At 46.0% G+C, this 144179-nt stretch overlaps 3 protein-coding genes across 3 annotated transcripts; all 3 read right to left on the minus strand.

The window, feature by feature from the left end:
• Positions 1 to 5231: 5231 nt before the first annotated feature.
• CRTAP (cartilage associated protein) lies at positions 5232 to 11486 on the minus strand. Its single transcript, XM_077458782.1, has 2 exons — positions 11292 to 11486; positions 5232 to 6605 (listed from the first exon to the last, which is right to left on the minus strand). The coding sequence occupies exon 2, from the start codon at positions 6577 to 6579 to the stop codon at positions 5362 to 5364; it is 1218 nt and encodes a 405-aa protein (XP_077314908.1). The 5' UTR covers positions 6580 to 6605; positions 11292 to 11486; the 3' UTR covers positions 5232 to 5361.
• Positions 11487 to 33943: 22457 nt separating this feature from the next.
• LOC143934964 (tripartite motif-containing protein 14-like) lies at positions 33944 to 35509 on the minus strand. Its single transcript, XM_077458509.1, has one exon. The coding sequence runs from the start codon at positions 35507 to 35509 to the stop codon at positions 33944 to 33946; it is 1566 nt and encodes a 521-aa protein (XP_077314635.1).
• An 8144-nt stretch (positions 35510 to 43653) lies between these two features.
• Positions 43654 to 120096, minus strand: GSG1L2 (GSG1 like 2). Its single transcript, XM_077458783.1, has 5 exons — positions 119631 to 120096; positions 82760 to 82807; positions 55620 to 55772; positions 50152 to 50263; positions 43654 to 44030 (listed from the first exon to the last, which is right to left on the minus strand). Exons 1-5 carry the CDS (start codon positions 120079 to 120081, stop codon positions 43727 to 43729), a joined length of 1068 nt encoding a protein of 355 aa, XP_077314909.1. The 5' UTR covers positions 120082 to 120096; the 3' UTR covers positions 43654 to 43726.
• Positions 120097 to 144179: the final 24083 nt, after the last annotated feature.

Below are 144179 nucleotides of genomic sequence, written 5' to 3' on the forward strand. Positions count from 1 at the left end.
GCCGCCTCCGCTAGTTACATATGAATGCCGCCACTATTTACATATGAATGCCGGTAATTTACATGTAAACACAGGGTCTGCAGGTGAGTAATCTGTAAACAACAATAGGGCAAAGCTGGGCAGCATTTGTAGCAGCACTTCACACACTGAGATATCGGGACACAGCACAGGACTAAAACCTCAATGGAGGAGGGAATTTAAACCAGGATAGTTGGCAAGTATGAGGCAGCTACTTTGGGCCCCACAACAATGACAGGGCCCAGGGCAGCTGCCCCTTCTGCCCTGCATCAAAAACGGCCCTGCCTGGCAGGTTTAAAATAAACCCACATTAACGTTCCCTGCAAAAGAAGATATATTGGGGGGAGATTTACTAAAACTGAAGCACTCAGAATTTGGTGCAGCTGGTCATGGTGGCCAATCAGCTTTGAACTTCAGCTTGTTTAATCACTTTAATACTGGCGCTGTGACACTTTGAGGCTAGGTCCACTCTGCCGCACGGATCTGCTCACAGCAGGGGTCCGGTGCGTCCCTGTTCACCGCTTCAGGTCTGATTTTAGCCCGAATTTTTGGCTGAATTCGGAGCTGAAACGGACCAGAAGACGGACAGGACTCCCGTGCATTTCGCACCAGAGTTTTGTAAACCGGCTCCATTGAGAGCCGGTCACATTCTCCTGACATGTGAATTGGGTGAGGGGAAAACCACATCCAATTCGCACTAGTGTGAACCCAGCCTGAATGACAGTTTTGAAATTTTTTCCATTTTGTTCGCAAAATTAGAGCTTCCTTGTGGTGGTATTTAATAACTGTTGGGCTTTTCTATTTTTATTTTTTGCTAAATAAACGGAAAAAAAAAGACTGAAAATTTTGATTTTTTGTTTTTTCCTGTTTTCAAATAAATTATTTTTTTCTTCATAAATTTAGGCCAAAATGTATTATGCTACATTTCTTTGGTAAAAATAACCAAAATCAGTGTATATTATTTAGTTTGAAAGTAAAGTTAAAGTTATAGAGTCCACAAACTATAGTATATATATATATATAAACAGTATATATATATATATATATATCATTTCGCGAGGCTCAAAAACACCGGAATAGTGCAAATATCCCCCAAATTACTCCTTTTTAAAAAGTAGACAATCCAATGTATTTACTAAGAGGCATGGTGAGTTTTTTTGAGGTTGTAATTTTTTTTCACAATTTTTTGGAAAATGAAGAAATAAGAAAAAAAAAATTATACTTTTTTTTTTACATACTGTCAACAGTGCAGTACAGTGTCATAATATAATTGGTGCGGCAGTGATAAGGGACACTGACTGGTGACAGTATGTAAAAAAAAAATAATGAATTATAATTTTTTCAAATTTTTTTTTTTTAATGATTTTTTTTTTATTTATTTTCATCGTCTGAGCTTGATGTCACTTCTGAATCCAAAGGTGGGTAGATGGAAGCACAGAATGTTGGGTTGGAAGGAGGTGGGTGATTGACTATAAGTGCAGATTGCCACATTTATTTCAATTTTAGCTAATTATCTATTTGTGCTGTTTGCTGCTATCACCAAGCATGAAAGTAAAAGAAAATTCCAACATTTTGAGTTGTCACCAGAACAAGAAGAGGGGTGAATTCTTCTAATTTGGACTCTAGTTCTGGTGATTCCCTCAGTTTGCAGGGATTTCTACTCACTACCTGTTTTGGCTACGGGACAGGAAGTGAGGGGAAATCGCCCCAATGGGGGTATAGATGGCATAAATAACTGACAGGGGTTATAACCCTCCCTTACTCTATCCAAAATGAAAAACAAAAAGTTCTGCTTTTAGTTCCATTTTAACATCTACAGTAAAACTGACTTAACTCTCCAGGAATTTATTTTTTATTTTTTTTATTTTTACGATTGAGGTTAGTTAATTTTTTCCAAAAATGGCAATTGAAGGTTACAATTGTTCTATCACATGGGCAGGTCTATTTTTTATACCGTATGTACTATTCCTACTTTATTATTGATTGCTGATGTATTTTATTTGAAAAAAGGATTCATAAAGAGCACAAGCTGCACAAAGAAAACCCCAACATGCTGTTTTCATTCTATTGTAGTGCAATGGAAGACACAGCACACCATGCTGAGATGCAATGCATTGCATAGCAGATGTGCGTTGGAGTGCAGTGAGGTGCAATCCCCAATGAATGTGCAATTACCGGATAAAATAGGTCCAGAAATTCTCCCTGTCATGGAATCTGTTACATTGAATATTTTTTCATTTTCCTGACATCTGAAACCTTTGTAGCAGGAATTTGATGGAATTGTATTCTGGTATAATATAATAAACAGATGTTGTGAATTGAGTGATCTCAATGTGTCCTAAATTAATATTCAAGTTGTGATGTTTTGTTATATCAGGGGTCTTCAAATGTTTTAGTATGGGCGTCACATTGTCTATTTTACAAATACTCGTGAGCTGAAAGAAATATTTTTTTATAACCATTCCCAGACCCCATACATTCTGGAATGCCCATCATACTCCCCCCTAACCTTGAGAAGTGCCCATCAGAGTCCCTACTTACACCCAGAAGTGCTTAACAGCCCCCCCCCCCCCCGCTTACTATTAATGTGTGCCCAGTAGAGTCCACCTTACATCTAGGAGAACCCAGCAGAATGTCAGCAGAATTCCCCCTTACATCCAGGTGTGCCCAGTGGTGTCCCCCCTTATATTCAGGCATGCCAGCAAAATCCTCTTTACATTCAGGAATGCCCAACAGAGCCTGACATACATTCAGCAGGGACCAGTTGAGTCCCCCTTATATTCAGGAGTGCCATCAGAGTTCCCCCTTACATCCATGTGTGCACTCCAGAGTCCCCTCTTCTCTTACTTTTAAGAGTGCCTATCACAGTGGTCCAATACATTAGGGGTGCCCAGCAGAGTCCCCCCCCCTACATCCAGGAGTACCCAATAGAGTCCCCCTTTATATTCGCGTGTGCCCAGAAGAGTCTTCCTCACGCTTATCACTGTGCCACCATACATTCAGGGGTGCTTAGCAGAGTCCTCAACCCCATCAGTGTGCCATCATACATTCAGGGGTGCTCAGCAGAAGTCCTCCTCACACCCATCATTGTGCCAACATACATTCAGGGGTGCCCAGCAGAGTCCTCACACCCAGTGTGCCACCATACATTCAGGGGTGCCCGAAGTCCTCCTCACATTTATCACTGTGCCACCATACATTCAGGAGTGCCCAACAGAAATCCTCCTCTCACCCATCACTGTGCCATCATACATTCAGGGGGGCCCAGCAGAGTCCGCACATCCATCAGTGTGCCACCATACATTCAGGGGTGCCCAAAAGTGCCCCCCCACCAGCCGCTGGCTGGTGTTATATGCACCGGTCACCATGTTAAGATACACAGACCAACAGCTCCACTGCCAGCCAGCCAGTCAGGGTGTTGTCACAGACAGTTGTTGTGGGCCAGATAAAATCTTGTAGTGGGCTGGATGTGGCCCATAGCTGAGAGAACCCTGTGGTACATGATGAGGGTTTTGGTCTTCTCCTGTGCCTAAAGAGTGAGCTGCCTTTAGCATAGAGAGGGGTTTCCTTTCCTTTGAAGTGCATTCCTTTTAAAAAGAAAAAAAAAGGAAAAGCAGTAATTTGAGAACTTGCGTAAGTCACCTGGCTGCTCCAACTACCACATGTTTCTACAGGGAAGCAGAGATAGCCATCATGAAGACCTATTGCACATTATACACAGCGCGTTTCCCCTCTACACAAAGCCAGCTCCATAAAGACATGGTTTCACCAGGTTGGTGTGAAGGAACTCTAATGGCCTTCAACGAGCCCTAACCTCACCCCTATTGAACATCTTTGGTATGAATTGGAATTCTGATGGTGAGCCAGGTCTTTTCATCCAGCATCTTGTGGAAAGCCTTCCCAGAGTAGTGGTGGAGGGTGTTGTGCCGCAAACGTTTGGGCAACTCCATGTTAATGTCCATGGTTTTGGAATGAGAATACCTCTTTATGGACATTATATACACTGCTGTACATGTACACCCTCCTACATATTCCATATCCCCTTCTGTACATGAGAGACAACACACTTTGATGGCTTCTCTTTGGATTGATAGAACCACCAACTCCCCATCCCTGGGCTTGAATGGTATGGATTGGACGTTGGGCACTGGTAGTCCTCCAGACACAGAGGGAGTGCAGAGCAGTGAGCTGTGTGTGTAGAACACTCATCTGAATCTGGCCTTGTTGTAAGGGTAGCAATATATGGCATTAGAAGATCTCTCACCAAAATAAGCAATGAGATAAATATCTGTCCTTGGACAAGCTAGAATTGGCTGCGACCTTCTTGGTGACATGGCAGAGTAGCTGAGCTCATGTGAAATTCAACACATTTATATGCTTTTTCTACACAGGACATGGATGAAAAGGGGCTCATCAACTCCAAGATTTGCCAAAAAGTTAGTAGACTGTGTACAACTCATTATCGCCCCCCTAGGTGACCCCTACATGGCCTAACCTTTGCCTGATTGCTGTAAAGGGCACTAGAATCAGATCCTGCATGGCTCTCCTTTCCCACATCAAGCAACCAGAGTCCAGTTTATGCACTTGGATCAGTTAAGGAATGATTTCTAATTGGCTGCTAAGAAATACTTCTGCTTGCACCCCCACCCTGTATCTGAGACACTATGAGGTTGATTTACTATAACTGGAGAGTGCAAAATCTGGTGCAACTGTGCATAGGAACCAATCGGCTTCCATTATTTTTTTTGGTCAAAGCTTAATTGAAGAAGCTGAAGTTGGAAGCCGATTGGCTACCATGCAGAGCTGCACCAGATTTTGCACTCTCCGGTTTTAGTAAATCAACCCCTCTATATTGTTGGATCCCTCTGAATGTCATGTCTGAACTTGCAATACAAATTTCCACAGATGACGCTACAGTTGAAATCTGAAATTATGGTTTCCAGGGAGCATGGGGGTGATCTCATCAGAATCATCTAAGACAGTTTTAATAAATCATCCCTTCTATACAGTATTGTTGGACCCTCTGAATGTCATGTCTGAACCTGCAATACCAAGCTTCATCCACAGGTGATGCTGCAGATTAATTCTAAAATGATGGTTTCCAACGAGCATGGGGGGGGTGTGATCTCTTCACCTTTCAGGAGGCAGCCGTATTTATTTTTATTTTTTTTATGCAGATATCTAAAATCCAGCTACTCATCAAATATACACCATGATTCTTGGACCTTTTATTGAAAAAAAAAAAACAAAAAACAAAACTGGTGACACCAACCCATAGACAGTCATAGACTTCATGCATGTCCAGTACCAAAAAAAAAAAATAGCACAATACATTTTTTTTTTTTAGAAATCACTTCCATCCAAAAGTTCATCAAGGTATTCCACCACATCTCCCTCATCGTCATCTACCAGGTTCTGCATGGCGAACTGGTACATCTCTCTTTGTTTGGTTGTGATGTTATAGAACAGGGTGGCCTCAGGACGGGGCATGAAGTTCGACTCTGAAAGGCCCCATTTCTCCTTGTGGTATTGGTAGTAGACCATGTTCTGCTTCATGACGTCATCATCTGGGTCAAAGAGTAGATAGCTTGCTGCGCAAGGGGCGGAATTCCGAACGTCATTGAGCTTGTAGTAGGCAAATTGCAGATAGTGGTACATGGTGGCCACAAATTTCTCTACCACGTACCCTCCAATGACAGGGGTGAGGTCACTCTCACATTTCATTTTGCATCTCAGAACTTCAATGTAGTGGTCAGCCACCGATGGATAGAAGTCCTTGAAGTCTTTGATCTCTCTAGAACCTTCACAGGCCGCTGTGCATTCCTGGAAGGCCTTATAGAAGTCGGGTAAGGCAAGCTCCATATCGGAGATGGAGGTTCTCCAGTTCTCTCCATTGTAGGCCCTCACAGCTCTGATGAAAAAGTTCTCGTAGTTCTTGGTCTCCAGATCTTTGATGTGGTTCTCGGAGTCTGGCATACTCTTATAATAGGCCATGTTCCTCTTCATCATCTCATCGTCAGGGTGCAACAAGAGGTAGGTATGGGCTGCTGCAACCGCTTTGGGTAAGTTATCGGTCTTGAAGTAGGCATATTGCAGATATTTGTAGGGCTCACGGACCTGGAACTCCAGTATAGTCTCTCTGCTGGGCTGAGACTGACGGAAGGCGGGGAGACCCTGCTTACAACGTTTCAGGCATTGGGATCTCATCAGAACATCTCCAAACACCCTGAGTTCGGGGAAGTCATTAAATCGACCTTGGGACTGATTCCCATTTTCCAGGCCCTGCGGTGGAGGGTTGTCATCTATCCGGGCTGTACTGCAGTTTAGATTACAGAAGGCCTCACTATCCCTCAGGAGGCGGTACAGCCTTAAGCTTATCTCAAGGTAATGGACGCTCTCTGGCCACTTCTCTCCTGTGTATTGGTCCAGCCCGTATTTATAGGCCGACTCGAGGGGCATCAGTTCATCTCGGGGGTAACTTCTGAAGCTGTAATGTTCATACTGAGCGTTGACTGAGAGGGCGAGGAGAAGAAGGGAGACGCGGCAAATCCAGCAGGCCATGGTGGTACCAACTCAAATTCAAGGTGCTGGATGAGAAGAAGAACAGGTAGGTGTCAGGAGCTTTTATTTGCTGTATATATACATAAAAAACACATTTAAAGCTGAAGTTAAACCTGGATATGTTTTGCCTTCCTTGGTTCATCCCTGCCTCCTAAAGGCTCAGTTACACTTACTTTACCACGCACTAAAGCGCCTACTGCTTCAACATTATTTTTTTTTTAAATGTGTTTTTGATGCTTCTGTGATGCTTCCATGTTTCTTTTTGAAGGTTTAATGAAGCTTGGCAAATGCCCTGCGTGTGTTGATTTTTGGCCCAGTACTACCCCAACTCCGCAGATCCTCCGCCTATTAGTACCCCTGTTTAACAGAATCTCAGCTCATTGGTACCCTCGTTCAACAGATCCCTTGTTCAATAGTAAACCCCCAACTCTGCTGATCCCCCACTCAGTAGTAACCCCCAAGCTCTGCTGATCCTCTGATTTTCTGATCCTCCTCTCTCTTTGGTCCTCACTCACCTTCTGCTATTTTGCTCCCACACTGCGCACTACGTGTAAACTTACTAGTTTCATCTGCTCTGGTCCCCCAACTCTGCTGATCCTCTGCCGCTCAGTCCTCTCTCTTCCGCCACCCACGCACCTTTGTTCTAATGTTGCACACCACATCTGCTAGTTGCTCCGCTCCCGTCCGGACTTTGCTCACCTTCCTGCTGCTCCACACTGCACACCAGATGTGACATCTGTACCAGACACTCCCAGAATATATACATTATACACATGAACCAGAAGTGACTGCTGATAACCATTCCTCCCTCTGACACCAAAGAGGGAGCACCATTCCTCCCACTGACACCAAAGTCAGGGCACCATTCCTCCCACTGACATCAAAGATGGGGCACCATTCCTCCCACTGACACCAAAGATGGGGCACCATTCCTCCCACTGACACCAAAGATGGGGCACCATTCCTCCCACTGGCACCAAAGATGGGGCCCCATTCCTCCCACTGGCACCAAAGATGGGGCCCCATTCCTCCCACTGGCACCAAAGATGGGGCACCATTCCTCCCACTGGCACCAAAGATGGGGCACCATTCCTCCCACTGACACCAAAGATGGGGCCCCATTCCTCCCACTGGCACCAAAGATGGGGCCCCATTCCTCCCACTGGCACCAAAGATGGGGCACCATTCCTCCCACTGACACCAAAGATGGGGCCCCATTCCTCCCACTGGCACCAAAGATGGGGCCCCATTCCTCCCACTGACACCAATGACAGGCCATGGTTTCCTCTCACTGATGCTGGGGAATATTTTCTACTCCCACTGGCCACAGTCCGGGCCCCCCTAAAGCCTGAAGGACATTAAACTGGTCCTTTGCTTGGAAGGTTTGGAGACCCCTGATTTAAAGGAACTTATGCTGCATTAGGATTGCTCTTCAGAGAGTAGTTGGCTGGTGGCGAGGAGGCGTATCACCTCCTAACCACCTGTCTAAACACTTAGAAATCCTAATTGCAGTTGAATGGCATTTTGTTGAGCAGACATCATGGTGAGTGGTGACAGTGGCAATAAAAGCATTCCATTGGTGTAATATGCCAATTCCCCTCCGCTGCCTTTCCAGCATTCCGGTTCTTCCAAACAAAGCTGCTCCGCTCAGCAGGGGATCCGTGATCGCATTCCCTACTGAACTGAAGGTGAATGGGGCAGATGTCAGTGTTCGGACATCGGTACCTGTTCAGTTTGTGTCCACACACACCACCAGACATGTGCACAGCCGAAAAATGTGTTTGTTGTCGTTTCATTCGTTTTTTTTTTTTTTCGTTTTTTTCAGGTCATTCGTTATGATCGCAATTTGTAAACTGTAAATTTGAAAATAAGAAAGAAAATCCGAAAATTCAAAAAGAATATCTAACTAATAATTACTAACTATTAAGTTATAAGTATTGGAACTTCCTTTCAAAATTTGGCCGTAAGTGAACGTAACGAATGCGAATTTATCCAAAGTTATGAATTATTCCAACTAACGAATGCCGCATCTAGACAGATGGAACAGAACAAATTAGTAATAATAAAATCTTTATTATTAATAATTCATTCTGATCCATTCGTTTAGCTGTAGCATTCGTTAGTTGGAATAATTCATAACTTCGGATAAATTCGTATTGGTCACGTTCAACCAAATTTGAAAGGAAGTTCCAATACTTATAATTTAATAGTTAGTAATAGTTATTATTAGTTAGTTAAATGTTTACGATTTTTTAATTTTTCAGGTTTGCAAATTTATGAATTTTCAAATATTTAGAAATTTTTGTTAACCAGGGTTTTCGTTAATTTGGATATTTCCGCATTTGTCAAAATTTGTCTATACACCACACAGCGGACGGGGGTGCACTTTTGTTGGCTCTATGGGTAGCTGGATGTAAACAGGTCCATTAAGACCCCTTTGACACTGAGCCGCCCTGGGCGGCAGCGGTAAAGCGATGCTATTTTTAGTGCCGCTTTACCGTAGTTTTAGCGGCGCTATTAGGCCGCTAGCAGGGAGATTTTTAACCCCTCGCTAGTGGCTGATAAGGGGTTAAATCTGCCCGCAAAACGCAGCTGCAGCGGTGCTGCCCCATTGTTTTTTAATGGCCAGGAGTGGTGTTGTTTTCAATGTGCAGGCGTGCCGCTCCTACACCGCTGCAAAGCAGCTGCTGGCAGGACTTTTTGTGACTCCCTGCCAGCACATCGGGTTTGCAGCTGAGGCTTTTTTCAGGCGCTATTTTTAGCGTTGTAGTGCCTGAAAAAAACACCTCCAGTATAAAAAGGGGTCTTACATCCAGCTACCTGGTCTGTCATATTCAGGTCTCCAAAAGTAGTCCTTTTCTTGTAGATGTGTAATTTGTTTAATTCCGAATAATTTTTTTAACGAATTTAGACAAATTTGTTAATGCGGAAATATCAGAATTTTTCTGAAAATCTGGAAATTCCAAATTACGAAAATATGAAAATTTAAAAGAGCGAAAATCTGCAAATTCAAAAACCCGAAAATTTGAAAATCTTAAATAATAACCAATGGATAATAACTTAACTATTACTAACTATTAAATTATAGGTATTGGAACTTCCTTTCAAAATTTGGCTGTTAGTGAACATAACAAATACGAATTTATCCGTAATAATGAATGGAACGTAACTCATAATAATAATAATAAAAAATGGGGTGCGCTGGTCATGCGACTGGAAATTGTCAAATCACATGCCAAGTTGCACCGGTGTGACCGGGGGGCTCCAATAAGTGATGTTAGTAAGCCTTCAGTCACACCGAACACAGCTTTGAAATTGTGCGACTTCCCTTTCTAAGCCGCACTGAAGTGCAACTTCACTAACGACTTGGAGACATCTGTGTGACTTCATGCACTGATGTCTATGCAAATCGCACTGGAACTTGCAAAAAATAGTGCAAGAATACTAACAAAATCGGTGCGGCTCCGATGGCGTTGGAGTTGCACCAATTTGGCGGCTTCCACAGGGTGCGACTTGTCATGCGATTCAAAACGAACAAATGGCATGACAAGTCGCAATGATCAAATGGCATGAAAAGTTGCAACGTTAAAAATCGCATGACAGGTCGCACCAGTGTGACCGGGGGGAAGGGGTCGGCTCCAATAAGTAATGTTAGTAAGCCTTCAGTCACACTGAACACAGCTTTGAACTTGTGTGATTTCCCTTTCCAAGCCGCATGAAATACAACTTCACTTATGACTTGGAAGACATCTGTGCGACTTCATGCACAGATGCCTAGGCAAATCGCACCGAAATCTGCAAAAAGTGGTGCAAGAACTACTTACAAAATCGGTGCCGCTCCGATGGAGCTGGAGTTACACCAATTTGGCTGCTTCCACAGGGTGCAACTTGTCATGCCATTTGATCGTTTAAAATCGCATGACAAGTCGCAAATATTAAATGGCATGACAAGTCGCAGTGATGAAATGGCATGACAAGTCGCCCCTGGTGTGACCGGGTGGGGGGGGGGGGGGTTCTTCTTTAAATAAATAATGTTAGTAAGGCTTCAGTCACACCGAACACAGCTTTGAAACTGTGCGACTTCCCTTTCCAAGCCTCATGGAAGTGCAACTTCACTTACGACTTGGAAGGCATCTGTGCGACTGTCTATGCAAATCGCACCGGAACTTGCAAAAAGTAGTGCAAGAATACTTACAAAATCGGTGCGGCTTTGGTGGCGGTTAAAGTTGCACCAATTTGGGCGCTTAGACAGGGTGCGACTTGTCGTGCGATTCGCAACGATCAAATGGCATGACAAGTCGCAATGATCAAATGGCATGACAAGTCGCACCGATCAAATCGCATGACAAGTCGCACCAGTGTGATGAAGGGGGGCTCCAATAAGTAAGGTTAGTAAGCCTTCGGTCACACCAAATGCAGCTTCGAAACCATGCGACTTCACTTGAAGCAGGATTTCAAAGCCACTTGGAAGACACCTGTGCGACTTCCTGCATAGATATCAATGCAAGTTGCACCGGGGAACTTGCAAAAAAAAACAAAAGTAGGAACTGCTTTCAAATTTGGTGCTAATCCGATGGAGTCGGAGTAGCACTGATTCGACCGCTACCATAGGTTGCGACTTGTCATGCGATTTGAACCCCCCAAAACCAAAACGTTGTTACAAAATCATGAATGCAACATCTCATTGAAAGTAATAAAAATAAAGAACTTACGGTCTAAATATTAAAGTTCAGAGGCGTTCCATGAAGTTTTTACTCCATGGCCAGTCCTGGATGGTCCCCCCGCTGGTCCTTTTCCCCCCCGGGGACACGGAGTGTGAGGTTCCTGGGAATCGGGGGCCACAAGTGAAGGATCTGCTCCTCTCTCTATACCACGTAGCAGGCCAGGGAGGGGAGGGGGAGCCGCACTCACAGGAAGTCTATGAAAGGATCTGCCTGTTGCTGCAGGCGGAGATTTGGGAATGGAATTCCGAGAGACTGGGCTGGAAAAAAAAAAAAGGGGGAAACTTTTCCAAACTTAAAATAACTTTATTTGTCTGCAAGTTTTCACCACACAATGAATAGAGAGCAGGAGGGAAGATGTTCCAAAGATTTCTGATTCCTTGTGAGATCCTGGAGAGTCTCTGGGATGCGATGGGGTCACCGTGTACACAGGCGGAGGAGGGGGCTCTAGGTGGCTAATACTAGGGGCGGCCACTGGGGGGGGGTGGCAATCGGTAGCAAGTCTAAGGCTGGGATCACATTACTGAGAGTGCACGCAAAATCGCACACTTTCCTGACACGCAGAGAACCGCGCTGCCGTTTAGCAGATGCAAACATGGACAGGGCCTTGAAAAAGTATTCATACCCCTTGAAATTTTCTACTTTTTGTCGTGTTACAACCAAAGACCTGAATGTATTTTATTAGGATTTTATGTGATAGACCAACACAAAGAGGCACATATTTGTGAAGTGCAAGGAAAATGATAAATGGTTTTCAATTTTTTTACAAATAAATATGTGAAGTGTGGGGGGCATTTGTATTCAGCCCCCCTAAAGCCCCCTTAAAGCGGAGTTCCGCCAAAAAAAATAAAAATTAAAAGTCAGCAGCTACAAATATTGTAGCTGCTGACTTTTAATATAAAGACACTTAGCTGCTCAGGGCGCCCGCGATGTCGGCACCCGAACCCAATCTGTCCCTCGGCTCCAAGTGAAGGCGCCACCATCTTCGGCAAGGGAATCAGGAAGTGAAGCCTTGTGGCTTCACAGCCTGGTTCCCTGCTGCGCATGCGCGACTCGCTCTGCGCTATCTCACTGGTCCCTGCTGTCTTCTGGGACCTGTGTGTCTCTCAGAAGACAGCAGGGGGGGGAGGGGCCAGACATGGTGTAGATAGCCGCGGATACTGCCCGGTAGTGGGAGCAGATACCTGGATTATACAGGTATCTGCTTCCCGCTCCCCCCCTGAAAGGTTCCAAATGTGACACCGGAGGGGGGGGGGGGATTCCTAAATCCATTTTTGGATGGAACTCCGCCTTAAAGGGGAGGTCCACCCTAAAAAAAAAAAAAAATGCATAAAAAGGCTGCAAAAAAAAAAAAATTAAAAATTTTCACTTGCCAGAAATGGCTGTTGCTAGGCAGATCGTCCTAATCTGCCTTTTCCTATTCCGCGGTAATCTTCTGTCTTCTCCTCCTCCCCTTGTCTTCTGGGGAATGGGGCGAGCTGTGTTCTGGGAACTGCGTGCCCCACAACACAGCGCGCCCCATTCACAAAGCGCTGTGCGACTCGCGCATGCGCAGTAGGAAAAGGGCAGTGAAGCCGCAAGGCTCCACTGCCTGTTTCCCTTACCTTGAATGGCGGCTACGATAGGAATTGCTTCCGTCGGAAAAATTTAGAACATGTTCTATTTCTAGGTCCGTCAGAATTTTTGAAAAAAAAAGTCAGATGAGGCCCCACACACGATCGGAATATACGATGAAAAGCTTCCGCCTGACTTTTTCCGTCGGACATTCCACTTGTGTTTACGTGGCATATTGCCCTGTATACATTTCCGTCGGAAATTCAGACGGAAAAGGTCCAATTGGATTATATTGTCGGAAAATCCGATCGTGTGTGGGCTCTATCTGAGACTTTTTCCATCGGAAATTCCGACGGAAAAAATTTGAGAGCAGGATCTAAAATTTTCCGACAAAAAAATCAGATCAGACTTTTTCCGATCATTTTTAGAGAATTCCGATGGATAAAGTGCCACGCATGCTCAGAATAAATTACGAGATGAAAGCTATTGGCTACTGGCCTCTTTATAGTTCGGACGTACGTGTTGTACGTCACCTCATTCTGGACAACTTTGTCCGACCGTGTGTATGCAACACCAGTTTCGGACAAAATCCGTCAGAACAAATCTGACGGATTTTGTGGTCGGAATATCCGACCGTGTGTACAGTGCATAAGATCTTCAATTTGTATGGAATCAGGCAGGCCCCTCGACTACATGGTTTTGGTAAATCTGGAGACAAAAATCTGCAGAAAATCTAATAGTGTGTATGGGGCCTTACTCTGATACCCCTAACTAAAATCTAGCAGAACTGACGCCACCTAATTAGTAAATAGAGTCCACCTGTGTGTAATTTAATCTTAGTATAAATACAGCTGTTCTGTGAAGCCCCCAGAGGTGTGTTTGGCCCCTTTCACACCGGGGTGGGGGCAGCGTCTGCGGTAAAGCGCCGCTATTTTTAGCAGCACTTTACCGTCGTATTGCCAGCGGTATAGCCGCGCTGCCCATTGAGTTCAATGGGCAGAAGCAGTGAAGGAGCGGTATACACACCGCTCCAAAGAAGCTGCTAGCTGGACTTTTTTTACCGTCCTGCCAGCGCACCGCTCCAGTGTGAAAGTCCTCGGGGGTTTCACACTGGAGACACATCAGCGGCTGTTTTAGGGAGCTTTGCAGGTGCTATTTTTAGTGCGGTAGCGCCTGCAAAGCGCCCCAATGTGAAAGGGGTCTTAGGCCGCATACACACGGGCGGACTGTTCGCCCAACTTTGTCCGCTGAACAGTGTTTCAGCGGACAGTCCGCTCGTGTGTGGGCTTCAGCGGACAGTTTCAGCGGACAGTCTGACGAACAAAGTTTTTCGGAATTCCCGTTAGACAGTCCACTGAAACTTGGTTTGAGCGGACAGTCCGCTCGTGTGTAGGCTTGTTCGTCAAACTAAAGGCCCATACACACGATCAGACTTTTTGACTACAAACATGCAAATTAGCTGTTTTGGAGCAACATCCTACCGTGTGTACGCTCCATCGGACAAACTTTTTTGGTTTTCATCAGACTTTTGTTGGCTGTGCGAACGGACAAACTTTCTGGGAACAAAAGTCCGATGGAGCAAAGTCTGATCGTGTGTACAGAAAACCATAGGACTTTTGTACAAAGTACAAACAGGCATGCTCAGAACCAATGCAAAAGATCAGACAACAATACAGAAGTTGACCAAAGGTGGCGGTAAAGAGCAGAAAAACCACGTGATTTGGTGAAAGTTGGCTGAAAAAGTCCTGCTGTGTGTATGCAATACAAGGCCGACGCCCTTTGTACAAAAATCCAAGGGAAAGTTTGTACAAAGTCCTATCGTGTGTATGAGGCTAAAGTTTCGTGCATGCTCAGAAAGAATTTACACGCCGAAGGTTGCATTGCAGTGTATAGGACGTCGTTTTTCTAGTCCCGTCGTACGTGCCGTTCACGTCATCGCGCACGGTTTCAGCGGACTGTTCGTTCATCGTGTGTGGTCAAGTCCGTTCATTCAAAAGTTGGACGGACTGTCTGTCGGATTGTCTGACGAACTTAGTTGGGCAGACAATCCGCCCGTGTGTACGCGGCCTTAGAGAAGCATCATGTTGGCCAAGGAACATACCAGATAGGTCAGGGATAAATATCTGGTAAGGATAAAACAAACAAAAAAGGCGCCTTTTTTGTTTATTTTATCCTTACCAGAGATTGCTTCGCCCATGAAGTGCTGCCCAAGTGTTCCAAGACACCATCCTGCCTGAAGTGTACCTACCCCACATTGAGGAAATTGCCTCCAGTCAGTCTTGTTATCCAGAGTAGTGATGGCCGAACGGTTCGCCCGGCGGTCGTTTCGCGGCGAATTTCCGACTTTCGCCGTCCGCGGGTTCGAACGCCTTTTTCCGTCGTTCGCCCCGGCGGACTTACGTGTTTAATGTATACAAGAACTTTAACCTTTCGTGACACGTTTATCATGTGTTACAGGACAACCAATTGAGACATGACAGCTCATGGACACTTGGACATTCCCCCTAACCTATAAATACACCCGATCCGGTGGCCATTTTACATTCTTTCTTCTGTCACTGTAGGGAAAGGATCCTGTGTGGAGTAGGGACAGAGAAAACGCTAGCTATTTGGTACACAAAAGTTCTTTTCAGGACTGGTATAGGTGTTAGGTCAGCAGCCTGAGTTTCTTTTGTCAGTTTAGATAAAGGGACAGAGCGCTGTATGCTGCTATTTTAGGGACAGCTCAGCCAGATTAGTCTTTCTTCATCATCATCATCATCATCATCATTAGCTGTTACTATCAGGTCCACAAAAGAGCTGTTCCAGCTAATCGTTCCAGCCTACTCTTTTTTGCCAATTTGTATAGGGACAGGCAGGAAGCAGTGTGTCAGGCAGTGAGGATAATTTTAAAGACTTGCTGTTACTATTAGTTCCACAAAGGTTCTTTTCAGGACTGGTATCAGTGGTACGGTAATAGGCTTGTACACGTATAATATTCTTTCTTCCAAATATAGAAAGAATATTATACTTGACTGCTGCCCTTCTGCTGCAGTCTGCTAATCATTCACAACTCACTTGTTCCACAAAAGTTCTTATAAGGACTGGTAACTTGGTCTGTCTAGGGTGCTACGGTACATAGGCTTGGGTGCGGTACAGTCTGCTGTTCTGTAAGGACCGCTATCGGTCCACAATAGATAGGGTTGCCGTGCACTACTGCTGACCGCTGCCCTATACTGCAGCAGTCCTTCAGCGGTATAGGGACTGACGCACAGTCTGCTAAACACTAATACACAACCTGCTTGGTCCACAAAAGTTCTTATAAGGACTGGTAACTTGGTATAGGGTGCTACGGTACATAGGCCTGAGTGCGTTACAGTCTGCTGTTCTGTAAGGACCGCTATCGGTCCACAATACATAGGGTTGACGTGCACTACTGCTGACCGCTGCCCTATACTGCAGCAGTCCTTCAGCGGTATAGGGACTGACGCACAGTCTGCTAAACACTAACACACAACCTGCTTGGTCCACAAAAGTTCTTATAAGGACTGGTAACTTGGTATAGGGTGCTACGGTACATAGGCCTGAGTGCGTTACAGTCTGCTGTTCTGTAAGGACCGCTATCGGTCCACAATACATAGGGTTGCCGTGCACTACTGCTGACCGCTGCCCTATACTGCAGCAGTCCTTCATTGGTATAGGGACTGACGTACAGTCTGCTAATCACTAACACACAACCTGCTTGGTCCACAAAAGTTCTTATAAGGACTGGTAACTTGGTATAGGGTGCTACGGTACATAGGCCTGAGTGCGTTACAGTCTGCTGTTCTGTAAGGACCGCTATCGGTCCACAATACATAGGGTTGCCGTGCACTACTGCTGACCGCTGCCCTATACTGCAGCAGTCCTTCATTGGTATAGGGACTGACGTACAGTCTGCTAATCACTAACACACAACCTGCTTGGTCCACAAAAGTTCTTATAAGGACTGGTAACTTGGTATAGGGTGCTACGGTACATAGGCCTGAGTGCGTTACAGTCTGCTGTTCTGTAAGGACCGCTATCGGTCCACAATACATAGGGTTGCCGTGCACTACTGCTGACCGCTGCCCTATACTGCAGCAGTCCTTCAGCGGTATAGGGACTGACGCACAGTCTGCTAAACACTAACACACAACCTGCTTGGTCCACAAAAGTTCTTATAAGGACTGGTAACTTGGTATAGGGTGCTACGGTACATAGGCCTGAGTGCAGTACAGTCTGCTGTTCTGTAAGGACCGCTATCGGTCCACAATACATAGGGTTGCCGTGCACTACTGCTGACCGCTGCCCTATACTGCAGCAGTCCTTCATTGGTATAGGGACTGACGTACAGTCTGCTAATCACTAACACACAACCTGCTTGGTCCACAAAAGTTCTTATAAGGACTGGTAACTTGGTATAGGGTGCTACGGTACATAGGCCTGAGTGCGTTACAGTCTGCTGTTCTGTAAGGACCGCTATCGGTCCACAATACATAGGGTTGCCGTGCACTACTGCTGACCGCTGCCCTATACTGCAGCAGTCCTTCATTGGTATAGGGACTGACGTACAGTCTGCTAATCACTAACACACAACCTGCTTGGTCCACAAAAGTTCTTATAAGGACTGGTAACTTGGTATAGGGTGCTACGGTACATAGGCCTGAGTGCGTTACAGTCTGCTGTTCTGTAAGGACCGCTATCGGTCCACAATACATAGGGTTGCCGTGCACTACTGCTGACCGCTGCCCTATACTGCAGCAGTCCTTCATTGGTATAGGGACTGACGTACAGTCTGCTAATCACTAACACACAACCTGCTTGGTCCACAAAAGTTCTTATAAGGACTGGTAACTTGGTATAGGGTGCTACGGTACATAGGCCTGAGTGCGTTACAGTCTGCTGTTCTGTAAGGACCGCTATCGGTCCACAATACATAGGGTTGCCGTGCACTACTGCTGACCGCTGCCCTATACTGCAGCAGTCCTTCAGCGGTATAGGGACTGACGTACAGTCTGCTAATCACTAACACACAACCTGCTTGGTCCACAAAAGTTTTTATAAGGACTGGTAACTTGGTATAGGGTGCTACGGTACATAGGCCTGAGTGCAGTACAGTCTGCTGTTCTGTAAGGACCGCTATCGGTCCACAATACATAGGGTTGACGTGCACTACTGCTGACCGCTGCCCTATACTGCAGCAGTCCTTCATTGGTATAGGGACTGACGTACAGTCTGCTAATCACTAACACACAACCTGCTTGGTCCACAAAAGTTCTTATAAGGACTGGTAACTTGGTATAGGGTGCTACGGTACATAGGCCTGAGTGCGTTACAGTCTGCTGTTCTGTAAGGACCGCTATCGGTCCACAATACATAGGGTTGCCGTGCACTACTGCTGACCGCTGCCCTATACTGCAGCAGTCCTTCATTGGTATAGGGACTGACGTACAGTCTGCTAATCACTAACACACAACCTGCTTGGTCCACAAAAGTTCTTATAAGGACTGGTAACTTGGTATAGGGTGCTACGGTACATAGGCCTGAGTGCGTTACAGTCTGCTGTTCTGTAAGGACCGCTATCGGTCCACAATACATAGGGTTGCCGTGCACTACTGCTGACCGCTGCCCTATACTGCAGCAGTCCTTCATTGGTATAGGGACTGACGTACAGTCTGCTAATCACTAACACACAACCTGCTTGGTCCACAAAAGTTCTTATAAGGACTGGTAACTTGGTATAGGGTGCTACGGTACATAGGCCTGAGTGCAGTACAGTCTGCTGTTCTGTAAGGACCGCTATCGGTCCACAATACATAGGGTTGCCGTGCACTACTGCTGACCGCTGCCCTATACTGCAGCAGTCCTTCATTGGTATAGGGACTGACGTACAGTCTGCTAATCACTAACACACAACCTGCTTGGTCCACAAAAGTTTTTATAAGGACTGGTAACTTGGTATAGGGTGCTACGGTACATAGGCCTGAGTGCAGTACAGTCTGCTGTTCTGTAAGGACCGCTATCGGTCCACAATACATAGGGTTGACGTGCACTACTGCTGACCGCTGCCCTATACTGCAGCAGTCCTTCATTGGTATAGGGACTGACGTACAGTCTGCTAATCACTAACACACAACCTGCTTGGTCCACAAAAGTTCTTATAAGGACTGGTAACTTGGTATAGGGTGCTACGGTACATAGGCCTGAGTGCGTTACAGTCTGCTGTTCTGTAAGGACCGCTATCGGTCCACAATACATAGGGTTGCCGTGCACTACTGCTGACCGCTGCCCTATACTGCAGCAGTCCTTCATTGGTATAGGGACTGACGTACAGTCTGCTAATCACTAACACACAACCTGCTTGGTCCACAAAAGTTTTTATAAGGACTGGTAACTTGGTATAGGGTGCTACGGTACATAGGCTTGAGTGCGGTACAGTCTGCTGTTCTGTAAGGACCGCTATCGGTCCACAATAGATAGGGTTGACGTGCACCACTGCTGACCGCTGCCCTATACTGCAGCAGTCCTTCATTGGTATAGGGACTGACGTACAGTCTGCTAATCACTAACACACAACCTGCTTGGTCCACAAAAGTTCTTATAAGGACTGGTAACTTGGTATAGGGTGCTACGGTACATAGGCCTGAGTGCAGTACAGTCTGCTGTTCTGTAAGGACCGCTATCGGTCCACAATACATAGGGTTGCCGTGCACTACTGCTGACCGCTGCCCTATACTGCAGCAGTCCTTCATTGGTATAGGGACTGACGTACAGTCTGCTAATCACTAACACACAACCTGCTTGGTCCACAAAAGTTTTTATAAGGACTGGTAACTTGGTATAGGGTGCTACGGTACATAGGCCTGAGTGCAGTACAGTCTGCTGTTCTGTAAGGACCGCTATCGGTCCACAATACATAGGGTTGACGTGCACTACTGCTGACCGCTGCCCTATACTGCAGCAGTCCTTCATTGGTATAGGGACTGACGTACAGTCTGCTAATCACTAACACACAACCTGCTTGGTCCACAAAAGTTCTTATAAGGACTGGTAACTTGGTATAGGGTGCTACGGTACATAGGCCTGAGTGCGTTACAGTCTGCTGTTCTGTAAGGACCGCTATCGGTCCACAATACATAGGGTTGCCGTGCACTACTGCTGACCGCTGCCCTATACTGCAGCAGTCCTTCATTGGTATAGGGACTGACGTACAGTCTGCTAATCACTAACACACAACCTGCTTGGTCCACAAAAGTTTTTATAAGGACTGGTAACTTGGTATAGGGTGCTACGGTACATAGGCTTGAGTGCGGTACAGTCTGCTGTTCTGTAAGGACCGCTATCGGTCCACAATAGATAGGGTTGACGTGCACCACTGCTGACCGCTGCCCTATACTGCAGCAGTCCTTCAGCGGTATAGGGACTGACGTACAGTCTGCTAAACACTAATACACAACCTGCTTGGTCCACAAAAGTTCTTATAAGGACTGGTAACTTGGTATAGGGTGCTACGGTACATAGGCTTGAGTGCGGTACAGTCTGCTGTTCTGTAAGGACCGCTATAGGTCCACAATAGATAGGGTTGACGTGCACCACTGCTGACCGCTGCCCTATACTGCAGCAGTCCTTCAGCGGTATAGGGACTGACGTACAGTCTGCTAAACACTAATACACAACCTGCTTGGTCCACAAAAGTTCTTATAAGGACTGGTAACTTGGTATAGGGTGCTACGGTACATAGGCTTGAGTGCGGTACAGTCTGCTGTTCTGTAAGGACCGCTATAGGTCCACAATAGATAGGGTTGACGTGCACCACTGCTGACCGCTCACCTATACTGCAGCAGTCCTTCAGCGGTATAGGGACTAAGAGTTTTGTCACAGGGTCATTTAAAAAATGACATGCAGAGGAAGAGGCAGGCCCTTCCGCAGGGGTGGTAGGGGTAGGGCAGGAGCAACAGGCTTGAGCCAAAGTGGGAAGTTGCAGAAGGTGCGTTCAATTACTTTAAAGGATGCACCAGACTTGGTTGAGTGGCTCGCTCAGCCTTACTCTTCTGCACCCTCCTCATCCTCTCGATCTGCACCCTCTTCTTCACTCTCTGCTATGTGCACCCCCAAAGACACTACCACCAACAACACGACCACCACCACCACCACCACATACCTTCCGCTTGAGTCACTGGAATTATTTTCCGATCCATATCAAGAGGACATTTCTGATGCGCAGCCACTCTTGGTATTGGATCAGGAAGAGGAGGTAGCAACAAGCGCTACTCAGCAGTCTGACGCCAGTACCCAGATCAGCCCAAGGAGGAGGTTGGTCCCCGGTGTTGCTGCCTACTCTACTTATAGCGGTGGGGAAGGTGACGTTGATGATGACGTGTCTAGTGATGTCACGTGGGTGCCCACAAGAGAGGAAGAGGAGGGGAGTTCAGAGGGAGATATGGACCAGCAGATAGGGAGGAGAAGCAGCAATGACTTACATTGCACAGCAGGGACAAAGCAGACTGCAAATGTATCAGGAGCGAGTCATCGACCATGTACGGTCACATCTGGCGCTCCCAGGACACCGGCACATGGCTCCGCAGTGTGGGCTTTTTTTAACGTGTCCGCTGCTGACAATAGCGTTGCCATCTGCAATCTTTGCAGTCAACGCGTTAGTCGCGGTAAGCCCAATACTCACCTAGGGACGACCGCCTTAAGAAGGCACATGAGCAGCCATCACCGAGCCCAGTGGGAGCAACGGAACACACAAAGCCACACTGCAGGCTCTCACCGTCCAGCCTCGTCTTCTACTTCTCCTTCTCCTCTCTCCTCACAATTGTCCTCCACTCCACCTTCCATCACGCCAAGCTCACATTTTTCTGCAAAAAGGCAGGCTTCCGTGGGCCTAATGTTTGAGCGTAAAAAAATGATGACGCCGGATAACCCTCTTGCCCAACGGTTGGCGGCTGGCTTGTCAGAACTCATAGCCCGCCAACTACTGCCATATAAACTGGTGGACTCGGAGGCCTTTCGCAAATTTGTGGCCATTGGAACACCACAATGGAAGGTCCCAGGAAGGAAGTATTTCTCAGAGAAGGGCATCCCAGAGCTATATGGCCATGTTCAGCGGCAAGTGAATGTATCTCTGGCACACAGTGTCGGTGCCAAGATACATCTGACCACAGACACGTGGTCTAGCAAACACGGGCAGGGAAGGTATATCAGTTTTACTGCCCACTGGGTGAACCTTCTGACGGCCGTCAAGCATGTAACCCGTGGCACCCGTGTAGATTTGGTTTTACCGCCACGGATTGCATGCAGGCCTGACTCTTCTTCTCCTCCTCCTACTCCATCCTCCTCCCTCTCCTCCTCAGCTGCCTCCTCCTTTTCCGCTGCTAGCGTCTCTTCCACTGCACCGCCCAAGCTCCCCAGAACCTATTCCACATGCCAGGTGAGACGTTGCCATGCCGTGCTGCGTCTGTTGTGCCTGGAAGCAAAGAGCCACACTGGCCCGGCACTCCTTTCAGCTTTGCGTTCACAGGCAGATGAGTGGCTAACACCGCTCAATTTGACAGTTGGTAAAGTGGTGTGTGACAACGGTGCCAATCTGCTTAGCGCATTGAAACAGGGCAAAATCACGCACGTGCCGTGCATGGCACACGTCTTAAACTTGGTCGTGCAGTGATTCCTTGTCAAATACCCTGGGGTCCAGGACATCTTGCGGCAGGCAAGGAAAATCTCGGCCCATTTCAGAAGATCTTACACGGCCATGGCTCGCCTTGCTGACATTCAGCGGCGACACCATCTGCCGGTCAGACGTCTTATTTGCGATTGCCCGACGCGATGGAACTCAACCTTCTATATGCTTGATAGGCTGCTCCAGCAGAAACGTGCAGTTAACGTCTACCTGTATGAACTCTGCGAAAGAAACGGTTCTGGGGAGCTGGGTTTTTTTTCACCGCGCCAGTGGCTGCTCATGCGCGACACATGCAGACTTCTGCGGCCATTTGAGGAGATCACCAAACTGGTCAGTCGCAGCCATGGCGCCATCAGTGACATGGTACCTTATGCCTTCTTTCTGGAGCGTGCATTGCGTCGTGTCATTGATCAGGCTGTGGAGGAGCAGGAGCGGGAAGATGAGGAAGTCGCAATGCTGGATGAATTCCCAGGGGGGGCTACTCTATCTGAGACAAGTCAACAACAGGAGTCTGATGAGGAGTCAGAGGAGGATGGTGCCGGGGCGGATGAGCAGGAGCAAGAAGAGCATGCTTTAAACCTTTCTGGGATCCCTGTTGTGCGAGGATGGGGAGAGGAGAATGAAGAGGACGACATTATCCTGGATGATGAGCAGGAGCCAGGCCACCACACCGCTTCCACTTTAGTGCAAATGGGGGCCTTCATGCTCCAGTGTTTTAATAGGGACCCCCGTATAAAAAGCATGAGGGTCAAGGACCAGTACTGGGTGGCAACGTACTTAGACCCCCGGTACAAACACAAAATGGCGGAAATGTTACCGCCGTCGCAGAGGGCTGTCAGAATGCAGCACTTCCAGGCCTTGCTTCGAGAAATGCTGCATTCTGCTTTTGCGTGCGCTGGCAGAGGAGCAATTCCCACTCCCAGAGAAGGATTTGCGGGTACCAATCCAACAGCGCCTGCAAGAAGAGGCCGGTTTGAAGATGTGTTGGTGACTTCGGATATGAGGTCATTCTTTCAGCCGACCCATCGACAGGTGTCATCCGGATCCAGCATCAGGGAACGCCTAGACCGTCAGGTGTCCGACTACATTGGGTTAACGGCCGATGTGGACGCTCTGAGGAGTGATGAACCCCTAGACTACTGGGTGGGCAGGCTTGACCTCTGGCCAGAGCTTGCCCAATTTGCAATCGAACTGTTGGCTTGCCCCTCATCCAGTGTCCTGTCCGAAAGGACGTTCAGCGCAGCAGGGGGGATTGTGACCGATAAGCGTACTCGCCTAGCTCACCACAGTGTTAACTACCTCACATTTCTAAAAATGAATGAGGCATGGATCTCGGAGGAATTCAACACATGTGATCAGTAGACCATGTATATGTCTATAAACAATTTTTGGAATCAAGCACACAGACCTTCTTAATTCATTTGGCTCACTTCCCTGACCCAAAAAAGCACACCGTACTATATGCCCCTACCCTCCTCTTTGAAGAGGTTGAGCGGTGTCATATTTCTACTGGGGCTGCTTATTATGAGGGGTTCCCACCATCCCTGTGCTGTGCTGACTTCCTCCTGGGTGTTCTTATTATGAGGGGCTCCCACCATCCCTGTGCTGTGCTGACTTCCTCCTGGGGGTTCTTATTATGAGGGGATCACACCATCCCTGTGCTGTGCTGACTTCCTCCTGGGGCTGCTTACGGTGCTGCTGTCAGCGCTGTATGTCACGGAGCTGCTGTCAGCGCTGTATGTCACGGAGCTGCTGTCAGCGCTGTATGTCACGGAGCTGCTGTCAGCGCTGTATGTCACGGAGCTGCTGTCAGCGCTGTATGTCACGGAGCTGCTGTCAGCGCTGTATGTCACGGAGCTGCTGTCAGCGCTGTATGTCACGGAGCTGCTGTCAGCGCTGTATGTCACGGTGCTGCTGTCAGCGCTGTATGTCACGGAGCTGCTGTCAGCGCTGTATGTCACGGAGCTGCTGTCAGTGCTGTATGTCACGGAGCTGCTGTCAGCGCTGTATGTCACGGAGCTGCTGTCAGCGCTGTATGTCACGGAGCTGCTGTCAGCGCTGTATGTCACGGTGCTGCTGTCAGCGCTGTATGTCACGGAGCTGCTGTCAGCGCTGTATGTCACGGAGCTGCTGTCAGTGCTGTATGTCACGGAGCTGCTGTCAGCGCTGTATGTCACGGAGCTGCTGTCAGCGCTGTATGTCACGGAGCTGCTGTCAGCGCTGTATGTCACGGTGCTGCTGTCAGCGCTGTATGTCACGGAGCTGCTGTCAGCGCTGTATGTCACGGAGCTGCTGTCAGCGCTGTATGTCACGGAGCTGCTGTCAGCGCTGTATGTCACGGAGCTGCTGTCAGCGCTGTATGTCACGGAGCTGCTGTCAGCGCTGTATGTCACGGTGCTGATGTCAGTGCTCTGTATTACGGTGCTGCTGTCAGTGCTCTGTATCTCCTGCACCCTCTTGTTTGCCTACCCTGGTCCCTGACCTTCCCTCTCCTCCATTGCCTTCATTAGCTCCATAGTCCTGAATTGTCAGAACAATTTCCCAAATAAAAAAAAAATGCTTGTAGTTATCGATCCCAAATTCACCTCATACATGTATTATGCTATTGTCCAGGTGGTGGGACTACGTGCTACCCCCTAATAATTACCCCGTGGCCGCAAATTCGACCTAAAGGTTTGCGAAATTCGCCTCCCATTGAAGTCAATGGAGCCCGCGGCGAACGGTCGTTTTCGCGAACGTTTGTGCCCGTTCGCGTTTCGCGTTCGCGAAACGTCCCGTCGGAAGTTCGTCCATCACTAATCCAGAGCGCCCCACATCTTTCTACCTTCTAAAAAAAATCTCCCAAGCTTTGATCATCTCACGGAGCTCTGTTCAATCCATCATCAGAAAATGGAGTATGGGACAACTGCAAACCTACCAAGACATGACCGTCCACCTAAACTGACCAGCCGGGCAAGGAGAGCATTCATCAGAGAAGCAGCCAAGTGGTCCATGGTAACTCTGGAGGAGCTGCAGAGATCCACAGCTCAGGGGGGAGAATCTGTCCACAGGACAACTATTAGTCGTCTCTCCACAAATCTGACCTTTATGGAAGAGTGACAAGAAGAAAGACATTGGAGAAAGAAAGTCATAAGAAGTCCTGTTTGTAGTGAGAAGCCATGTGGGGGACACAGCAAACATGTGGAAGAAGGTGATCTGGTCAGATGAGACCAACATTGAACTTTTTGGCCCAAAAGCAAAACGCTATGTGTGGGGCAAACTAACACTGCACATTACCCTGAAACATGGTGGTGGCAGCATCATGTGGTGGGGATGGTTTTCTTCAGGGACAGGGAAGCTGGTCAGAGTTGATGGGAAGATGGATGGAGCCAAATACAGGACAATCTTAGAAGAAAACCTGTTAATCTGCAAAAGACTTGAGACCGGGGCGGATTCACCTTCCAGGAGGACAATGAGTCGAAACATCCAGCCAGAGCTACAATGGAATGGTTTAGATCAAAACATATTCATGTGTTAGAATGGCCCAGTCACAGTCCAGACCTAAATCACATTGAGAATCTGTTGCAAGACTTGAAAATTGCTGTTCACAGACGCTCTCCATCCAATCTGACAGAACTTGAGATATTCTGCAAAGAAGAATGGGCAGAAATGTCCTCTCTAGATGTGCAAAGCTGGTAGAGACATCCCCAAAAAGACTTGCAGCTGTAATTGCAGAGAAAGGCTGTTCTACAAAGTATTGACTCCGGGGGGCACCATACAAATGCCCCCCTCCCCACACTTTTCACATATTAAAAAAAATTGTAATCATTTTGGAAAACCATTATGTGCCACTTTTCCCAATAAAATACATTTATGTTTTTGGTTGGACATGAGAAATGTATAAAATTTCAAGGGGTATAAATACTTTTTCAAGGCACTGTATGCGATTCGGTGCGTTTTTTTAAAACAGACATAGGAAAGTCTATTGAAATGAATGGGCTGCCCTACATGTGATGTGTGTGAAAAATGCCCAGAAGTGCGTCGGTGCTCGGTCGTACTTGTAGGTGTGAACGCATCTAGAATAGAGCCCCCGACAGATCCTAGATAGAGCCATTGTCTGCGTTTCTGTAGCGTTTTGGCTGCAAATAAAACTGATCGCAGCTGATCAGCCAGTTTGCATGCGGTCATAGAGCAAAGAGTTGCTGTGTCTAGAGGCGGCATGTAGGCGCCTCTGAACGCAGGAAACTATCTGCACCAAAGTGGCGTGTGAATGTAGCCTTATGTGTGGTCACCCTGTACAGAGATGGAGGAGGGGGATCTATAATGTGCGGTCACCCTGTACACCGATGGAGGAAGGGGATCTATAAAATGCAGTCACCCTGTACACAGGTGGAGGAGGGGGAACTATAATGTGCGGTCACCCTGTACACAGATGGAGGAGGAGGGTCTATAATGTGCGGTCACTCAGTACACCGATGGAGGAGGGGGATCTATAAAATGCAGTCACCCTGTACACAGGTGGAGGAGGGGGAACTATAATGTGCGGTCACCCTGTACACAGATGGAGGAGGAGGGTCTATAATGTGCGGTCACGCTGTATACAGATGGATGAGGGGATCTATAATGTGCGGTCACCCTGTACACAGATGGAGGAGGGGGAACTATAATGTGTGGTCACTCTGTACACAGATGGAGGAGGGGGATCTATAAAATGCAGTCATCCTGTACACAGGTGGAGGAGGGGGAACTATAATGTGCGGTCACCCTGTACACAGATGGAGGAGGAGGGTCTATAATGTGCGGTCACCCTGTATACAGATGGAGGAGGGGATCTATAATGTGCGGTCACCCTGTACACAGATGGAGGAGGGGGAACTATAATGTGCGGTCATCCTGTATACAGATGGAGGAGGGGGATCTATAATGTGCGGTCATCCTGTATACAGATGGAGGAGGGGGATCTATAATGTGTGGTCACTCTGTACACAGATGGAGGAGGGAGATCTATAATGTGTGGTCACCCTGTACACAGATGGAGGAGGGGGATCTATAATGTGCGGTCACCCTGTATACAGATGGAGGAGGGGGATCTATAATGTGCGGTCACCCTGTACACAGGTGGAGGAGGGGATCTATAATGTGCGGTCACTCTGTACACAGGTGGAGGAGGGGATCTATAATGTGCGGTCACTCTGTACACAGGTGGAGGAGGGTGATCTATAATGTGCGGTCACTCTGTACACAGATGGAGGAGGGGGATCTATAATGTGTGGTCACCCTGTACACAGATGGTGGAGGGGGATCTATAATGTGTGTACAACATACAATAAATACATAGACTGAACTGAAGAACGCATCTCGAAATCCCATTATAAAGTGGCCAGTATACCCCCTCCCCTCCCCCGACTGGAGCACCATTATTGGGAGGTCACCAGACCAGAAAGAGATCCAGATGAGTTCAGGCAGAACAATCCCAATCTTCACCGAGAAATGGAATCTGACTTATTGCAGATTGATCTCAGTGTGTGAGGGGGTGATGGTCAGTATGAGACGGAATCCGGCTGTGACCCCCAGAATGGAATATTAGAAAATATCAAGTGTAACAAAAATATATTTTAGCAGATCAGACTAAAAATATAATGAATTCCAAAGAGTGAAAGGAAGAGAAGACCTGATGGATGCATAGCAGTCTGTGAACCAAAGGAGCTTACACTCTATTGCCCCTCCTCCACTACAGTCACACATTATTATACATTTATATAGCTCTGACCTACACCGAGTGCTGTACAGAGAACACTGAGCCAATCACATTGTTAAACCAGAGGAGCTTACACTCTAATGCCCCCCCCCCCCCCCCCCATCACACACTATTATTATTAGATATTTATATATAGCTTACACATATTCCAGAGAGCTGCACAGAGAACACTGAGACATTCACATCAGTCTCTGAACCAGAGGAGCTTACACTCTAATGTCCCCCATAGTCACACACTATTATAATTATACATCTATATAGCTCTGACATATGCCATAGTGCCGTACAGAGAACACTGAGCCTCAGGAGCTTACACTCTAATGCCCCCCCCCCCCCCCACAGTCACGCACTATTATTGTTATATATTTATATAGCTCTGACATATTCCGCAGTGCTGTATAGAGAACTCTGAGCCAGTCACTTCAGTTTCTACCCAGAGGAGCTTACACTCTAATCCTGCCAGCACTCTCAGGTTCCTTTGGAATGATATTGACAAAGTAAATAACTGTCTGTCCCGTTCCCTCCAGGGAATGTCACACAAATGTGATTGTTATTTGGGTCTTGAAGTTCCTCTGAGGATCTCTGATGAATTGTGTGACCGGGACAAAGTGTAAAAAAGAAATATTATTATTATTAGAATTTGGAATTTATTTAACACCGGCAGTTATAGACATCAGATATTTGAGTTGTTTCAGCTTAGAAGGAAACAATTGGCATAATACAGTGACAGAGGCCACTCCCCTCCCCCTTGCTCTCCCTTACCCTCCTCCCTTACCCCCCCCTTCCCCTCCCTTCCCCCGGGGGGAATTCATAACATGTCATTTCATGATTTCGGCTCATACAATTCCGCCTGGGACATGTAGCTGATATTTATTGAATCACACAGCGACCTACAATAATGACATGGATACAATGAATATGATTCCGGGTGACATAACATTACAATATTTAGTGTTAAGAATTAATTCCGTTTCTTTGTCAAGAGATTAAAATTCAATGTGTTAAAGCAGAACTCCAGCCAAAATTAACAAGATTAAAAAATAATATAATAAAAATAAAATCACTAAACTAGATTTTGCTGCAATATTCAGCTTCAGGGCAGAGCTTTTCCCTTGCAGTACTTACTTTTTGCCACTAGATGGCCTCAGTCCGATTGCCAGCAGTTTCTCTGAACCCAGGTCACCTTGGACCCATCCCAGTCTGTGACTGGACAGCGAAAGGAGAAGCAGCACAGGGATGAACCGGGCTCTCTGACACCCTGCTCTCTCCTCCTACCAGCATGCTTCTTGTCAGCACGTGAACGAATTGATTCCTTGTGCTGCTTCTCCCTCTCACAGTCAAGCCCTGCTGTACAGAGACAACAAGAGGCTTTATACCCATGGCTGTCTTAATGCATGAGCACACCCCAGGAGCATTGGGGGTCCCATGATAATCTTGCATTACATCATATTTGCCAATTGGCTTTTTTTTTTATTTTTACTAAGCTGTCCTGGGAAACAATTCAATGAGAAAATATACCGCATTTTGGCCACCAGATGGAGCTGATGATACAGGAATCAATCTATAAAAAAGCATATGGTGAGGTTTTTAAAGCGGAGCTCCACCCTAAAGTGGAACTCCGCTCATTGGAACCCCCCCCCCCCCCCTCCGATGCCACAATTGGCACCTTTCAGGGGGGAAGGGGGTGCAGATACCTGTATAGTACAGGTATTTGCACACACTTCCAGCATAGATAGCCGCAGATTTTGCGGGTATTTACGCCACTTCCCGCGGGTCCCCCGCTGTCTGCTGGGAAACACAAGGATCCCAGAGACAGCGGGGACCATCCTTATTGCGCAGCGCGACTCGCACATGCGCAGTAGGGAACCGGGAAGTGAAGCCGCAAGGCTCCACTTCCTGATTCCCATACTGAAGATGGCGGCGGCAGCACCCGAGAGCCGATCGAGAGATCGGCTTCGGGTGCCGACATCGCGGGCGCGCTGGGTGGGTAAGTGTCCTTATTTTAAAAGTCAGCAGCTGCAGTATTTGTAGCTGCTGACTTTTAAAAACAAAAAACGGCGGAACTCCCGCTTTAAGGGGTTTGTTGGCCATGCTAACTTGCGGCTGGAGGGTCGTGGAGCTAGGTGGTAAAACCGTGGCTCAGCCACTTATTTTAACTGTCCCCTGGTCCGCCTGTGTACATGAGGCCAAAAGCTGAAGTTTAAAGTGATCCTTCACCTTTTTCAACTCAGAAATTCAAATACAAAATACTGTGTATTCAGCTATTCTAAAGTAGTTAGAAATATCTTACAGTGGTTAAACCCCCCCCCCCCCCCCCAAAAAAAAAGAAAAAAAAAAGAAAAAAAAACGTAAACTCGTAATAATGTTAATAATCTCTCTTTGCTCTAAGGTTAAGGTTTACGCTAAAAGAAATGACCTGTTGATCCTGCCATTCTTTAGAACTTCCTCTTTCTCAGTGGCACCAATCTGTAGGCTCATAGAGTCTCTACAGCGTTGTCACCGCAGTGCCTGTGCTCCCCCTCTAGTATATTACTTACTAGCAGCAGCCTATGTGTTAGGTCACAGTTAAAAAAAAAAAGTAGGTGTCAATATCTCTATTTTTAAGGGGTCTATTTATAAAACATTTGTTGGCCGAATGTCATAAGCATTCGTGTAAGCTGCACGAAAATGTTCCCTTTTTTTTTTTCTGTAATAGATTAAGTCCTATATCATCAGCTCCATCTAGAGGCCAAAAGGTAGTATATATTCTCATTGAGGTAGTTTAGAAACCAATACCCAGTTTTGGCCACTAGATGGAGCTGACGGTATAGGAAATAATCTCTCAGAAAACATGCGGCGCATGATATAAGAAATGTAGTTAAAAAAAACTAGGTACGATTCATTTCTATTTTTTAAGGGGTTGATTTATAAAACATTCATTGGGCAAATGCCAAAAGCATTCACGTAGCCAGAAAAGTTTCCCTAATAAATGAATTCATCAGCTCCATCTAGTGGCCAAACTATGGTATATTTTCTCATCCAGGTATTTCAGAAAACTGTACCACATTTTGGCCACTAGATGGAGCTGATGATGCAGGAATTAATCTATTTGAAACCATACGGTGACATGAAACATGATCTAAGAAATCAAGTTAAAAAACGAGGTATCTTTAAGGGGCCTATTTATATAATTTTCATTGGCCTGATGTCAGAAGCATTTGTGTAAGCCAGTGGTCTCCAAACTGTGGCCCTTTTCTTTTATCCGGCCCTTGGGGCACTATTTCATCAACTGATATGAACAATGGGGCATAACGAAAGGATACAATTCTTCCCAATGGTACCAACAATGGGGTACAATTCCTCCCAATGACACCAATGATGGGGGACAATTCCTCCCAATGACACCAATAATGGGGCAGAATTTCTCCTAATGACACCAATGATGGGACACAATTCCTCCAAAAGGCACCAATAATGGGGCAGAATTTCTCCCATTGACACCAATGAGGGGGTACAATCCCTCCCAATGACACCAATGATGGGGCACAATTCCTCCAAAAGACACCAATAATGGGGCACAATTTCTCCCAATGACACCAATAACGGGGCAGAATTTCTCCCAATGACACCAATGATGGGGCACAATTCCTCCAAAAGACACCAAGAATGGGGCACAATTCCTTCCAATGACACCAATAATGGGGCAGAATTTCTCCCAATGACACCAATGATGGGACACAATTCCTCCAAAAGACACCAATAATGGGGCACAATTCCTCCCAATGACACCAATAATGGGGCAGAATTTTTCCCATCGACACTAATGATGGGGCACAATTCCTCCAAAAGACACCAATAATGGGGCACAATTCCTCCCAATAACACCAATAATGGGGCACAATTCCTCCTAATGGCACCAATAATGGGGCACAATTCCTCCCAATAACACCAATAATGGGGCACAATTCCTCCTAATGGCACCAATAATGGGGCACAATTCCTCCTAATGGCACCAATAATGGGGCACAATTCCTCCCAATAACACCAATAATGGGGCACAATTCCTCCCAATAACACCAATAATGGGGCACAATTCCTCCTAATGGCACCAATAATGGGGCATAATTCCTTCCAATGACATCAACAAGGAGGCACAATCCCCCCCCCCCCTCCATGGGACACAGTTCCTCCCCATGACACTAACAAAGGGGCTCAATGACCAATGATGAAACAATTCCTCCCAATAATACCAATGATGGAACAATTCCTCCCAGTGACACCAATAATGGGGCCCATTGACATCAATGATGGGACACAATTCCTCCCACTCACACCAATGACGGGGCAAAGGTCCTCCCACTGACAGCAAAGATAGGGCATTGTTTTTTCCCACTAACGTTGGGACCTTTTCTAGTTCCAAAGGCCACAGTCTGGCATTCCTAAAGTCTGGAGGCTTTGTGTACAAAGTTTGGAGACCTCCGGTGTAAGGTGACAGAAATCCCCCCCCCCTTTTTTTTCCCCAATAGATTAATTCCTGTATCATCAGGTCCATCTAGTGGCCAAAATGCGGTATATTTTCTCATTGAGGTATTTTAGAAAACTATACCACATTTTGGCCACTAGATGGAGCGGATGATACAGGAATTAATCTATTAGAAAAAATACGGTGACATGATCTAAGAAAAAAAGTTAAAAACCTAGGGGTATTTATAGATTTTTTATTGGCCAGATGTCAGAAGAATTTGTGTAATCTGAAGGAAATGTCACACCCCCTTTTTTTTTTTCTAGTAGATTAATTCCTGTATTATCAGCTCCATCTAGTGGCCAAAATGGAGTACATTTTCTCATTGAGGTATTTCAGAAAACTATGCCTCATTTTGGGCACTAGATGGAGATGATGATACAGAAATGAATCTATTGGAAAACATACAGTGAAATTTCATTGAGCCTGCAAAAAAAATTCTGATACTTATGCAACAAATATGTTATATATAGAACCTATAGTGCATGGATATGCAATTAGCGGACCTCCAGCTGTTGCAAAACTACAAGTCCCATCATGCCTCTGCCTCTGGGTGTCATGCTTGTGGCTGTCAGAGCCTTGCTATGCCTCATGGGACTTGTAGTTCTGCAAAACAGCTGGAGGTCCTCTAATTAAATATCCCTGCTATAGTGTTTGTTGCTCAATCTTTAGTGGTGTGCCATACTCATTCAGGGTAGGACAAATATCTGGGTTTACAACCAATTTAAATATTAAATTAGGCCTACAATATTCTAAAGGGACCCATTACTGAAATAACAATGTTGCTCTTTTAAGAATGCCCATTGCCTGGCTGCCCCTGGTTTGAATACTTTTCAAACTTAGCCATACAATTCAATTGTATAATACAATACCATCACATATCATTATTATTATTATACAGTGCCAACAGTTTACACGGTGCTTTATCATCTTATCCAATACAATACAATTTCCTTTGGTTTAACCAAAACTTTGTAATGTAGACCTTCTTACATGATCTTCTCAGTCTGGACTCTCTGAGGCAGATCCTAGCGCTGCAAAGTTTTTGGTAAAACTAAAAGGAGATTGTAGAATCACATTGGCACATACATGGTCAGATTTAGTCTCTGTGCTGGTACAAGCCTGCAGATCAGGAGTTCTTCTGATGTGACTGATTACAGACAGAATTGGTCTTAGCTGATAATCTTCACCCAACTATGATGAATCCAGAATGCGGCATAGAGGGGCTCGGTGAAAGTGGTGGTGAAGGTGTGGAGGTGGCGGATTGTACTGCCCAACTCGTAGAAGGATAGCTGCCCAGCCCTGTAGTCCAGGAAGACCCCCACCTTATTGCACTCCACCTTCGAGTCCAGCGAGACAGTCCGCCTGTTGTAAATCGCAGAGTATTTTTTGTACCACACACGCAAACACCAAGACTTCTCATTCTCTCCGATGTGAAACTTCGTCCCTTTCCTGATTGGGTTGGCGTAGGTCACACCGAGCCGGACGCCCCCTTCCTCGCCGATCTCCACCACCCAAAAGTATCTCCCAGAGGAGAAGTTTCTGGTGCTCAACACTTGGCTGCACTCAAAAATCTGCTTGTTCCTTTTGCGCATGCTCATTCGAGGTTTCAGCGGTTTCGCGGAGGTCCAGGACGCGGTCTTCTGGTCAGCCGAAATCTCCAAATCCCGAGCGGATGTTTTCTCATCCAGTTTTATATCTGAGACTTCTTCCAGGAAGAAACCCTTTAGTCTGGTGGATTGGGTTATGATGTCCGTTAAGCTTTTGTGCACGGTGACTGAAGCCAAACCGTGAACGGACTCCATCATTGGAGGGAGGATATTTTCATCTGATGGCCATGCCGTCTTGACATGATCCATGTATTCAGAAACATCGTCGGCCTGGGACCTGGATTCAAGTAAGACGGTCAGTGGATCGGCCGTGTCACACAGCTCTTCAATCTGACGCATTTTTATGGACAGCTCGTCCTTCTGTATTTCCAGCTTTTGGAAAAGATTGGAGACCAACTGTGAGATCTGCTCTCCTTGCCTGGAGATTTCAGCTAGAAGTCTTCTCTCCAGATCCTCCAGATGTCTCATGATGTCTCTAAACAGGGAAGTGACTCTCTCTTTCTCACCGGCCACTTTTTCTTTTTCTCTTTCCCAGCGCTCCTCTAGACTCTGGCCTCTCTTCTCAGTCTCCTCTCTCGTTAAGGTCAGTTGCTCCAGAAGAATCCTCAGGTTCCTCTTCTCTTTTTCAAAAGCCCCGTTTAGTGTTTCAGTCCGGTGCCCCTTGTGTTCTCCGGTTTGGCAACAGTCCATGCAGACACAGATTGCGTCTTCGCAACAGTAATATTGTAAGAGCTTCTTGTGGTCGGGGCATTTTCTTTTGTTGATGGAAGACGTTGGTGGTATTAGTATGTGGTCCTCGGACTGGCAGTGGACTCTCAGATGGTCTTCACACAGAGAAGATTCGCACTGTACGCAGGATTTAGCAGCTAGCTTTGGAGCATCGAGACAAAATGTACAAAATATCTTTTTTTCCTCTTGCTCTGGATGAGTAAGCGTAGACAGTGGTGGTCTACGTCGTAGGGTGGCCCCACGCATGCAATCAAGGCAGAGGGATATTCCAGGTGTCTCCACCGTGTCGGACTCTTCTTCTGAACAACTGTGCGCCACGGAATGTCCACCGTTTAGAGGCGAAAAAGGTGTCTGACACCTGGAACAAATTTCAGCACATCCTTTACTGTTGGAGGCCATAGCTGAAATGAAGAGAACTTGTCTTAAGGTTTAAGAGAAAAGCAAAAACCGGCTATTCAAGATTCCGGACTTGGTGACACCAGAGAACAAAGGATCTTTTTTTTTTAACGCTCTCTGGTTCCTTGCGACTGTAAAATTCCATTCTGATATTCAGCACAAGTACTGTGCCTCATCTCTGCTTTCTGCTACCCCCTGCCCACTTTCTCTAAATCTGGAGTGCTCTCGTGTCCTATGAGGGGGCTGCAGGATTTCCAGCTGGCCAGGGCCGTCTTTAAGGCAGGGCAAAAGGGGCAGCTGCCCCGGGCCCTGTCATTGTTGTGGGGCCCAAATCAGCTGCCTCATACTTGCCAACTATCCCAGTTTAAATATAAGTTTTAGTTCTGTGCTGTGTCCCAATATCTCAGTGTGAAGCGCTGGTACTAATGCTTCCCAGCTCTGCCTTATTGTTGTGTACAGATGACTCACCTGCAGACCTTGTGTTTACATGTAAATAATCAGCATTCATATGTAAATAGCTGTGGCCGGCGACATTGATATGTAAATAAAGGTGGCATTCATTTGTATATCACGCCCCCCTGCAATGAGGAGATGATGTGCTGTAACCTCTAGCAGCCAGTGAGCAGTAATACTGTACAGTAATCTCTAGCAACCAATTAACAAGCATAAATCATTTGCTGTAACCTCTAGCAACTAATCAGTGAGCCATGTGTGCTGTAACCTCTAGCAACCAGTCAGTAAGCATTGATATGCTGTACCCGCTCGCAACCAATCACAATTGCTGCCTGATCTGATATAGTAAACTGATTTAAAGTCTAGCTGCTATTTATTGTATGTCTCAGAGCAGGTAGAGAGTGAAATTGAATTGGGGGGGGGGGGGGGGGTCCAAGAAATTTTTTGCCCAGGGTCCAATCAATATTAAAGATGGCCCTGCAGCTGGCTACACAAGATCTGCGCCTAAGCTGCATGATGTCATTGGGAGTTCCAAGAACATCAAAGTGGAATTCCAGGATTTTTTTTTGTAATAATAATTTAAAAAAGTTGTACTTATCTTCTTCATGCTCCACTGCTTCCTCTGACATCTTCCTCAGTTCAGTGTCAGTATTCCTCTTCAGCGTAGAAGAGCCTGTCATTTATACTCCCTCTAGGGGGCATGTAAGTGGGGCGGGGGCAGGACAGGGCAATAGGGTGGTCTTTACGTCCTTCATTTTTCCCTTCTTGCTGGGTGCTGAGCATGGGTCACATATGAAACCTAACCTGGGATAGGTTCTTCTGGGTTACGCTAGGCACTTTGTACAGGGTCACTTCACTACACATGGGGTACATGGGGTACCTTTACTTTGTTCTGTCTTCATCAATGCTCTTGGACGAGGCTGAGGCTGCTGTGGGAAATACTCGAGCTTAAGGCGGGCCTCTGCTTTTAGAGATGAATTTACATTGTGTACATTTGCACTGCAACTGTTCTCCAGGTTCCCCATGACAATGTACACTTTCTCTGTAGTCTGCATTTAGGAGAGACACGCTGAGCCTTGTCCACATCCACCAGTTCAGCTTTTTCCACTACTACTCCCCAGGAGCAGAGTTGGGCCCCGCAGGGCACTTAACTGAACTCTTGTACTCCCCTACCTCTGTACTGATGGCAACTTCTGTGGTGCAACATCAGCTATAAAAGGTACAAGCAATTGACAGGTTGCTGTAAAACTTCTATTACCCTAGGTCAGTGATGGCGAACCTTGGCACCCCAGATGTTTTGGAACTACATTTCCCATGATGCTCAACTACAATGCAGAGTGCATTAGCATCATGGGAAATGTAGTTCCAAAACATCTGGGGTGCCAAGGTTCGCCATCACTGCCCTAGGTAAACACTTGTGTCTTGACACTGCTCCAGACCAATGTCGTCTTACCCCAATGTGTTAAGACCCACTCTGTGAACTATGTGTGCCGATTACTTGAAATACACGCCTTTCAGTAACTTCAGACCAGGCAAGGGCAACGTTTCAATGTTTAATTAAGAAAAGTCCAACATACAAGTACAGGATCCTTCCTACGTCCCTAACTACAGGCTTGTGCTGCCCCGGCATACCTGTAAAGGTGAAGTCCAGCAATTATAGTGCTTTAGAGGCATTCTCTTGCAGGTGTAAGTCCTTCAGAGGCATACTCCAGCGCTGGTGTCCTCGCGGCCAACCCCAAGTTCAGATGGCTTAACATTCCGATGATGATAGATGACAGCCTTCTGCTCCTCACGGGTGTCATTCTCCGTCTCTCTCCCTTACAGGCACCTATTGCAGCTCTCACTCTCTTTACCGGGTCTCTCTCGCCGCCTCTCTCAGGGACCAAACTCCTCTACAGAACCACTGTCCCATATTTAAATATCACAGGATTAGTGGGCCAGACCCAGAGAAGAACCCACCAAAAGCCAAAGAATGGGGAAAGTCATTAACTCCTACCCTCCCAGCCAGGACAGCACCTAATTGGCTATATCACCCCGATTACAGGCGCATCATCACATAGAATGAGAAGTTCTCACACGTAATTAGGTGGGCAATGCTCATCCCTGGAAGAATGCTCAACCCCATGGCCTCTGTTGAAAGAAGGAGAAGAAGCTGCTGATGTTTTGTCACTGGACCGTTGTCCTTTTCTCCAAAAAAAAACACCCACCATACACTGAGGTGGGGGGAAGTATGTGGCAGAAGGGTGTAAGATTCAATGAGTTCCACTTTAAAGCTGGGGTCTCCCAGGTCTGCAGTGCCATACATTCCCATCATATATATGTACTAAACCAGGGGTCTCCAAACCTTCTAAACAAAGGGCCAGTTTATTGTCCCTCAGACTTTAGGGTGGCCGGACTGTGGCCAGTTGGAGTAGATAATGTCTCAAGCTTGGTGGTCAGTGGGAGTAATACAATTGCATAGCACCCCTGTGGTCAGTAGGAAGAGGAATAGTGTTCCTTCATTAGTTTTAGTGGGAGAAATAGTGCCCTCATCATTGCTGTCAGTGGGAGAAATAGTGCTCCATTGTTGGTGTCAGTGGGAGGAATAGTGCCCCATCATTGGTGTCAGTGGGTGGAATAGTGCTCCATTGTTGGTGTCAGTGGGAGGAATAGTGCCCCAGCATTGTTGTCAGTGGGAGGAATAGTGCCCCAGCATTGTTGTCAGTGGGAGGAATAGTGCCCCATCATTGGTGTCAGTGGGTGGAATAGTGCTCCATTGTTGTCAGTAGGAGGAATAGTGCCCCATTGTTGGTGTCAGTGGGAGGAATAGTGCTCCATTGTTGTCAGTAGGAGGAATAGTGCCCCATTGTTGGTGTCAGTGGGAGGAATAGTGCTCCATTGTTGGTGTCAGTGGGAGGAATAGTGGCCCATCATTGGTGTCACTGGGAGGAATAGGGCCCCATCATTGTTGTCAGTGGGAGGAATAGTGTCCCATCATTGTTGTCAGTGGGAGTAATAGTGCCCCATCATTGGTGTCAGTGAGGGAAATAGTGCTCCATTGTTGGTGTCAGTGGGAGGAAAAGTGCCCCATCATTGGTGTCAGTGGGAGAAATAGTGCCCCAATGTTGGTGTCAGTGGGAGGAATAATGCCCCATCAGTGGTATCAGTGGGAGGAATAGTGTCCCATCAAGCAAAGGGCAGCATTCAGTTAACAGGCCACAGTTTGGAGATCATTGTACTAAACTTCCTCTGCACTTTAAATTTTTCTTCTATGTATTAAAATTAAAAGTATAAGTAAAGCATTTCTACCCCCCCCCCCCCACAAAAAAAACAACATATTGCATCGGCTGTCTTAGTTTCCTTTTTATTTCCTTTTATCTTAACTTGGTGAACCTGCCAGTAACACGCTTCCTGTTCTAGGGTGACAACTCTCACTGTACTGTAACTATGGAGAGCAGTGTTGTCACTCTAGGACAGGGTTACAGAACACCACCCCTCTCCCCATCTCCATAACTGAGTGGAAGGTGTTCTGTAGTCTACAGAGATACTTGGGAAGAATGTAACTGGTAAAAGTTAAAGAAGTTGACAAGACTGCTGGCAGATATTTTTGACTTGAGTTATTGACCAGATATAACAAAAACTTTCAATGTACAGGTAAGAAATTAAAAGTGGACCAAATAAATTATTTAAATACATGTTGAGGAGTCTAATTATAAATTGGAGTCCCAGCGTTTATTTATTTTTTTGTTTTTAAACACCCTCATGTTGTTTGCAGTTAATTATACATCAGTTAGGATTATTAGTGTAGCCAAGTCCCGAGCCTCTCCAGGCCTAATGGTGACCTCCAGAGTTGGGGACAGCTGACATCCTTCTGTGTAGAGTGGGTTACGAGGCATGGCGGGTGTAATGCAAGGTAGATTCATGGGCACCAGACACTTCTTGAATGCAAAGAGATTTATTTTCTCTTAAACAGAACTGTGGGAGAGAGGGTTAGGGCCAGGACACCCTTAGGTAGTTGCAATGGTAATTTAGCAGACTCTGAGACTTCTATATGCAGACAGCCATGCAGGGAAAGGCATCCAACCAGACACCACGTCTGCATGGGTAGGAATTCTGTCTCCTATGGCAACAATCTTGTAACAGTTTTTAACAAAGTTGTACTGAACGCTTTCACTTCCTCCACATTCTCCTTTTTAGATCTTCACTCAACTGAGCTCCCAGTCTATCACTATTTGCGCGTACAGACGAGCGGAATGTCCGACAGAAAAAGTCAGACGGAAGCTTTTCATCGTATATTCCGATCGTGTGTGGGCCTCAGCGGACTTTTTTTAACGAAATTTCGATGGACCTAGAAATAGAACATGTTTTAAATATTTCCGACGGAACCAAATCCTATCGGGAAAACGTATGTATGCTGTTCCGACAAACCAAAAACGACGCATGCTCTGAAGTACGATACGGAGGCTATTGGCTACTGGCTATTGAACTTTCCTTTTCTAGACCCGTCGTACGCGTTGTACGTCACCACGTTCTAAACGATCGGACTTTGGCGTGCTCATTTGTATGCGACATAAAGCCGCGTACACGCGATTGGATTTTCCGACAGGAAATGTGTGATGACAGGCTGCTGGTGGAAAATCCGACCATCTGTATGCTCCATTGGACAACTGTCGTCTGACTTTCTGCCAACAAATGTTGGCTACCATGTTATTGCCAGCCCCCCCCCCCCCCCCCCACCAGGTTCAGGGGCTCTTGGGAGGCATAACAGGGAATTTCTATATGGTGGGGGAACTTACCTCCTCCTTAGCAGCACCAGTTTGTAGTGAATACATTAGTGGCAGGGCCACTTTACAAATGCATCAGGAAAGGTTCTGCGGCTTCTTAGAAATCTGGAGGGAATTATCTGTGTGGGAAATGGCCACTAGATGGCGCTGATGATCATAGTAACTAGGTATTTCCTTGTTATGGTGATCATCTCCATCTAGTGGCCATAATCCGGTATTAATTAATCAATTCCATATTGTAAAGTGCTGCACAAACTATTGGTGATATATAAAGCCTGTATTATAATAATAATAATAATGAATAACATTTGACCTGGAGGGAAGTAGCTTAATAACTTTTGATATTTTTTCCATTTTTTTTTTTTTACCCTTTATTTTTACCTGGTGAGCCCACCAGTAACACACTACCCTTTCTAGGGTGACAACACTCCCTCACTGTACTGTGCCTATGGAGAGCAGTGTTGTCACTCTATGACAGGACCCCTCCCCAAGGGGTTAAGGGGCACTGCAGGGAATTTCTATACTGTGGGGGTATTTACCACCCTCCCAGGCTTTGCCAGTTCGTAGCACATATATTAGTGACAGGGTCACTTTAAAAGGGCATTGGGAAGGTTACCATTGGAAGGAATTATCTGTGTCTGGGGTTCTTAATTGTAAGAGTGACAACTCTGTAGGTCTATGACCTGAGCAGGAAATCTGTGTGTGTGTGTGTGTATAGGGGAACCGGATCAGCAGACAAATACGGGAAAAGGAATGCGGTCGTGTCAGATTACAGCTGAGAAAGTCTATGTACGCACAATGAATATCACCTAAAACGGGGGAGCCCCACCAGCAGGTTCTGGGAATCCACCGGGGTGAGAAATATCTGCCTGCGGGTTCTAAGAATTCCCCAGGATGAACCCCATCACCACCTAATGACATGGACACAATTTCCAGTACATTGGCTTGGTACATTTTACTTATTACCAGTCTTACCAGTACAGCCTCCAGTAGGAGATATTAAAATTCGGCTCATCCCCCATCAGGGTCTGCCTGTTGGAGTCTGCAGTTTGTCTACTGCTGAATCTTCTATTTTCTCTCCAGGTTGAATGTTATTTTTCATAGTGAATACAGTAATAGAGTGCATCAGAAAAATACCACATCATGGCCAATAGATGGAGCGGAGGATCGTAGTAACAAGCATTTCTTTCTTATGATAACCAGCTCCATCTAGTGGCCATAATGCTGCATCTTCCTCATTCTATCTATTTTGTATGAATGAATAACATTTGAAATGGAGAGAAAATAGCCTAAAATTGCCCCTACAAAACAAGTGCACATTCTGTTTCACGGGATGAATAGCTCTGCAAATCTTTTGAATAAAAACACCCTTATGTATCACTACATGGATATTTGTTTTACCTATTTACTGTTTAAATTTTATTATTATTAATATTATTATTATATACAATGTCTTAGTTTATTAGTATTACAACATTACTATTATGATTATTATATTAGTATTAGTATTATTATTAGTAGTAGTAGTAGGAGTAGTAGCATTTTTATTATTATTATTTGCATTGTCTAAGTTTATTAGTATTATAATGTTTTCAATTATTATTACATGCATTGGCTTACTTTATTAGTATTATAATATTATATTTATTATATGCATTGGCTTAGATTATCAACATCTTCATCATTATTATTATTTATTATATGCATTGTCTAAGTTTATTAGTATTATATTTTATTATTATTATATGCATTGTCTAAGTTTATTAGTATTATATTCTATTATTATTATATGCATTGTCTTAGTCTAATAGTATTACAACTTTATTACTATTATTATTAGTATTTTTATTATTATTTGCATTGTCTACATGTATTAGTAATATAATTGAATAATTATTATATGCATTGACTTAGAATCTTAGATTATCATTATTATTATTATTATTATTTATTATATGCATTGTCTAAGTTTATTGGTATTATAATACATTATTATTATTATTATTATTATCTGCATTGGCTTACTTTATTATTAATATTATTATTATTATCCTTATGTGCATTGGCCTAGAATATTATTATTATTATTATTATTATTATTATTAATAATAATAATAATAATAGTTTATTATATGCATTGTCTTTTAGTATTATAATCCATTATTATTATTATTATTATATGCATTGACTTGCTTTATTATTATTCATAATTTATTATATGCATTGTCTAAGTTTATTATTATTTGCTGTGTCTTATTAGTAGTAGAACCATTATTGCTATTATTATTAAATGCATTGCCTTACTTTATTAGTATTATAACCTTTATTATTATTATTTTTTATTATATTGCTATATATAAGATCTACAGTATGTATAGACATAATTTACAGATTTGATATGATACAATTGGATATAATATATATTTTATTTATTAAAATGCTGTTTGGATAAATGAATCATATACATAATTCTATTCATATGTATCATTTTGAATTATTTCTATTGGTTACAGAGTGACGGCGGTCTTTGATCCTGAACTTTTTTTTTGGGATATTTTTTTCCATAGCTCTGATGAAGAAGGAATCGTAGGGCCTCCAAAGTGCGTTTGCTTTTGCTTCTGACCTCCTTGTTGTAAGAAATAACCTTTTTTTTTGGACTTAATTTTAATTTGTAATGCTGTCATCCTTCTATATATTCTTCAGACCACTCTGGGGACCCCATTAATACCTCGTATGACTGAGAGAAGCCTTAAAAAGCTCAAACAGAAATCCGATTACATTAACATTTGGGTCCAGCACCTCAGCAGCCCATTTTTTTTTAGCCTTCATTGTATATAAAAGCTTTAGTAAATTGGCCTGTGCAGTCACATTTGGTCGTACGACCACTTCGGTCCTCGCTAATACATCACAGAGCAGGCAGGATGCAGGAAGGCCTATTGCAGGATTTTATTAGAAAAAGTATAGAAGGACAATAATAACCGACTCTCTGAAAAAAAAAAAAAAACTAGCAATATTCGTCGCAGTGTCTGTGAGGGTAGTGGCTGGCGTTCCCGTACGCTGTGGGGTTTTGGCCGCTGATCGATAAATCCAGCCGCTGATCGATAAGTCCCTCTCGGTTGTTCTGTATGGTGCTGATGTAGAGGTCCCACACGGGCCGGGAGCCGTCTTGCTCTGGGGTTTTTGGCTTGTTGTGGAGTGTCCGCTCCAGGTTCCTCCGCCTCTGTTTGAACTCCAGGATGGTCTTGGTGTATCTGTTGATGGTGGTCACGGAGGCGGCCATACAGCATGTGAATGAGCCCCATGCCAGGCTGCAGGAGGAAGGAAAAAAAAGTCATCATTAACGTTCATTGTAACATTTAAGGGGTATGTATTTTATTTTATTTATTTTTTTCATTGTCAGATCTAAAATAATAACTTTTTAAACATATTTCATGTTAAAAAAAAAAAAAAATCCCCAGTGATATTTTGTATTTTCTTACACAACCAGTAGATGGAGCTCCAGGCTTACTCATCTGTTTACCTCTCTGTTCTTAGCGGCTATATTAAAAAATAAAAAATAAAAAAAAAGACCATTGTTCACAGAGCTCAGTAGCTCAATGTACCTTGCAAGTGAATAAGTCAGAGCGGTGACTCCTTCCCCTTGCTGATAAGGCAGCTCTGTACAAAGATTCAATTAGTGAGAGGCAGCCTGTGCGATCTGCCTTTTTAGATTACCCATAATGCTCCGGGAATCCTTTTGCAATTGGTTCTCACTATATTGAATGTTTGTTTGTTGAACAAAGACGGTATATGGAAAGTATAAAAAAACAAAAACTCTCTGTTATCAACCATATCAGCTTGGTGAGGGAGTGTCCTTTATTCTGACCCATGGACAGGAAATCAGATGTGCAAGGGGAAATATCTTCCCTGTTATATAATTAGGTAGAAAAGATAGTAAATATTTCCTATTTTTCTTTATTAAAATGCGCAAATATTATGGTAAAAAAAAATTCTTGCAACGTCCCAAAGAATTTTATTTGCAGCAGATTGTTCCACAAAGTACATTGGCTGCAATGTTAGGCTATAGGATGCAACAGCAGAGAGCTGTCAGTATTGTGCTATGGAAAAACAGGAGGTCATTTGTGTGTCGAAAAATACCCCCCCCCCCTCCTCCCCCACATTATCTATGAATGATATACAGTGCCTTGAAAAAGTATTCACACCCCTTGAAATTTTCCACATTTTGTCATGTTACAACCAAAAACGTACATGTATTTTATTGGGATTTTATGTGATAGACCAACACAAAGTGGCACATAATTGTGAAGTGGAAGGAAAATGATAAATTGTTTTCAATTTTTTTTTTACAAACAAATATGTGAAAAGTGTGGGGGGTACATTTGTATGGCGCCCCCCGGAGTCAATACTTTGTAGAACCCCCTTTCTCTGCAATTACAGCAGTAAGTCTTTTTGGGGATGTCTCTACCAGCTTTGCACATCTAGAGAGGGACATTTCTGCCCATTCTTCTTTTCAAAATATCTCAAGCTCTGTCAGATTGGATGCAGAGAATCTGTAAACAGCAATTTTCAAGTTTTGCCACAGATTCTCAATTGGATTTAAGTCTGGACTGTGACTGGGCCATTCTAACACATGAATATTCTTTGATCTAAACCATCCCATTGTAGATCTGGCTGTATGTTTCGGGTCGTTGTCCTGCTGGAAGGTGAACCTCCGCCCGGGTCTCAAGTCTTTTGCAGACTCTAACAGGTTTTCTTCTAAGATTGCCCTGTATTTGGCTCCATCCATCTTCCCATCAACTCTGACCAGCTTCCCTGTCTCTGTTGAAGAAAAGCATTCCCACAACATGATGCCACCACCACCATGTTTCACAGTGGGGATGGTGTGTTCAGTGTGTTAGTTTTCCGCCACACATAGCATTTTGCATTTAGGCCAAAAATGTCAATTTTGGTCTCATCTGAAGTAACTAAAAGGTAGTCAACGGTTTGGGCCTACAGTATCTATATTAGTCTGGCCAAGGCCTGAAGAGTCCAAACTTGGCCTGTGGCAGGAGACTGAAGGAACTAAAAAGTAGCCAACCATACTGGGCCTATAGAATACTTGTCTATGCCAGAGGACTGAGATAACTAAAAGGTAGCCAACAGTTTGGGCCTGCAGGATCTACACTAGCCTGTGGCAGAGGTCTGAAAAGTCCTAACTTGGCTGGTGGCAGAGGACTAAAGGAACTAAAAGGTAGCCAACCATTTGGGCCTACAGAATCTGCACTATCCAGTGGCATAGACCTAAAGAGTCCTAACGTTGCTTGTGGCAGAAATCTAAAGAAAACAAGTAGCCAACCATGTGGCAGAGGTCAGCAGATACTAGAAGATAGTAGACCATCTAGAGTTCAAGAGATTTTTGAGAAGTCTATGGTACAGAAAAAATGTTTACATGCTGTTTTCGGGTATCCTGGTATCCTGTACCCTTAAACCTCTCTGCCTAAGACAACTGAGCAAATAAATGTCAAGATACCGAAGTCTGTTGGTCACCGTTGGTGCATTGGTGAGTGTTTGGGTGCATCTACAGGGAAGGGTCACCACCAATAGGGAAGGCATTGGTGCATCTACAGGGAAGGGTCACTACCAATAGGGAAGGCCTGGGTGCATCTACCAGGGAAGGGTCAACACCAATAGGGAAGACATGGGTGCATCTACAGGGAAGGGTCACCACCAATAGGGAAGGCATGGGTGCATCTATAGGGAAGGGTCACCACCAATAGGGAAGACATGGGTGCATCTACCAGGGAAGGGTCACCACCAATAGGGAAGGCATGGGTGCATCTACAGGGAAGGGTCACCACCAATAGGGAAAGCATGGGTGCATCTACAGGGAAGGGTCACCACCAATAGGGAAGGCATGGGTGCATCTACACGGAAGGGTAACCACCAAAAGATAAGGCATGGGTGCATCTACAGGGAAGGATCACCAACAATAGGGAAGGCATGGATGCATCTACAGGGAAGGATCACCAACAATAGGGAAGGCATGGGTGCATCTACCAGGGAAGGGTCACCACCAATAGGGAAGGCATGGGTGCATCTACAGGGAAGGGTCACCACCAATAGGGAAGGCATGGGTGCATCTACAGGGAAGGGTCACCACCAATAGAGAAGGCATGGATGCATCTACAGGGAAGGGTCACCACCAATAGGGAAGGCATGGATGCATCTACAGGGAAGGATCACCACCAATAGGGAAGGCATGGGTACATCTACAGGGAAGGGTCACCACCAATAGGGAAGGCATGGGTGCATCTACGGGGAAGGGTCACCACCAATAGGGAAGGCATGGGTACATCTACAGGGAAGGGTCACCACCAATAGGGAAAGCATGGGTGCATCTACAGGGAAGGGTCACCACCAATAGGGAAGGCATGGGTGCATCTACAGGGAAGGGTCACCACCAATAGGGAAGGCATGGGTGCATCTACAGGGAAGGGTCATCACCAATAGGGAAGGCATGGGTGCATCTACAGGGAAGGGTCACCACCAATAGGGAAGGCATGGGTGCATCTCCCAGGGAAGGGTCACCACCAATAGGGAAGGCATGGGTGCATCTACAGGGAAGGGTCACCACCAATAGGGAAGGCATGAGTGCATCTACAGGGAAGGGTCACCACCAATAGGGAAGGCATGGGTGCATCTCCCAGGGAAGGGTCACCACCAATAGGGAAGGCATGGGTGCATCTCCCAGGGAAAGGTCACCACCAATAGGGAAGGCATGGGTGCATCTACAGGGAAGGGTCACCACCAATAGGGAAGGCATGAGTGCATCTACAGGGAAGGGTCACCACCAATAGGGAAAGCATGGGTGCATCTACAGGGAAGGGTCACCACCAATAGGGAAGGCATGGGTGCATCTACAGGGAAGGGTCATCACCAATAGGGAAGGCATGGGTGCATCTACAGGGAAGGGTCACCACCAATAGGGAAGGCATGGGTGCATCTCCCAGGGAAGGGTCACCACCAATAGGGAAGGCATGGGTGCATCTACAGGGAAGGGTCACCACCAATAGGGAAGGCATGAGTGCATCTACAGGGAAGGGTCACCACCAATAGGGAAAGCATGGGTGCATCTACAGGGAAGGGTCACCACCAATAGGGAAGGCATGGGTGCATCTCCCAGGGAAGGGTCACCACCAATAGGGAAGGCATGGGTGCATCTCCCAGGGAAGGGTCACCACCAATAGGGAAGGCATGGGTGCATCTCCCAGGGAAGGGTCACCACCAATAGGGAAGGCATGGGTGCATCTACAGGGAAGGGTCACCACCAATAGGGAAGGCATGAGTGCATCTACAGGGAAGGGTCACCACCAATAGGGAAGGCATGAGTGCATCTACAGGGAAGGGTCACCACCAATAGGGAAGGCAGAAGAACCTGTTCTATCTGGCAGCAGCTTAGTGACAGGGGTTCACTGCTATATATAAAAACACACTTTTCCCTAGACTGCCCTATAATTAATATTTGCTGCTCTGTTATATTCTCCGCTGGCAGATTTGAAGCCTCTTTGCTGATGGAATCTCTTTTCTTTCCTCCTCGTCAGACAGAAAGTTCCAGTCGGAGCTTCCTAATCACTTCAGAAAGAATTCGATAAAACACTTAATGACTTTTTCCATCATCAAACAAATTCTACCCACCATAGAAGTCCAGAATCAGCAGTTCCACGCAGGGGGGGGGAGGGGCCTATCCAGCGATCTCCGCGCACTCAGCACCGTCCAGACCATGATTTGTATGGTGATGTGTGCCAGGAATGAAAGATTCAATCTCACCGAGGAAATGTGTGCTGTGATAGTACTGATGTCTAAAGAGGAACTCCGCTCGCAATGAAGTTGTATGTCAGGGTCTATTTATACAGGGGGAAGACTTTTTCAGGCTCTGCAAACTACACCCATTTATTAAGCCGCTGGGGCAATAACCTGGCAAGAGATTTCACCCGTTTTTAAAAGGCTTTTTTTTTTTCTTGTTAAAAATGTTACCAAAAAAATTCACCCCGAGCCGGGTCCATCGTTTTCAATGGAAGGAAACAAGTCATCATCAAGATGACATCATAGTTTTCTTTGCTTATGTTTTTCAATTCAGTCCAGAATAGAGTTATACATAGGCATGCGCACAGGGTGTGCCAGATGTGCCTGGGCACACCCTAATCAACATGTGGTGCACAGATTACACCTGTTTAGACCCCTGATATTTCACCAAAGCCCTAATGGGGCTCCTAAAAAACAAAACAAAAAATTGTAAAAAAAAATAAATAAAAATAAAAACTACTGACGCCATCCACTGCCTTACTGACACTGTCCATTGCTCTACTGACACTGTCCGTATATACACTATATTGTTAAAAGTATTGGGACGCCTGCCTTTACACCCACATGAACTTTAATGGTATCCCAGTCTTAGTCCGTAGGGTTCAATATTGAGTTGGCCCACCCTTTGCAGCTATAACAGCTTCAACTCTTCTGGGAAGGCCGTCCACAAGGTTTAGGAGTGTGTCTATGGGAATGTTTCACCATTCTTCCAGAAGCGCATTTGTGAGGTCAGACACTGATGTTGGAGAAGAAGGCCTGGCTCACAGTCTCCGCTCATTGGCCAATTCATCCCAAAATGTTTCTATCGGGTTGAAGTCAGGACTCTGTGCAGGCCAGTCAAGTTCCTCCACGTCTTTATGGACCTTGCTTTGTGCACTGGTCAAAATCATTTGGTGGAGGGGGGGATTATGGTGAGGGTTTGCTTTTTGGGGGTTGGGCTTGGCCCCTTAGTTCCAGTGATGGGAACTCTTAAGGTGTCAGCATACCAAAATATTTTGGACAATTTCATGCTCCCAACTTTGTGGGAACAGTTTGGGGATGGCCCCTTCCTGTTCCAACATGACTGCGCACCAGTACACAAAGCAAGGTCCATAAAGACATGGATGAGCAAGTTTGGGGTGAAGGAACTTGACTAGCCTGCACAAAGTCCTGACCTTAACCCGATAGAACACCTTTGGGATGAATTAGAGCGGAGACTGAGAGCCAGGCCTTCTCGTCCAACATCAGTGCCTGACCTCAGAAATGCTTTGCTGGAAAAATGGTCAAACATTCCCATAGACACACTCCTAAACCTTGTGGACGGCCTTCCCAGAAGAGTTGAAGTGGATATAGTTGCAAAGGGTGGGCCAACTCAATATTGAACCCTATGGACTAAGACTGGGATGCCTCTAAAGTTTATGGGCGTGTAATGGCAGGCATCCCAATACTTTTGACAATATAGTGTATACACACGCACATGTGTCTGAGCTTTGGGGTGCACACTCTAATACAATAGGCTGGGCACACCTATGGAGCTATTGATGAACTCGGCCCCCGATCTCCTGACAGAACGATCTACCCAATCAAGGGGTAGCAAGGATTGCGTACCAGTATGACCAGCCGTAGTCCCAGTTCTGTGGTCTCCAGTCTTCAGGGCCCAGATTGACGGTCATCTGAAAGACGGTTGTGTACATCATGTGTGCGACCATCCCCAGCAATCCTGCAACATACACACAACCAATAGAAGGATCAGACACGAGACAAACCATCAAAGAGGACCAGTCACTTCTGAAATGTCCTAAATCCTATTTCGCAGTCATATTATAGTTTATATTTAAATCCATTTCTATTTTCAGCATTCCCTCCTACCATACAACATTTGCCAATAATCTCATGTTTGTAAGAATGTGACAAACACTTCCTAAAATCATCAGTGCCATCTAGTGGCCATAACTCAGTATATTCCTGAATTAGCTATTGCAGGAAAATACCACATTATGGCCACTAGATGGTATGTATGATCATAGGAAACTATCATGTTAGACAAAATATGGCAAGTTTTCATTGCGGCTGTCACATCAGTGATTTTTTTCATAAATGGACCCCATGTGTATCATGTCTGCAGTCTCTGACCATCTCTTGCATCACATCTGCAGTCTCTGATCATCTCTTTTTATCAAGTCTGCAGTCTCTGATCATCTCTTGCATCATATCTGCAGTCTCTGACCATCCCTTGTACCATATCTGCAGTCTCTGACCATCTTTTGTATCATTTCCATAGTCTCTGATCATCTCCTGTATCAAGTCTGCAGTCTTTGACCATCTCTCCTATCATGTCTGCAGTCTTTGATAATTTCCTATAACATGTCCGCAGTTTCTGACCATCTCTTGTATCATGTCTGCAGTCGCTGGCCATTTCTTCTATCATGTCTGCAGTCTCTGACCATCTCTTTTACCAAGTCTGAAGTCTCTGACCGTCTTTTGTATAATTTCCAGAGTCTCGGACCATCTCTTGTATCATTTCCACAGTCTCCAACCATCTCTTGTATCATTTCCACAGTCTCGGACCATCTCTTGTATCATTTCCACAGTCTCGGACCATCTCTTGTATCATTTCCAAAGTCTCGGACCATCTCTTGTATCATTTCCACAGTCTCGGACCATCTCTTGTATCCTTTCCATAGTCTCTAACCATCTCTTGTATAATTTTCACACTCTCTAACCATCTCTTGTATCATTTCCACAGTCTCCAACCATCTCTTGTATCATTTCCACAGTCTCGGACCATCTCTTGTATCATTTCCACAGTCTCGGACCATCTCTTGTATCATTTCCATAGTCTCCAACCATCTCTTGTATCATTTCCACAGTCTCGGACCATCTCTTGTATAATTTCCACAGTCTCCAACCATCTCTTGTATCATTTGCACAGTCTCGGACCATCTCTTGTATCATTTCCACAGTCTCGGACCATCTCTTGTATCATTTCCATAGTCTCTAACCATCTCTTGTATCATTTCCACAGTCTCGGACCATCTCTTGTATCATTTCCACAGTCTCGGACCATCTCTTGTATCATTTCCACAGTCTCCAACCATCTCTTGTATCATTTCCATAGTCTCTAACCATCTCTTGTATAATTTTCACACTCTCTAACCATCTCTTGTATCATTTCCACAGTCTCCAACCATCTCTTGTATCATTTCCACAGTCTCAGACCATCTCTTGTATCATTTCCACAGTCTCGGACCATCTCTTGTATCATTTCCAAAGTCTCGGACCATCTCTTGTATCATTTCCAAAATATTGGACCATCTCTTGTATCATTTCCACAGTCTCCAACCATCTCTTGTATCATTTGCACAGTCTCGGACCATCTCTTGTATCATTTCCACAGTCTCGGACCATCTCTTGTATCATTTCCAAAGTCTCGGACCATCTCTTGTATCATTTCCACAGTCTCCAACCATCTCTTGTATCATTTCCACAGTCTCAGACCATCTCTTGTATCATTTCCAAAGTCTCAGACCATCTCTTGTATCATTTCCAAAGTCTCGGACCATCTCTTGTATCATTTCCACAGTCTCCAACCATCTCTTGTATCATTTGCACAGTCTCGGACCATCTCTTGTATCATTTGCACAGTCTCCAACCATCTCTTGTATCATTTGCACAGTCTCGGACCATCTCTTGTATCATTTCCACAGTCTCGGACCATCTCTTGTATCATTTCCAAAGTCTCGGACCATCTCTTGTATCATTTCCACAGTCTCTAACCATCTCTTGTATCATTTCCACAGTCTCTAACCATCTCTTGTATCATTTCCAAAGTCTCGGACCATCTCTTGTATCATTTCCACAGTCTCTAACCATCTCTTGTATCATTTCCACAGTCTCTAACCATCTCTTGTATCATTTCCAAAGTCTCGGACCATCTATTGTATCATTTCCACAGTCTCGGACCATCTCCTGTATCATATCTGCAGATCATCAGTGCCATCTAGTGGCCATAATGCAGTATATTGCTAAATTACATATTTCAGGAAAATACCGCATTATGGCCACTAGATGGTATGTATGATCATAGGAAATAATCATATTAGACAAAATATGTCAAGTTTTCATTGCGGCTGTGCAAATGTTTGTCACATCAGTGATTTTTTTCTTTATAAATGGACCCCGTGTGTATTTAGACTTGTGTGCTTCACTGTCAAGAACAATTGTCAATTGCATTGGCTCTTAAAGGACTTTTAATTGTGCTACATTCAATTATTTTTCATACAGCTGTTGGCACCATTTTCTTTTTTATGTGTTGGGTGTTTCTCATTAACGTTTGGGGTATTCATTGGCTTCTGAAACTCTGTCGTTGTGACTTTTTTTAACAATTAAAAGGGACATACAACATACAGCGGATACACCATCATCTGGACCACCAGGCAGGGTGGGCAGTTCTCAGACCCATTGATATTGGCATGAGTAATAAAAAAATCTAATAAAAGAATTACAACAAAAAGTAACAAAAATCAGGAGAAGGAAGTAAAAATATTTGAATAGAATCAAATCACCTTGATGATTTTACCGTGTGATCCCCCAGAGGGCGCTGGTGTTTGCGCATTGGTGGAATTGGATATTTCTGCCTTTCTGAAATGTCATTTATAATACGGAGGTGGAATGTGGAATTTCCAAGAAGGAAGCCAAAACTGGAGAAGAGCTGAGAACAAACATAAATCTTTCTGAATCTAATGCTCTGCTTCTAGAAAACTCGTCTTGTGGAATTTATCCTCCAGTTGAATTTAGTTTAGTTCTTAAAACTCTTTTTTTAAATGAGACTCCAATTGCACATTTTCTGGAAAATCTGACCACTTCCTGAATTTATAGTAATAAATATTTCTGAATTTTCAAAAGAATGAACGGAGTCTGTGCGAAGGGGACGTTGTGTGCTGCTGTACACTCAGTGCTCAGTGTTTGTGTGGCCCTTGGGGCCCCTGCAGATTCTAATCTGCGTTTCCTTAATGCCCTGTAATAGCAGTGATTTCTAGAAGTCTCCTGTAATGTGTCCCCAGTCTATGCTCCTGAAGCTTGGCCCCAGTCTCCAACAATTCTTATAGCAAGTTACTAGTCTCTGACAGCCTCCTGCAGCATGTCCACAGTCTCTGACCATCTCTTGTATCATGTCTGCAGTCTCTGACCATCTCTTGTATCATGTCCACAGTCTCTGACCATCTCTTGTATCATGTCTGCAGTCTCTGACCATCTCTTGTATCACGTCCACAGTCTCTGACCATCTCTTGTATCATGTCCACAGTCTCTGACCATTTCTTGTATCATGTCCACAGTCTCTGACCATCTCTTGTATCATGTCCACAGTCTCTGACCATCTCTTGTATAATGTCCACAGTCTCTGACCATTTCTTGTATCATGTCCACAGTCTCCGACAATCTCTTGTATCATGTCCACAGTCTCTGACCATCTCCAGTATCATGTCCACAGTCTCTGACCATTTCTTGTTTAATGTCCACAGTCTCTGACCATTTCTTGTATCATGTCCACAGTCTCCGACAATCTCTTGTATCATGTCCACAGTCTCTGACCATCTCCAGTATCATGTCCACAGTCTCTGACCATTTCTTGTTTAATGTCCACAGTCTCTGACCATTTCTTGTATCATGTCCACAGTCTCTGACCATTTCTTGTATCATGTCCACAGTCTCTGAACATTTTGCTGCAGGTTCAGCACATGATTTATTTAATTCATTCATTCATCTCTTGTATCATGTCTGCAGTCTCTCACCATTTCTTGTATCCTGTCTGCAGTCTCTGACCATCTCTTTTATGTCATATCCACAATCTCTGATCTGATCATCTCTTGTGTCATGTCTGCAGTCTTTAAACTTTTCCTATAGCGTGTCTGCAGTCTCTGACTGTCTCTTGTATTTTTTCCTGCAGTCTCTGACCATTTCTTGTATCATGTCTGCAATCTTTAAACATCTCTTGTATCATGTCCACAGTCTCTGACCATCTCTTGTATCATGTCCGCAGTCCCTGACCATCTCCTGTATCATGTCTGCAGTCTCTGACCATCTCCTGTATCATGACTGCTGTCTCTATCTCTTGTATCATGTCTGCAGTCTTTGACCATCTCCTGTATCATGTCTGCAGTCTCTGACCATCTCCTGTATCATGTCTTCAGTCTCTGACCATCTCCTGTATCATGTCTGCAGTCTCTGATCCTCTCCTGTATCATGTCTGCAGTCTCTGACCATCTCCTGTATCATGTCCGCAGTCTCTGACCGTCTCTCGTATCATGTCTGCGGTTTCTGACCATCTCTTTTGTGTCATATCCACAATCTTTGATCATCTCTTGTGTCATGTCTGCAGTCTTTAAACATCTCCTATAGTGTGTCTGCAGTCTCTGACTGTCTTTTGTATGTTCTCTGCAGTCTCTGATTATCTCTTGTATCATGTCCGCAGTCTCTGACCATCTCTTGTATCATGTCCGCAGTCTCTGACCATCACTTGCATAATTTATGCAGTCTCTGACTGTTTCTTGTATCATGCAGTCTCTGCCTGTTTCTTGCAGTCTTTGACCATCACTTGCATCACTTCTGCAGTCTCTGACCATCTCTTTTGTGTCTTATCCACAATCTCAGATCACCTCTTGTGCCATGTGTGCAGTCTTTAAATATCTCCTATAGCGTGTCTGCAGTCTCTGCCCCTCTCTTGTATTTTCTCTGCAGTCTCTGACCATCTCTTGTATCGTGCCCATCGTCTTTGGCTATATCCTGTTGTGTGTCCCTGACACTGGGTACACTGTATATTATGGCCCTTTGGTGATGCTGAGGATTGCATTTGTGGCCCCTCAAATCAAGAAAGTTGACCAGCGCTACTTTAAAGAATGGGACCACCAGGCTTGGAACTAAAAATGAAACAAATCAGTATTACCACTTATAACCACTTGGTGGCGCACAGACCCTGTGTTCAGTTTTGTACCTGCTGCTCTAATGGATGAATAATTTATTTTGACAATCCATGGAAGAGAGAACATTGGCCATAGTCATATAGGAAAGGGACATACCTGACAATACAGTAAAAATGGCGGCAAAGGCGTTGAGCTTGAGTCCGTCAATTACAGACGTATAATAACAAACTTCTACAGACATGAGGCTCACTCCTGTAAGGAGCAATGTGATATACAAGACCTCGGCCACAATGGAGAGCCACAGAACCCCTGCAGAGGAGAGAGGAGATGCCATTAGCTGATAGAACACAACACACACACACATATACACACACACATATATATATATATATTAAAGATATACTATATGTTATATACTCCACATTCCTGTAGCCTGTGCTGTAAGTTATATACTTCATACCACTGTATGCTGTGCTGTATGGTATATATGTCACACCATTGTGCTATGTTTCATAATTCACACTGCTGTATACTGTGTGAGATGTTATATACTCTACACTTCTGTATACTGTACTTTATATTATATAAACAACATCACTGTACTGAACGTTATATAGTCTGCACACCTGTATACTGTGCTGTTTGGCATATACTCCACACCCCTGTAGACTGTGCTGCATGTTATATACTTTGCACCACTGTATTCTGTGCTGTATGGTATGTATTTCACCCTGCTATATATTGTGCTGTATGTTATATACTTTACATTGTTTAATAGTGCACTGTATGTTATGTACGTCTCACCACTGTATACCGCGTGGGATGTTATATATACCAAATCCCATATACTGTTTTGTATGTTGTATTCTCCACACTGCTGTATACTGTGCTGTACCTTATGCACATCACACCACTGCATACTGTGCTGTATGTTACATAATATACATCCTGTGCTATAAGTAATTACATTACCATAGCCTGTGCTGTAAGTAATATACGTCACACCACTAAGTACTGTGCTGTATGTTATATACTTCACACCTCTGTGTACTGTGCTGTACGTTATATACTCCACATCCCTGTAGACAGCGTTGTATAGTATATACAGTATTTAACACCTATGTATACTGTGCTGTACGTTATATACTCCACATCCCTGTAGACTGCGTTGTATAGTATATACAGTATTTAACACCTATGTATACTGTGCTGTACGTTACATACTTCACATCCCTGTAGACTGCGTTGTATAGAATATACGGTATTTAACACCTGTGTATACTGTGCTGTACGTTACATACTCCACATCCATGTAGACTGCGTCGTATTGTATATACCGTGCTTAACAGCTTTGTATATTGTGCTGTACGTTATGCACATCACACCACTATATACTGTGCTGTATGTTACATAATCTACATCCTGTGCTATAAGTAATTACATTACCATAGCCTGTGCTGTAAGTAATATACGTCACACCACTAAGTACTGTGCTGTATGTTATATACTTCACGCCTCTGTGTACTGTGCTGTACGTTATATACTCCACATCCCTGTAGACTGCGTTGTATAGTATATACAGTATTTAACACCTATGTATACTGTGCTGTACGTTATATACTCCACATCCCTGTAGACTGCGTTGTATAGTATGTACAGTATTTAACACCTATGTATACTGTGCTGTACGTTACATACATCACATCCCTGTAGACTGCGTTGTATAGAATATACGGTATTTAACACCTGTGTATACTGTGCTGTACGTTACATACTCCACATCCCTGCAGACTGCGTCGTATTGTATATACTGTGCTTAACAGCTTTGTATATTGTGCTGTACGTTATGTACTCCACATCCCTGTAGACTGCGTCGTATTGTATATACCGTGCTTAACACCTCTCTATGTTGTGCTGTACTTTATATACTCCACACCTCTGTAGACTGTGTTGTGTAGTATATACATAACTCCTCTGTATACTGTGCTGTACGTTATATACTCCATACCTCTGTAGACTGCGTTGTATAGTATATACCAGGGATATGCAATTAGCGGACCTCCAGCTGTTGCAGAACTACAAGTCCCATCATGCCTCTGCCTCTGGGTGTCATGCTTGTGGCTGTCAGAGTCTTGCTATGCCTCATGGGACTTGTAGTTCTGCAACAGCTGGAGGTCCGCTAATTGCATATCCCTGGTATATACAGTATTTAACACCTCTGTATACTGTGCTATATGTTATATATTCCACACCCCTGTAGGTTGTGTTGTATGGTATATACTCCACACCTCCGTATACTGTGCTATATGTTATATATTCCACACCCCTGTAGGTTGTGTTGTATGGTATATACTCCACACCTCTGTATACTCCACACTGCTGAATTTTGTATTTTACATTATATACCACACATAGCTGTAGACTGTGCTGTATGTTATATACCCCCCACTGCTGTATACTGTCCTACAACGTATATGTTGTATACTCCTCACTGCTTTATTCGCCTTTTTTTTGGTGGCATTTAATTTTAACGTTCGTTTATTTTAAAAACAAGGTTAGTGATCGTGATTATGCAAACAATACCGCCCCCTACTGCTCATTCCATGTATGTAAAACTGCATAGCCTGGGGACAGGTTCACTTTAAAGGTGACCTTCCCCACCTCACACCCTCGTATTGGATTCCCTATGGACTCCGTGGGAACCAGCAGATCCAGAAACAGATCTCGGAATCTTCTGTCTCTGTACGGCTGACCATACACTGTACAATCCGGTTGTGCCATCTTCTTTAGACCTCTTGCCAGCCCTGTAGGACAAAAGCCTGGCTGGCTTGATACAAATTAACCACTTGCCTACCTGGGTCATGAAGAGGATAAAAAGTATTGTTTCGGTTTTGTCCTGACATTATTTAGGTACAGGAGATTGCATAGTGTGTGTGGCCATCTTTTCTTCTTCTTCTTTTCTGTTTTTCCTCAGATTTCCGAGCGGTGGGTTCTCGGTGACAACGTGTATTAGAAATGCAGCGCCAAAGTTAAAACTGCTTATATTTTGTCCCCCAACCAGCCAGTCAACATGCTCAGGGGATTTAAAAAGTAAGAAATGTTTCTGTTTTCATTACACATCTTATTTTACACTTAGTGATATCACTGGGTCTCTGCGCTTCCCTATGCAATACGGGGAGCTCACGACTGGTGGGAGGAGCTCACGACTGGTGGGGGGGGCTCACGACTGGTGGGAGGAGCTCACGACTGGTGGGGGGGGGGCTCCCGACTGGTGGGAGGCGCTTACGACTGGTGGGAGGCACTCACGACTGGTGGGAGGAGCTCATGACTGGTGGGGGGCGCTCACGACTGGTGGGGGGGGGGGCTCGCGACTAGTGGGAGGCACTCGCGACTGGTGGGAGGTGCTCACGACTGGTGGGAGGAGCTCACGACTGGTGGGGGCGCTCACGACTGGTGGGAGGCGCGCTCACGACTGGTGGGAGGCGCTCTCACGACTGGTGGGAGGCGCGCTCACGACTGGTGGGAGGCGCTCTCACGACTGGTGGGAGGCGCGCTCACGACTGGTGGGAGGCGCTCTCACGACTGGTGGGAGGCGCTCTCACGACTGGTGGGAGGCGCTCTCACGACTGGCGGGAGCAGCTCTCACGACTGGCGGGAGGCGCTCTCACGACTGGCGGGAGGCGCTGCTTCCTGAACACAGCTCCCTGTCTCAGCGCTCCTATGAGTGCCGGTGTTTCGTTTATATAGATATATAGATTAGGCGACCCATCAGAATGTGTAACGGAAGTGACATTTCGTCGCCGCCATCTTGCTACACCCCGCACTCCTCTGTAGTAAGGATACACTGAGAAGGGGGAAAGCGGACATCTTGTCACACCCACCGGAGTTTTTGCATTTTACAGTTATTTTTAACAGTGCAGTGAGTTTATATAGTGAAGTGCAGTACTTACAACTCCATATGAATGTTTGGATGTTGAATGTTAAAAGCAGCGGTCTTCTGTCAGATTAACAGACCTGACAGATGAGCGAGCTTGCCACTGCTTTTAAAATTCAACAACTAACCAGTCAGACGGAGTTGTAAGTACTGTTAGAAATAAGTGTGCAATGCAAAACTCCGGTGGGTGTAACAAGATGTCCGCTCCCCCCCCCCTTCTCAGTGTATCCTTACCATGGGGGAGTGCGGGGTGTAGCAAGATGGCGGTGACAGAATGTCACTTCTGTTTTGGTTACAAATTCTGATGGGTCACCTAATCTGATGAAACACCAGTTTGTAATGTGGGGGTTGCCTGTGACCCGACCATCGGGGGGGTACTGGTGAGATATATATATATATATATATATATATATATATATATATATATATATATATATATATACACACACACACACACACACACACACACACACACACACACAGGGCCCCCGGGCAATAGGAGATTATGGGGCCACACAGAATACAGACACGCTGAAAAAGTGTTGTGCTTTTTACATCAATTCGTTTACTTCGTTTTGTTTATTTTCAAATAGTTTCAAAACATTTTCGAATTTCAATAGTTTTTGAATTTCCAAAGAGAATAAAAATAAAATAGAAAATAAAGGAATAGAATCAAAAAATAATTTCTATTCTATTCTTTGGAAATTGGAAAACCATTCGAATTTCGTACAATTTTTTTTTCCTGTTATTTCAGATTCGTTTTAAATTGGGTAATATTTTAATTCAGAAATTCGGATACATCAGAGTTTGTGAAAAACGAAAATTCATCCGAATTTTGAATCTGAACGAAACAAAACCGCACATGTCTACTGGACGTCCTCCGGGGAGGATATGAGGAAAGCTCTATCTGACTTCCTGCAGCTTCTATGGCACATTACTGTATGAGACGCTCACAGTGTGCAGTGAGATCAGAGTCAGCCATTGCAGTCCAGGAGAGGACACTGTACTACAAACTGAGTGGAAGATTGGGGGGGGGGGTCACCCAATCTTAGAGGAGTAGTAGCAGTAGAGGAGGAGTTCCCCTTTAATATCAGCGGGTGAGGGGACGTGGGCCGGCGGCAATGATTGTGTTATATAAAACGGAAAACGCGTTCCACGGTGGAGAAATGCGTCACGGACGGGTGAGCCAGGCGGCCGCAATGTTTGTTTCATTAACATCCCCATTACAGCGAGCGAGAAAAGCGAGGAGACGCTCATCTCCGGCGCTCGTCCTCATGAATTATGTAACGGGACAATAGAACGGTCGGATGGAGCTGCTGGTTAACTGATATGAGGCCGGGGGGGGGAATTATTAATAGCCTGGGTGTTAAAAATCAATGCGGCGCTCCAGGATGGCGACTGTCACTACGCTAAACGTAACTGGCCACGCCACATCGCCAATACAGACACCCCTGTGTGAAAAAGTATACACCCCCCTTTCACCTGTAAGCTACGTGTGGATGGCTTTGAATTTTACATTTTGTGTGTGGTCGCTGTTTTGGAATATCATTAAAAAGCTAGCTGTAAACAAAACAAAAAAATTATATATATATATATATTTTTATTTTGTTTTTCGCTAGAAAATTACTTAGAAACCCCAAAAATTATAATATATATTTATTTTTTCCCCCCAGACACCCTAGAGAATAAAATGGCAGTCATTGCAATACTTTGTCACACCGCATTTGTGCGGCGGTCTTACAAACGCAATTTTTTGGGGAAAGAAAATACACTTTTAATTAAAAAATAAGAAAGCGGCAACGTCAGCCCAATTTATTATTTTTTTTTCATATTGCGAAAGATAATGTTACACCAAGTAAATTGATACCCAACATGTTACGCTTCAAAATTGCGCCCGCTCGTGGAATGGCGACAAACTTTGACCCTTTAAAAATCTCCGTAGGTGAGGTTTAAAAATTTCTACAGGTTACACACTTTGAGTTACAGAGGAGACCTAGTGCTAGAATTATTGCTCTCACTCTACCGATCGCGGCGATACCGCACATGTGTGGTTTGAACACCGTTTTGCGGGCTTATGCGCACGAGCTCGGTGGGACGGGGCTTTTAAAAAATAAAAAAAATAATAATATTTTTAATTTTACTTTTACACTGTCCTAAAAAAAAAAAAAATTATTTGGGTCACTTTTATTCCTAGTGCAAGCAATGTAAACATCCCTTGTAAAAGAAATATGCAGGACAGGCTCTCTTTAATGTGAGATTGGAAAAAAATAAAAAGACCTCAGATCTCACATTTACACTTAAATGCAAAAAATAAATAAAAAAAAACAAAACAAAAAAAATATTTTAAAAAAATGTAAAAAAATTTCCCCTTCAAGACCATTGGGTGGAAGTGATATATGACATCGCTTGTGTCATCCATTGATATGGAGTCGAGTGGGATCCATCTTTCCCTCACCTGGCTCCATGCTACTGAGGGGGAAGGACCCAATCATCTCTAACGACGGCTCAGGCAAGCGGGGAGTGGCTGGGGGGGGGGGGGGGGTTGGGGGTTTCTGTGGGGGCGGTGTCACCTCTCCCGCCGCCAATAAAAGTGATCTTGTGGCGAATTTGCCACCGAGACTTTTATCTGAAAGCGGACTAACCACTGTTTAAAAACATACCGGGGTTATGGCAGCCATCTTCTGCCATAACAACGGTATTCCATGTTAAACAGTCGCAGTATAATGACGGCGGGCGGTCCACAAGTAGTTGAACTCCCATGCGACTTTTCAAAAACAGAGTAACTCTGTGGTGTGAAAAGTCCTGCATGCTACATCTTTGGTGTAGTTTTGAAAACGCACCTTTCCCTACCAAAATGAATGGAAATTGCGATAAAAATCATAGTTTAAAATATAAATAAAAAATTACGCACAATTTTGCATTTTTTGGTTCATTTTTTGACTCTCACGTCCATTTTTCCCCAGGTGCAGGCAACCCAAAAAAAAAAAAAAAAAAACGCACAGTAAAACACATCTGAAACACAGAAAAAATCACGGTAAAATGCGATTTTGCTTCAAAGCAATGTGAAAGTACCCTAATGCCCTATACACTATGAGCAAAATCGCACGAATGATTGGCCCGGTTTTCCTCAGCACATCGGAACTGAGGATAGAAATACTGTAGGAAAATTCTCACACGACAAAGACTTTTTTTTTTTTTTTGCATCATTTGTCGTTTCCGATCATGCGCAGTCTTCCATATCTGATATTTCTCATACGAAAACGGTACACAATAAATTAAAATAGTTTGTTCTGTTCCTGTACGAGAACAAATTTTCGTTTGGAAAGTTGGAAGCGGTTGTTCGAAAGTTTGTGTACACACTATAGGAAAATTGTACGATCGTTCTCGGACGGACAAAAACGTTCACCCGATTGTCTTATAATGTGGGCATAAGGCTCCATCCACCTGGGCGTTCTGGAACCACGGCGATACGCGTGACGCATTTACGATGCGGTTACTTCTAATGGCAACCCAAACACAGTGCGATTTTGCCACACGATAAATTGTTCTGCTGTTGCAAAAAAAAAAAAAAGCGCTACTTCTTTTTGAGCGACCAGCTTCATGCGAAAATAAATAAAATGACACCGCAATTGGCGTGCCATTAGAAGTAATGGCATTGCAAATGGGTGCCCGCGTTTTGCTACGATTTTGGAATGCCCAGGTGTGAATGAAGCCTAAAAAGGTGGTATTAAACCTAAAAAGCAAACATTTATTATGTTGCAGGTCATGTGACAGCTACATTTGTTTTCTTCTATTTTCATCTAGTGATCCAGCCCACGAGTCTTTTACTTTTCAAAAGCACAAGCTCTCCTGTGGAAAGTAGCAGTTACAGAGATGCGACAAACCATATAACACCGACAGGGGTGCTTACAACGATCAGCTTTTATTTACAGATGTAAAACCTTTATCCCAAAAAAAAAAAAAAAAAAAAAAAAAAAAAAAAAAAAGAAATAACTGCAGCTTCAATTTGTTATTGCCTCTAAATCTTCTAGCATACTTCTAGCAACACTCCCCTCCCCCAGCTGACAGTGCTGGTGTCCGTTGTGGCTCCTGTTCTCATTCCTCCAGAGTTGTGTCTCATAATTACAGGTGGTGTTACTGGCCATATCACAAAAAGGTGAAAAGAGGAGGGAGAAAAAATAAATAAATAAATAAAAAAAACACACCACACCACCACCACACACAGAATGCATCCACGAGATCTTCAATATATTACATTTTGGGTTAATACCCCTTTAACCACTTGCAGCGGCAAAGAGGGCAGACTTTAGGGTGCACAAATGCATTACATATGCATTTTCTCTTTTGGTTGACAAAAAAAAAAGGAAATATGCATTAGCGTGAACAGGCCCTTAACATGCGTGTTTGATGCAGGTCGCGTTTTTGGGATGCGTTAACGGTTGCTAGGGAGGAGGTATCTATTATGCAAGAAAATGCACCAAAAATGTATAGACATGCGTTTTTCAATACGATTCTTTTGAAGTCTATGGAGCCAAAAAAAATAAAATAAAATAAAAAAAAGGAAAAGAAAGAAAGAGAAAAAGAAGAAGAGAAAGAAATTGTTGCTACAATGCCCCCTCCCTCCTCCCCCTCCCCTTTAATATTGATGATACTATGCATTTCTAAATTCAATATAAGCACCTATATCAGTGCAGATTACAATACACCTCCCTCCTACTCAAAACATTACCATTGTGCAAAAAAAAAAAATAATAATAAATCTGATCATTATTTATATATTTATTAATAATAGTGTAATAATAGAGTAAATATAAAATGTATATACCAACTTCGAAACACATGCTCATATCAAATATAAACTGAAAAGTCACTTGTTCAATAGTGGACTACAAAACACATCTACATGAAATATAATATATTTTCTCTCTATCACACACACACATATAAATACACGTTATCAATTTAATCCAAAATGTGAGATTAAAGTGGTAAAGATGAAAAGATGCACCTGTGGGGGGAAAAAAACAAAAAGTTAGAAAAAAAGAGTGGGGTGAGCCTAGGAGGTGGTGACATCACCATCTCAATAGAAAATGCACACAGTGCAGGAGCGTTGTCTGGTGAGATTTGGGGCCCCCGTCATTCCCAGAGTCTTTAGTGGAAGGATGTGAGGTTGCCCTCTTCGGTGTGTGAGTGAACGTTAGGGGGCGGGGGGGGGGGGGGGTCGGGGTAAGATCTTGCCTTTTAGCGCACTTAAAATCTGTTTGACATTCAACTGATGGGGGTCACCAATGTGGACACCACACTTTTTTCCCCCCCTCTAGTTAAATTTTGTACGTTGTATCGCCACCATAAAAAGCGGCATGGAGGGGCTCTGTGAATTTGGCGGTGAAGGTGTGCAGGTGTCGGATCGGGGTGCAGAGCTCATAGAAGGAGATCCGCCCGGCCTCGTAATCCAGATAGATTCTGAATTTATCACTGGAAGGGTTGGTGGGTAGGTTGATCGTATAGTCATTATGTATTATTTTGAAGCATGCGATTGTTTTAAAGTCAATGTTGTTAGTAGATTTCTTCAACCACCAGGACTTATCATTTTCCTCAATGCTGAATGAGAACGCATGTTTGGGAACGTTGGCATAGCAGAGCCCTACACTTCCCAATCCACCAACCTCAACTTCCCAGTAATGTGTTCCTGAAGAAAAGCTCCCGGTGCTCAGAACAAGTTTATAGTTACACAGTTACGTGTGGATATAGATAAAGATTTCAGGTCATCAGACGCCTTGATGCATCTACAAGCTGTGATTTTTATTTAGGGATAGCTTGGTTGGGCCCCATGTGACTCCACACTTCAGAATCTATCAATACCTAGCATAAAGTCTGAACCTTCACGTTCATTGAGCTCTCATCCAGTTCATCTACTGCATAGACCTTCCTGTAAGTTATATCCAAGTTCATGTCATCTATAGGTTTCATGTCACAAAAGTCACCTCTGGTCTCCAGATCCTGTAGGACAATCAGTGGATCCACCACATCAAACAGCTCCGTGATGTGGAGCACCTTTCCGGCCAACACATCTCTCTTTGCTTTTAGCTCACAGACCAGTTTAGAGATGGATTGTGACCCCTGCTCTTTCTGCTGGGAGATCTCAGCCAGGACCTTCTCCTCCAGGAGATCCACTAATGATCTGAGGTCTCTGAAGGCGGTGGTGGCTCTCTGCTTCAAATCAGTTGTTTTTCCTTGAACTTTCCTCCATGCTCCTTGTAGCCCCTCAACATTTTTCTCAACCGCTTCAATCTTTGAGGTCAGCCGTTCCAAAACTTTTCTCAGATTCTCCTTCTTCTTCATGGAGGCCTCATCTAGCATGTCCACTTGATGTCCTTGGTGTTGTCCGGCCAGACTGCAGGACACACAGATGCAAACCTCATCCTGAATGCAGAAATATCGCAGGAGCTCTCTGTGGATGGAGCATCTCCGGTTCTCCAGGGAGGCGCTGGGATCCTGTAGGACATGTTCTGGGGAAATGTGGACTCTCAGATGATCAGCACACAGAGAGGCGTCACACATTAAGCAGGACTTGGAAGCAGGAACATGAGCATGGATGCAGTAGGTACAGAAGGTCTCTGCTGGTCCTTGCAGAGTCTGGGCAAGTGACATTTTCTCTGCTATATTCCACAATGCTATGTTCCTCCTCAGTGCAGGACGTTCCAGGAACTCCTCTCTGCACACTGGACAGGAATTTCCTCCAGACACCTCCGTAGTGTCCAGCACACGGTCAATACAGACCCGACAGAAGTTGTGTCCACATCTCAGCATCACTGGATCCATAACAATGTTCAGGCAAATGGAGCAACTCAGATCCTCTGTCAGGTCCGGAGTTGCCATTGTGGCCAACTCAAGAGGAAATTAAATTGAGAACTTTAATCGCCAAGTTCTGCTGGTAAGAAGGGTCAACCACCAGAATTATTGTAGAGTCAACAGTTCATTTCTGCAACATCCCCGTCGTCCTACCAACCGTAGAGGGTGGCCCATCTGATTACCAATGTGTAACAATCTGTATTATCGGTATAAACCCATAAACTGGACAGTTGGCAAAACTGAATTGCCACCTATAAGTTCCAAAGGCATCCAAGGCTGACCAGTTGCTTCTGAAGACTGGAAGCTCTGGGTGTGGACGCCTCTCACCTGAGGTTTGTTCTAATCAGCTGCACAGCCATTCCCCTCCCAGCCCGGCCATCTGCATCTTTATTTAACCACGTGCCTACCAAGCATTTTCACCCCCTGCCTGCCCAGGCCAATTTTCAGCTTTCAACTAGAGTTGCCACCTCATCCCTTTAGGCTGGGTTCACACTGCTGCGGCAGCGAGAACCGGATGTGATTTGCACCGCACTGCAGTGCAAATCACATCCGATCTCTGTGCAATACGAGTTCAGCCATACAGATAGTATGGCTGAATTCGCATTGCACCCGCCGCAAACTCGCACGGGACCCTTTTTTTGGTCCGCAGCAGAATCGGATCGCATGGGTGTTCACACCATGCGATCCGATTCCTGTCCGAGTTTGCAGATCGCACTGCGATATGCGGACTGATCTGGGGGGTGTCATTAACATTTCACTGACACTCCCAGCAGTCCGCATAGGGCAGTGTGAACTGCCGGCGGGAGGCATGCGATGCGGGAAAACGCAGCGGATTCGCGGCGTTCCCGCATTGCTTCAGTGTGAACCCAACCTAAAATCCGAACACATATGAATTCCACAGGTTCTGAGGCTAATTTCATGCAGATAAGGCACCAAGTGAGTTTAATTATCACCTTAATCAGCCACAGAAACTGTGCAATTAATATGTGTTCGGTTTTAAAGGGATGAGGTGGCAACCCTACTTTCAACACTGTCTCACTTTGACAATTGCGCGGTCATGCAACACTTGTACCCATATGATTTTATTTTTTTACAAAAATAGAGCTTTCTCTTGGTGGTATTTGATCACCACTGGGTTTTTATTTTTTTTACTAAACAAACAAACAAAGACCACAAATTTATATGTTTTTCTTGGTTTCTGTTATAAAATTTTGCCAACGGTTAATTTTTCTCCTTCACTGATGGACACTGATGAGGCGGCACTGACGAGGTACTGATGAGGTGACAGTGATGGGCACTGATGAGACTGCACTGATGAGGCAGCACTGACAAGGTAATGATGAGGCTGCACTGATAGGGGGCACTGATAGGTGACAGTGATGGGCACTGATGAGGCGGCACTGACGAGGTAATAATGAGGCTGCACTGATAGGGGGGCACTGATGAGGTCACAGTGTTGGGCACTGATGAGGCTGCACTGATAGGCGGCACTGACGAGGTAATGAGGCTGCACTGATAGGGGGCACTGATGAAGTGACAGTGATGGGCACTGATGAGACTGCACTGATAGGTAGCACTGATGAGGCAGCACTGACAAGGTAATGATGAGGCTGCACTAATAGGGGGCACTGATGAGGTCACAGTGTTGGGCACTGATGAGGCTGCACTGATAGGCAGCACTGATGAGGTAATGAGGCTGCACTGATAGGGGGCACTGATGAGGTGACAGTGATGGGCACTGAGACTGCACTGATAGGTGGCACTGATGAGGCTGCACTGATAGGGGCACTGATGAGGTGACAGTGATGGACACTGATGAGTCTGCACTGATAGGCAGCACTGATGAGGCAGCACTGACGAGGTAATGATGAGGCTGCACTGATAGGGGGCACTGATGAGGTCACAGTGTTGGGCACTGATGAGGCTGCACTGATAGGCAGCACTGATGAGGCGGCACTGACGAGGTAATGAGGCTGCACTGATAGGGGGCACTGATGAGGTGACAGTGATGGGCACTGATAGGTGGCACTGATGAGGCAGCACTGACAAGGTAATGATGAGGCTGCACTAATAGGGGGCACTGATGAGGCTGCACTGACAGGCAGCACTGATGAGGTAATGAGGCTGCACTGATAGGGGGCACTGATGAGGTGACAGTGATGGGCACTGAGACGGCACTGATAGGTGGCAATGATGAGGCTGCACTGATAGGGGGCAATGATGAGGTGGCAGTGATGGCAACTGATGAGGCTGCACTGATGAGGTGACAGTGATGGGCACTGATGAGGCTGCACTGATAGGCAGCACTGATGAGGCAGCACTGACGAGGTAATGATGAGGCTGCACTGATAGGGGGCACTGATGAGGTGACAGCGATGGCCACTGATGAGGCTGCACTTATATGTGGCACTGATGAGGCTGCACTGATAGGCAGCACTGATGAGGTAGCACTGATGAGGTAATGATGAGGCTGCACTGATAGGGGGCACTGATGAGGTGGCAGTGATGGCCACTGATGAGGCTGCACTGATAAGTGGCACTGATGAGGTGACAGTGATGGGCACTGATGAGGCTGCACTGATAGGCAGCACTGACGAGGTAATGATGAGGCTGCATTGATAGGGGGCACTGATGAGGTGACAGTGATGGCCACTGATGAGGCTGCACTGATATGTGGCACTGATGAGGCGACAGTGATGGGCACTGATGAGGTAATGATGAGGCTGCACTGATAGGGGGCACTGGTGAGGTGACAGTGATGGCCACTGATGAGGCTGCACTGATATGTGGCACTGATGAGGCGGCAGTGATGGGCACTGATGAGGCTACACTGATAAGTGGCAATTATGAGGCGGCACTGAATCAGTGCAGATATCCCCTTTCACTCTGGCTGATTACCGGCTCTCTTCTCCTAATGCTGTGACAGCGTGAGGAGAGGAATGCCGATAACCGGCAAGTGTGTTTACGTTGTGATCAGCTGTGATTGGCCCTTTACCCTGATATTTGGACACAGCGATCACAGAGCGTTCTGGATGCGTGACACAGGAGGCGCCCGGGGAAAGTGGTTCTAGCAGGACTTCAATAGGCGCCTTCCCAGAACTGGCCAACTGCTCTGTAGCCATCGTTCGGCTTCGGTGTGCTCGGCAAGTGGTTAAAGGTGACTACACACCACAAAATCTGATATACTGCAGATTTACTTCCAATGCAATGGATTGTTACATTTTTGCACTTTTTTTTAATATTTAACAGAGTTTAAAAAAGTGCGGAAGAACCCTCATAATACGAGGATCTAGCCGATCATTCCAATGACGCAGGCTCTTGCACTACGTAGTCTTCTAAAGAAGATTGTGTAGGCAGATTGCATAGTGTATGGGCAGATTTAGCTAAGCTCAGTCTCACATCCGCACTTGAGCAATTTCCAGAAACGTTCATTCTGATGTCAAATTTCGATTTAGTTTTAGTCATAGTCTTTTGACCAAAATGCCTTTTTTAATTTTAGTTGTATTTTAGTCAGCTGAATTGTTTTAGTCGTATTTTGTGTTCTATATGAATACATTATATTCCCGTATGACATGTGAAGCATTTCCCTGAACATACATGACCTGCACAGTACGGAGAAGGACGATTTTCCTGCTAGACGATCATTAGCTCTATCCAGGAGTGGCCGGTCCATAGGGGGTGCAGGGGCACCGCCCCCCGAGTTTGCATACGGGGCGCCGGAGTCATAGGTTTCTATGAGGTTTTTGTTTGTTTTGTTTTTCAAGCACATGATTAGAATCTGAGGCTCTCATTGGCTTGCAAAAGTTTGGGCTCGCGGCCCAGTGCTCTGCCCACCCACTTAAGACACTAGCGAATCAATATGCGATCTTACCTTCCAGCTTCTCCTCCCAGCCAATCAGGACAGGAGGCGGATCGTGTTCGCCAGGAGTAAAAGCCGAGGAAGCCGCAGTGCTGCGACCATGGAGGGGTGTTTGCCACTCCTCCCACAAAGTTTAGCACCAGCCGTCAATAGTTCTATTCATACCCCCCCTCCTGCCTGCTGTGCCCATTGTAATCAGGTCTCAGGGTGCGCGGTGCGATTCACAAGCAGTTTACGTGCGGTGCGATTTCAACCCATTAGTTTTGATGGACTAAAATCGCACCGCATTAAAAGCAGTGCATGCACTACTTTTTAAAAAAGTTTTTTTGCGATCTGTGCTTGGGGGTGCCGTTAACGTTCTATTGACACTCGCTGCGGCTTGCAAATAGAGTGCGTTTTGCATGCGATCTGAATCGGAACGTGCGGCGCGTTCATGTGGCAGCATGAGGACCGGTCCTCAATCCCCACCTATTTTCTTTATGTACAGCAAGAGAAGTGAGACTGCATAGCAGGAGATCAGACAAAGCTAAATCTAAGCAACCTCACTACTGGAGTCTCCAACAAGCAGCGCTAACTAATTATACCAGAACTTAAAAAAAAAAAAAAAAAAATTACACACATATATATATATATATATATATATATCAACATTGCTGTGATACCAGGTCTGTGCAGCCAATCAGAGGCTCTGCAGGAAAACAGATCCTGCCCCCTGCTACAGTGCCATATAAGCTGCAATTTAGTTATAGGGTAGCTTAGGTGCCCTGTAGGGTCTTGATCTGCTCTAACACATAGGGGTGTGTTTATGACAAATTTCGAGAGCTATTTAATCTGTGCGTATGGGGGAAAAAAAAAATCAAATGTTCTCAGGCTTTATGTTCTGCAGTTCGAATGTTAATTCTTTTTTTTTTTTTTTTTTTTTTTTTGTCAATGATTGTGAATGGGGAACATACCGGATTATGACCACTAGATGGAGCTGAAAATTATAAGTAATTAATTGTGCTCCTTGGCGCCATCTAGTGGCCATAATTGTATTTATCCAATTTGCATATTTTTCCTATGATTAAAGCCGTATTAAACCCAAAAAGCAAACATTTATTATACTGCAGCTTTTCAATTCTTAGAGGTGATGGCTGCATTTGTTTTCTTCTATAGCAGTGATCGCGAACCGTGGCACCCCAGATGTTTTGGAACTACATATTCCATGATGCTCAACTTCACTGCAGAGTGCATGAGCATCATGGGAAATGTAGTTCCAAAACATCTGGGGTGCCAAGGTTCACCATCACTGACCTATAGGCTTCTTTCCTTTATTTTCACCTGGTGATATGGCCGGTAAGGCTTGTTTTTCAACAGAACAAGCTGTAGCAGTTAGAGGGGTTGGGACAAACCATTTACTGCTGACAGGGGTGCTTACAGTGATCAGATGTAAGTTATTTACATAAAAACCTTTATCTCAAAAGTCCATAGGGTTCAATATTGAGTTGGCCCACCCTTGGCAGCTATAACAGCTTCAACTCTTCTGGGAAGGCCGTCCACAAGGTTTAGGAGTGTGTCTATGGGAATGTTTGACCATTCTTCCAGAAGAGCATTTGTGAGGTCAGGCACTGATGTTGGACGAGAAGGCCTGGCTCGCAGTCTGTGCAGGCCAGTTAAGTCACCCCCCCTAAAAAAAAATAAAAATAAATAAAAATAAAATCCTCCTAGCACAAATCTTCTGCCCCGTCTACCATATCCCCTCTTCTTGCACAACCCCCCTCCCCCCAAATTCCCTCCTAGTACAAATGCTCTTCTCCCTTCCCAACCCAAGTCCTCTTCTCCTCCTAGAACAAGTCTTTTCCCATGCTGCCCCCCAAATTCCTCCTCCCAAGAAACCCCCCCCCCCCCAACCTCCTTGCGGTGCCCCTTCACCTCACATGATACCACCGTGTCCAGGGCAGACTCCCTCCTGCCCACCCCTTGTCCCGGCCCAGCTCCAGGAGGGCTTCCAGCATTCCTGCACCCGTGTGACCAGGGTACTCCCGGTGAGCTCTCAGTGATCCTACACTCCTGTATCCCAGGGATTCCAGGGGCTCTTGTTTCTGTGTATCCAGAACCCCAGTGCTGCAAGAGACTCGCACATCCCGAGAACCTCTGCTGCCAGAACCCCAGTGCTGCAAGAGACTCACACATCCCGAGAACCTCTGCTGCTAGAACCCCAGTGCTGCAAGAGACTCACACATCCCGAGAACCTCTGCTGCCAGAACCCCAGTGCTGCAAGAGATTCGCACATCCTGAGAACCTCTGTTGCCAGAACCCCAGTGCTGCAAGAGACTCACACATCCTGAGAACCTCTGCTGCTAGAACCCCAGTGCTGCAAGAGACTTGCACATTCTGAGAACCTCTGCTGCCAGAACCCCAGTGCTGCAAGAGATTCGCACATCCTGAGAACCTCTGCTGCCAGAACCCCAGTGCTGAAAGAGATTCGCAAATCCTGAGAACCTCTGCTGCCAGAACCCCAGTGCTGCAAGAGATTCGCACATCCTGAGAACCTCTGCTGCCAGAACCCCAGTGCTGCAAGAGATTCGCAAATCCTGAGAACCTCTGCTGCCAGAACCCCAGTGCTGCAAGAGATTCGCACATCCTGAGAACCTCTGTTGCTAGAACCCCAGTGCTGCAAGAGACTCACACATCCTGAGAACCTCTGCTGCCAGAACCCCAGTGCTGCAAGAGATTCGCACATCCTGAGAACCTCTGCTGCCAGAACCCCAGTGCTGCAAGAGATTCGCAAATCCTGAGAACCTCTGCTGCCAGAACCCCAGTGCTGCAAGAGATTCGCACATCCTGAGAACCTCTGCTGCCAGAACCCCAGTGCTGCAAGAGATTCGCAAATCCTGAGAACCTCTGCTGCCAGAACCCCAGTGCTGCAAGAGATTCGCACATCCTGAGAACCTCTGTTGCTAGAACCCCAGTGCTGCAAGAGACTCACACATCCTGAGAACCTCTGCTGCCAGAACCCCAGTGCTGCAAGAGATTCGCACATCCTGAGAACCTCTGCTGCCAGAACCCCAGTGCTGCAAGAGATTCGCAAATCCTGAGAACCTCTGCTGCCAGAACCCCAGTGCTGCAAGAGACTCACACAACCTGAGTACCTCTGCTGCCAGAACCCCAGTGCTGCAAGAGATTCGCACATCCTGAGAACCTCTGCTGCCAGAACCCCAGTACTGCAAGAGACTCACAAAGCCTGAGTACCACTGCTGCCAGAACCCCAGTGCTGCAAGAGATTCGCACATCCCGAGAACCTCTGCTGCCAGAACCCCAGTGTTGCAAGTAACTCGCACTCCTGTGTACGATGTGAAGGAAATTTATTAAGTGATTTTATTTTTTAATATATAGTTTATTCAGTAAATCTACAGACTGCTGTGAAATAGCAGTGCTATCATCCTGGGACTTGTAGTCCTTCACCAGCTCACTGTTCACAAATTTCCTACAATATTAATAGACAGACAGCAGGCGGCCGGACATGCAGATAATGAATTTATTGCTAATAATGAACACGACAATCTAATATACAGACCACATAACATCTTCTATATAAATACAATATATTCCCATATGACATGTGAAGCCTTTTCCCGAACATACATGACCGGTGCGGTACAGAGAAGGCCGATTTCTCATTTTGGTAGATGATCACCAGTTAAATCTTCCCTTCCCCCCCGCCTGTGAATGGGACTCAATTCAATTCAATCTCTACCTTTCTCTTTTTTGCTACATTATAGAAGTGCAGCGAGAGAAGTGAGACAAAGCCAAATCAAACAGATCTCGCTACTGGAATCTCAATGGGATACAAGAATCCATTTGTTGATTCAAGGAGCGGCACCAACTAATTATAACTGAAATATTCATTTTGGGTGAATTGTTTGTATTATGTACTCACTTTTATCACAATGAGAGAAAAAGAAAACCCCCCCAAAAAAAAAGTTGGGCCCGCCATGGGGCCAATGGCCATGCTGCGTGATGCAGCATGGACATTGGCCCCATGGCGGACCCACATTTTTTTTTCTTATCCGGTGTCCCATGATTACAGCCAATGCAAACAAGTCTAAGCTTACTAACAGAAAACAACAAATAACTAAACCTATCAACAGGAACAAGTTCAGAGCTCAGAATTATAATGACCATAAAAGAAATAAATAGTAATTGCTGATATCAGTGGAGCCCGGGAGGGAAGGAAAGGGAGTAAGGAGGGAACAGAATCCAAACTTCCAACTCAACAATAGGAAAAATCCTAAAACAGCAGATACAGGATAGCTCAGGGATGTGTTTATATGAAAAAAATTAAAAATAAAAAATAGAGCTCTTTATCCTGTGACACATCATGTTCATCTATTCTGTGCAAATGGGGGCAAAATGAACATTATTAGCCTATTTTCTTTCCAGGTTGAATGTTTTTCATTCATACGGAATAGAGAAAAAAAAAAAAAAAATCAGGAAAATACTGCAATATGGCCACTAGATGGAGTGGATGATCCTAGAAAATAAATACTTCTTTACTGTGATCGTCAGCTCCTTCTAGTGGCCACAGTGCAGTATTTTCCAGATTAACTTTATTCTGTATGAAGCTCAACATTTGACCTGGAGAGAAAATAGCCAAATAACATTTGTTTTTTTCCCCCATTCGCACAGGTTGACTGTACACGTGGCTTCGCAGGATAATTAGCTCTGCAAATGTATGATAAAAAAAATAAAAAAATACACCCCCATAAAGCAGGGGTAGGCAACCTGGGGCCCTCTAGCCGTTGTAGTCCCATCCTGCCTCTGGGAGTAATTGTAACTGCCAGCCAGCTTGCAATGCCTCATGGGAAATGTAGTTCAACAGCTAGGGGGCCCCAGGTTGCCTCCCCATAAAGTGTACCTTAATAACCTAGACCCTGTTGTAGATCTGAGCTACCAGGTCCCACCTCACAGACAAAAAAAAACTGCTGCAAAATCTCTTGCGATACCGGTTCCCTGGTGGTAAGTGCAGGCAGCCTTTTTAAAAATAAGCAGCCAATCAGTGACTTTGCCTGAAAACAGATCCCGCCCCCCCCCCCCCCCGCTACAACACTAATTCTGTACTGATACCACAAGGGTTCAACCAGCAGTTTAATTATAGGACAGCTTAAGGTTTCTTCAGGGCTTTCATCTGATATACCACCTAGGGGTGTTCTGAAAAATTTGAAGAGCTATTCATCCTGGGAAGCTGCATATGTGCGAATGAGGGCAAATAAAAAAATGTTCCCTGGGTATATGCTCTACAGTTTGGATGTAAACCATTGGGAAAGAAAAATTGGGGAAAAAAAAATACTACAATATAGCCACTAGTTGGAGCTGAATATCAGAGGATATAAGTATGCTCCTTAACCATCTAGTGGCCACAATGCGGTATTTTCCAAATTCTCACTTTTTTTTTTTTTTAAATGATTTACATTCAAATTGCAGAACGTTCGTTTTTTTCCCGCCAACTTGAACAAGAGGAATGTACATGCAGTTTAACTTAACAAGTAACTGAGTTTTTTTATTATTATTATAAATACACCCCCCCCCCCCCCCCCCCCAGTGTGGAATAGAAATAGTAAAACGGGGAACCCCCCCCCCACAGGAAATCTATCATTGGAGAAACATTGAGACCAACTTCTCCACGTTGGTTCTCTGGTTGTCATGCAGATCCTCTGGGTTCATTAGTATGATTTCCACAAGCATGCAGTAAAGGAGTTACAACACTTCCTGGCTATAAGAAAATGCCTAAAAATGGTATCAGGTCAGAAATTCAAAATAATAAAAACCAATTGGATAACATGAGCGCCAGTCAACCAGCATTTTCAGGGGGTGGTTAAATATGGCAGGTTTGGAATGCAAAGACTTCTTATTACATGAGGCTTCCCTCCCCCCATGAATAAATCGCTTTAGAATGGAAAGAAGGCACCTGTGGGGAAAAAAGGTAGAAAATGTACTGCCCTTACCCCTGGCTTCAAGAAGGTGGGGTGAGCCAAGGAGAAGGGGGCATCACCATCCTTCCAACAAGATCCTGGAAATGCTCAGTATCCCGAATTTCATTAGGAAATGCACAATTCACGAGCGTTACTTCATGTTATTCGGGATCCTCCTCATTCCCAGAGTCTTGTGGGAAGGAAGGTGACAATATCCTCTTTGGCATCAAAGCCTGGGGGGGGGGTAAGATCTTGCCTTTTAGCGCCCTTTAAATTTGTTTGACATTCGACTGATGGTGTCACCAATCTGGACATCGTGTTTTTTTTTTTTTTTCCTCTAGTTAATTTTGAATGTTGTATTATAGCCATAAAAGGCGGCATGGAGGGGCTCTGTGAATTTGGCGGTGAAGGTGTGCAGGTGTCGGATCGGGGTGCTGAGCTCATAGAAGGAGATCTGCCCGGCATCGTAATTCAGATAGATTCTGAATCTATTAGTGGAAGGGTTGGTGGGTAGGCGGCTCTCATAGCTGTCATGTATGGTTGTGAAATATATGATACTTGACCAGTCATTGCATCTAGATTTTCTCAACCACCAGGACTGTCTATTTTTCTCAATATTGTATTTTTCATTGATCAGACTGGCATAGCAGAGCCCTACACTTCCCAATCCACCAACCTCAACTTCCCAGTAATGAGTTCCTGAAGAAAAGCTCCCGGTGCTCATAGCAAGTTTATAGTCACAGCCACCTATGGATACAGATAGAGATTTCGGGTCATCGGACACCTTGATGCAATAACAAGCTGTATTTTTAGTTAGCGATAGCTTGGTTGGCTCCCGTGTGACTCCACACTTCAGATCTTTCAATATGAGGGATAACGTTTGGACCTTCGCGGTGATTGGACTCTCGTCCAGCTCATCTGCAGCATAGACCTTCTTGTGAGTTATATCCACGTTCATATCATCTATAGATTTCATGTCACAAAAGTCACTTCTACTGGTCTCCAGATCCTGTAGGACAATCAGTGGATCCACCACATCGAACAGATTCTCAACATGAAGCACCTTCCTGGCCAACTCATCCCTCTTTGCTTCTAGCTCCCGGATCAGATTTGAGACGGATTGTGACCCCTGCTCTTCCTGCTGGGAGATCTCAGCCAGGACCTTTTTCTCGAGGTGTTCCACAAATGATCTGAGGTCTCCGAAGGCGGCGGTGGCTCTTTTCTTCAATTCAGCAGTTTTTTCTTGACTTTTCCTCCATTGTTCTTGAAGTCCGTCAATTTTTTCTTTAACCTCCTGAAACTTTGAGATCAGTTTCTCAGAAACATTTCTCAGGTCCCCCTCCTTCTTCTTCCTGGAGGCCTCATCTAGCATGTCCAGCTGATGTCCTCGGTGTTGTCCGGCCAGACTGCAGGACACACAGATGCAAACTTTGTCCTTAATGCAGAAATATCTCAGGGGCTCTCTGTGGATGGAGCATTTCCGGTTCTCCATGGAGGTGCTGGGATCCAGTAGGACGTGTTCTGGGGACTTGCTGTGGATTTTCAGATGATCAGCACATAGATGGGCCTCACAGTGCAGGCAGGACTTGGCAGCAGGAACATGAGCATGGATGCAGTAGGTACAGAAGGTCCCCGCTGGTCCTTGCGGAGTCTGGGCAGGTGACATTTTCTCTGTTATATTACACAACGTTATGTTCTTCCTCAGTGCAGGATGTTTCCGGAACTCCTCTCTGCACTCCGGACAGGAATACCCTCCAGAGGCCTCCTGAGTGTCCAGCACACGGTCAATACATTCCCGGCAGAAGTTGTGTCCACATTTCAGCGTTACCGGATCCGTATAAATGTTTAGACAGATGGAGCAGCTCAGATCCTCTCTCAGATCAGCAGACGCCATTGTAGCCGGCTCGAGAGGAAATGAAGTTGAATACTTTAGGAAGCCAGACACTGCTGGGAGGAAACACCCGCCAAAACTGTTTTGTAGAGGATCTAAAGTTAATTTATACAAACTCCTCTTCCTCCTCCTCCTCCTCTTAGATTATTTCCATGTGATCCTCCTCCTCCTCCTTCCACCAGTTGCAGAGTGTGGTGGGTCTGATAACTAACATGTAACAATCTAGTCTTATCTGTAGAAGTCTATAGGCTGGACAGTCTGCAAAGCTGATCTGCCACCTATCATGCCATAGACATCCAAGGCTGATCTGTTACTTGTAGTCCCACAGACTGATAATCTGTTCTTATTTGGTTGCTGCTCAAGTCTGGAAGCTCTGGGTGTCGGCCGCCTCTCATCAGCAGTTTGTTATAATCAGCTACACAGCCATTCCCCTCCCAGTTTAGCAAAGTGCCTTTCTATTTAACCACTTAAGGACCGAGCCTCTTTTTGTTTTGCTTGCTTTGCTTGCACTTGCTTACTGGGCACTTAAACCCCCCCCCCCCCCCCCTCTCCTATCCAGACCAATTTTCAGCTTTCCGCGCTGATGCAATTTGAATGACAATTGCGCGGTCATACAACACTGTACCCAAATGAAATTTTTATCATTTTTTCCCCACAAATAGAGCTTTCTTTTGGTGGTATTTAATCACAGATTTGTCATTTAAAACAAAAAAAAGTCCCTTTAAGAGCTATGGGCAGAAGTGAAAAATATTTGTCATTTAAAAAACAAAACAAAATGTCCCTTTTAAGAGCTATGGGCGGAAGTGACGTTTTGTTATTGTTCCCCTCACTCGTCTCCATACCCAGCAAGTTTTAACATCCGATCGCCTCCGCCGCTGCCAACTGCTCTGGAGCACGGCGGGATTGGGGGGGCGCCCTCTCACACCGCCAATAAAAGTGATCTCGCAGCAAATCCGCCGCAGAGACCACTCTTATCAGAAAGCAGACCGCTGGCCTAAGAAGAGGATACCAGGGTTGTGGCAGCTAACTTCTGCCGTAACAACGATATTTCTCTTCAAATTTAGGATGTATATCGGCATGCGGCAGTCCATAAGTGGTTGAAGGTGACCATACAATCTGATTGTGCAATCGCCTTTAGATCAGCTGTGTAGTGCCTGATTTGATGGAAATACAATGGATTGTTTAGGCTTTGGGGCTGCAGTCACACCTGAATGTCGTGTTTTTGAGCACTTTTTGTGGAGTTTTATTGAGTGTTTGTGTTCAAAATTTTTGAGCTTTGGCATTTTTTAATTAACCAATAGAGAAAAATATCATCTGTTTCATCATTTGTTGCTATGTGTTTAGGCTTTTTCATCCGCTTTTGTTATTTATTTTTTTAATTTATTTTTTACTTTTTTTTTAAAGGATTAAAGGTCAGGATTTATTTATTTTTCTAGGTTAGGGGTTAAGGTTAGGTTTAGGATTAGGGGTTAATACTAGTGTTAGGGGCTAATATTAAAAGTTAAGGGTTGGGGTTAGGGCAGTGGCGGAACTACCGCCATAGCGATACGCGCGGGCGCTATGGGGCGCGTAGCTGAGTCAGGCCCGGCGAGGACAGTCCGTGGGTGGGAGTGGGGCGGCTTTGCGGGTCCGGGGTGAGAACGGGCGGCTCCGCAGGTGAAAACGCAGGCGGCTCTGAGGGCTGTCAGGTGGCTCAGTTGGTGAGACAGCTGGGCGGCTCGTGGGTGAGCGGGCTGGCAAATCAGTGAGCTGGCATCCCTGCAGTGCAGTTCCCACCTCATTGTGCAGGCAGCCACGGGAAGCAGAGAGATGACATTATCTCTCTGCTGCCTGTCTCTGGGACACAGCAAGTGACAATCCGGGACGGGGCTTTTGAGCTTCAGGCATTTGGCTTCAGGTGACTTCTATGAATTGATGGCACAGTGGCTGTGTTTGCTGGGCACAGTGGCTGCATATGATGGGCAAAGTGGCTGTCTATGATGTAGGGTGTTTTTATTTATTTTTATTTTTATTTTTTATTTTATTTTTAAAAGGTCTATGATGTAGGGTGCCCACGTGTCCCCGATTGCCTGGGATTGTCCCGCAATTCGCATTTGTGTCCCATATCCCGGGCATCTTCATTCAGGGACAATACAGTGTCCCGGAATGAAACAAGGACACATAGTCACCCTAATAGGAGATTGCTAAACTGGTTGCTAAGGCCACCCCGCCTGGTGTCTAGCAACCAGTGATGTCACATTCGCTGAGTCTCAGAGCAAGGCCAAGGGGAGCAAGACCTTTACCCAGTGCTGCCCTTAAAAGGTGAGCAAATGGAACCTGGTTGGAGCAGGTCAAATGACAAGTCGGGGCACTGGGGCTGGGGACAGTATGATAAATGAGGCAGACAAATCAGCTTTTTTTCGGCTGGCACGAGGGCGTGCGCGCTTGGGGGGGGGGGGTGTCCCTGAATGGCAGTTTGGAAATGTGGTCACCCTACTATGATGGGCACAGCGGCTGCGTATGATGGGCACAGCAGCTGCATATGATGGGGACAGTGGCTGCATTTGATGGGCACAGTGGCTGCATTTGATGGGCACAGTGGCTGCATTTGACAGGTATAGTGAGGCGGCTGCAACTGATTTTTTTTTTTAAGTATTTTTCAGAATTTTTAAGTTTGTTTGCACCCCCCTCCAGAATTTTGAGCACCAACCACCACTGAATCTATCCATTGGTCATAGAGGGGGTGACTGGATAGAGGGGTCGGCACCCGTGCGCCCTTATGGACAGAGCAGTCTTCTCACCAGCCGGGGACGGTGAAGAAGTGGGAAAGCTTCAGAGATTGCAAAGCCAGGAACCCAGGAGGATAGCGGAGGTGCGGAGGTGGCACTTGAGGAGTGTACAGTGGGATAGCTGTGAAAGAGCTTAGGGGGATCTAAAAGACTCGCACTCCTCTGTAGTTGTGTTCCCAGAACCACAGTGCTGTAAAAGGCTCACACCCCCCGTGTAGTGATTGGGTTCGGTCCAAGCAGGGTTTGGCAAGTGGTTCTGTCATATGACGTCCAACAAGATAACATGCCGGCGCACGGCGAGCGAGTGTGGCGTGTCAGCCTGACACGCCGCATCTCCGATCGTGATAAGAAGCCTCTGTGCAGAATCACATACCTGTACGTGGTCCTGCGCTTCCGGGTCTGGGGTGCATATGCACAACGGCGGCGTGATTGGACACAGTGTGACTCGATGTCCCCTGGGACCTGCTGATCATTTGGGAGAGAAGCAGAATGGCGGTCTGCCTATGTAAAGAAGGGAAGGTAGTGATCCTGTGTTTCTGCTAAGCAGAAACAGGAATCTCTGCCTTCCCACAGTTCAAGCACCTTCTCCACACAGTTAGCAAGCACTCCCTAGGCAAACATTTAACCCTTTTATCGCCCCTGATGTTAACCCCTTCCCTGCCAGTGTTATTAGAACAGTGACAGTGCATATTTTTAGCATTGATCACTGCAATTTTCCTCCCAGTAGCCGCCGCCCCCCTCTCCCCCAGCCAGCCCGCACCAAGCTGACCCTCAAAATAACTCAACACACAGCCATTAATATCTAAACCGCTGGCACCTAAAGTGAGTTCACCCCCTAAGTGAAAATGTCAATATTGGGGCCAATGTGTCAATACTTTGTGTGGCCACCATTATTTTCCAGCACTGCCTTAACCCTCTTGGGCATGGAGTTCACCAGAGCTTTACAGGTTGTCACTGGAGTCCTCTTCCCCTCCTCCATGATGACATCACAGAGCTGGTGGATGTTGGAGACCTTGCGCTCCTCCACCTTCCGTGTGAGGATGTCCCACAGATGATCAATAGGGTTTAGGTCTGGAGACATGCTTGGCCAGTCCATCACCTTTACCCTCAGCTTCTTTAGCAAGGCAGTGGTCATCTTGGAGGTGTGTTTGGGGTGGTTATCATGTTGGAATACTGCCCTGCGGTCCAGTCTCTGAAGGGAGGGGATCATGCTCTGCTTCAGTATGTCACAGTACATGTTGGCATTCATGGTTCCCTCAATGATCTGTAGCCCCCCAGTGCCAGCAGCACTCATGCAGCCCCAGACCATGACACTCCCACCACCATGCTTGACTGTAGGCAAGACACACTTGTCTTTGTCCTCCTCACCTGGTTGCCCCCACACACGCTTGTCACCATCTGACACCAAATAAGTTTATCTTGGTCTCATCAGACCACAAGACATGGTTCCAGTAATCCATGTCCTTAGTCTGCTTGTCTTCAGCAAACTGTTTGCGGGCTTTCTTGTGCATCATCTTTAGAAGAGGCTTCCTTCTGGGACAACAGCTATGCAGACCAACTTGATGCAGTGTGCGGCGTATGGTCTGAGCACTGACAGGCTGACCCCCCCACCCCTACAACCTCTGCAGCAATGCTGGCAGCACTCATACGTCTATTTCCCAAAGACAACCTCTGGATATGATGCTGAGCATGTGACCTCAACTTCATTGGTGGACCATGGCGAGGCCTGTTGCGACAGCTGTTTGCGGGCTTCCTTGTGCTTCATCTCCAGGGAAGGCAAAATAGCAGCATATTAAAGTGATGGGCTTTAAAGGGTTACAAGGCAGCTTTACTCTATTTTGGATCTGTTCTTGTACCAATTCATACCCCCTTTATTAGTCTGTTTTATATTGTTATTTTTTTTACAGAAATATATATAAAAAAATAAAAAATTAAATAAAAAAATCAGCCCTAAAAAGGGTCAAAGTTAACATTTAAAGCGTCAGCACACAAAAAAAAAATGATCAAATACAGAAAAAAAGAAAAAAAAGGAAAATGTTACCTCGGTCTGCTGGAGGTGTGAGTGTGATGAAGCTTCTGCATTTTTCACCTGAAAAACAAAAGAAATACTTAAAAGTCATTATCATAGCGAGCGCCAGACTAGTTATTACATCTGGTAATTAACCACTTGTCTACCAGCGCCATTTATAAAGGGCAGGTTTTTTTTGTTGCACACATTAAAAAAAACAAAAAAACATTTTAGGCATGAAGATTACTAACCCCTCCCCCCCCCCCCCCCAAAAAAAAAGAAAAAAAAATTATGCATTTACTAAAGACAGAAACCCTGGAGAATAAAATTGTGGTAGTTCCTCATTTTTTTTTATGTCGCTCAATATTAGCCGGTTAACAGTTTTTCAAGCCCATAATTTCAGTAAAAATACACTAAAGTTTTAAGGGGAAAAAAATTCAAAATGTAAAAAATGAGATTGCACTGAGTAAATAGATTCACAACAAGTAAATCCTCTAAAACTGCGAGAGACGGCAATGAACTTTGGTGCACTAAAATTTACTTTAGGGTTTTTTAAACATGTGCACAGTTAATACGATAAAAAAAAAAAAGGGGGAACTACCATCATTTTATTCTCCAGGTTCTCTGCTTTTTGAAAAAAATTATATTATATTAAAATATATATATATATATATATATATATATATATATATATATACACACACACACACACACACACACACACATACATATTGTTTGGGGGTTTTAACTAATCTTCAGGCCAAAAATTATTTATTAAATAAAAAATTGGCTCTGGTAGACAAGTGGTTACAATTGACCTGAGCTCTGCTCACTCTTGCCTTCTGCACTGGTCAGTGAAGCTGCCATGACACTGATGTACCAGCAGAAACCCTGGAGAATAAAATAGTGTAGTTTCAAATTTTTTGTTTTTTAAATGTCACTGAATATTAGGATAATGGATTATTAAGCCCAGAATTTCAGTAACAAAAACACTAAAGTTAGTTTTAGGGCAAAAAAAATTGGCAAAATAAAAAAAATATTAGATTGCACCGAGTAAATAGATACCCAACACGTCAAGCTTTTAAAACTGCGTCTCTCCTGAAGGAACCTGAGGTGCACGCGGATATAACCCGGGAGATAGAACGTTTCTTTGAGACTAACAACGACTCGGTCCCCAACCCCCTCACAGTATGGGCTGCCCACAAATGCTACGTAAGGGGTATTTTTATTAAACACGGACATAGACTCAAGGCAGCCAGGTCTGAGGCCCTTGCAGAGCTTATCTCCAAGTTACATGTGTGCGAACAACGACACAAGTCCCATCCCGACAGTGCCCTAGAGGCAGAGGTGGGGGACCTCAGAGACAAAATTAGGGAATTTTCCCTTTCCCAAGCCAAGACCAAACTATTGTGGTCCCGTAGAACATATTATGAATTTGGAGACAAGTGTAGTAGGTCTCTAGCCAACGCCTTACGGGCGCAGCGTAATGCGTCTTATATCCCGGCCATCTCTACCGCCACAGGATCCAAAATCTATGACTCAAAGGGAATTGCGGAACACTTCCGTTCCTTCTATGAGGGGCTGTACAATCTGCATCCCCAACCGTCGGGAGCCCACCCCCAAAACCACTACGAAGCCATTGAATCTTACCTTGCATCGGCGAGCTTACCATCCCTGTCGGAGGACGAAGTGGAGACACTCTCACAACCGATCTCCCCTGAGGAATTCTCAGCTGCCTTGGCGGGCTCACCCAAGGGCAAGGCGCCTGGCCCGGATGGGTTCACCGTCCCTTATTACAAAACATTCCAATCACTGCTAGCCACGCCGTTTACTGCTGCTTTCAATGCCATACTGGAAGGCCAAGGGGTCCCACCGGACCTCCTGCAGGCCAGTATTTCGGTCATACCTAAGCCGGAGAAGGACCCGCTGCTCTGCTCGAGCTACAGGCCCATCTCGCTATTGAATTGCGATCTCAAGTTGTTTACGAAAATACTGGCAGAGAGGCTTGCACCTGTCCTTCAGCGACTGGTTCCCCTAGATCAAGTGGGTTTCATTCGGGGGAGGGAGGCCAGGGATAGCACGACGAGAACTATTGATGTAATCGCCAGCGCCAAGCGCCTTAAAGTACCGCTTATGTGTTTATCAGTGGATGCCGAAAAGGCGTTTGACAGGGTGAGCTGGCCCTTTCTTTTGGCCACCCTGCGACACCTAGGTCTGCCGCCTCCTATGGTTTCCTGGATAACGGCCCTTTACTCCGCCCCCTCAGCGGTGGTTAGAGTTAACGGAGCCTCCTCAGCTCGCTTTACAATTAGTAATGGTACGAGGCAGGGGTGTCCGCTGTCCCCCCTTCTCTTCGTTCTTTCCCTGGAACCTCTCCTTCAACATATTAGACTTAACGCCGACGTCAAGGGGTTAGAAACGCTATCATACCATCACAAGGTTGCTGCCTTTGCAGACGACCTATTGTTTTACATTTCCGACCCTCACACCTCGCTACCGGTACTCTTATCAGAGATAAGACATTACGGAAGGCTTTCGGATTTCAAGATTAATCTGCAAAAGTCAGAGGCACTTAACGTCTCATTATCCTCCACCATCCAGGCCCACACAAGCAAAAATTTCCCCTTCCGCTGGGCGGCCCAAGCTATTCAGTACTTGGGCACCAAGATCCCCCCGGACCCAAACCTTATATTTCGGCTGAACTTTCAACCCCTTTTGCAGGCGTTCACCACAGACTTGGAAAGGTGGTCAAATTTGGCAACCTCCTGGTTTGGTAGGTGTAATGTACTCAAAATGAACGTAATGCCACGGTTATTATACCTTTTGCAAGCCCTACCCATAAAGATCCCCCAGTCCTTTTTTAGAGCGCTGCGATCCATGTTCACTAAATATGTGTGGCGGAATAGACCGTCGAGGCTAAGCCGGTCGTTGCTCCAACGTTCGAAGCACAGGGGGGGGGTGGGGCTTCCAGACCCAGCTTTATACTACATGGCGGTTCACATGAGTAGGACGGTAGATTGGTGCAGACATGGGGCGGGTAAACTCTGGGTCCGACTTGAGCGGGAAGCGGTCTCGTGCCCCATTGAGGGTTTGCCCTGGAGTGGGATTAGCCTGCCTGAGAAGTCTCGTGCCCATCCCCTTATTGAGCCCACGCTACGGGAACTGGATAGATATTTCAAACTGGCGGGGGTGGCGGGATTTCCCTCACCCTTGACCCCCATAGTGGGACATCCTAATTTTGTGCCAGGCACACTCGACAAATCCTTCCGAATCCATCAAGACAAAGACCTAGCTCGGGCCTCCCACTTTCTGGGATCAGGGGACTGGAGGGACCCCTCGGGCTTCTATGAGACGTTGGGGAACACTGCGTTGGGCAGATGGAAGTTGGCCCAGCTTTCACACTTCCTCAAATCATTGCCGCCCAGTGGCCATTTCCGTAGAGCCTTAACCCAGTTTGAGGAAATGTGCGTGGGAGAGGGTCCGATCCGCGGCTCACTATCACAATCTTATGGCATCCTCTTGGAGCATTCCTCACAGGGGGACCCGTCGTTCATTAAAAAGTGGGAGAGAGACCTCGGTGTTACATTTTCGACAGACCAAAAGACCCGTGCACTCCTTTTTGCTCACAAGTCTTCCTTGTGCAGTAAGTATCAAGAAATCACTTACAAAATTTTAACTCGCTGGTACAGGACCCCCACGGTCCTAGCTGCCATGTTTCCGGGACACAGCCCCATGTGCTGGCGATGTGGTACGCAAGCGGGTACGTTGATTCATATCTTTTGGGAATGCCCGCAGTTAACTCAGTTTTGGAGACAAGTCCTAAAGATCACTTATGACCTCACCTCGGTTGACCTTCGGGATAACCCAGCTGCGGTCTTCCTTAACCTGACCCCTATGTCTGGGAAGAGATACCGTAAATCCCTCTTGAAACACCTCCTGAGCGCGGCCAGGGCATGCATACCTAGCATGTGGAAGCAACAGTCCTCACCGTCGGTAACGCATTGGTTCGCGAGGATTAGCGATATCTATCGTATGGAGCAGATGACAGCGGCCATAAGGGATAGGGAGGAGGATCACAATGCCTGCTGGTTGCCTTGGAATCTTTTCAGGTTTTCTGCTGAATATAAGACTTATCAGTGAGTCCCGTGATGGACAGTGAAGGGAAGACCCGGCTAGCGGGAACCACTGGAGTCTCCCCTCCTTCCCACCTCACATAGACCGCTCTGGTCCACCTTGCCCCCCCACCCCTTCCCCACTGCTTGTTTTCCTCTTGCTCTGTTCTTTCCCATTCATTCCCCTCCCCTCCCCTCCCCGTTTTTCCCCCTCCCCTCCCCCCACTTTTTCCCTTCCCCTCAACTTAAGTAAAAAACTAGTGATTGCCAAGGTTTGGCCACAATATTTCCTCATCTTCCTTACCGAGGAATGGCAACTTTTCAGATGCTGCGGCCCAGGGTTCTCCCCAATGTCGACAAGGTGCAGCGCCGCTGGGGACCTCTCTGAGACGGCCAGACGGGGCCCTATCTCGGAGAGGGACCCAGACGTTAATATACCGCTGGGAAGCCAGCTGGATGGGAGAGCCGGTGTCGTAGCCATAGGTTACTCACAGTGATAATGCTATCACATAATAATTTACCAATTGATCTGTTTACTGTATTATGTATATTAATCGGTACCAAGGAATGAGGAGTAACATGTTTTGATCAGTATGTTTCTGTATTGCCTGCAATCCGTAAATAAAGATTTAAAAAAAAAAAAAAAAACTGCGTGAGATGGCAACAAACTGCGGTACCCTAAATTTTATGTGCAGCAAAATATACTTTGGTTTTTGTTTGTTTTTTAACTGGGTTTTGTAAACATGTGCGCAGTTCTTGCGTGAGAAGAAATAAAAAAGGGGGGCTACCATCAGTTTATCTACAGGGTCTGCTTTCTGAAAATATATCATTGTTTGGGGGTTACTAATCTTCAGGCGTAAAATGTGAAATGAAAAAGGCTCTGGTACACAAGTGGTTAAAGTGGACCTGTCACTGACCTGGGCTCTACTCGCTTCTGCCTCCTGCACAGGTCATCAATGAAGGTGCCATGACACTGATGTACCAATAGGGTGGCGCAGGTGGTTAGAGGAGGTGGGGCTAAACACTGCAGTAGACCTTTATATTTGCATAATCCCTCAGCCTCCTGTCTCTGAGGATGAACGGATGGCTTCCCCTTGTCACAAGCTTAATGAGAATTGTCCAGATTTGTAACCACTGCACAGAGCTTTCATTAGAAATCATTTCCCATGGTAGATCGGGTCGGCCTGTCACAGAGAGTTCTTACATATTGTTAATACAAATCAAATGTATTGATCATGTTATTGCCCCGTCAGGCAAACTGACTTCTGTATATATATATATATATATATATTTTTTTTTTTTATTCTATATTTGTTAATGATATTTGTGTTTTGTTTTCTGTTTTATTTTATTTTTTTGTATGTTATTGTTTCTTGTGTTTTTTTTTTTTTATGTTTTTTTTTTTTTGTGTTCTGTTTTTTTTGTTTTTTTTTTATGTTTGCTATTTTTTCTTGCCCTTTATAGATATATATAATATTTTTTTGTTTCCTCAGATTTAAATTTTACAGTTTATATAACAAATTTATATATATATATATATATATATATATATATATATATATATATATATATATTATACACACACAGTGCCTTACAAAAGCGAGTACACCCCTCACATTTTTGTAAATATTTTATTATACTTTTTCATGTGACAACACTGAAGAAATGACACTTGTCTACAATGTAAAGTAGTGAGTGTACAGCTTGTATAACAGTGTAAATTTGCCGTCCCCTCAAAATAACGCAACACACAGCCATTAATGTCTAAACCGCTGGGCGCTGGCAACAAAACTAAATGCACCCCTTAGTGAAAATGTCCAAATTGGGCCCAAAGTGTCAATATTTTGTGTGGCCGCCATTATTTTCCAGCACTGCCTTAACCCTCTTGGGCATGGAGGTCACCAGAGCATCACATGTTCTCTTCCCCTCCTCCATGACGCCATCACGGAGCTGGTGGAAGTTGAAGACCTTCCGTTTGAGGATGCAAACAAATACAAGCTGTACACTCAACTACTTTACATTGTAGCAAAGTGTCATTTCTTCAGTGTTGTCACATGAAAAGATAGAAGGAAATATTTACAACAATGTGAGGGTGTACTAACTTTTGTGAGATACTGTGTGTGTGTGTGTGTGTGTGTGTATATATATATATATATATATATATATATATATATATTATTATTTATTTTTTTCCTTCGATTAAATTTTTTAGAGTTTGTATAACAAATTATATATACAGTGCTGTATACTGTATATATAATTTGTTATACAAAATCTTAAATTTAAATCGGAGAAAAAAAAAAAGTAAATAATAATTTCCTTCCACAGTTGTCTCGATATTTAATGCGGTGACAACCAGTGCAAGGACAAGATTGGCGTGACCTCTGAACTCTGGCCATAATTGACCACTAGGGACTTATTATATGACCCCTCCCCCTTCTCTCCTGTCCCTCCGGAGAAATGAAGGACAATTATCAGAGGGAAGGGTGACAAATCCAGAGGCTAATCTGTGATTTATGAGCCACTCACAGCGTCCTGTGCTTCCACCTTCCTCCGTGGCTCAGTCCTCGAGTACCCCCAACGGGCCATGTTTTCAGGTTTTCCTTTACTTTGCACAGCTGCTTTAAATCAATATCAATGACATGGTATTGATAAGGGCTATTTTATCTAAGGGAAGTTCCCAAAACATGGCCCCGTTGGGGGTACTCGAAGACGAGGTTGAGAACCACTGGGCTAGAAGACCCCTTTAGCCAATTCTCTACCGGAGCAATTCTTTCATTTTTTTTCACATGTGTGTTAAAATCTGCATTTCTTTACTAGAAAATGACTTATAACCTCAAACCTTATAAATGTTCTGCAGGCCCTGGAGAATAAAATGGTGGCAGTTGCAATTTTTTTTTTTATGTTGTATGATATTGACACAACACAAAACCAGTTTAGTAAAAAAAAAAACACAAAATCTGGAGCTCCCCTTGAAAAAACATAAATGTTACTTATCAATGTGAAATCCGAGACTGGGACAATACACACAACTGCCTTGGTGAAAATAAGTTCACCTTAGAGTCCCCCCTTCACATCAGAGTCCCCCCCTATGCATCAGAGACCGCCCCCCCATTAATGCAGAGTACCCCATTACATCCACAATAATAGAGTCCTCATCACATCAAGGGTCCCCCTATCACATCAGAGATCCCCCCCCATCACTGTAAGCCGCCCCCCTCCGTCAGAGGGTCAGAGGTCCTCATAACATTAAGGGTCCCCCTATCACATCAGAGTATGTGCATGATAGAGTCCTCATCACATCAAGGGTCCCCCATGATTGGGTCCCCCCATCACGGCAGAGATCCCCCCCCCCCCATCAGAGGCCCACCATCAAATCAGAGTCCATCCATCACATCACAGTTCCCCCTATATATGAGAGCCCCCCCCCCCATAAACACAAAGTCCCCCTAAAAATGAGAGCCTACCATCACATCAGAGTACATCCATGATAAGTCTCTCCCCATATATTTCTGGTTTAACCCTGTAAAGACCACATCATTGTGATTGCAGTGCGGACCCTTTCACTTAAATGGGTTGTGTTTGGTGATATAATTTTTGCTTCAGCATGTGTATAACCTTGCAGTTTATGGGGGGGACGGGAGGGACGGGAGTAAAAATGCAGCCCAATGGCTTATTTTTTTACCACTCCCGACACAAAAGTGTAAAGGAGCCTTTGAGCTCCATTCACACCTATGCAGTTTGCTTTTGAGCGTTTCTGTGGTGCTTTTTGCATTTTTTTCTTTGCCGCGGTTTGCGTTTTTTTTGTGCCTTTTTTTGTTGGGGCAAATGTATTGTTGCCCGGATCAAAAAATGCGAAAAGAAAATCGGGGTAGAATCGCGGTTAAAAAATGCACTACATGCTTTTCTGTAGCTTCTCCATTGAAGTCTATTGAACCAAGATCGCAAAAAAAAAAATTATAAATAAATTTTGCATTTAAAAAAAGCCCCAACCCTTTCCAAAAATGCAGAGGCACAAAAATGCATACAGGAACCCAAGTTAAAAAAACATGTCCTGCGTTTCTGCAAAAAAAAGCATGAAAAAACTCATAGGCGTGAATGGAGCCTTACACAACGAATGTCTCCCTTGCACTCCACTCTGGCAGACCAAGCACTGGAGTGTACTCGATCGGTTGTTTACCTGGCATTTCAGCTGGAAATGCTCAGAACCCCTTGAATACCATGACGTTTATAAACGTACCTTGGTAGTCACGGGGTTAATCTGTGATCGAATTCATGATCAAACATACATATACAGACGTTCTCATGGTTTGTCACGCCCTTCCTCTTTGTGATCCCTCCACCCCTGTGAAGCCATGCAGCTGTTAATGCGTCACCAAAGGAGGAGAATTGTTTTCAGATCCTACATTTCTGCAAACTCTACCCACTGCTCCGCCCCCTCCCTGCTAGCATAATAGTGACCATGACCAAGCTGGCCACGCCCACGCGGAGCTCTCTGCTGCCACCAGCATTTCTCCCCTCTATCGTTGAGCAACTTTTCAGTTGGTGTGTGTGGACTCCTAGCATAACCACTTGCTGACCAGGTCTTTTGTGGAATTTTTGGTTTACAAGCTTAAATTAGTATTTTTTTGCTAGAAAATTACTTTGAGCCCCCATACATTATATATATATATATATATATATATATATATATATATATATATATATATATATATATTTTTTTTTTTTTGTAGTAGTAGTAGAGACCCTAGAGAATAAAATGTGATTGTTACAATATTTTATGCTACACGGTATTGGTGCAGATGTTTTTCAAACACAGGTTTTTTTTTTTTTTTTTTTTAAATACACTTTAATTAATAAAAAAAAAAAAAAAACATAATAGCCCTCCCTGCCCATTACCAGCCCCTTTAGGTCTTGTACGCATATTAAGGGGAACCCCGTACCCATATTAAAAAAAGGAAATGCGTGTGGCCCCCAGGCCCTATATACTCTGAACAGCAGTATACAGGCGGGGGCAAACAAGACAGGGACTGTGTAGGTTTGTTGTGTTAAGTTGAATCTGTTTGTAATTTTCAACTGGTACATTTTTAAAGTGTAGCTCCAGTCAAAAAAACTATTTTAAAGCTTTTTGGAAAACATAGGGAAGGGTTATCACCCCTGTATAATTTGTTTTGTCGTCCATCTTTTTTCATCTCACTTGCTGTTGTCTCCTTCCGTTTGCAAGTAGGAGATGTTTGTAAATTGGATGTTTGAAAGTAGGGGCCTGCCCTATATGCTCTGCAGAAATGGCGGAACAAGGTGTTGGTTTTGCCACAACATTGAAAGCCCTCAAAGTGACTCTTGGTGGGCGCTGGAGCGCCCTGCTGTGAACGATTATATCAAGAATTGTAATTACATGCCATTGTTGAACAGTGGTAGAAAAATTGACCTTTGGTGGTTGTGGTGCTGGTGCCACAACACTATAAGTCCTCACCATTACTCTGGGTGGGCACAGGAAGGGGCCCTCCTGTGAAATATTATATCAAGAATTGTAATTACATGTCCCTGTTAAACAGGGGCAGAAAAATTTGGCCTTAGGCACTGCTGCTGGTGCCACCACACTGCAACCTCTTCCATATACTCTAGTTTTATTGCAGGAATTAGCCCTGCTGCAAAGCATTGCATCAAAAATTGTACTTAAACGCCCCTGTTAAACAGGAGCAGAAAAATTGGGCCTTAGGCACTGGTGCTGGTGCCACCACACTGCAACCTCTCCCATATACTCTTGTTTGATTGCAGGAATTAGTCCTGCTGCAAAGCATTGCATCAAAAATTGTACTTAAACGCCCCTGTTAAACAGGGGCAGAAAAATTGGGCTGATGGCATCAACCAGAACCAGAAATGTTCTTCCAACATATCAGCGGAGGAGGAAGAGGATAGACAATCAACATAACAGGACAGTCACTCAGCATCAGCATAGGCAGTCTTGAAGGGATGTGATATTTCAAAAAAAATTATTCTGTTACATCAGCTTCAGGTGCTTGGTAGCTGTGGGTGATCCAAGACTGATTCATCTTGATGAAGGTCAGTCGATCAACTGATTCGGTGGACAGGCGCACCCTGTGATCGGTAACAAAGCCACCAGCAGCACTGAAGGTGCGTTCCGAAAGAATGCTGGATGCAGGACAGGCCAGTAGCTCAATTGCATACTGTGCAAGCTCTGGCCAGTGATCCATCCTCAAGACCCAGTAAGCCAGAGGATTTTCGGTGGGAAAGGTGTCCAAGTCTGACCTTGCCCCTAGGTATTCCTGCACCATGTAAATCAGACGCTGGCGATGGGTGCTGGAACCGATCATACCTTGGGGCTGCGGACTAAAAAATTGTCTGAAAGCATCAGTCAGACGGCCACCTTCTCCACCGCTCCTTCTGACCGATGCCTCAGCAACACGTTGTCCAGGACCAGGAGTTTGTAACCTCCCAGTCTCTGGGAACGCGTTGCACAGACCTTTCTGCAAGGCCTCCCGGAGATGTCTCATCCTCTGCTCCCTCTGCGATGGCAAGATAAGGTCGGCAACCTTACCCTTGTACCGTGGATCAAGGAGAGTGGCCAGCCAGTAATGGTCCCTCTCCTTGATCCGAAGAATACGAGGATCCTTCCGCAGGCTTTGCAGGATCAGGGAGGCCATGCAGCGTAGCTTAGCTGAGGCATTCGGTCCGGAGTCCTCTGGGTCACTAAGGACAACATGATCCGCAGCTAACTCCTCCCAGCCACGTACAAGTCCACGTGTTTCTTGGGACTGTAAATCATCCCTACAAGACTGCTGCTGCTGCTGCTGCTGCTGATGCTGAGTGCCAGCCTCCACCTCCATGCTGACACAATCATCCTCCTCCTCCTCTTCCTCCTCCTCATCCTCTTCCTGTGTGATGGGTGGCACAGCAGGAACACTGTCTGGATAAAGGGGGCCTTGAGAGGCAAGGAAGTCCTCCTCTTCCTGCCTCTGTTCTGCCTCAAGTGCCCTGTCCATTATTCCACGCAGCGTATGCTCCAAGAGGTGGACAAGAGGTACAGTGTCACTGATGCACGCACTGTCACTGCTCACCATCCTTGTGGCCTCCTCAAACGGTGACAGGACAGTGCATGCATCCCTGATCATGCCCCACTGGCGTGGTGAGAAAAAACCGAGCTCCCTTGACCCTGTCCTGGTGCCGTAGTCGCACAGGTACTCATTGATGGCCCTCTGCTGCGTGTGCAGCCGCTGCAGCATGGCCAATGTTGAGTTCCATCTGGTGGGCATGTCACATATAAGGCGGTTCTTGGGCAGGTTCAACTCCTTTTGGAGCTCAGCCAGCCGAGCACAGGCATTAAATGATTGGCGGAAATGCACACAGACTTTCCTGGCCTGCTTCAGGACATCCTGTAAGCCAGGGTACCTGCCCAAGAACCGGTGCACCAACAGGTTAAGGACGTGAGCTACACAGGGCACATGGGTCAGTTGTCCCTGTCGGAGGGCGGAGAGGAGGTTGGTGCCATTGTCGCAAACCACCATTCCTGGCTTAAGCTGGCGTGGCGTCAACCACCTCTCGGCCTGCCCCTGCAGAGCTGACAAAACATCCGCCCCAGTGTGGCTCCTGTCCCCCAAACAAACCAGCGCAAGCACGGCATGGCATCGTTTTGCCTGCGTACTTGCGTAGCCCCTGGAACGCCTACATAGCACCGCTGGTTCTGAGGACAGAGCACTGGAAGAGGCCATGGAGGAAGAAGAAGAGGAGGGGGTGGAGGAGAGAGGTGTGTCACAACCAATAGTAGCATTTTGGAGGCGTGATGGCGGAACAACCTCCAACACTACTGCACCTTGTCCTGCATCCTTCCCAGCTGCCAGAAGAGTGACCCAATGGGCCGTGAAAGACAGGTAACGTCCCTGTCCATGCCTGCTGGACAATGAGTCAGCGGTAATATGCACCTTACCGCTGACCGCCCTGTCCAGCGAGGCAAGGACATTGCCTTCCACATGCCGGTAGAGAGCCGGAATCGCCTTCAGTGAGAAAAAGTGGCATTTGGGGACCTACCACTGAGGAACCGCACATTGTACAAACTCACGGAAGGAGGCCGAGTCTACCAACTGAAAAGGCAGCAGTTGAAGTGCTAGCAATTTAGCCAAGCTAGCATTCAACCGCTGGGCATGTGGATGGCTGGGAGTGAACTTCTTCCGCCGGTCCAGCAGCTGGGGCAGGGACATTTGCCTGCTATAATCGGACGTGGGTGTACCGCTAGCAAAGTTCCCGGAAGCACTTGGCTGTGACACACCTAATTCTACACCTTCATTCCTCTCAGAGCAGGTTTCAGAGAGGACTGAAGGTCTAGTGGTGTTGGAGATGCCAGCTGATGAGGAGCAAGGAGAGGTCCGCTTTGTTCTTTGGTGTGGGTCTTTGAGGTACGCTTGCCAACGAGCTGCATGGCAGGTCAACATATGTCTGGCCAAGCATGTGGTGCCCAAGCGGCTGATGTTTTTGCCACGTGAGATACGCTTGAGACATATGTTGCAAATAGCAGCGGTGCGATCTGATGCACTCGTCTCAAAAAAGGCCCACACCAAAGAACTTTTAGAATAACGCGCAGAGGCAGCGCTCTGCACAGGCGGAGCTCTGCGGTGTGATTCAGTCGGTGTGCTGCCCCTAAGCTGGCCCCCGGAGGGCATCCTGCCTCGTTGGACATGTGCCTCCTCCTCCTCTCTCCTTCCAGGCACCCACGTGGAGTCAGTGCCCTCATCATCCCCTCCCTCTTCATCGCTGTAGCAAACCTGGCAGTATGCTGCAGCTTGTGGAACATGACTGCCAGATTGCTGTCCTTCTTGAGCATCCCCTCTCTCTGCGCTCACGCTACTGCCTTCCTCTAGCTGAGTGTCATCATCAGAGCCCACTGGGCATCCTCCTGGAGCATGTACCCAACACTGTGCTCAAAGAGTTCAGGAGACTCCTCAGGAGGACGTGGTGGGTCTAGGGAAGGAGTCACTGATGATAACATTGAGAGGAGGGAAGACGATGCGTTGGCAGCTGCTTTGCTACTACCCTGAGACTGGGTGAGAGAGGATGAGGAGGATGAAGAGGGCTTGGTCATCCACTCTACCAAGTCGTTGGCATGTTGCGGTTCAACATGTCCAGCTGCCGAAAAGAAGGACAAGCGTGTCCCATGGCCACGTGCTGATGACAATGCACCGCGTCCACGACCAGCACTGTTGTCTCTAGACACAGGGCCTGCTTGCCCTCTTTTATCGGCTCGCGCCTGTCTGCCTCTCCTTGCTGGCCTTCCAGACATGGTAATGGCCTGAAGGGAGTTGGGTAAAAAAGCAGTTGGGTAGTGTATATTGTGCTGGAGGCACACAACACCCACTAACTCCTGCAGATGCCTTTATTATAGAACACCAGAGATAAAGGGGAATATACAGATGTATACTGTGCTGTGCTGGAGGCACATACAACTTCCAATAACTCCTGCAGATGGCAAGTGGGCTCAAATAGAGAACAGCTATGTAGGTGGATTATAGCGGTATGTACTGGGTACAGAGCACGCACTATCTCCTAACACTACTGACTGCAAGCTCTATTATAAAAGATAGATCACTAGCTATATAGGTGAGGTGAATATAGCGGTGTATACTGCGGTCAGGGCACACAGACAATAACCACTACACAACAGCAAGATCGAAAATTGGCCGAAAATGATCGGTGTGTACTGTGTTGAAGGTAAACAGAACACCCACTGCTTCAGACGCCAACACACTACAGGAGGCCGCCGCGCTGGCGGCCTTATATAGTGTGGGGCGTGCACTACACAGCCTGAGCTATGATTGGCCACAGGCATCCTGCCTGTGGCCAATCATGGCTCTCCTCGCTGCGGGTGCTGCGATTGGCCAAGCATGCGGGGTCACAGTGCATGCTTGGCCAATCATGAGCCAGCAATGCACTGCGCCATCGCAGTGCATTGTGGGCCGTGAGCGCCACACGAATTTGAACGGTGACAGGACAGTGCATGCATCCCTGATCATGCCCCACTGGCGTGGTGAGAAAAAACCAAGCTCCCCTGACCCTGTCCTGGTGCCGTAGTCGCACAGGTACTCATTGATGGCCCTCTGCTGCGTGTGCAGCCGCTGCAGCATGGCCAATGTTGAGTTCCATCTGGTGGGCATGTCACATATAAGGCGGTTCTTGGGCAGGTTCAACTCCTTTTGGAGCTCAGCCAGCCGAGCACAGGCATTAAATGATTGGCGGAAATGCACACAGACTTTCCTGGCCTGCTTCAGGACATCCTGTAAGCCAGGGTACCTGCCCAAGAACCGCTGCACCAACAGGTTAAGGACGTGAGCTACACAGGGCACATGGGTCAGTTGTCCCTGTCGGAGGGCGGAGAGGAGGTTGGTGCCATTGTCGCAAACCACCATTCCTGGCTTAAGCTGGCGTGGCGTCAACCACCTCTCGGCCTGCCCCTGCAGAGCTGACAAAACATCCGCCCCAGTGTGGCTCCTGTCCCCCAAACAAACCAGCGCAAGCACGGCATGGCATCGTTTTGCCTGCGTACTTGCGTAGCCCCTGGAACGCCTACATAGCACCGCTGGTTCTGAGGACAGAGCACTGGAAGAGGCCATGGAGGAAGAAGAAGAGGAGGGGGTGGAGGAGAGAGGTGTGTCACAACCAATAGTAGCATTTTGGAGGCGTGATGGCGGAACAACCTCCAACACTACTGCACCTTGTCCTGCATCCTTCCCAGCTGCCAGAAGAGTGACCCAATGGGCCGTGAAAGACAGGTAACGTCCCTGTCCATGCCTGCTGGACAATGAGTCAGCGGTAATATGCACCTTACCGCTGACCGCCCTGTCCAGCGAGGCAAGGACATTGCCTTCCACATGCCGGTAGAGAGCCGGAATCGCCTTCAGTGAGAAAAAGTGGCGTTTGGGGACCTACCACTGAGGAACCGCACATTGTACAAACTCACGGAAGGAGGCCGAGTCTACCAACTGAAAAGGCAGCAGTTGAAGTGCTAGCAATTTAGCCAAGCTAGCATTCAACCGCTGGGCATGTGGATGGCTGGGAGCGAACTTCTTCCGCCGGTCCAGCAGCTGGGGCAGGGACATTTGCCTGCTATAATCGGACGTGGGTGTACCGCTAGCAAAGTTCCCGGAAGCACTTGGCTGTGACACACCTAATTCTACACCTTCATTCCTCTCAGAGCAGGTTTCAGAGAGGACTGAAGGTCTAGTGGGGTTGGAGATGCCAGCTGATGAGGAGCAAGGAGAGGTCCGCTTTGTTCTTTGGTGTGGGTCTTTGAGGTACGCTTGCCAACGAGCTGCATGGCAGGTCAACATATGTCTGGCCAAGCATGTGGTGCCCAAGCGGCTGATGTTTTGGCCACGTGAGATACGCTTGAGACATATGTTGCAAATAGCAGCGGTGCGATCTGATGCACTCGTCTCAAAAAAGGCCCACACCAAAGAACTTTTAGAATAACGCGCAGAGGCAGCGCTCTGCACAGGCGGAGCTCTGCGGTGTGATTCAGTCGGTGTGCTGCCCCTAAGCTGGCCCCCGGAGGGCATCCTGCCTCGTTGGACATGTGCCTCCTCCTCCTCCTCCTCTCTCCTTCCAGGCACCCACGTGGAGTCAGTGCCCTCATCATCCCTTCCCTCTTCATCGCTGTAGCAAACCTGGCAGTATGCTGCAGCTTGTGGAACATGACTGCCAGATTGCTGTCCTTCTTGAGCATCCCCTCTCTCTGCGCTCACGCTACTGCCTTCCTCTAGCTGAGTGTCATCATCAGAGCCCACCAAACACTGGGCATCCTCCTGGAGCATGTACCCAACACTGTGCTCAAAGAGTTCAGGAGACTCCTCAGGAGGACGTGGTGGGTCTAGGGAAGGAGTCACTGATGATAACATTGAGAGGAGGGAAGACGATGCGTTGGCAGCTGCTTTGCTACTACCCTGAGTCTGGGTGAGAGAGGATGAGGAGGATGAAGAGGGCTTGGTCATCCACTCTACCAAGTCGTTGGCATGTTGCGGTTCAACATGTCCAGCTGCCGAAAAGAAGGACAAGCGTGTCCCATGGCCACGTGCTGATGACAATGCACCGCGTCCACGACCAGCACTGTTGTCTCTAGACACAGAGCCTGCTTGCCCTCTTTTATCGGCTCGCGCCTGTCTGCCTCTCCTTGCTGGCCTTCCAGACATGGTAATGGCCTGAAGGGAGTTGGGTAAAAAAGCAGTTGGGTAGTGTATATTGTGCTGGAGGCACACAACACCCACTAACTCCTGCAGATGCCTTTATTATAGAACACCAGAGATAAAGGGGAATATACAGATGTATACTGTGCTGTGCTGGAGGCACATACAACTTCCAATAACTCCTGCAGATGGCAAGTGGGCTCAAATAGAGAACAGCTATGTAGGTGGATATAGCGGTATGTACTGGGTACAGAGCACGCACTATCTCCTAACACTACTGACTGCAAGCTCTATTATAAAAGATAGATCACTAGCTATATAGGTGAGGTGAATATAGCGGTGTATACTGCGGTCAGGGCACACAGACAATAACCACTACACAACAGCAAGATCGAAAATTGGCCGAAAATGATCGGTGTGTACTGTGTTGAAGGTACACAGAACACCCACTGCTTCAGACGCCAACACACTACACGAGGCCGCCGCGCTGGCGGCCTTATATAGTGTGGGGCGTGCACTACACAGCCTGAGCTATGATTGGCCACAGGCATCCTGCCTGTGGCCAATCATGGCTCTCCTCGCTGCTGGTGCTGCGATTGGCCAAGCATGCGGGGTCACAGTGCATGCTTGGCCAATCATGAGCCAGCAATGCACTGCGCCATCGCAGTGCATTGTGGGCCGTGAGCGCCACACGAATTTGACGCGAACGGACCAAAATGTTCGGACTTTGCCGAACGGACGAACAGCCAATGTTCGAGTCGAACGTACGTTCGACTCGAACACGAAGCTCATCCCTAATTCCGACGGAAAATGTCCGATCGGACCGTGTTGTCGGATAATCCGACCGTGTGTGGGCTCCATCGGACTGTTTCCGTCGGAATATCCGACCAACAAAGTTTTAGAGCTGGGCTATAAAATTTTCCGACAACATGATCCGATGGGACTTTGTCCGATCATGTGTAGAGAATTCCGATCGGACAAAGTGCCACGCATGCTCAGATCAAATTCCTAGACCAAAGCTATTGGCTACTAGCCTGAACGTAGTCCCGTCGTAACGAAATAACATCAACATGTTCTGAACGATCGGATTTTCCGACAACTTTGTCCGACCGTGTGTATGCAACAGTTTCGGACAAAATCCGCCAGACAAAATCCAACGGATTTGGTTGTCAGAATGTCCGACCGTGTGTACAAGGGCTAAAAGTGATCCCGCGGCAAATGCGCCCAAGGGACCACTTTTATCCAACGCAGAATCGCTGATAGTGAAAAAAAACGATACCGGGGTTATGGCAGATTTAGGGCAGACAAATTTCATTTATGGATGGTGAGACTTCTTGACCGATGAAAGAAAATTTAAATGACTTTAGGGCTGTTTTAAATACTGAGGTGGTGAAGCTGCTGGATGGTGATGGTGGGGGTCGTTTTGTAGAAGACGTTGGCAATCGCAGGGCCGGTATCTCCCTCATTACGGGTTTATTCAGCGGAACATTGTGTTATTGGCGGAGGTTCCAGCAAGACAGGAACAGGATTCACCCGGCTGCCAGATACACGCTGTACCAACTGTAGACGGAAGGTTTGGAGGCCGCTAACGCCAACTGTCGTTATGATGGCTGTGAGTCCATATGGTGGAGACCCGTCATTGGGCACCTCGTCCAGGTCCGGAGTGCCAGGGATATAGCGGGAGTACTGCGAGTCCCTCTAAATGTCCAGGAACACAAAGCTTGAAGAGAACCTGTACTGAGAGCTATGGGTCCTCCTTGGTTCAGTGCTTCACGAATCACTGACTTAGGTGTGTGCCAGGTGTGCCTGGGCACATTCTAATTACCCTGTGTGGCGCAGATCCCCCCTGTTTTGACTCCTGATATTTCACCAAAGCTCCCTAATAGGGCTTCTAAAAGAAATTGTAAAAGAATAATAAAAAAAAAATGAATTTGTAAAAAATAAAATAATAAAAATAAAAACTACTGACACCGTCCACTGCCCTACCGACACCAATCTCTGCCCCACCGACACAAATCTCTGCCCTACCAACACCAATCTCTGCCCTACCGACACCAATCTCTGCCCTACCGACACCAATCTCTGCCCTACCGACACTAATCTCTGCCCTACTGACACCAGTCTCTGCCCTACCGACACCAGTCTCTGCCCTACCGACACCAGTCTCTGCCGTACCGACACCAATCTCTGCCCTACCGACACCAATCTCTGCCCTACCGACACCAATCTCTGCCCTACCGACACCAATCTCTGCCCTGCTGACACCAATCTCTGCCCTACCGACACCAATCTTTGCCCTGCTGACACCAATCTCTGCCCTAGTGACACCATCCACCAGTGGTGGCCCATGCATTAAGGGTGCACGGGTGCAGCCCCCTCTCTCCAGCCACCCCCTCTATCACCAATAGATGGATAGATTCATGCATTGAATTAATCTATCTATCTATGGTCGCAGGCGCCTGAATTACAGCGGCGGGTTTTTTTTTTTTTTTTTGAAGCAGCTGATTAGAGCCTTAGGCCTTGGAATCCCCAAAATGCGTTGGCGTATGTGATCCAACACTGTTATTAAAGGTGAGCGCACGTGTATTGATGGGACTAATGGTGGCGACATATGCATTTCAGAAATGATTGATTTTTCTCCAATCAATATCTCCCAAAAAGAACTGATCGATAACGCTCAATCCATTCGATTGATATAACACATAACAGGAGGCGGGTCTCGATCAATAGACATGCAATCACAAGTTATGACATCTGCATTTCCACATGCAATCTCCATGATCAGGTGTATATCAGGGCGGCTGGGAGGAGATGCAATATGATTGATCATTTTCTGCCCTGGCCGGACATGTTAATTGATGATGGATCACTTGTCTGTGATCGCTCCTGCTCCAGATTGATTAGAAGTCGATAGGTCTGTGCTGCGGTCACTTTATAGTTTTTGGACCCTCATCCGGCTTGTATGTCGCTCTCATTAGATTGTGTTGGGCTGTCGGTGTTCACACAAGATGAAAGGCGGTGTGATTGTGTATGGAGATTCTTTTTAACCCCTTCCTCACTGTGACACCTTCATCTCTGCAGACACACTGCGCATCCTTACATGTTTCAGGCAGCGGGGGGTTAATAAATCCTCCGGCTGTTATGGAAACTGAAGGTGTTTTGTTTGCAGTGTGGAGCACCAACCCTGTCCAGACAACCAGATGATGTAAAGGATGAAGATGAGGTGTAAAGAGCAACTGGTCACATCGATCGAAATCGGCTCCCTAGTGCTGCAGCGCTCTGAAAATGTGGACAAAAAAAAAAAAAACGCTTTGTGTTGCGTCTGATAGCGCCATAAAAATGACGTGGAGTATACGTTCAGAATATGAGGCTGCAATCACACCTAAGCACTTGGAGAACGCGGACAGAAAAGCGCGGTTCTGCCCTTATTTCTGGAAATGCAGTGCCGCCTTTTACCGCATGTTTGTCACGCAAAGGCCTCTTGCGTGCTGCAGCTTGAAAAAGCTCAGTACAGCTAAAATTCAACCCATTCATTGTAATGTGACTGTGCACACAGGCACCTAAACAAGCATTCTTCAGTAAAAAAAAAAAAAAGAAAAGAAAAATCTGCATTTTTGGTCAGTAATTCACGCCTCAGTTGTGCGCGAATGTCCGTCATATTGCAAACGCGAGAATACGTTTGTGCACATTCACGCGAAATGCGTAAATGCATATGCGTGAAAATATGCGCAAATACATTAACTACTTCGATACCGGGCACTTCACCCCTTCTTGCACAGGCCAATTTTCAGCTTTTAGCGCTGTCGCATTTTAAATGACAATTGCGCGGTCATACAATACCCAAGTGAAATGACATTTTTATCATTTTGTTCTCACAAATAGAGCTTTCTTTTGGTGGTATTTGATCACCTCTGCGGTTTTATTTTGTTTCTGTTATAAAATGTTGTAAATAAGCAAGTTTTCTCCTTCACTGATGGGCACTGATAAGGTGGCACTGATGAGGTGGCACTGGTGATGGGCACTAATATGCAGCACTGATGGGCACTGATAGGTGGTGCTGATATGCAGCACTGATGGGCATTGATATTGGCCCTGATGGGCACTCATAGGTGGCACTGGGCACTGATAGGTGGCACTGATGGAAGGCACTGATAGGTGGCGCTGATATGCAGTACTGATGGGCATTGATATTGGCCCTGATGGGCACTCATAGGTGGCACTGATAGGTGGCACTGATGGAAGCCACTGATAGGTGGCGCTGATATGCAGTACTGATAGGTATTGATATCGGCCCTGATGGGCACTCATAGGTGGCACTGATATGCCGCACTGATGGGCATTGATATCGGCCCTGATGGGCACTCATAGGTGGCACTGATGGAAGGCACTGATGGGCATCACTGATTAGGAGGCACTGGCAGACAATACTGATCGGCACTGATTGGCATAGCTTATGGACACTGAGTGTCATCCCTGATGGTCATGGGTGGCAACCCTGGTGGTCATCAGTGGTGGGCATCCCTGGTGGTCCTGGATGGGCATCCTGGGGGGGGGGGGGAGGGTCTGTGTGGATAATGAATCAGCGCAGACCCTCCCTGTCAGGAGAGCAGCCAATCGGTTAGCCCCTCGTCACGTCTGTCAGACGCGAAAGAGGAACAGCCGATACACGGCTTTTCCTGTTTACACTGTGATCAGCTGTGATTGGACATGGCTGATCAGAGGCTCTTTACTTAGATCGGTGTTGGGGTGTGTCAGACTGACACGCTGCACCACTGATCACCATGCACCCCCACGGGCGCGCAACGACTTTTTATCCTGAAAGGCGTCATATGATGTCCAGTCAGGATAATGGAACCACAACACGGGTGCTTTTAATCCCTTCTCTCTGCCACTAGTGGGGGGGGGGGGGGGTAAAAATTCCCCGCTAGTGCCCAGAAAAGTGCAGCTAAAGCTCAGTGGCCCCAGTGTGAAAGTAGCCTAAACTTTCCCGGAAGATGCTGCGAGGATTTTTTCACTGCAGCAGAAGTGTAAAGACATTCATTTATTTTAAAGTGATGCTTTTTTTCTTGCGTTTTTCAGGCTCTTTTTTTTATTTTATTTAATATTTTATTATTATTAGTAGTATATTATTTTTATTACTATATTATTATATAATACATTTATCAATATAATATACTGTAATAATATAACATACTACTAACATATATATATATATATATATATACATACATACAATAATAAATAATAACAATAATAAATAATATGCTACTATTAATATTATATACACACACACATATATATATATATATATATATATATATATATATATATATATATATATAAATTATTTATTATTATTTACACTTGCCTTGAGTTTTCTCTGCAGCAGCATACCCCCCCCCCCCCACTCATTACACCCACGCGGCGACTCGCTCCATATACTCACCTCCCGGCTGTACATTATAAACTTCCACTTCTGGCGGCTTTAGGCGATTTTGTGGTTCCCGTACAATCAGCGCGCTCCATTGTAAAATGCATAAATATTGATTTTAATTTTGGCACCAGCTGTATACAATCCCCCCCTGGTGATTAAGAATCTTTGCCGAGCGCCACGTCTGGATGGGTGCAGAAGAATTGGTATAAAGAGGCGGTGAGTCTGGGCATATCCACCAGATAGACTAGATTTATGGGGCTGTGGAGACTAGATTTATGAGGGGGGGGGGTGACCACAGATGAGCAAAATGAACTGTTTTCTATTTGCCGACATCATAGAAATTCAGGAATTTTGGCAAAACTTCTGAATCTGCAGTAACTTGGAGTCTATTGGGAAATGAAGGTGGATAGTAAATCTGAAAGCAATCCTTCCCCTTCAGTCTTGCACAGTTGTAGAGGCTTCTCTCCTGGACCGAAATGTCTTTCTCTGATTTCACTGCACACTGTGAGCTTCTCATAATGTGCATTAGAAGCTGCAGAAAGTCAGATAGAGCTCCGCCTCATATCCTGGCTGACGAATGTCCAGCCTGACTGTCCCAGGCCCGTCCCCTTTTATACATTGGGCTTCAGTTCTTCCAATCAGGGATGTTCATACTCACATGTAGGCGTTGCCATCTGGGCCATTTCTGAGTCTTCACTTTTTTTTTCTTTGCTAGAAAATGACTCCAAAACCCCAAACATTTATATATATATATATGTAGCACTAACCCCCAAAGGAGCTGCTGGTTATTTTTGGGCTTACCGTTACCTTCCGTTCTCCTTGCGGCACGTCTAGGGGACGTCCCGTGGTAGATGACCCAGTAACTTGAGACTGACAACAGATCCACTTGAATGGATTTTATTTGTAATCAGAGGGTTGGGAAGGAGGTTCAGTTACTCTTATGCCGCGTACTATGTGGCGGACTTAGTCTGGCGGACAAACCACCGGAAAGTCCCCCGGACTTTCCGAACGAGCGGACCTGCCCACTCACAACTGGGAGTCTGGCGTACTTTTGAAATTAACGGACTTGCCCACACATGGAGGAAAGTCCGTTCATTTTGAACGCGCTCCAGGTAGACGGGACTAGCGAAGGAGGTCAATGTCGCCACCTCCATGGGCGAGATTGACACCTCGCTGGCCCCGTCACCTGGTATGGATTTAAAGGGGAAGCCCTACGCCAAAAAAACGCGTGGGGGTCCCCCCAAGGTCCATATCAGACTCTTATCTGAGCACACAGCCCGGCCGGTCAGGAAAGGGGTTGGGGACGAGTGAGTGCCCCCCTCCTGAGCTGTACCGGGCCGTGTGCCCTTAACATGGGGGGGGGCACCTTGTCCCCATGTTGATGAGGATAAGGGCCTCTTCCCGACAACCCTGGCCGTTGGTTGTCGGGGTCTGCGGGCAGGGGGCTTATCGGAATCCGGGAGCCCCCTTTAAGAAAGGGGCCCCCAGATACCCGCCCCCACCCTGTGTGAATGAGTATTGGGGTACCATGCACTCCTACCCATTCACCTGATGAAAAAAAGTGGAAAAAAAAAAACACAACACATGTTTTCAAAATAATTTATTGCACAGCTCCGGTGGTCTTCTTCCATCTTGGGGGGTCTTCCCGCCGGACTCCTCCGCTATCTTCTACTCTTTTACTAGTGGAGGAGCCCGGCTTTCTTTTTTGTCGCCGCCGCCGTCCGGGGGTCTTCTTCCGACTTCGGGGGTCTTGTCCCCCTCCTCGGTTCTTCTTGCCGGGCCTCCGCTTTCTTCTCCCAGCACTTTTGCTAGCGGTGGCCCGGTCTTCTGTCGCCCATGCAAAAAACGAACGACCAAGAATTTGCAACTCGTCTTTGGCCTGCATTTAATGTCCCTTTAACCACTAGAGATCCGCGCTATAGCCGAATGACGGCTACAGGGCGGACCTGCATTGCCGGGACAACGTCTATTGACGTCGTCCAATGCACGAGTGGCCTGCACACCCCCTGAAGGGCACGGGCGGAGCGCTCTGTGATCAGCGAGTCTATGAGACTCGCTGGATCACAGATCAGAGTAAGGGGTCGATCCCGTCCCCTTACCACGTGATCAGCTGTCAGCCAATGACAGCTGATCATGTGATGTCAACACAGCCGGTAATTGGCTATTTTTTACATCAGTCCCGATCACTGCAATGTGCTGCCAGCTCCTCAGTGCCCACCTGTGCCCCCTACAAGTGCCACTAAGCAGTTGGCAACAGTGCCGCCTACCAGTGCCCACCAGCGCCACCTGTCAGTGCCCACAGTGCCACCTATCAGTGCCTGAACAGTGCTGCACATCAGTGCCATCTATCAGTGCCCATCAGTGCCACCTATCAATGGTGCCTATCAGTGCCCATCCATGCCACCCATCCGTGCTACCCATCAGTGCCATCTTATCAGTGGCCATCAGTGCCACCTTATATGTGCCCATCAGTGCCACCTTAACTGTGCCTATTAGTGCCCATCAGTGCAGCCTATCAGTGCCCACCAGTGCCGCCTCATCAGCACATATCAATTAAGCAGAAAAATTACCTGTTTGCAAAATTTTATAACAAACTATTAAACATGATTTTTTGTCATTCAAAGTGCGACAGCGCTGAAAGCTGAAAATTGGTCTGGGCAGGAGGAGGTTTAAGTGCCCAGTAAGGAAGTGGTTAAATAGTTTGGGCCAGCTTGGCCCAGATAATTCTCCACCTGCTATTATTGGGGATATAACACACACACACCTTTATTAAGTACACCTTGCTAGTGAGATTTTGATCCATAGTGACATGATTACATCACATGGTTGCTGCAGATATGTTGGCTGCACATCCATGATGCCAATCTCCCGTTCCACCACATCCCAAAGGTGCTCTATTGGATGAGATGTGGGGAGTTTGGAGACCATTGGAGTACAGGGACCTCATTGTCCAGTGGTGAGATGATTGGAGCTTTGTGACATGGAGCATTATCCTGCTGGAAGGAGCCATCAGAAGATGGGGACACTGTAGTCATAAAGGGATGGACATGGTCAGCAACAATATTCAGGTAGGCCATGGTGTCTAAGCAAATGCTCAATTGGTACTAAGGGGCCCAAAGTGTGCCAAGAAAATATCCCCCCCACCACCATTACACCACCACCACCACCAGCCTGAACCGGTGATACAAGGCAGAATGGATCCATGACACCAAATTCTGACCCCACCATCTGAATGTCGCAGCTGAAATCCAGACTCATCAGACCAGCCAACGTTTTTCCAATCTTCTATTGTCCAGTTTTGGTGATCTGTGCGAATTGTAGCCTCAGCTTCCTGTTCTTAGCTGTCAGGAGTGACACCCGGTGTGGTCTTCTGCTGCTGTAGCCCATCTGCCTCAAGGTTGGATGTGTTGTGTGTTCAGAGATGGCATTCTGCATACCTTGTGTGTAACAAGTGCTTATTTGAGTTACTGTTGCCTTTCTATCATCTCCAACCAGTCTGCCCATTCTCCTCTGACCTCAACAAGGCGTTTTCCTCCACACAACTGCCGCTCACTGGATACTTTCTCTTTTTTTGGACCATTCATGTGCTTGTGTGTGAAAATCCCAGTAGATCAGCAGTTTTTTTTAAATACTCAGATCAGCCCGTCTGGTCCCAACCACCATGCCATGGTCAACAGGCATGTACTGGCCATCGGGACTATCGGGAGTTTCCCGGTGGGCCGATGGCTCAGTGGGCCACTCTGATGTAAGGGGGCTGCTGATGGGCCACTCTGATGTAAGGGGGCTGCTGATGGGACATTCTGATGTAAGGGGGCTGCTGATGGGACATTCTGATGTAAGGGGGCTGCTGATGGGACACTCTGATGTAAGGGGGCTGGTGATGGGACACTCTGATGTAAGGGGTGCTGATGGGACACTCTGATGTAAGGGGGCTGGTGATGGGACACTCTGATGTAAGGGGGCTGGTGATGGGACACTCTGATGTAAGGGAGTGCTGATGGGACACTCAAAATGTAATTGGGCCGGTCTGGATGAAGTCCAGGGCCACATTTCTGTGCCAGTCCAGCCCTGATGGTCAAAGTCGCTTAAATCCCCTTTTTTACCCATTCTGATGCTTGGTTTAAACTTCAGCAAGTCGCCTTCACCACATCTAGATGCCTAAATGCATTGAGTTGCTGCCATGTGATTGGCTGATTTTTTAATTTGTGTTGCCAAGCAATTGAACAGGTGTAACTAATAAAGTGGTCGGTGGTGTGTCATTATGTGTGTGTGCATATGTGTGTGTGTGTGTGTATATATATATATATATATATATATATATATAATATATGCCAATTTCCAGCTCTGTTCCTGCATATGCCATGCCGCCCATCAACATGCATAGAGGGGAGGATAGCCATGCAATTTGCAAGGACATCAGACCCCGGCTGAGCATTTCTCCTGCCCTTCAATGTTAATTGGTCCCCGGCGGTCCCATTGTTGTTCCATTAGAGCGGAGCTGATATGGAAAATACAATAAACACAACTCAGGTGCTGAATACGCAGCGCTGCATAATAAACTCCTCCGGCTTATTGCCAACACGCAGAAAATGTTAATAACCATCGGAGCTTACTGCGGGAATTTTTTTGCCACGGACGGCGCGGGTGTCATCGGAGACGAATGACATTTAGTCGGTGTCGTCCTCTAAGCCCCCCTCCCTGTACCCCTGGGAACTCTGTAATGAACATGGAATATCTGTGATGGACGACTCTCTGGGGGGATCACACTTGTCTGAAGAAGATGAAATGCCCCCCCCCCCCCCCCCCCCTGAATGATGGAGCTGGTGGTGTATGAAAGTGCAATACCATCTGTTACATGGGGAGGGCAGCACTGAGATTCTCTCGTCTGTTGGGTCGCAGAGGACGCAGCTCCCTCAGCTCATCAACTTCTGCTGGGCTGTGTGCGGACTGAGCCCTTATCTGAATCAAGATAGAAAAGGGCGACCATCCTTTCCTTTCCCTTATCAGATTTATTATATAGAGCCAGCAATGTATGCAGCACTTTATATATTGTACGTTCACCCCAAGAGCTCACAATCTAAGGTCCCTATCTGAAGTATGTTCATACACCTCTAGACAGAAGCCAATTAACCTAGCAGCATGTCTTTGGAGTGTGGGAGGAAACTGGAGTGCCCGGTGGAGACCCACACAAGTACAGGGAGAACATGCAAACTCCATGCAGATAGTGTCCCGCTTAGGACTTTTATCCCAGTGCTAACCACTAAGCCACTATGCCAGGGCTGGGACAAGGGGTGGGCAGGAGGGGTGGCTGCCCTAGGCACTGTGACATCATGTGAGGAGGGGGGGGGAGCGGATTGAGAGGGAAATTGTTCTAGGAGGGGAATTTAGGGGCCGTGTCCTGGGAATGGTGAGTTAGTCCTTGTTCACATTGACTGCGGCTTTGAAATCGGGCAACTCCATCTGAAGTCGCATGTCAGTGTGACTTGGAAGACATCCGTGCGGGTTCATGCATTAAGGCAGCCCCACCAGCGCCCATCAAGGCAGCCCCACCAGCGCCCATCAAGGCAGCACCACCAGCGCCCATCAAGGCAGCCCCACTAGCGCCCATCAATTCAGCCCCACCAGTGCCATCAATGCAGCCCAATAGCGCCCATCAAGGCAACCTAACCAGCACCCATCAAGGCAGCCCCACCAGCGACCATCAAGGCAGCCCCACCAGCGCCTATCAAGGCAGCCTACCAGCGCCCATCAAGACAGCCCCACCAGCGCCCATCAATGCAGCCCACCAGCGCCCATCCATGCAGCCCACCAGCGCCCATCAAGGCAGCCCCACCAGCGCCCATCAAGGCAGCCCCACCAGCGCCCATCAAGGCAGCCCAACCAGCACCCATCAAGGCAGCCCCACCAGCGCCCATCAAGGCAGCCCCACCAGCGCCCATCAAGGCAGCCCCACCAGCGCCCATCAAGGCAGCCCACCGGCGCCCATCAAGACAGCCCCACCAGCGCCCATCAATGCAGCCCACCAGCGCCCATCCATGCAGCCCACCAGCGCCCATCAAGGCAGCCCCACCAGCGCCCATCAAGGCAGCCCACCAGCACCAATCAAGGCAACCCAACCAGCACCCATCAAGGCAGCCCCACCAGCGCCCATCAAGGCAGCCCCACCAGCGCCCATCAAGGCAGCCCCATCAGCGCCCATCAAGGCAGCCCCACCAGCACCCATCAAGGCAGCCCACCAGCACCCATCAATGCAGCCCACCAGCGCCCATCAAGGCAGCCCCACCAGCGCCCATCAAGGCAGCCCACCAGCACCCATCAATGCAGCCCACCAGCGCCCATCAATGCAGCCCACCAGCGCCCATCAAGGCAGCCCACCAGGACCCATCAAGGCAGCCCCACCAGCGTCCATCAAGGCAGCCCACCAGGACCCATCAAGGCAGCCCCACCAGCGCCCATCAAGGCAGCCCACCAGCGTCCATCAAGGCAGCCCACCAGCGCCCATCAAGGCAGCCCACCAGCGCCCATCAAGGCATCCCACCAGCGCCCATCAAGGCAGCCCCACCAGCACCCATCAGTACTGCCCACCAGTGCCCATCAATGCATCCTACCACCGTCCATCAGTGAATGTTTGCTTGCTTCCATTCATTCGGGAGTCAAGACACAGACACAGTCCTCCGCCGCCGATGCGCCTCTGACACTATGTATGAATGGAGTGACGACTGCCCCCCCTGATGCTGAGATGAATGCTGGCCATACACTATACGAATAATCGGCTGAAATTCGATCATTTAGACAGTTCGTTTGTTTTTTTGGCTAGTTAATGGGCACAAAATCGTTAAATCTTTGGGCCGTTTTCGAGCCAAAAAGACAAGGACAAGCTTGGAAATTTTCTACCGAATGAACGATAAATTGAAAGGTTAATGTGTTTCCCGTCCGAACTGTCTGCACTAGGTTTATGTAAAAAAACAAACAAAAACATTTATTAATTTATGTCCACTGAACGATTTATCGGTCATTACATTATGGCATTATCGTTTGAAATCACGGCCGAATGTTCGTTTTTCGAAAATGGGTTTGGCCGATTTTTCGTCTAGTATATGGCCAGCATTAGTTGCTTGCTACATAGAGAAGAATGTGGGAACACCAGCGGCCGGGCGCCCTAGGCGGTTGCCTAGTGGTAAATGGGGTTTGCTGCCTTGATAGATTTCATATCACCTGAACTTTATACACAATGATTCCAATGTACTGCCTCCCCCAGGTCATTCCAGGTGTTGCGTCCTCCTCTTTCACCACCGTCCTTCCCAGATATTGCAAATCTAACGCATCGCAGACACCAGAAATGATTTGATGTTCGCTCAGCATTAGTGACCCGGGGAAGATTGATCGGCTCTTCATTCCAGTAAAGTGGATTCATTTTTTTTCCTTTTCCATCTAATTAAACTGAGTCGGAGAACGCCATCAGCCAACGCAGCTCATCTCATGTCAGGTAACTAATAGCTCAAGGAACGGCTGAGGATTTATCATCTTTACGTCGGGAAACTCGTGTGATGGGGGGGTGTATAGAAATGTATCAAGGTCAGAAATAATGTTTCTCTTTATATATGAGCAGGAGGGGGGCGGCCATATTGGCCCATTATTTAGTGACTGCGCTTTACTCTTCCTCCCTCTCAGTGCAAAGCTGGTCATACACTGCAGGCTGAATGACTGGGATCTGACAGATTCCTCCACCCAGTGCCAGGATGAGATCATCAAGATGCCAAATTGTGCCCCTCCTAGGGTCGCCACCTCATCCCTTTAAAACGCATATTAACCACTTCAATACAGGGCATTTGCACCCCCTTCCTGCCCGAGGCCAATTTTCAGTTTTCATCACTGTCGCAATTTGAATGAAAATTGCGCGGTCATGCAACACTGTACCCAAATTAAATTTTAATCGTTTTTCCCCCCACAAATAGAGGTTTCTTTTGGTGGCATTTGATCGCCTCTGCGGTTTTTATTTTTTTTGCGCTATAAACAAAAAAAGAGCGACAATTTTGAAAAAAAAAAACACAATATTTTTTACTTTTTGCTATAATAAATATCCCAATTTTATTTAACTTTTTTTTATTTAACTTTGTTTACACACAGATCCACGGTCCTGCTCTGTTAATGGGCAAATACGGGTGCCCGGCCGACATCGCGGCCGTCGGGCACGCACATCGGCTCCCGAGTGATGGGAGCTCCAGACGGCCAGGAATCCCAGGACGTCATATGACGCCCGCCCAGGATGGGAGATCCCTCCTGCGGATGTCATATGAGTATAGCTGGGATGGGAAGTGGTTAATTACACAGGTTCTGAGGTGCTAATTGAATGCAGATAAGGCATCAAGTGAGTTTAATTACCACCTTGATCAGCCACAGAACCCGTGTAATTAATATGTGTTCAGTTTTAAAGGGATGAGGTGGCAACTCTAGCTTCCCCCGCCCCTTACATTATGTGTGAGCTTATGAGGAGGGGGAGAGAGAGCACAGCCCGCACCTCCTCCCAGCTCTCTCCTCCTCTTCTTGCTGCTACCAGCTCTGGGCTGACAGAAGTAGTGATGCGGCTGTTGCTACTTCTGTCAGCCTTACAGTAGTAGAAATTTGCAGTACCCCCATCTCTACGCCCAGGGCAGCCGTCCCTTCTGCCCACCCCTTGTCCTGGCCCTTTCATTATGTGTGAGCTTATGGGGAGGGGGAGAGAGAGCACAGCCCGCACCTCCTCCCAGCTCTCTCCTCCTCTTCTTGCTGCTACCAGCTCTGGGCTGACAGAAGTAGTGATGCGGCTGTTGCTACTTCTGTCAGCCTTACAGTAGTAGAAATTTGCAGTACCCCCATCTCTACGCCCAGGGCAGCCGTCCCTTCTGCCCACCCCTTGTCCCGGCCCTACCTCCATCCACGCACAGATGGACAACTGCCCCCCTTGCTGGATTATTGTATATTGACTGCTGCAAGTGGATGCAGTTGCTGTGCAGACTCAAATTTTCCAGCAGTCTCCTTTTTGAAGTCTCTTTTTATTCCAATGCTCGACTTTCATCAAACAGAGTGAGGCCGCAGGGCTACCCATTGAGAGAATTTTAACAAGTTAATCAGGAATCAGCCAGAATTCACCAAGGGGGTTTATTTAGACAAAATTTGCATAGCCATTTGCTGAGCAAATCTGCGTATACATTTGTTCTGTGGGAACTGAGCAAAAACGAATGTTCTTTAGCAGTGGCGGCCCTTTAGGGGGCGCACGGACGCCGCCCCCCCATCCATGCATCTGGCCCCCTAATCTACATGCAGGGCAGCGGATACATGGATTCCAATGGGGGGGAGAGGGGTTTTGAAGCACAGGATTAGAGCCGGAGGCTCTAATAGGCTTAAAAAAAGGCGGGCTCGGGGAGCAGAGCACTGCGCCCTGAGTCCACCCAGTTGTGTGACAAAAGCGAACGAATATTCGCTATTGTCACACGGATCCTCCTCCCGGCCAATCAGGAAGCGGGTCTTGAGACCTGTCACCCGACTGGGGCCTAGGAGGAGGAGGGAGGAAAAACACGGCGGAAGACGCCTTGATGCAGAGGAGGAGGAGACACGATAAAAAAAACTGCTGCCGGCCCACAACCTAGATGGGGTAAGTGTGGGGTGCAGGTGACCCAACCAACTGACCAATAGCATGGGGGGTGGAGTTGTTTGCCGCCACCCCCCCCCCCCCCCAAAAAAACACCAGCCGCCACTTTTGCAGTACCATTTAAGTGCGATTGTCGCGTGGCAAAAATGTTTGGAAACCGCAGCAAAGCACGCATGAAAAAAACCTGTCAAGCTCATCGCCCAAACAGGAGCTTCTTTGGGAAGTGCGACGCGTGGAAAGACAACGAAAACGCGTGCAAAAAAAAAATGCTCATTACTGCTACACAATGTGAGAATAGGACCTTATGGAGAATGCTAGAGGGAATTAGAAAATACATGTAAGCAATAGCTACATTTATTTGCTGATTTCCTCTATTACTGTTACATTGTATTTTTTGTTGCAAAGACATATGTATTACCCAAGCTTCTCAGCTCCATCTACTGGCCACAAAGAAGTATTTTACTACTACCAGTAATAAAAGAACGTTTGTTCAAAAGAGAGGGGGAAAAAAAACCTAAAGAACATTTGTTTGCACAGAATGTAAGTACATGCAGATTAGTTGGGTGAATGGCTATGCAAATTAATTATAAACAGACCCCTATTGGACTAACTATATACTGAGTCACCAAACACAATACACCCTCTAGGTAGCTTATCCTGCAATAAGTTTTATCTCAGCAGTTGCCCAGATCATGCCAGATTATTTCCACCTTTGCCAATAGCGGCTTTATAAATAGATATATGAAAAACAAAAATGGCACAAAATCAACGATGAACTTTGATAAATAGTCCCCATAGTGTCAGGCAGATGGTCAAACGACCTTTCTTCAAAACACCTTACCCGCACACCAGGGGGCGACAGATGGCACTAAAAGTTCTCCATCAAACACAAAACCAGCACAATGTGCCTGAACAAACGTATCTCTCCATCCAGGTCTGTTCCCCATGAAGAGACATCCCCACACACTGTCCAATCTGCTTCAACTGACTGCTAACGTCTCGTTTTAGTTTTGGACACAAAATTGTATAATTCTTTAGCTGCTGCAAGCTGGTTTCTGATTGGTTCCCTGGCACACTATTGCTCTTTTAATTACCTTTTTTTTAAAAAAAAAAAAAAATGAATATAACTTCATTTTAATTTTTTTCTTTTTATTTTAACCACTTGCTTACTGGGCACTTAAACCCCCCTCAGTCCCAGACCAATTTTCAGCTTTCAGCGCTGATGCACTTTGAATGACAATTGCGCGGGCATACAACACTGTACCCAAATGACATTTTTATCATTTTTTTCCCACAAATAGAGCTTTCTTTTGGTGGTATTTAATCACAGCTGGGAGTTTTATTTTTTGCTAAACAAACAAAGAAAGATGCAAAAAAAAAAAAATCATGTTTAATAGTTTGTTATAAAATTTTGCAAACAGGTCATTTTTCTCCTTCATTGAAGTGCGCTGATGAGGCGGCACTGATAGGCTGCACTGATAGGCTGCACTGATAGGCTGCATTGGTGGGCACTGATAGGCATAGTTAAGGCGGCACTAATAGGCACAGATAAGGCGGCACCGATGGGCACAGATAAGGCGGCACTGATGGGCAAAGACGGGCACAGATAAGATGGCACGGATGGGTGGCACTAAGGGTCACTGATAGATGGGCACTGATAGGTGGCTCTGATAGGTGGCACTGATGGGAGGCACTGCTGGGCACTGATGGGCAGCACTGCTGGGCACGGATATGTGGCACTGGGGTGGAGCACCTTTGTTGAGGCAGACTGTGGGCACTGCTGGGTGGCACTGTGGGCACTGCTGGGTGGCACTGCTGGGTGGCACTGTGGGCACTGCTGGGTGGCACTATGGGCACTGCTGGGTGGCACTGACAGGGGGGACACATTTTTTATTCAGGCAGGCAAAGCAGGGGGCAGGTGGGCACTGGCAGGGGGCAGGTGGGCACTGGCAGGGCTGGCCGTGATCGGGACTGATGTCCCGATCACGGCCGCCGGTGATCGGCTTTTTTTTGACAGCGCGAGGAGGAATAATAGCCGATTACCGGCTCCCTTATATCACATGATCAGCTGTCATTGGCTGACAGCTGATCACGTGATAAGGGGTCGGGATCGACCCCTTGCACGGATCGGTGATCAGGCGAGTCTCGTAGACTCGCTGATCACAGAGCGCGCCGCAGGCCGCTCGTGCACGGGACTACGTCAATAGACGTAGTCCCGGAAAAGGAGATCCGCGCTGTAGCTGTCATTCGACTATAGCGCGGGTCTCAAGTGGTTAATAAATGTAATTTCTTCTTAATCCGACATACAATCCAGGCGGATTTTCTACTGAACGGACTTGGCCACACACGGACACACAGAAAGTCCGACGTTCGCTTGCGCGATGACATACAGCACGTACGACGGGACTAGAAAAAGGAAGTTCAATAGCCAGTAGCCAATAGCTTCATTTTTCGTACTTGCTTCTGAGCATGCGTCATTCTTAGTCCGCCGTACTAGCATACTGACAAATGTATTGTCCGCTGAAACGCAAGTCCGGCGGGAAGATTGGAGTGCAAAAATACTTTCTTAGTCCGCCGGACTTCACGCTGGAAAAGTCCGCTGAAGCCCACACACGATCGAATTGTCCGCTGAAATGCGTTTCGGCGGACTAAGTACGCCGGACAATCTGATCGTGTGTACGCGGCATTAGCGTGTCTGATTGTAACCAGGATCCCATCTGCCAGGAGTCGGAATGTTCTCCTCGTGTTTTGGGTTTTATCCAAAATTCATCGAGCCGGGCAACTGGAATCCGCCCAAAATCAGCCCAATGTGTGTGTGTGTTTATCTATAACATGGGGGGGGGGACATTAGAGTGTAAGCTCCTGAGGTGCAAAGACTGATGTGATTGGCTCAGTGTTCTCTGTACAACACTACAGTATATGTCAGAGCTATATAAATCTATGATAATAATAGTGCGTGACATGTGGCTCGGGGGGGGGGGGGGGCATTAGAGCGTGAGCTCCTCTGGCTCAGTGTTCTCTGTACAGCACTGCAGAATATGTCAGAGCTATATAAATGTATAATAATCATGTGTGACTGTGATGGGACATTAGAGTGTAAGCTCCTCTGGCGCAGAGACTGATGTGTTTGGCTCAGTGTTCTCTGTGCAGCACAACGGTATGTGTCAAAGCTATATAAATGAATAATAATAATAATGTGTGACTGTGGTGGGACATTAGAGTGTAAGCTCCTCTAGTGCAGAGACTGATATGAATGGCTGATTGTTCTCTGTATAACACTCACTGTAGCTTATGTCGGAAGCATAGCAATGTATAATAATAATAATAATACAGTATGGTAAAGGATTGTAAGCTCCTCTGATGTGACTGGCTCAGTGTTCTCTGTATAGCACTGAAGAATATATCAGAGCTATATAAATGTATAATAATAATATGGTGAACAGACTGTAAGCTTCTCTGGTGCAAGGACTGATTTGTATGTTATATTGTTTTCTGAGCTATAAAATAATACTAGAACATATAATAATAATAATATTGTATCTGTTGGGATAATGAATAATAAGCTCATGTGGTGCAGAGACTGATGTGCATGTCATATTATTCTCCTGAGCTATAAAAAAAAAAAATACAAATAATATTAATATAGTATAGATTGGGAAAATTAATTGTAAGCTCCTGTGGTGCAGGTTATATTGTTCTCAAAGCTATATAAATAAATAATAATAATGATATTCGTAAGCTCTTCCGATGCAGAGACTGATGTGTATGTTATATTGTTCTCTGAGCTATATTTATAATAATACTAATACAAATAATAATATAATCTAATATAATATGGGCCGGGATAATAAATTGTAAGCACCTGTGGTGCGGGTTTTCTTGTTCTTGAAGCTATACATATATAATAATAATAGATTGTAAGCTCCTATGGCGCAGACGCTAATGAGTATGTTATATTGTTCTCATAATAATAATAATACTTAAACTAATAATTTATTAATTATATTATTATTTTTATTTAGTATGGTTGGGATAATGGATTGTAAGCTCATCTGGTGCAGAGACTGATGTATGTGTTGCATTGTTCTCAAAGCTGTATCATTATAGAATAATAATATATTCATCATACAGTATGGTAATAGATTGCAAGCTCCTCTGGTGCAGAGACTGATGTGTATGTTAGATTGTTCTAATAATAATAATAATAATATTATTTAGTATGGTTGGGGGTAACATATTATAAGCTCTTCTGGTGCACAGACTGATGTGTATGTTATATTATTCTAATAATTATTATTATTATTGTTATTATTATTTTGTATGCAAATAGTAAGCTCTCCTGGTGCGGAGACTAATGTGTGTGTGTTATTTTGTTCTCAAACCTATAATAATAGTAATATTCATCATACAGTATAGTAATGGATTGTAAGCTCCTCTGGTGCAGAAACTGATGTGTATGTTATATTGTTCTCATAATTATTATTATTATAATGTATGGTTGGGATAATGGATTGTAAGCTCCTCTGGTGCAGATGTTTATGTATGTGTTACATTGTTCTCAAAGCTATATAGTAATAGAATAATAATATTCATCATACAGTATGGTAATGGATGGTAAGCTCCTCTGGTGCAGATACTTATGTATGTGTTACATTGTTCTCAAAGCTATATAATAATATTCATCATACAGTATGGTAATGGATTGTAAGCTCCTCTGGTGCCGAAACTGATGTGTATGTTATATTGTTCTTAGAATACTACTACTAATAATCATAATAATTATTATTATATAGTATGGGTGGGATAATGGATTGTAAGCTCTTCTGGTGCAGAGACTGATGTATGCGTTACATTGTTTTCAAAGCTATATAAATGTAAAAAATAAATAAATACTACAGTATGGTATTGGATTGTAAGCTCCTCTGGTGCAGAAACTGATGTGTATGTTATATTGTTTTCAGAATACTACTACTAATAATCATAATAATTATTACTATATAGTATGGGTGGGATAATGGATTGTAAGCTCTTCTGGTGCAGAGACTGGTGCATGTGTTACATTGTTCTCAAAGCTATATAATAATAGAATAATAATATTCATCATACAGTATGGTAATGGATTGTAAGCTCTTCTGGTGCAGAGACTGATGTAGGTGTTACATTGTTCTCAAAGCTATATAAATGTAAAAAAAAAAATACTACAGTATGGTATTGGATTGTAAGCTCCTCTGGTGCAGAAACTGATGTGTATGTTATATTGTTTTCAGAATACTACTAATAATCATAATAATAATAATTATTATATAGTATGGGTGGGATAATGGATTGTAAGCTCTTCTGGTGCAGAGACTGGTGCATGTGTTGCATTGTTCTCAAAGCCATATAAATGTAAAAAAATAAAAAATAAAAAAACAACAGTATGGTAATGGATTGTAAGCTCCTGTGGTGCAGTGCCCTCCGTACAACTCTATGGATAACGTTGGCACTCTGCGAGCCACTGACAAATTCAATCATTCGTCCTCTAAGTTCTCCCGGCACTCACCGTCTCCGCTGATGTTCTCCTCGCAGGAATACCAGATCCCGGCGTGGAAATGCCTTTCGATGAATTTGTCGTCCCCGGTCTCCCAGGTGTATTGGACCACGTTGCTGCCGTTGGTGTCGGAGTTGTTGAAGCGGATGCAGAAGGTCTGTTTCTCCCTGGAGCTGCCCTGGCAGAAGGGTTTGGGCACTTTGCGGATCCCCTCGCACCAGTAGCTGCTGCTGAAGGCGGTGATGGAGAAGAGGAGGGAGAGGAAATTCAGAGTCAGCGCCAGGGTGGCCCTTCTACGTCTGTCCATGGAGCTCAGCGACGTCCAGAGCCGAGCCCTGAGATCCCCAACACCAGACTGAAGATGGGAGCTGCTCCTCGCCTGGCATCCTGCTCCATCCCCGGCACCCAATGAGAAGTCTCTGCATTGATCTGAGCGCAGCTCCACTCTATAAGGGCTTGTCATGTGTGACAGGCTGACGAGGGGGGGAGGGGGGGGGGAGATGCTCGTCCGCTAAATGTCAGGATGAGAGAGAAAAGGCTTCGCTTCCAGTAGAGCGCACGCCTAATACGCCATGGCTTTCAAAGTCGGAGAAAAGAACAGTTCACCGATCGCTTCCCCCCCCCCCCTCCATCATCCTTCTATTCGTAAAGCCCAGAGTTTTCATTTACCAGAAACGTCAGCAAAAAATATATGGAAATTTTGGTAAAATTGTGGAGAAATGTTTTAGTGTCAACAGGTAAAGAGAAATAAAGGTGTTTTTTTTTCTAAGGGCTTTAAATGTCTCCTGAGAGTTACAGAAGCTCCTTTCATATATCCTGAATCTATTATTGAGCCAAAAAAAAATGGCTGCTTTATTATCCTCATCAGTTTATGTTCTATCCACAGAAAAAGGGAAAAAAAAAAAAAAAAAAACAGACAATAAAAACAAAATTTACCATTTTCTAATATAAGCGTTATTTGACACATTCTGTATGATAACCTTTTTGTTTGCACAAATTATCCAGAAAACAATAACAATTATGGAAATTAAAAAAAAAAAAGAAAACAAATAGATAAAAGTAGTTATACATACACAAAAAAAACTAGGTGGTCCATTTATGAAAAATTGGATAGCAATTCCGCCAAGTGAAAATGCACGTACATTTTTTTTGTGTGTGTGGGGAAAATAAAGTGTATTACTCTATTTACCGTGCTGGTCGAATGTTTTTCATTGATTTTTTTTTTTAAATGCAAAATACCACATTGGCCACTAGATGGCACTAAGTAACAGGAAATTCCTATAAGGCTTACTGCATTTGGACATTAGATCGCACTAAGAATCATAGGCAATTCCTATAACACCACATTTGGCCACTTGATTGTACTAAGTATTATAGGAAATTCCTATGATATTTACAATTTTTTTTATTTATTTTTTGGTGACACTACTTATTGTAGAAAATTCTTATGATACTTACCGCATTTGGCCACTAGATGGCACTAAGTATCATAGGAGCTTTGTATGACATTTAGCGCCATCCAGTAGCTAAATGTGATATTTTCAGACATATCGAAGGCGATTCCTATGATACCACTTTTGGCCACTAGATTGCACTAAGTATCAGAAAAAATTTCTATGATACTTGCCAAATTTTTCCACTAGATGGTGCTAAGTATCATAGGCCATTCCTGTGACACCACTAGATTGCATTAAGTATCATAGGAAATTCCTTTAATTACTGCCATATTTTTCCACTAGGTGGCGCTAAGCATTGTAGAAAATTCCTGAGACACTTGCCGCATTTGGCCACTAGATGGCACTAAGTATCATAGGATATTTGTATGATACTTGACGCCATTTAGTAGCCAAAGGTAATATTTTCAGACAAGGCAATTCCTATGATATCACACTTGGCCACTAGATTGCACTAAGTATCATAAGAAATTCCTTTAATACTTGCCATATTTTTCCACTAGGTGGCGGTAAGCATTGTCGAAAATTCCTGAGATACTTTTGGCCTCTAGATGGCCTCTAAGTATCATAGGAGATTTGCATGATACTTGGCACCATCCAGTAGCCAAATGTGATATTTTCAGCCTCAGCAATTCCTACAATACCACATTTGGCCACTAGATTGCATTAAGTAAGGAAATTCCTATGATACTTCCGATAGTTTTCCCCTAGATGGAACTAAGCGTTACAGAAAACTCCTATTATACTTAAAGTATTTGGCCACTAGATGGCACTAAGTCATCATAGGAAATCTGTATGATACTTGCTGTATTATTTCACTAGATGGCACTAAGCATTGTAGAGAATGCCTATGATACTTAGCGCATTTGGCCACTAGATGGCACTAAGTATCATAGGAGATTTATATGATACTTGGCGCCATCTAGTAGCCAAATGTAATAGTTTCAGACATATATCAGAGGCAATTCCTATGATACCACATTTGGCTGCTAGATTGCACTAAGTATGGAAATTCCTGTATTTTTCCCTTAGATGGAACTAAGCATTACAAAAAAAAACTCCTATGATACTTACAGAATTTGGCCACTAGATGGCTCTAATTCATCATAGGAAATTTGTATGATACTTGCTGTATTTTTTTCAGTAGATGGCACTAAGCATTGTAGAAAATGCCTATGACACTTACCGCATTCGGCCACTAGATGGCACTAAGTATCATAGAGATTTGTGTGATACTTGGCGCCATCTAGTAGCCAAATTTAATATTTTCAGAATCATCAGAGGCAATTCCTATACTTCCTGTATTTTTCCACTAGATGGCGTTAAGTATCATAAGCAATTCTTATGATAATACATTTGGCCACTAGATTGCATTAAAGTGGATGTAATCCCTCTCTTATACCCAGTGAAGTGAACAGCCTCAGATGATACACAGAGATTAAACAAATCTCCCTTCAGAAGTTTTACATGAATATCTGCTGTCTTTCCCTTCCTATATATTGTAGAAAGTGCACATCATGTTAGAGATTTTGTCTTCCTGTTCAGCACTGGAAATGAAGTCTGGGCATACAGCCAAGACAGCGGATTGGAGGAAAAGCACAAACCCCCTCTCCTCATAGGCAGAGACTTGCCGTGCTGTTCTGTGAATAGACCAGCTCTCTGCTAATCTATTTATAACATCCTCCCTCAAATTTTTTTTTAAAAAATTCAGCCTGTCTTTATCTCAGTTGACGGAGAACTTGTCAGAATGTAAAATGCTGATAACAGAACAACAGAGCAGGAGAAAGCCAAGGGACTTAGTGCTTTGAAGAGCGATAAGAAAACATGCAGATATATGTGGCCCGGTCAAATTTCATGAATCGGGTATCATAGGAAATTCCTTTAATACTTGCCATATTTTTCCACTAGGTGGCACTAAGCATCGTAGAAAATTCCTGAGATACTTACCACATTTGGCCACTAGATGGCACTAAGTTCCTATGATGCTTGCCGTATTTTTCCCCCTAGGTGGCAATAAGCATCCCAGAACATGCCTATGATACTTCCAGCATTTGGCCACTAGATAACACGAAGTATAGTAGGAAAAATTGTGTGATATCTGGCGCCATCTAGTAGCCATTTGTGGTATTTGCCTTTTAAATCAATGAAAAATATTCAACCAGTACAGGAAATAGCCTAATAACATTCCTCTTTTTTTTTCTTTTTGCCCCATTCGCAAAAATGGAATGTACTTGCGCTTTCACTGAGCGAATTGCTATGCAATTTATTTTTTTGGAACTACCTCTAAATGAAATAAATTAACCCAATCATTCCCTAATACAGTATAAAGAGTTTAATTAAAGCGGAACTTCAGTCATTCTTTCATCTTTCAATCTATGAAATTCTCTCATCACCCAGGGTCACCATTTACATCCTGGATTGAGATGCCTGCTCAGACATGACACAATCATGTAAATCCCGAAGCCTGTGCAGTTCTTAGCTGCGTTTCACAAATGTCTGAGGCAAATCAGCCCCCTGCTGCAGCCTCTCACCTTGCAACCGGCTACAAAGCTACAATGTACAGTTTGATCATTGGGGGAGGGGAGACAGAGGAAATGCTTCCCGTTGCCTGCAGCGGATTGATGACATCATATGAGCCTGAGGAAAGTCATGGATGGCTTTATAATAATAAAAGGTGGAACTTTTTTCATGCATACTTGTTATATTACAGACAGGTTCACTTTATTGACATTTGCATTTCCAGATCATTTACTTGCTGGGTAACCAGCACAGAACTGGGCAGACTGGGGCTGAACTGGTTGATTCATCAATACATGATCATTAATCATTATCTCCTTATTACTCCACTATTTCCCAGACATAGAGTAGCTGAACTATATACACGTTCCTATTAGCCCAGTGCCTGGATCAATCTATAGCGCTACATAGACAGGCCTCAGTATTGGACGGAGCCACCAATGAGCCGTGTCCAGAGATCGATTTTACATTTCCATCTTATAGAGTGTTGGGGGGGATTACGGAATCCGAGTTGTTCCCACCCACATCCGACCCTCATCGCCGCTCCTCCATCATCTCCCATAATTGGGATTCACTCTTCATCCTCACTTCAATGCAAATCACCCATCCACTGTGACCAGAGCTTCCCTCTCCATGTTTAATCATCATAGGCTGGAGACCTCCCGGACCCCCCTGTACATGGATGGCGAGGAGACAGCCCCCCCCCCCCCCTCCCCCTCCCATCCAGCTGAGGACAAGTGGAGGGAAATCACTACAAAGAGTCCAATTCTTTAAAGTGGTGGAGTCAGATCAACAGGGAGGAGAGGGGGGGAGAGATATGGGGGTGGGGGGGGGGGGATAAACAGGTGGGAGAGAGAGGAGAGAGACACACAGAGGAGAGAGAAGAGAGAGAGACACACACAGAGAGGAGAGAGAGAAAGGGGAGAGAGAGACAGGCACACAGGGGAGAGAGGGGAGAGAGAGACAGGCACACAGGGGAGAGAGAGAGGCGAGAGAGAGACAGGCACACAGGGGAGAGAGAGAGGGGAGAGAGAGACAGGCACACAGGGGTGAGAGGGGAGAGAGAGACAGGCACACAGGGGAGAGAGAGAGGGGAGAGAGAGACAGGCACACAGGGGAGAGAGAGAGGGGAGAGAGAGACAGGCACACAGGGGTGAGAGGGGAGAGAGAGACAGGCACACAGGGGAGAGAGAGAGGGGGAGAGAGACAGGCACACAGGGGAGAGGGAGAGGGGGAGAGAGACAGGCACACAGGAGAGAGAGAGAGGGGGGAGAGAGAGACAGGCACACAGGGGAGAGAGAGAGGGGGAGAGAGACAGGCACACAGGAGAGAGAGAGGGGAGAGAGAGACATGCACACAGGGGAGAGAGAGGGGGAGAGAGACAGGCACACAGGGGAGAGGAGAGAGAGACAGGTACAGGGGAGATAGAGAGGAGAGAGAGCGACAGGAACACAGGGGAGAGAGAGAGATAGACAGGCACACAGGAGAGAGAGAGAGATACAGGCACACAGGGGAGAGAGAGAGAGGGGGAGAGAGACAGGCACACAGGGGAGAGGAGAGAGAGACAGGCAGAGGGGGGAGAAAGAGACAGGCACACAGGGGAGAGGAGAGAGAGGCAGGCACAGGGGAGAGAGTGAGGGGAGAGAGAGACAGGCACACAGGGGAGAGGAGAGAGAGACAGGCACAGGGGGGAGAAAGAGACAGGGACACAGAGGAGAGGAGAGAGAGGCAGGCACAGGGGAGAGAGAGAGGGGAGAGAGAGACAGGGACACATGGGAGAGAGAGAGAGGAGAGAGAGACAGGCACACAGGGGAGAGAGAGGGGAGAGAGAGACAGGCACACAGGGGAGAGAGAGGGGAGAGAGAGACAGGCACACAGGGGAGAGAGAGAGTAGAGACAGGCACACAGGGGACATAGAGAGGGGAGAGAGAGACAAGGACACATGGGAGAGAGAGAGGAGGAAGAGAGAGGAACAGACACAGGAAAGAGAGGAGAGTGGGGGGGGGGGGCACAAACACAGGGGAGAAAGAGGAGAGAGAGAGAGAGAGACAGACACAAGAGGGAGAGCGAGAGAGAGGGTAGATACAGGGAGATGGGGGGGGGGGGGGCAGGGAGAGGAGAAGAGAGAGGAGGAGAGCAGAGACAGAAAGATGAGAAGAGAGTGGAGGAGAGGAGAAGAGAGAGGAGGGTAGAGAGGAAGAGAAACAGGGAGAGGAGAGATAAAGAGATGAGGAGAGGGGAAGAGACACAGGTTGAGGAAAGGGGAGAGAGACAGGGAGAGAAAGAGAGATAAGGAGAGGAGAGGGGAAGAGAGAGAGGAGAGACAGGGAGAGGAGAGGAAATGAGGAAAAGAGAGGCAGGGAGAGGAGAGGAAAAGAGAGACAGGGAGAGGAAAGGAGGAAAAGAGAGACAGGGAGAGGAGAGGAAGGGAGGAGAAGAGAGACAGGGAGATGGGGGGGGGGGGGGGTGGGGGCAGGTAGAGGAGAGGGGGAAGAGAAATGGGGAGATGAGAGAAGAGAGATGAGGAAAGACAGACAGAAAGAGGAGAAGAGAGACAGAGGAGAAGAGAGACAGGGAGAGAAGCGGGTGAACGAGATAAACAGAGGGGAGAGGGGGGGATAGAGAGACAGGAGGATAGAGATGGAAAAAGGGAAAGGAAAGAGAGGGGGGAGGAAAGAGGGGGGAAGAGGGGAGGAAGGTAGGTGCTCCTAATCTGTATATTTCAAGTGGATAAGCAATCTAGATAGGTTTACTGTTCTGCCCTATTCCTTAGTTCTCCAATACTGATTGGCTGGTGAACCCACAGAGTGCAATCAGAAACAGAAGACATTAGATTGGGGGGTGCAGGCACTGTGGAAAAAAATAATCTTTACACCAGAGGCAATGAAATGGCAGCTCCTCTCCCCATATTTCCTTTGGCAGAAGAAATTTAGCAGCCTGCCAGCCTTCTAATGGGGTCATTTTAGTTCCCACATCTCCATCACCCACATAGACAACATTTGGAATGTTATTGGATGTATAAAGGGGTCCAGTAACAACCTACTGGTTCTTAAAGGGAGCTTTGCAAATACTAAGGAAACATGTTTGGCTGAACTCGCATTGGATTTGCATAAAAAAAAAAGTGCAGGGACTTTTTTTTCCCCGACACTGGAATTGGATCGCATGGGTATTCTCACCCATGCGATCCGATTCCTGTCCAAATGCACAGTTGGCACTGCAATCTGTGACCTGTTCTGGGGGTGTCATTAACATTGTATTGCAGAGGGCAGTGTGAACTGCCTGCAGGGGAGATGCGATGCGGGAACCGGCGCTGGAATCGCACTGGAATCGCACTGGTTCCCGCATCGCTACAGTGTGAACCCAGGCTTAAAGTGGGGTACCCCCTAAAAAAAAAATTAAAAGTCAGCAGCTACAAATACTGCAGCTGCTGGCTTTTAATAATCGGACACTTACCTGCCCCAGGGTCCAGCGATGCGGGGGAACGAAGCCCCCCCCCCCCCCCCCGTTCCCCGCTCCGCTCGCGGCGCCGTCATGCGTTACTGATGCGTACTGTGGGCAACCAGCTGTGGCTTCACACCCGGGCACCCACTGCGCATGCGCGAGCAGCGCGGGGCGCCGTGATACGCCGTACAGTCACCTGGGACACGTGACAGGTCCCAGGTGAATGTGCGGCGCGAGGGGAAGTGATGTCACCAGCCCGGGCAATGAAGAAGGCAGACTACGAGGGACCCCCAACAACAGGTATTTAGAGGTAAGTAAAAATGTATTTATTTTTTTGCCAATTATTTTATTTTTTATTTTTTTTACGAATTTTAAGCAGCTTTTAATTTTTTGGTGGCAACACCACTTTAAGCTTTGACAAAAAAAAACCTGGAAGCTGATTGGTTTTTGTGCACAGCTGCACCGGATTTTGCCATCTCCAGTATTAATAAATGAACCCCTGTAGTAGTGGCTTCAATCCACTAGATGGCGGTCTCTGACATCAATGAAATCCTACATGCTCCAGACTGCAGCTCTGATAAAAGTAAAATGTTTCTTCAAACCATTCTGTGTATATTTTTGGAGTTCTTTGTGTTGCTCAGCAGCTTTTATCAGAAAATATTTTCTCTCTCTGGTTATATTTACTGATATGATGATGAAGTTCATTCGCTATTGTATTTCCCATAAAATTCCCCGGAGCGTATATCTGCTGCTATTGTCCGGGGGAAAGATATTACATTGTTTGATTATTCCCGGCATAGACTGGAACTTCTATTATACGGATTTTTATTGTGCTGCATTGAATCCAGCGGCCGGGAATGAAGATGAGCACAAAGTCAATGAGACCAACCTAGCGGGGCAATTATGCAAATTCGCTCGCCGTGGCGTGATTGCAGTTTTTCGATCGTACAGATCAGATAACGCGGCTCGTGATCTGGATCGGGAAGTTATTAGGAAATCTGGATTTTTTTTTTCTCGGAGGCGAGTCCAGTAAAAAAAAAAAAAAAAAAAAAAAGACTGTGTATGTGACCATACCGCACAGAAAACGTGAAAATGCTCAAAATGGCGTGATTGCAATTTTTCAATCGTACGGATCAGACAACACAGATTGTGATCTGGATCGGGAAGTTTTTAGGAAATCTGGATTTTTTTTTACTCGGAGGCGAGTCCAGTAAAAAAAAAAAGGACTGTGACCATACCGCACAGTAAAACCCAAAATGCTCAAAATGGCGTGATTGCAATTTTCGATCGTACGGATTAGACAACGCAGCCTGTGATCTGGACCGGGAAGTTGTTCGAAAATTGTTTTTTTTTTGTTTTTCCCTGGAGGCAAGTCCAGTAAAAAAAAAAAAAAAAAAAAAAAACTTGGATCAAAGTACATGTGACCATACCGTACAATAAAAACAAAATGAGTTCTGTCTATGAATTAGCAGATCTGCCGCATGATGCGATTCTCCAGGCTGCGATCTGAATTCGTTTTGTGTTTCAAGGCTTCAAAAATGTATCTCCCCTCAAAGCCAGGGCTGTCTTTAAGGCAGGGCAAAAGGGGCAGCTGCCCTGGGCCCTGTCATTGTTGTGGGGCCCAAAGCAGCTGCCTCATACTTGCCAACTATCCCAGTGTAAATTCCCTTGTCCCTTGAAGTTTTAGTCCTGTGCTGTGTCCCGATATCTCAGTGTGAAGTGCTGGTACTAATGCTGCCCAGCTCTGCCCTATTGTTGTGTACAGATGACTCACCTGCAGACCCTGTGTTTACATGTAAATAACCGGCATTCATATGTATATAGTAGCGGCATTACTAAGTAAATAGATGCGGCCGGCAGCATTGATATGTAAATAAAGGTGGCATTCATATGTGTATCATGCTCACCTGCAGTGAGGAGATGATGTGCTGTAACCTATAGCAACCAGTCAGTGAGCAGTATTACTTTACAGTAATCTCTAGCAACTAATTAACAAACAGAAATCATTTGCTGTAACCTCTAGCAACTAATCAGTGAGCCGTAATGTGTGCTGTAACCTCTAGCAACCAGTCATTAAGCAGTAATGATATGCTATAACCACTGGAAACCAATCACAATTGCTCCCTGATCTGATACAGTAAACTGATTTTAAGTCTAGCTGCTATTTATTGTATGTCTCAGAGCAGGTGGAGTGCAAAATTGCATGGGGGGGGGGGTGGGGGGCTCAAAAATTTTTTTGCCCTGGGTCCAATCAATATTAAAGACGGCCCTGCTCAAAGCACCTCGCCAATGCTGATGGACACTGGGCAGCCCCAGAGAGGTTTTCCTTTACGGGACCCGCAGGGTGGGGTGCAAAAAATGAAAAACACCAAAGTGTATAAAAAGTGCGCGTGAAACACACACAAAAAAAAAGTGCATTAAGGCTCGGTTCGCTCTGCTGCGACTTCCAGTACGACTTTCTATTGATGTGACTTCAATACAACTTCAATGTAACTTGCTGGTGACTTTGATGTTATGTGACTTTGGCTAAAAAACCCCTCTGACGTCGGATACTGTTGCATCAAAGTCGCATTGATTTCTGGGTGCCTAACCAGCGGGCCTTCAGCTGCTGTGGAAATCCCATCATTCCTCTGCCCTTGGGAGTCATGCTTGTAACTGTCAGCCTGGCAATGCCTCATGGGACTTGTAGTTCCGCAACAGCCGGCAGGTCAAAGGTTGAGCACCCATGGGACAATCCTTTAGAATTTTTGTAATTTTAGCATTGCAGTCTATGGCAGTGAAGTCTCACCCAAGACGCAGAAAGGTAGTGCAGGAGCTTCTGCATTGATTAAAACGGCGCCCATTAAAATGAATATGTTTTGACTTGTTATGCAACTTTATGTGATGCAAGTTGCATCAAGTCGCATGATAAGTCTCATCAGTGTGAACAGGGGCTTATGGTGTGTCATATGGCCCCCAATGACTCTTCCCTTACCCCCTCTGGGGGTGCAAGACTCCTGATGGGGGGCAAAGCACACTTATATCCGCCTAGCCTAAAGGCCGGTGTGGACCCCACTCCTCATGGTTAGCTGAGTCCGACCAAAAAGTACTAGGTGGGGGGGGGGGGGGGGGCTCTCCTGAAGAGAGAACCCCCTAGGGGCCACACATCCCCCTTCCCTCCCCTTGGCTTCAGGGTAAGCCTAAAGATCCACACTCTATAACCACTTAAGGGCCACCCACCTGCAATGTACTATGGACAGGTGACCCGTGCAGGCAAAGCGGGGTATCGGTACATCGCTGCTTGTTTCCAGATTTAGAGCACGTGCATGAGTGCCCCCCACCAACATTCTGTTATTGCAAGTTATAACATTGTGTTATAGCGAGAGTCTGTCGGCAAGTCCCGGCCATTGATTCATGGCCGGGACCTGCTGATCACCTGTGTCCAATCACAACCCAGAGCCCTGTGTTGACAATCAACACAAGGCTGAGTACAAAAGCAACAATCTCTCTGTTTCTTATCCCTGCAAAGCAGGGATAAGAAACTAGGATATCTTTAGTAAAAAGCAGCACATAATACACATATTACACATTGTTAGGAACACATTTAACCTCTTGATCGCCCCTGATGTTAACCCCTTCCCAGCCAGTGTCATTAGTACAGTGACAGTGCATAATATTATCACCGATCTCTGTATTAACTACTTGCCGCACGCCGATGTACGTCCCTACTTTGGGGATGGATATCGTTGTTATGGCAGCAGCTAGCTATCATAACCCCTGCTATCCTCTTGTTCGGCCGGCGGTCGGCTACAAGATAAAAGTGGTCTCTGCGGCAGATTCACCGCAAGATCACTTTTATCGGTGGCGGGAGAGGGCCGTCGGCAGCAGCAGAGAGGATGGCGTCTGTTCTCCTGTCAGGTGTGGAGGCAATCGGTAGAGCGAGAGCAATAAATCTAGCCCTAGACCTCCTTTGTAACTGAAAACATGCAATTCATTTTTTAAATGTCGCCTATGGAGATTTTTAAGAATAATAGTTTGTCGCCATTCCACAAGTGGGCGCAATTTTGAAGCGTGATATCATGTTGAGTATCAATTTACTCGGCGTAACATTATCTTTCACAATATAAAAACAAATTGGGCTAACTTTACTGTAGTCTTATTTTTTAATTTGAAAAAGTGTTTTTTCCAAAAAAGTGCAAGACCGCTGCACAAGTACGGTGTGACAGAAAGTATTACAATGACCGCCATTTTATTCTCTAGGATGTTAGATAAAAATGTATAATGTTTTCTGGGTTCTAAGTAATTTTCTAGCAAAAAAACTTGTAAACAACGAGTCTGAAAAAGAGGCCCGGTCTTAACCGCTTAAGGACCGCCTCCTGCACATTTACATCGGCAGAATGGCATGGCCGGCACATCAACGTACAGGTACGTTGCTCTTTAAGTGCCCAGCCGTGGGTTACGCGCCGCCCGGCGCGCTCGTGACCCGGTCCTGAGCTCCGTGACCGTGGCCGCAGGACCCACGGACCCGATCGCCGCTGGTGTCCCGCAATCGGGTCACAGAGCTGAAGAACGAGGAGAGGTCTGTGTAAACAAACCTCTCCCCGTACTTCCTAGTGTGGCTGTCACCGATCATCTGTTCCTTGTTATAAGGAAAGACGATCAGTGACGTCACATGCCAAGCCATGCCCCCTACAGTAAAAAAAACACACACACGTCACACATAACCCCTCCCCGCCCCCTAGTGGTCAATTCCTTCACTGCCGGTGTCATTTACACAGGAATCAGTGCATTCAAATAGCACTGATTGCTGTATAAATGACAATGGTCCCAAAAATGTGTTGAAAATGTCCGATGTGTCCGCCGTAATGTAGCAGTCACAATAAAAATCGCTGATCGCCGCCATTGCTAGTAAAAAAATAAAAAATTAATAAAAATGCTATAAAACTATCCCCTATTTTGTAAACGCTATAACTTTTGCGCAAACCAATCAATAATCGCTAATTGCGATTTTTTTTAACCAAAAATATGTAGAAGAATACGTATCGGCCTAAACTGAGGAAAGAAAATGTTTTTTTAATATATTTTTTGGGGATATTTATTATAGCAAAAAGTTAAAAATATTGCATTTTTTTCAAAATTGTCCCTCTATTTTTGTTTATAGCGCAAAAAATAAAAACCGCAGAGGCGATCAAATACCACCAAAAGAAAGCTCTATTTGTGGGAAAAAAGGACCCCAAATTTGTTTGGGAGCCACATCGCATGACCGCGCAATTGTCAGTTAAAGCGACGCAGTGGCGAATCGCAAAAAGGGGCCTGGTCCTTTGGCTGCAAATTGGTCCGGGGCTTAAGTGGTTAAAGTGGTTAATGTCACTGGTGATGTCAGTGGCAGTTAGTCAGTTCCCTTCAGTATCGGATAATGTCAGATTATCCGCCGTACCTCCATTAGTAGTATGAAAAAAAATAAAAATCCAAAAAAAGTCCAAGGATGTGGAATTCCCTTCCACAGATGGTGGCCTCAGCAAGGAGCATCGATAGTTTCAAAAAACTATTAGCTAAGCACCTGAACGACCACAACATACAGGGATATACAATGTAATACTGACATATAATCACACACATAGGTTGGACTTGATGGACTTGAGTCTTTTTTCAACCTCACCTACTATGTAATTCTATGTAATATCCCATAGTTTGTAGACGCTATAATTTTCCAACAATCCAATCAATATACACTTATTGGGATTTTATTTTTATCAAACACATGTAGCAGAATACATTTTGGCAAAGATATATGAAGAAATTAGATTTTTACATCTTTTTTTATTGGATAGGTTTTATAGCAGAAAGTAAAAAAAAAATGTTTTTTTATTTAATCAAAATTGCACAAAAAATAAAATATAGGTGATCAATTACCATCAAAAGCAAGCTCTATTTGTGTGGAAAAAATTAATAATTAAAAAAATTATTGGATAAGTAAAAATAAAATTGTTATTTTTTTTCAATATTTTCTGTCTTTTTTCATTTATATAATAATAAAAAACAAACAAAAAATAAATAAAAATAAAACAGTAGTGATCAAATACCACCAAACAAAAGCTCTATTTGTATTGAAAAAAATAAATATATATAGAACAGTCCCTCCCCATAAATGTCCCCTCCTCCTACGCCTCTCCGTGAAACCCATCTCTGCCCCCCGTCTCTACTCCGCTGCATATTACCTGTAATTGCCAGAATGAAGGATTCTGGGAAGAGTTCATTACCAAGTGGTTAACCGGTTCATTAATTCATTAGAAAGATTGTATAACTGTCCATGTGGGAAGCGGCCATTGATGGATGAAGGTGGCGGAAGGTTCAGTTCATAGCAGCTAATGACCGTATTGCAGTACAATGTAAAAGAAGGAAATAAGTAGCAATATAAAAAATACACGATGGTCCTGATTTACTAAGGATGGGCATGGACAGAAGTCTATCAGTTGTGTGCAAGCAAGTAAACTGTGCACACAAGGAATGAGTGCGCTACCATGTGCGTTATCACCAACATGTGGCAATGCATGTTACATGGGTTGGTGAGCTGTAGTGCGGTGCGATGGGGTTGGAATTCTGAACGCCATCCTCATCACAAATTCCCAGTGTTGCAGCACAGCGCAATGCACTTACATGCTGTTGAAAATGCCTCCCCAGAACAGCTCTACCTCCAACAACTTCTCCAGAACACCTCTGCCTCCAATGACTTCTCCAGAACACCTTTGCCTCAAATGACTTCTCCAGAACACCTTTGCCTCAAATGACTTCTCCAGAACAGCTCTGTCTCCATTGTCTTCTCCAGAACACCTGTGCCTCCAATGTCTTCTCCAGAACACCTGTGCCTCCAATGACTTCTCCAAAACACCTGTGCCTCCAATGTCTTCTCCAGAACACCTTTGCCTCAAATGACTTCTCCAGAACAGCTCTGTCTCCATTGTCTTCTCCAGAACACCTGTGCCTCCAATGACTTCTCCAGAACACCTGTGCCTCCAATGTCTTCTCCAGAACACCTGTGCCTCCAATGACTTCTCCAGAACACCTGTGCCTCCAATGTCTTCTCCAGAACACCTGTGCCTCCAATGACTTCTCCAGAACACCTGTGCCTCCAATGTCTTCTCCAGAACACCTGTGCCTCCAATGACTTCTCCAGAACACCTGTGCCTCCAATGTCTTCTCCAGAACACCTGTGCCTCCAATGTCTTCTCCAGAACACCTGTGCCTCCAATGACTTCTCCAGAACACCTGTGCCTCCAATGTCTTCTCCAGAACACCTGTGCCTCCAATGACTTCTCCAGAACACCTGTGCCTCCAATGACTTCTCCAGAACACCTGTGCCTCCAATGTCTTCTCCAGAACACCTGTGCCTCCAATGACTTCTCCAGAACACCTGTGCCTCCAATGACTTCTCCAGAACACCTCTGCCGCCAATGACTTCTCCAGAACATCTCTGCTTCTGATGACTTCTCCAAAACACCTCTTGCCTCCAATGCCTCCCCAGAACTCCTCTGCCTCCAATGACTTCTCCGGAACACCTCTGCCTCCAATGCCACCCCAGAATTTCTCTGCCTGCAGTGACTCCCCAGAACACCTTTGTTTCCAATAACTTCTCCAGAACACCTCTGCCTCCAATGACTTCTCCAGAACACCTCTGCCTCCAATGACTCCTCCAGAACACCTCTGCCTCCAATGACTCCTCCAGAACACCTCTGCCCCCAAAGACTCCCCAGAACACTATTGGCTTTAATTACTCCTCCAGAGCACCTCTGCCCCCAGTGACTCCCCAGAACTCCTCTGCCAGCAATGACTCCCCAGAACACCTCTGCCCCAAATACCTCTCTAGAACACCTCTGCCTCCAATGACTTCTCCAGAACACCTCTGCCTCCAATGGCTTCTGCAGAACACCTCTACCTCCAATGACTTCTCCAGAACACTTCTGCCTCCAATGACTTCTCCAGAACACCTCTGCCTCCAATGACTTCTCCAGAACACCTGTGCCTCCAATGACTCCTCCAGAACACCTCTGCCTCCAATGACTCCTCCAGAACACCTCTGCCCCCAAAGACTCCCCAGAACACCATTGGCTTTAATTACTCCTCCAGAGCACCTCTGCCCCTAGTGACTCCCCAGAACTCCTCTGCCAGCAATGACTCCCCAGAACACCTCTGCCCCAAATACCTCTCTAGAACACCTCTGCCTCCAATGACTTCTCCAGAACACCTGTGCCTCCAATGACTTCTCCAGAACACCTGTGCCTCCAATGACTTCTCCAGAACACCTCTGCCTCCAATGACTTCTCCAGAACACCTCTGCCGCCAATGACTTCTCCAGAACATCTCTGCCGCCAATGACTTCTCCAGAACATCTCTGCTTCTGATGACTTCTCCAAAACACCTCTTGCCTCCAATGCCTCCCCAGAACTCCTCTGCCTCCAATGACTTCTCCGGAACACCTCTGCCTCTAATGCCACCCCAGAATTTCTCTGCCTGCAGTGACTCCCCAGAACACCTTTGTTTCCAATAACTTCTCCAGAACACCTCTGCCTCCAATGACTTCTCTAGAACACCTCTGCCTCCAATGACTTCTCCAGAACACCTCTGCCTCCAATGACTTCTCCAGAACACCTGTGCCTCCAATGACTCCTCCAGAACACCTCTGCCTCCAATGACTCCTCCAGAACACCTCTGCCCCCAAAGACTCCCCAGAACACCATTGGCTTTAATTACTCCTCCAGAGCACCTCTGCCCCCAGTGACTCCCCAGAACTCCTCTGCCAGCAATGACTCCCCAGAACACCTCTGCCCCAAATACCTCTCTAGAACACCTCTACCTCCAATGACTTCTCCAGAACACCTCTGCCTCCAATGACTTCTACAGAACACCTGTGCCTCCAATGACTCCTCCAGAACACCTCTGCCTCCAATGACTCCTCCAGAACACCTCTGCCCCCAAAGACTCCCCAGAACACCATTGGCTTTAATTACTCCTCCAGAGCACCTCTGCCCCTAGTGACTCCCCAGAACTCCTCTGCCAGCAATGACTCCCCAGAACACCTCTGCCCCAAATACCTCTCTAGAACACCTCTGCCTCCAATGACTTCTCCAGAACACCTCTGCCTCCAATGACTCCTCCAGAACTCCTCTGCCAGCAATGACTCCCCAGAACACCTCTGCCCCAAATACCTCTCTAGAACACCTGTGCCTCCAATGACTCCTCCAGAACACCTCTGCCCCCAAAGACTCCCCAGAACACCATTGGCTTTAATTACTCCTCCAGAGCACCTCTGCCCCCAGTGACTCCCCAGAACTCCTCTGCCAGCAATGACTCCCCAGAACACCTCTGCCCCAAATACCTCTCCAGAACACCTCTGCATCCAATGGCTTCTCCAGAACACCTGTGCTTCCAGCCCCGCTGCAGGCAGCCTGCCAAAGTCTATGGCAGGCTGCAGCTGGAGGGGGTTAAATGCTCTCCCATGTCATACTGATAGTTAGGGCTCTGTCAGTGGTTCCAAAACGTACGCAGGCTGACGCACATTGTGCCGCTGGAATGCCCAATGTACCACAAATTGTGCAAGCAGCATTTAATGGCACCCCCACGCATCTGCTGAAGGTCAGCGTGTTTCCCTGTGGTTCGGGAATATATACGCAAATTTTGTGTTCTCCCCTCACAGAGATGTGAAAAATGCACTGCATTTGTGACCGTGTTTGGGGGTGTCGTTTGCATTGCAATGACCCCCCGCAAGGGCAGTGCGTTTTCAACATGGTGCCGCACAGCCCCTACTAGACATATGCAGACCGAAAAAATGTGTTTAGTTTTAATACGTTATTTTCATACCCCAAAAATTTGAATGGATTTGAATTCCATTCAAAATCGAGTTAATTCTATTTGAAATTTGAATTTTGGAAGATGGTTATATTCTTTCTATTCTTTTCTTTTCTATTATATTCAATTCTTTTCTATGCTGTTCAAAATGATTCTATTTGAATTTCGGAAGATTTATATTCTTTCTGTTTTATTCTATTCTATTGTTTTTTTATATTCTATTCTTTCATTTTATATTCTATTCCATTGGTGGAGAGTTTTTTTTTCTTTTCTTTTTTTTGGGAGGGGGCGGCAAACAACCCTCTCCCCGCCTGCTGTCTGCCGGTTTGTCCAGCACTTACCCCATCTAGGCAGCGGGCAGCAGCATTGTGCAGCGACTCCTGTGTCCTTTCCTCCATCGGCCGTGCGTCTTTTCCCCTCCCCCAAGGCATCCAATAGGATCGCCTGTCCTTTCAGCCAATCGTGTGATGGGTCTCAGACCCGCTTCCTGATTGGCTGGGAGGAAGATCAGTATTACAATAGTGAATATTCATTCGCTATTGTAACAGGCGGGCTCTGAGAGCATTCTCTGCGCCCCGAGCCCACCCTGTTTTGAAGCCCAGTAGAGCCTCTGGTTCTAATCAGTGCTTCAAACCCCCGCCCCCCCATATTTGAATTCATGCATCCGGCATCCTGCAAGGGGCTGGACACATTAATATAGGGGGGGGGGGGGGGCGGTGGCATGGATGGGGGGCGTGGCCCGTCCATTGAGGGCACACGGGCCCTGCCCCCCCTATCCATGCCGCCGCCCCCATATCCATGCCTCCAGCCCCTTGCAGGATGCCGGATACATGAATTCCAATACGGGGGGAAGTGCTTTTTTGAAGCACTGATCTATTTTATTCTATTCTTTTCTATTCAAATTTTGGGAAATGGTTATATTCTTTTATATTCTTTCTAATCTATTCTATTGTTTTTTTTAAATTCTATTCTATTTTTTTATATTCTATTCTTTTCTATTCTTTCTGAATTTATTCTATTCAAATTTTTTTTTCTCTTCTATTCTATTTTTTTCTGTCCCTATCATTTAAAAATGCACCTATGATAAAAATGATAGACCCTTCATTTCTTTGTAAGTGGGCTAACTACAAAATCTGCAGGGGATCAAATAATAATTCCCCCCTCCCCCCACCACTGTATAAAAAGACTGAAGATGACTTTAGAAATGACATCATCTTGTTAGAACTTCTATAAGATTGGAGTAATTGGGTTTACATCTAGAACTTGATCTGTCAAGAGAGAAGAATTGGAGCCTCTTGAGACAGACGAAAAAAAACAAAAAACGGACGCAGTGATATTTGAAGTGTATCATTTAAATGACTCGTCAAGAGACCCCAATTAGAGACGAGCCGCCTGCCAACAGCGAGTGCGAATTGGTGGGGGGGGGGTTGAAAAAGATGCGATATGAAAGCAGACGTCTTCCGAAAGTGTTCGCTTCCTTCCAGGAGTGGCGCGTAATTCCAACCCTTCAGCGCTACATCTGTAATGACTCACAAGTGATATTGTGCGTGTCGCCGGTAATTGGCAGACAAGACGCCGTCCTGTTCCTTCCTGTCAGCGTGACGCCTCTCCAGCGCCTTTTCACGGCGCACCGGTGTGCACGCCGCACTTCAACTAAGATTATGGAGAAAATGATACGTCTTACAGCTGATGAGCTCCAATGAAAGCCGCGGGAAAGCTAAATTATTATTATTTTCTTTTAATTTTACGTTTCTTTAAAGTGCAGATGGAAAATATATGACGGCGGAGCTTTTCTGAGCTGAGATCCTTCCGCTGCCACCTCCCCACAAACTGGTTTTGCTGAAGAAATTTAAATCTGAACTTAGAGATATCCAAACATTCATCGTGTGTGTTCTTATTGGATCTTGGTGGGCTTTGTGTATTCCTTCCTGATCTGTTCAGGAGCTTCCTGTAATAAAGACCGCACACTGCTGCCCTCTCTCCTTGTGCAGGGTGACTGGCCTTGTCTCCGCCCCCCTGCTGTAGTTTTCTGCAGGCAGCCTGTAGTGGGTGGGGCATACTGGGCCCCTCCCACAGCTCTGCTCTCTTTTCTTGTGCAGGGTGACTGGTCTTGTCTCTGCCCCTCCTGTAGTTTTCTACAGGCAGCCTGTAGTGGGTGGGGCCCTCAAACCTACTTTCTGTGTGTTCCTTTATGCTCAAGCCACCATTTGTTTATATAACCCATACCAATACATTGAGTTAATTTACCACTAAACGGTCTTCTATTTCCTGGTACTAATTCATAGCCTTGTTAAAGGTATATATACTTGTGTTCTTATAAATGTTTGCAGTAATTTTCAGCCATGTGTATCAGAGAGGCTGAAGTTGCTAATGGAGTCAAGGCGCAAACATAGAATCTAAATTACCAAGCGGCTCCTGCGGAGGTTGTGCTACACGTGGGGGCTCATCTGGGATTCCTCTGATCCACAAGCAAATTAAAGGAGTCTACACTTGTGTTTCTATACATGCTTGCAGTAGCTTTCACTCAACCAGGTGTGTCAGAAGAGCTGAGGTTGTTCTAGGATTCGAGGTTCGAATATTACATACCTGATTGGAGACTGAAATTAAGAGGTTGGCCTCTCTTGTTTCTCCAGCCCAGGTCCCACTGAATGTAGAACAGAGGGTACAGGAGGATCACGAGTGCCAGCAGTTGGGTTGCCACTTTTTCTTCAAGTCAAACCCGAACACTTTAGCGGTGCACAGCAATTTTTTTTATACTATAAACTATACATATATTTTGCTATTAAATAACATTTCTAATCATATGAAGTTAATAACAAGAGTTCCCCCTTTACATCAGAGTCCACAGAGTTCCCCTTTACATCTGAACTCGCAGAGTTCTCTTTCACTGTAAGAGGAGACTCTGCAGACTCAGATGTAAGGAAGAACTCTGCGGACTCTGATGTAAGAGAGAACTCTGGGGACTCTGACATAAGGGATGTTCTGGGAACCCTGATTTAAGGGGAACACTGAGTACTCTGATGTACGGAGAGGACTCTGATGTAAGGGGAAACACTGTGGCCTCTGGTGCAAAGGGGAACTCTGTTGTAAGGGGTGCTCTGAGAACCCTGATTCACCTTAGTGTACTCACTCAGGGGCAAGAGAGAGAAGGGGGGGGAGACTTCAGTCACAGACAGGGATGGATGGTGAGCTCACTCACCCCTTGGCAGTCAGCACCTCTCATTCAGATGTATCTGAGGCTGCTGGACTTCAAATTTCCAGCCCCAACTTTCCTTTTCTGAGGCACAGCGCCAGGGATTGGAGTGTGGGCAGACACAGAGGAGTAGGGGTGGAGGGAAGAGGTGCAGATCGAGCCCTCTCTCCTCTCCCGTCTGTGTGTTTGAGGGGGGGGGGGGGAATTGTTAGTGTTGGCTTTGGGCAGTGTGAAAGAGAGTGTAACAGACACTCTCAGCTAAACAACTGCAGCCAGCAACCCTGCTGGGAAGCCATATCCCAGTCTAAATAATGTGTCCGGGTTACAGGCAGCCTGAAACCCGGACACATGATTCCAAACCCGAACTGTCCGGGTAAATCCTGGACAGGTGGCAACCCTAGCCAGCAGATGTTGATAGGAGCGCTGGCAGCAGGAGACACGGTCAGGCTGTTAGAACATCATGCCAGGAACAATAGCTGTACATGGTTAAAAGAGCACTCCACATGTGCTACAGGTTCAGGATGAATAGCTTGTCAGAGCTCACAGTGGACTTGAGACAGGAACTGTGTTGAGAAGCGCTGGTACAGATGACAGCCTTGTAGGCACTCAAACAGGACATGGGAACAGAATCAGGAACTGAAGTGTTGCCACAGGGATAGCACAGGTCAGCAGCAGGTGGACAGTAAGGTAAAGAATCATAAGGCAGAGACCTGGTCAGGAACAGAGCCGGGGTCAGGAACTGGTGACAAGGCAGAAGCAGGATCCAAGTTCAGGTTAGAGGCAAGCTGGGTCAACAACAAGGGAACATGCAGATTAATAGCAGGACACGAGGAACAACTGAATGAGTAATCAGCTCTTGAGCAAGGGCAGGAGCATGCTTAAAAAGCCAGTCTGGTGCCAACATGCACTTGGCATTAACTTGTGTGCATTCCTGTGTGCCCCTGGTCACACTTGCATGCGTATTTCTGTGAGGCAGATGTTATACGGGAATTCCCTGACAGCAAAACCGAGAACCCAAATTACCAAGCAGCTTCTGCAGGGGTAGTGCTACAAAGGGATATGTAGATGATTAGCCAACCACATTTTGCTTTCAACTGCGGTTTTTCATTTCATCTCCAGCATTTATATAAACGTCCCTGGCTTCATTCTGGATACTTTCACCTCCTGCAGCTCCTCCATTGTTATAGAAGTTCAGGGGGTAACACAAGCCTGCCGTTGATGTTTCTAGTCTTCACACATTGATTGGTGACCCCGAAGGTGCCAAGGACTCTGCGTTCAATGCCGCTGCCTACTGTGTGCTGTTTGTATAATCCATGTGAGTGTCACTGATCTGGAAAGGGACAACCTTGACGATAAAACACAATCCGTCATCTGCAGACAGCTCTACCTTGACCGCCCCGATCTTCACTTCAATCAGCGCCATATTTTTATATCTGATATATGTGGTGGCAGTTTGTGATTTTCTACATCAAATATTTATATGTCAGTTCATTCAGCAGTCAGTACAGACTACACAACCAACAAACACAGTCCTCCTCTCCTGAAATACTCTGCACTGCTGGGGGACTCTGCTCCTTTCCTCTACCTCTCCTCTCCTGAAATACTCTGCACTGCTGGAGGGCTCTGCTCCTTCCTCTATAAATCTCCTCTCCTGAAATATAATGCACTGCCGGAGGACTCTGCTCCTTCCTCTATAAATCTCCTCTCCTGAAATATAATGCACTGCCGGAGGACTCTGCTCCTTCCTCTATAAATCTCCTCTCCTGAAATACTCTGCACTGCTGGAGGACTCTGCTCCTTCCTCTATGACTCTCCTCTCCTGAAATACTTTGCACTACCGGAGGACTCTGCTCCTTCCTCTATGACTCTTCTCTCCTGAAATACTCTGCTCTGCTGGAGGACTTTGCTCCTTCCTCTATAAATCTCCTCTCCTGAAATACTCTGCACTGCTGGAGGACTCTGCTCCTTCCTCTATGACTCTCCTCTCCTGAAATACTCTGCACTGCCAGAGGACTCTGCTCCTTTCTCTATAACTCTCCTCTCCTGAAATAATCTGCACTGCGGGAGGACTCTGCTCCTTCCTCTAACTCTCCTCTCCTGAAATACTCTGCACTGCTGGGGGACTCTTCTCCTTTCTTTATAACTCTCTTTTCCTGAAATACTCTGCACTGCTGGAGGACTCTGCTCCTTCCTCTATCTAACTCTCCTCTCCTGAAATACTCTGCACTGCTGGAGGGCTCTGCTCCTTCCTCTATGACTCTCCTCTCCTGAAATACTCTGCTCTGCTGGAGGACTCTGCTCCTTCCTTTATAACCCTCTTCTCCTGAACTAATCTGCACTGCTGGAGAACTCTGCTCTTTCCTCTATGACTCCTCTCTCCTGATATACTCTGCACTGCTGGGGGACTCTTCCCCTTCCTCTATGACTCTCCTCTCCTGAAATACTCTGCACTGCCGGAGGACTCTGCTCCTTCCTCTATCTAACTCTCCTCTCCTGAAATACTCTGCACTGCTGGAGGACTCTGCTCCTTCCTCTATGACTCTCCTCTCCTGAAATACTCTGCTCTGCTGGGGGACTCTTCTCCTTCCCCTCTATAATGTAAATTGTATAAAGGAAGCAGGTGCTCCATCAAGGAACGATTACTTTGGCAGCCATATTTAATTTGATGGAGCAGATAACATCTGCGGGTTTATTATCGGCGGCGTCTGTTTCCGCTCGGATTTATGACTGATTGTAAACGGCTGATAATGTGAGAAATTCGTCGTCACACGAGTGAGGAGGGGGCAGGCTGGTTGTGGATTTTATGGAAGATAAGGGGGATTTAAATCGAGTTAATCAGCCTCAATCTGAGCACATCGAACGTCAGGCCGCGTATACGGAGCCGCGGTGAATTTACTGCGCGGTTCAGCCTCGCGCCCCGTATGAGGGTGGAAGAGAGTGTCAGATCGCACAGAGCTGGGGGGTTACCCTCGCTGAGGTTGAAGCAGGACATCATAGGGGAGCATAATCATTATTTTTGATGTATGTGTAAAACAATGTATCAAAATATTTATTTTTTCATCTTTGGAAGGAATGTGGGAGGGTGAGGCGTGACCCCGTTGGGTTTTTATGGCTGTCTGTGTCCCCCGTTGCTTGTGCTGGTGACCGTTTTCACCGGGACTGAAAATGATGAGCGATCGAAAAATGTTGCAGTTGTCACAAGGACAGGAAGCGAGGACAAATCTTCCAATGGGGACACCTGTTCTGGTGACAACTGAATAACACAGCGGTGGTCCACCTTCTTGATACAGAGAGCTTCAAGTGCGGCCCCCGACATTACGAAAGGGCCGCACATTATATATGTAATGCTAAGGAGAATGGTCAGAGAACTGCACGTTACTACAGTAGAGGGTCAGAGACTGTGAGCATGCTACAGGAGATTGTTAGAGACTGGAGAAATAGAAATCCCTACCATTACATTTCCATAACAAGTCAGCGCCCCCTATAGGACACTTTATAAAAAAATATATCCGGCACCACATTTCATATTCCTCTCTGTAAGATCCCATCAGGGTCAGTTCACGAAGATCTGTCACTGATGTGTCATTTGCATTAATGGTCTTTAATTTTACGGAATGTGCCGGCTCTTTCACCTTTCATTGGCTGTCATTTCTCAAAATAACGATTGTTATGCTTCAGAGAAGGGGTCTCCAAACCGGACCCCTACAAGAGACCCCAATGTAAGAGTGGACTCTGATGTGGACACTTGATATAAGTGAGGACTTTGATAGAGACACCTTATGTACAGGGGAACTCTGATGGGGACCTGGATGTAAGGAAGGACACTCTGAAGGGGACCCTGATGTAAAGGGGGACTCTAATGGGGACTGCGATGTAAGTGGGGACTCTAAAAGAGACCCTGATGTAAGGGGGGGGGGTGCTCCCATGGAAACTCTGATATAAGGAGGGACTCCAATGGAGACCCTGATGTAAAGGAGGACACTGATGTGGACCCTTGATGTAAGAGATGACACAGATGGGGACTCTGATGGGGACACTGATGTAAAGGGGACACTTAGATGGGGACTCTGCTTTAAGGGGGGACTTTGATGGTGACGCTTTATGTAAGGGATGACACAGATGGGGACCCTGATG

This window comes from Lithobates pipiens, unplaced genomic scaffold (assembly GCF_037356315.1).
Source record: "Lithobates pipiens isolate NorthernLeopardFrog02 unplaced genomic scaffold, aLitPip1_a1.2 Scaffold_28, whole genome shotgun sequence".
Taxonomy (NCBI): Eukaryota; Metazoa; Chordata; class Amphibia; order Anura; family Ranidae; genus Lithobates; species Lithobates pipiens.

Coding starts and splice junctions, on each gene's coding strand:
- LOC143934964 (XM_077458509.1), bottom strand. CDS start 35,509: ATGGCCTCCAACAGTAAAGGATGTGCTGAAATTTGTTCCAGGTGTCAG.
- CRTAP (XM_077458782.1), bottom strand. CDS start 6,579: ATGGCCTGCTGGATTTGCCGCGTCTCCCTTCTTCTCCTCGCCCTCTCA.
- GSG1L2 (XM_077458783.1), bottom strand. CDS start 120,081: ATGACAAGCCCTTATAGAGTGGAGCTGCGCTCAGATCAATGCAGAGAC. Junction 50,264..55,619: donor CATTTTTACTGTATTGTCAG/GTATGTCCCTTT, acceptor TGTATGTTGCAG/GATTGCTGGGGATGGTCGCA. Junction 44,031..50,151: donor GACTACGGCTGGTCATACTG/GTACGCAATCCT, acceptor TTCCTCCTGCAG/CCTGGCATGGGGCTCATTCA.